Source organism: Anser brachyrhynchus (genome assembly GCF_964034855.1).
Source record: "Anser brachyrhynchus genome assembly, chromosome: 11".
Classification (NCBI taxonomy): Eukaryota; Metazoa; Chordata; class Aves; order Anseriformes; family Anatidae; genus Anser; species Anser brachyrhynchus.
In genome coordinates, this window is record NC_137706.1 from 1754 (window position 1) to 145932 (window position 144179).

General features: G+C 54.3%; 2 long non-coding RNA genes across 2 annotated transcripts; one reads left to right on the plus strand and one right to left on the minus strand.

The window, feature by feature from the left end:
* The first annotated feature begins 2126 nt into the window (after positions 1–2126).
* On the plus strand, positions 2127–19658 carry LOC308200992. Its single transcript, XR_013955987.1, has 2 exons — positions 2127–8186; positions 19372–19658. It is a non-coding gene; the product is annotated as an uncharacterized lncRNA (long non-coding RNA).
* On the minus strand, positions 8770–80532 carry LOC308200991. Its single transcript, XR_013955986.1, has 2 exons — positions 65590–80532; positions 8770–25380 (listed from the first exon to the last, which is right to left on the minus strand). It is a non-coding gene; the product is annotated as an uncharacterized lncRNA (long non-coding RNA).
* Between the last annotated feature and the right edge of the window lie 63647 nt (positions 80533–144179).

Below are 144179 nucleotides of genomic sequence, written 5' to 3' on the forward strand. Positions count from 1 at the left end.
ACTAGCACCACTGGGGATGCAGTGCAGTGAATCCTGTGAGTACACTGGCACCACTGGGGATGCAGTGCAGTGAGTCCAGAGAGCTCACTGGCACCACTGGGGATGCAGTGCAGTGAGTCCAGAGAGTGCACTGGCACCACTGGTGATGCAGTACAGTGAGTCCAGTGAGTGCACTGGTACCACTGGGCCTGCAGTGCAGTGAGTCCAGAGAGTACACTGGCACCACTGGGGATGCACTGCAGTGAGTCCAGAGAGTGCACTGGCACCACCGATGATGCAGTACAGTGAGTCCAGTGAAGTGCACTGGCACTACTGGGGATGTAGTGCAGTGACTCGAGAGAGTGCACTGGCACCACTGGGGATGCAGTGCAGTGAGTCCAGAGAGTGCACTGGCACCACTGGGGATGCAGTGCAGTGAGTCCACAGAGTGCACTGGCAGCAGTGGGGATGCAGTGCAGTGAGTCCAGAGAGTGCACTGGCACCACTGGGGATGCAGTGCAGTGAGTCCAGAGACTTCACTGGCACCACTGGGAATCCAGTGCAGTGAGTGCAGAGAGTGCACTGGCACCACTGGGGATGCAGTGCAGTGAGTCCAGAGAGTGCACTGGCGCCACTGGGGATGCACTGCAGTGAGTCCAGAGAGTGCACTGGCACCACTGGGGATGCACTGCAGTGAGTCCAGAGAGTGCACTGGCACCACTGGTGATGCAGTACAGTGAGTCCAGAGAGTGCACTGTCACCACTGGGGATGCACTGCAGTGAGTCCAGAGAGTGCACTGGCACCACTGGGGATGCACTACAGTGAGTCCAGAGATTGCACTGGCACCACTGGGGATGCAGTGCAGTGAGTCCAGAGAGTGCACTGGCACCACTGGGGATGCACTGCAGTGAGTCCAGAGAGTGCACTGGCGCCACTGGGGATGCACTTCAGTGAGTCCAGAGAGTGCACTGACACCACTGGGGATGCGGTGCAGTGAGTCCAGAGAGTGCACTGGCACCACTGGGGATGCAGTGCAGTGAGTCCAGAGAGTGCTCTGGCACCACTGGGGATGCAGTGCAGTGAGTCCAGAGACTGCACTGGCACCACTGGGGATGCACTGCAGTGAGTCCAGAGAGTGCATTGGCACCACTGGGGATGCACTGCAGTGAGTCCAGAGAGTGCACTGGCACCACTGGTGATGCAGTCCAGTGAGTCCAGTGAATGCACTGGCACCACTGGGGATGCTGTGCAGTGAGTGCAGAGAGTGCACTGGCACCACCTGTGATGCAGTACAGTGTTGTCAGTGAGTGCACTGGCACCACTGGGGATGCAGTGCTGTGACTCCGGAGAGCGCACTGGCACCACTGGGGATGCAGTGTAGTCAGTCCAGTGAGTGCACTGGCACCACTGGGGATGCAGTGCAGTGAGTGCAGAGAGTGCAATGGCACCAATGGGGATGCACTGCAGTGAGTCCAGAGAGTGCACTGGCACCACTGGGGATGCAGTGCAGTGAGTGCAGAGAGTGCACTGGCACCACTGGTGATGCACTTCAGTTTGTCCAGAGAGTGCACTGGCACCACTGGGGATGCAGTGCAGTGAGTCCAGAGAGTGCACTGGCACCACTGGGGATGCACTGCAGTGAGTCCAGAGAGTGCACTGGCACCACTGGGGATGCACTGCAGTGAGTCCAGAGAGTGCACTGGCACCACTGGGGATGCACTGCAGTGAGTCCAGAGATTGCACTGGCACCACTGGGGATGCACTGCAGTGAGTCCAGAGATTGCACTGACACCACTGGGGATGCAGTGCAGTGAGTCCAGAGAGTGCACTGGCACCACTGGGGATGCAGTGCAGTGAGTCCACAGAGTGCACTGGCACCACTGGGGATGCTCTGCAGTGAGTCCAGAGATTGCACTGGCACCACTGGGGATGCAGTGCAGTGAGTGCAGAGAGTGCACTTGCACCACTGGGAATGCACTTCAGTGAGTTCAGAGAGTGCACTTGCACCACTGGGGATGGGTTTCAAGCCAACTGCATTAACCGCTCATGCTTCTTTCTTATGAGACGTTAGTAAACCAATTACATAGCCTTGTCAAGACTAAATCACAGGTAAAAATCCTGTACATCTCATGTGGCCAACCACTCCCAACTAGGATTCCAAGAACCAGGAGGTTCGGTGAAAATAGGGCTAGTGCTATTAGAGGGGTGATTATTAGGGTAAGCCCTAAGCTGTCTTTAATGGAGAAGTATGGGTGGAATGGGATTTTGTCGCAGTCTGATACGATTCCTAGTGGGTTATTTGAGCCTGATTCGTGTAGGAAGGTTAGGTGGACTAGGGTGATTCCTGCAATTAGGAAGGGCAGTAGGAAGTGGATGGCGAAGAATCGGGTTAAGGTTGGATTGTCTACTGAGAATCCTCCTCAGGCTCATTCTACTAGAGTTTGCCCAATGTACGGGATGGCTGAGAATAGGTCGGTGATTACGGTGGCCCCTCAGAATGACATTTGTCCTCATGGTAGGACATACCCTACGAAGGCAGTTGCTATTAGGGTGAGTAGGAGGATTACTCCTGTGTTTCAGGTTTCTTTGTATAGGTAGGAGCCGTAGTAGAGGCCTCGTCCGATGTGTAAGTAGATGCAGATAAAGAAGAGCGAAGCACCGTTGGCGTGGAGGTTGCGGATGAGCCATCCGTACTGGACGTCTCGGCATGTGTGAGCTACTGAGGAGAAGGCGAGTGAAGTGTCTGCGGTGTAGTGTATGGCTAGTAGCAGGCCTGTTAGGATTTGTGTGGCTAAGCAGATGGCTAGAAGGGAGCCGAAGTTTCATCAGGCAGAGATGTTGGAGGGGGCGGGTAGGTCGATTAGGGAGTTGTTGATTATTTTTAGTAGGGGATGGGATTTGCGGATGTTAGGGGCCATTAGTGAGTCTGTGTGTTATTAGGATTATTACCAGGATGGAGAGGGCGAAGGATCCTAGGTAGGCCTTAATTAGCCCTGTGTGTATTGAGGTTGCGGCTTTGCTTGCGGCTACTTGTAGTTCAGCAAGGCCCTCTGGCCCTATTTTTTTGAGTCAGGAGAGGTCGATCAAGTGTAGGGCAATGTTTTGTCCCTTTTCTAGTAGGTTTTTGGAGAAGAATCGGTGTACTAGGGGGTTGAAGTACCCTAATGCAGAGGAGAAGTTTATGAGGGGGTTTGGTTTGGGGTGAGTGAGGGTGTGTGTTATGTTCGATAGTTCTAGGGCTAGGATGATTCCTAGGATTGTTATGAGGATGGCAGCGGTTTTGGTGATAAGGGGTATGGTTATTGGGGGGGTTTTGGTTGGTGTGATGAAAGAGGTAATGATTATTCCTGCTGTAATGCTGCCTAGGGCGAGTCGGGTTAGGGGGGCGGTGATTAGTGGGTTGTTTTCGTTTATTGATACTATTGGGGGGATTCGGGTTTGTCCAGCTTGGACTAGGATGGTTATGCGGATGCTGTAGGTTGCGGTGAATGCTGTGGCTATAAGGGTTAGGAGTAGGGCTCAAGTATTTAGGTATGATGTGTTTAAGCTTTCGATGATGAGGTCTTTTGAGTAGAATCCGGCTAGGAATGGGGTTCCTATCAGCGCCAGGTTTCCGATGGTTAGGCAGGAAGTAGTGACTGGGAGTATTTTCTGTAGGCCTCCTATCTTTCGGATATCTTGTTCTCCGTTTAGGTTGTGGATGATAGACCCTGAGCATAGGAATAGTATGGCTTTAAAGAAGGCATGGGTTGAGATGTGTAGGAAGGCTAGTTGTGGGAGGTTTAGTCCGATAGTGACTATTATTAGTCCTAGTTGGCTGGATGTTGAGAAAGCAATGATTTTTTTGATGTCATTTTGGGTTAGGGCGCATGTGGCAGCGAATAGGGTTGATAGAGCACCTAGGCATAGGCAGGCAGTTAGGGCTGTCTGGTTGGTGGCTAGCAGGGGGTGCATGCGGATGAGCAGGAAGATTCCGGCTACTACTATGGTACTGGAGTGCAGTAGGGCTGATACTGGGGTGGGGCCTTCTATTGCTGCGGGCAGTCATGGGTGGAGTCCAAATTGGGCGGATTTTCCTGCGGCTGCGAGGATTAATCCTATGAGGGGGAGGATTGGGGTTTGGTGGGGGTGTACGGCTTGTTGGATCTCTCAGGTGTTGAATGTTGAAGCTAGTCATGCTATGCTCAGGATCAGTCCGACGTCTCCGATTCGGTTGTAGATTACGGCTTGTAGGGCGGCGGTGTTGGCATCTGCTCGGCCTTGTCATCAGCCGATGAGAAGGAAGGACATGATTCGTACTCCTTCCCAGCCTACGAATAGGAGGAATATGTTGTTTGCGGTTGTTAGGAGGAGTATGGCGACTAGGAATGTCAGTAGGTAGGTGAAAAATTTTGTTACGTATGGCTCTGAGGCCATGTATCATATGGCGAATTGTAGGATTGATCATGTTACAAATAGGGCGATTGGAAGAAATGTTATTGAGTATTGGTCTATTTTTAGGCTCAGGGGGATTTTAAAGTTTATAATGAATTTTCACTCCCAGTGGCAGGTGACAGATTCTACTCCCGAGTAGATGAATGCGGTTGTAGGGGCTAGGCTAATTAGGAATGCGGTTTTAACAGCGCGGGTGGTGGCTTGTGGGGTGTTTTTAAAGTTTTTAAATAGAAATGGCAGGATGATTGGGGTTAGGAGGATTGTCAGCGTGAGTAGTGTGAGGGAGTTGATTAGTAGTGTGGGGTTCACTACTTTTACTTGGATTTGCACCAAGATGGGTGGTTCCTAAGACCAGTGGATTGCTGTTATCCTTTAAAAGTAAGGGGGCTGAGGTTTTAGGCTCAGATGTAAGAGTTAGCAGCTCTTGTTGGTTAAACCCTCCCCTCGGCAGGTAAGAAGGTTTGAACTTCTATTCTTAGAATCACAGTCTAATGTTTGGTTTAAACTATACTTGCATGAGGGGATTCCGGAGATCAGTTCGGGTTTGAGGATTAGGAGGAATATTGGGATAATGTGGAGCGTTATGAGCAGGTGTTCTCGCGTGGTTGAGTTTTGCATAGATGTGATGTGGGAGGGGATTGAGCCTCGTTGGGTCATTAGTAGTATGAATAAGGTGTAGGAGGCGGTTAGTAGGGTTGCGATTCCTGTTAGGATGATCGTGAAGGCAGATCAGTTGAATAAGGTGATTATAATGGTTAGCTCTGCTATGAGGTTTGTTGTTGGGGGTAAGGCTATGTTTGTTAGATTGGCCAGCAATCATCAGGTAGCTATGAGTGGTAGGAGAGGTTGTAGGCCTCGTGTGAGTAGTAGAATTCGGCTGTGCGTACGTTCATAGTTTGTGTTGGCTAGGCAGAATAGTATGGAGGAAGTTAGTCCATGGGAAATTATTAGGATCATTGCCCCTGAGAATGATCAGTGGGTTTGGATTATTCCTGCGGCGATAACTAGGCCTATGTGGCTAACGGATGAATAAGCGATTAGTGATTTTAGGTCTGTCTGTCGTAGGCAGATTGAGCTAGTCATTAGGGCGCCTCATAGGGCCAGGGTTAGGAAGGGGTAGTGCAGGAGGTTGGACAGTGGGCCCATAAATAGAGTGACTCGTATAATTCCGTATCCTCCTAGCTTTAGTAGTAGGGCGGCGAGGAGTATTGAGCCTGCGATGGGTGCTTCTACGTGGGCTTTTGGCAGTCAGAGGTGTAGGCCGTATAGTGGGGCTTTTACTATGAATGCTATGAGCAGTGCTAGACCTGATAGTATTCCTGTCCATGAGGTGGATAGGGTTGGGTGGGTTAGTTGTAGGGTTGGCAGGTGCAGGGTGCCAATTTTCACGTATAGGTGTATGATTGTGATTAGCAGGGGTAGAGAGCTTACTGGCGTGTAGAATAGCAGGTAGATGCCAGCGCTTAGGCGTTCTGGTTGGTTCCCCCATCGGGTGATTAAGATTAGGGTGGGAATGAGGGTTGCTTCAAATGAGATGTAAAATAGTGCTAGTTCTGTGGTGGAAAAGGCTAGTAGGATGAATGGCTGGACTGCGACTAAGGTTGAGATAAAGATTCGTTTGCGTTGTAGGGGTTCTTGTTGCAGGTGGTTTTGGCTTGCTATGATTATGAGTGGGAGTAGTCAGCAGGATAGTACTAGGAGGGGGGATGAGATTTGGTCAATTCCTGTTCAGTTGGATAAAAATTTGTAGGGGTAGTAGGTTGGGATTAATCACTGTAGGCTTAGGGCAGCGATTAGGAGGCTGTATAAGGTGGTGTTAGTCCATAGAAATTTTGGTGGAGACAGCAGGGCTGTTGGAAGAAGTATGATTGTGGGTAGGATGATTTTTAGCATTGCAGGAGGTTTAGGTTGTGTAGATGGTCGGAGCCATGTGTGCGGGTGGAGGCTACTAGGATGGCCAGGCCTGTGCCCGCCTCACACGCTGAGAAGGTTAGCATGAGAATTGGTACCATGGTGAATGAGGAGACTTGGTTTTCGATGGATCATATTGATAGGCCTACGAATATCGATAATATTATGCTTTCAAGGCATAGTAGGGCGGATACTAGGTGGGTTCGGTGGAAGGCTAGTCCTAGTCCGCTGAAAATGAAGGCTGAGTAGAAGCTTAAATGTAGGGGCGACATAAGAAAGTTACAGGGTTGGCTGTAATCTGCTGGGTCGAAACCAGCTATCTTTTTGGTTAGACTAACTTTCTGTTATTCTGCTCATTCTAGGCCCCCTTGAATTCACTCGTAGGCCAGTCCGAGTGTTAGGAGAAGGAGGATCACTACAGTTCAGGTGAGGGTCATTAGGGGGGATTGGAGTTGGACGGCTCATGGCAGGGGGAGTAGGAGGGCGATTTCTAGGTCGAATAGGACGAACAGGATGGCTACTGAGGAAGAATCGGACTGAGAATGGTAATCGAGCAGATCCAAGTGGGTCGAATCCACATTCGTACGGTGAGAGTTTCTCTGAGTCGGGGTTTATTTGGGCGAGTCAGAAGTTTAATGCGGTTAGGGCGGCGCTTAGGATTGATGATAGGGCGAATATGAACATGAGTGCGTTCATTGCTCTCCTCTGGGTTTATACCAGAGATTGGAAGTCAATTGTAATTAATATACTAGAAGAGCAAGATCCTCATCAGTAGATGGTTATGTAGAGGAATAGTCAGATGACGTCTACGAAGTGTCAGTATCAGGCTGCTGCCTCGAATCCGAAGTGGTGGTCTGATGTAAAGTGGAACTTGATCAGTCGGAAGAGGCAGACGGTCAGGAAGGAGGATCCGATGATTACGTGGAGTCCGTGGAATCCAGTGGCAACGAAGAAGGTAGATCCGTAGACGCTATCGGCGATTGAGAATGGGGCTTCGTGGTATTCTATTGCTTGTAGGGCTGTGAAGTAGAATCCCAGGAGGATCGTTAGGGTTAGGGCGTGGATGGCGTGTTTTCGGTTTCCTTCTGTGATGCTGTGATGGGCTCACGTTACGGTAACGCCTGAGGCTAGTAGGATGGCTGTGTTTAGTAGGGGGACTTCTATCGGGTTGAGTGGTTTAATTCCTGTTGGGGGTCATTGGCCTCCTAGTTCTGGGGTTGGGGCCAGGCTCGAGTGGAAGAACGCTCAGAAGAACCCTAAGAAGAAGAATGCTTCGGATGTGATGAAAAGGATTATGCCGTATCGTAGGCCTTTTTGGACTGTGGGAGTGTGATGGCCTTGGAAGGTGCTTTCTCGTACAATGTCTCGTCATCATTGGAGTATTACTAGGAGTATTGAGATGAGGCCTAGGGTTAGTAGTATGGATGAGTTGTAGTGGAATCACATGATTAATCCTGAGGTTGTGAGTAGGGCGGCGGCTGCCCCGAAGATTGGTCAAGGGCTTGGGTCAACTATGTGGTATGAGTGTGCTTGGTGTGCCATTAGATGTTTTCTTGTAAGTATAGGCTTAGAAGGAGCACGAAGACGTAGGCCTGGATTATGGCTACTGCTACTTCTAGGATGGTTAGGAGTAGTAGGATGATTATTGTTAGGATGGATACTGCAGGAAGGGTGGGTATTAATGCAATGGAGGCTGTAGAGATGAGTTGGATGAGTAAGTGTCCTGCTGTAAGGTTGGCTGTAAGGCGGACTCCGAGGGCTAGGGGGCGGATTAGTAGGCTGGTTGTTTCGATCAGGATTAGTGCGGGGATTAGGGGTGTAGGGGTACCTTCGGGTAATAGGTGGGCTAAAGAGGCTGATGGTTGGTTTCGTAGGCCTGTTAGTAGTGTGGCGAGCCATAGTGGGAAGGCCAGGGCTATGTTCATAGATAGTTGGGTGGTTGGGGTGAATGTATATGGAAGGAGGCCTAGAAGGTTGATTGTAAGAAGTATGATTATTAGGGATGTAAATATTATGGCTCATTTGTGGCCATTTTTGTTGAGTGGGACTATTAGTTGTTTTGTGATTAGGTGAAGGAGTCATGTTTGGATAGTAGAAAGGCGGTTGTTGATTCATCGGTTGTTTGGGGACGGGAATAGTAGGGCTGGGAAGAGTAGGGATAGTAGGATTAAGGGGATGCCAAATAGATTGGGGCTGGAAAATTGGTCAAAGAAGCTTAGGTTCATGGTCAGGATCATGGTGTGGGTTTGGTAGTGAGGGAGGTCTTATTTGATGGGGGGTTGGTTGTGGTGAAGGCTAGTAGTTTTGGTTGGATGAGGAGTGCTAGGGTTAATCAGGTTATAATTATGATTGAAAATCATGGTGCGGGGTTAAGCTGTGGCATATCATTAAGGAGGGGGAAGTCCCTCTTTGGCTAGCTTAAAAGGCTAGTGCTGTTGCATAGCTTCTTAATGATTAGGATGATGATAGAAGGGACGATCAGGCCTCGAAATGTGGGAGTGGGGTTGATTCTACTACAATGGGTATGTAGCTGTGATTAGCCCCGCAAATTTCTGAGCATTGTCCGTAAAAAATCCCAGGCCGGGTGGTAATGAATGAAGTTTGGTTTAGTCGGCCTGGGATTGCGTCTGTTTTAACTCCGAGCGTTGGGACTGCTCAGGAGTGGAGTACGTCTCCTGCAGTAATGATCACGCGGATGGGGGATTCTATTGGAATAACTACACGGTGGTCAACTTCTAGCAGTCGGAAGTGGCCGTTGGGTAAGTCTGGGGTGGGCACTATGTAGGAGTCGAATGATAGGTCTTTGAAGTCTGTGTATTCGTAGCTTCAGTATCATTGGTGGCCGATGGCTTTTAGGGTGAGGTCTGGTTCGTCGATTTTGTCCATTATGTAGAGGATTTGTAGGGATGGGAGGGCGAGGAGTACCAGGACGATAGCAGGTAGGATTGTCCAGATCAGCTCTACTTCTTGGGCGTCTACAGCATTGGACGAGAGTTTTTCTGTTAGTATGTGGGCTAAAAGGTAGAGAACTAGGCTGCAGATAGCTAGGGCAACGATTAGGGCGTGGTCGTGGAATTCAACGAGTTCTTCTATGATGGGTGATGAGGCGTCTTGGAATCCTAGTTGGGAGTGGTTGGCCACATGAGATGTACAGGATTTTTACCTGTGATTTAGTCTTGACAAGGCTATGTAATTGGTTTACTAACGTCTCATAAGAAAGAAGCATGAGCGGTTAATGCAGTTGGCTTGAAACCAGCATGTGAGGGTTCGATTCCTTCCTTTCTTGTACTTGGACGAAGGCCGGTTCCTCGAAAGTATGGTATGGGGGAGGGCAGCCGTGGATTCATTCAACGTTTGTGGTAGTTAGTTCTGGTTGTAGGACTTTTCGTTTGGCCGGAAAGGCTTCTCAGATGATGAATATTAGTATGATTACGGCTACTATTGAGATTAGGGAGCCGATGGAGGAAATGGTGTTTCATAGTGTGTAGGCGTCGGGATAGTCCGAGTATCGTCGGGGTATTCCTGCTAGGCCTAGGAAGTGCTGGGGGAAGAACGTTAGGTTTACTCCTGTAAATATTACCCCGAAGTGGGCTTTTGCTCATGTTTGGTGTAGGGTAAACCCAGTGAGTAGTGGGAATCAGTGAGTAAATCCTGCTAGAATGGCAAAGACGGCGCCTATGGATAGGACGTAGTGGAAGTGGGCAACTACGTAGTACGTGTCGTGCAGGGCGATGTCTAGGGAAGAGTTTGCAAGAACGATTCCTGTTAATCCTCCGATGGTAAATAGGAAGATAAATCCTAGAGCTCATAGTATTGGGGGGGGTCTCATTTGATTGTTCCTCCGTGCAGGGTGGCTAGTCAGCTAAATACTTTGATTCCGGTAGGGATGGCAATGATTATAGTGGCTGATGTAAAGTAGGCTCGGGTATCAACGTCTATTCCTACTGTAAACATGTGGTGAGCTCAGACGATGAATCCTAGGAAGCCGATGGATAGTATGGCTCAGACTATTCCCATGTAGCCGAAGGGCTCCTTTTTGCCTGAGTAGTATGTGACTACGTGTGAGATGATTCCGAACCCCGGTAGGATCAGAATATAGACTTCTGGGTGTCCGAAGAATCAGAATAGGTGTTGGTACAGGATTGGGTCTCCTCCTCCAGCGGGGTCGAAGAATGTGGTGTTTAGGTTTCGATCAGTTAGTAATATTGTAATACCGGCGGCGAGTACGGGGAGTGATAGAAGGAGTAGGATGGCGGTAATTAGTACGGATCAGACAAATAGTGGGGTTTGGTATTGTGAGAGTGTGGGGGGTTTTATGTTGATGGCTGTGGTGATAAAGTTGATGGCCCCAAGGATGGAGGAGATACCGGCTAAGTGGAGTGAGAAGATAGCCAGGTCTACTGAAGCTCCGGCGTGGGCAAGGTCACCTGCTAGGGGAGGGTAGACAGTTCAGCCTGTGCCGGCGCCAGCTTCTACAGTGGATGAGGCTAGTAGGAGGAGGAATGATGGGGGGAGGAGTCAAAAGCTTATGTTGTTTATTCGCGGGAATGCTATGTCGGGGGCACCGATTATGAGGGGGACTAATCAGTTGCCGAATCCTCCGATCATGATGGGTATGACTATAAAGAAGATTATTACAAAGGCGTGAGCGGTAACGATTACATTGTAAATTTGGTCGTCGCCTAGGAGAGTTCCTGGTTGTCCTAGTTCTGCGCGGATTAATAGGCTGAGTGCGGTGCCGACTATTCCTGCTCATGCCCCGAAGATGAGGTACAGGGTGCCAATATCCTTATGGTTAGTGGAAAATAGTCATCGGTTGATGAAGGTGACGGGTAAGATGGCTGAGTGTTGAAGCGTTAGGCTGTAGTCCTTTTTACAGAGGTTTAATTCCTCTTCTTATCGGCTCTGTAGTGAAATTCATGTTGAGTTGCAAGCTCATCGATGCGCACTAGGGTGCGTCAGGGTCTTTGTAGGCAGAAGCCAATTGGTTTAGGCATTTAGCTGTTAACTAGAGTTTTGTGGGATCGAAGCCCATCTGTCTAGGGAGGCTTTAGCTTAATTAAAGCGTCTGACTTGCATTCAGAAGATACAGGTTAATATTCTGTAAGTCTTAATGTGCAGAAACTAAGAGGGTTTAACTCTTATTTAAGGCTTTGAAGGCCTTCGGTTTGGGGTGTTATCCTAAGTTTCTAGACAATGGCATGTATTATTGGGGACAGGGGAAGTAAGAGGATTGATAGTGAGGCAAGGACCGCAGTAGGTGTGCTTGGGGCTTTGCTAGTGTATCATTGTTTTATGTGGTTAGAGGAGTTGGGGGGAAGGGTAATTGTTGAGTGGTATGCGAGGCGTAGGTAGAAGAAGAGGCTGAGCAGTGATAGCATGGCAATTGCCATGGCTGCTGGTGTTATTTCCTGTTTAGTTAGTTCTTGGATGATAAGTCACTTTGGTATAAAGCCTGTTAATGGGGGGAGGCCTGCTAGGGATAAAAGTACTAGTATTAGGGTGGCGTTTAGCACTGGGGTTTTTGTTCATGAGGTTGTGATCATGGATAGGTTAAGGGCTTTGATTTTGTTAAGGGCTAGGAATACGGCTGATGTTATGATTGTGTATAGGTAGAAGGTAAGTAAGGCCAATTTGGGGCTGTAAACTAGGATGATGGCGATTCAGCCTAAGTGGGAGATGGACGAGAAGGCTAGGATTTTGCGTGTTTGTGTTTGGTTCAGTCCTATTCAGCCTCCTAGTGCTGTTGAGGCTAGGGCCATGGCGGTGAGTAGAGCTGGGTCGAGGGATTTGGATGTTAGTAGGAGCAGGGTTAGTGGGGGGAATTTTATGAGGGTCGAGAGTAGCAGGGCTGTTATTAGTGGCGATCCTTGTAGTACTTCTGGGAATCAGAAGTGAAATGGCACTAGGCCCAGTTTAATAGCGATTGCTGCTGTCAGTAGTAGACAGGAGGTTGGGTGGTTTATTTGTGTGATGTCTCATTGGCCGGTGACTCAGGCATTGGTTATGCTAGAGAATAGGACCAGGGCGGAAGCAGCTGCTTGGGTTAGGAAGTATTTCGTTGCGGCTTCTACTGCTCGTGGGTGGTGGGATTTGGCAATTAGGGGAATGATGGCTAGTGCGTTGATCTCCAGTCCTGTCCAGGCCAGAACTCAGTGGTTGCTGGAAATTGTGATTGTGGTGCCCAAGATGAGGCTGAAGGTTATGATTGGGGTCGCGTAAGGGTTCATTAGTAGAGGAGGGGGTTAAACCATCATTTTCGGGGTATGGGCCCGATAGCTTGATTAGCTGACTCTACTAGAAAATAATATAAGGGAAGTATGGAGAATTTTGATTTCTCTTGTGTGGGTTCAATTCCTACTTTTCTAAGGTCAACAGGAAATGAGAGGGCTGTTATACCTCTATGTTCACTTTATCATAGTGACCCTTTGTAGTTCAGGCACATTTCCTTATGTAAGGAGGTAGGCCTGCATAGCAGATAGGTATGCTGATGTGTCAGAGGCACAGAGCTAGTGTGAGGGGTAGGAAGTTTTTTCATAGTAGGTGCATTAGTTGGTCATATCGGAATCGTGGGTATGAAGCTCGGACCCATAAGAAACCAGAAGATAGTAGGAGGACTTTTGTGGCTAGGATGACGGGGAATAGTTCTGTGGGTGGCCCTAGGGCGCTTGGGTTTAGGAATATGATGGCTGTAAGTGTATTTATTAGCATAATGTTCGCATATTCAGCTAGGAAGAATAAGGCGAAGGGTCCTGCGGCGTATTCAACGTTAAACCCTGAGACTAGCTCAGATTCACCCTCTGTGAGGTCAAAAGGAGCTCGGTTTGTCTCTGCTAGGGTGGATACGTATCATATTATTGCTAGGGGTCATGAGGAGAAAATGAAGTATAGAGGCTCCTGTGCGACGGCAAAGGAGCTGAGTGTGTAGCTTCCGCTTAGTATGATTATTGATAGCAGGATTATGGCCAGTGTCACTTCGTATGAAATGGTCTGTGCTACTGCCCGTAGGGCTCCGATTAGTGCGTATTTTGAGTTCGAGGCTCAGCCTGATCATAGGACTGAGTAGACGGCTAGGCTTGACATGGCTATTAGGAAGAGAACTCCGAGGTTTAGATCTGCTAGGGGAAATGGGAGTGGTAGTGGTGCTCAAGTGGTGAGGGCTAGGACAAGGGCTAGTATTGGTATCAGAATGAATAGAAGTGGGGAAGAGGTAGAGGGTCGGATGGGCTCTTTGGTAAATAGTTTCAGTCCGTCCGCAAATGGTTGAAGTAGGCCAAAAGGCCCGACAACGTTAGGGCCTTTGCGGGATTGTATGTAGCTTAGGATTTTCCGTTCTACTAGGGTTAGGAAGGCTACGGCAATCAGGATTGGGATGATGTATAGGAGGGATATAATGAGGCAGCTTAGTGTTGTTATTTGAATCATGGGTGAAGCTAGGGAGAGGATTTGAACCTCTGGGGAAAGGGCTTAAGCCTTCTGCACTTGCCGGGCTCTGCCACTCTAGCTGGTCCTTTTCTAGGATTGAAAGTGGTGGGGGAAGGCCCTCTTCACGGTTTAGTTGGTTTCACTGCTTAGAGGGGGGGGGCGTGCTTGTGGTATTGGCCCCACTTTCCCGGTCCTTTCGTACTGGGGAGAGTGTGTCATAGATAGAAACCGACCTGGATTGCTCCGGTCTGAACTCAGATCACGTAGGACTGTTAATCGTTGAACAAACGAACCCTTAATAGCGGCTGCACCATTAGGATGTCCTGATCCAACATCGAGGTCGTAAACCCCCCTGTCGATATGGGCTCTTGAGGGGGATTGCGCTGTTATCCCTGGGGTAGCTTGGTCCATTAATCAATTATATTGGGTCTGGTCACTGTTAGCACTTTGAGGGGTAGCTCTAGGTAAAGAGGTATGGTCTTGTTTTTGGAGGATTTGTTCTCCTCCAAGGTCGCCCCAACCGAAAAATATCGACCAGGCTCTGCGATGGTAGTGGCCCCAGTGGGGTTGATTGAGGATTCGCGGTGGTCGTTGATTTTTAAGTTCCACAGGGTCTTCTCGTCTTATGTTCACATCCCCGCTTTTGCACGGGGAGATCAATTTCACTGATTATCTGTGAGAGACAGTTAAGACCTCGTTTAGCCATTCATACAAGTCTCGATTTATGGGACAATTGATTGCGCTACCTTTGCACGGTTAGGATACCGCGGCCGTTAAACCTAAGTCACCGGGCAGGCATCACCTTCAATACTTGTTTAATTTGCTGAAGGCTATGTTTTTGGTAAACAGTCGGGCCTTATTAATTTGCCGAGTTCCTTTCACAGATTTTAATCGCTCTTATAGGCGCTCCTGAGTCGGGTTAACAGGGTTAGTTAATACGTGGTCTTGTAGGGGTTTTTGTATCTGTCTAGGTCTGTTAATAATGTTTCTATGTAAGCTTGCGCCGTTAGAGGGGTGTGGCCCTGAGTTACTTATTTTAGCATTAATTCTCCTATATTCATAGGTTGACCTGTTTGTGATAAGGGAATCATCTTATTTTGGTATTTTTAGGTGGTGGAGCTTTGACGCACTCTTTTTTGATGGCTGCTTTAGGGCCCACGGTAGGATCAGTAGTAAGAATTATCCGCTAGTCGAGGTTGTGTCCTTTTTTAATGGAGCTGTCCCTCCATTAAATAGCTCTTAATCATCTCATTAGGGTTCAGGATGTCCGGTAGGGAGGATTAAGGGGGAACTTAGATTCGTTTCACAGGTAACCAGCTATCACCCAGCTCGGTTGGCTTTTCACCTCTACTGACAAGTCATCCCACTCTTTTGCAACAGAGACGGGTTCGCTCTCTTTAACTGCTTGAAAGTAGCTCGCTTGGGTTTCGGGGGGGCAAACTTTAGTTCACTTTGCTTGGTTGTTCTCGCTAAACCATGATGCAAAAGGTACAAGGGTTGATCTTTGCTGTCTGTCGCTTTGATTGTTTCACTGCTATTTCATCTTTCCCTTACGGTACTGGGGTCTCTATCGCGTCTAAGTGTCTTTTCTATCACCTATACTAAGACTGTAAAATGCTTTAGTTTAATTAGTTTAGTAAATTCTTTAGTTTTGGTGTACTATTTGTGTGGTTGAGCTAGAGGGGGGGCTTCAAGACGATCCGGTCTAGTAGATATCTTTCAGGTGTAAGCTGAGTGCTTTGGTGTTATAGCTACGTCTTGATATTCTAAGTACACCTTCCGGTACACTTACCTTGTTACGACTTACCTCATCTTCAGCGTATTTATGGTATTAGTTATGTGGGATGTGGCTTTTGAGGAGGGTGACGGGCGGTATGTACGTGCCCCAGGGCCGGCTTAAAGTAGGCTCTATTGTCCCACTTTACTGCTAAATCCGCCTTCCAGAAGTGGTTTCACGCTTCTTTCCGTGTGCCCTATGAATAGGGAATGTAGCCCATTTCTTCCACTCCATAGGCTATACCTTGACCTGTCTTATTAGCGGGGTGCTATTGTGTCCACTGTTGTGCTCTCATTCGAGGTGGGCTGGCGACGGCGGTATGTAGGCTGTGTTGGCAAGGGGTGGTTGGGTTAATCGGTGATTATCGATTGTAGAACAGGCTCCTCTAGGTGGGTTTGGGGCACCGCCAAGTCCTTAGAGTTTTAAGCGTTTGTGCTCGTAGTTCTCTGGCGGATACTTCGGTAAAGTAAGTATCAAGATTTAGGGCCAGGCATAGTGGGGTATCTAATCCCAGTTTGGGCCCTGGCTTTCGTGGGTTTAAATCAGTCGTTAGTTCCTAAGATCATCTTAATGGTGTGTTTAGGTGCATCTTGGGCTTATGACAGCTCAGTTGCATTTTGATCTTAGTTAGCTAGGATAGGCATTTTACCACTCTTTACGCCGTGTCAATAGGACGGTTGATTTGGGTTTCTTGTATGACCGCGGTGGCTGGCACAAGATTTACCAACCCTTGAAGTTAGGCTGTTGCTATAACTAAGTCAAGTTTGCACTCATTGCTTAATGTTAATTACTGCTGAATACCCGTGGGGGCGTGGCTTAGCGAGGCGTCTTGGGCTACTACTTGGGTGTGCCTGATACCCGCTCCTCAAGGCCTGTATGGGGGTAGGTGGTCGAGGGCGTTTACACTGGGGCGCGGATACTTGCATGTATATATTTAGCAAAAAACAACCGTAAGGTTAGGACTAAGTCTTTTGTCCGCAGGCATGTTTTATGCCATCTTGGCAACTTCAGTGCCATGCTTTGTGTTAAGCTATGTGGACGGGGGTGTGGTTAGCTGATAGTTGAGTGGTGAGTGAGAGTGAAGTATATGAAATTATTGCTTGTGTTTACTATTTTTAGTACTGGAGTTTCTCTAAGTCCTAGGACTAGGAGGAAATGGTGTTTCATAGTGTGTAGGCGTCGGGATAGTCCGAGTATCGTCGGGGTATTCCTGCTAGGCCTAGGAAGTGCTGGGGGAAGAACGTTAGGTTTACTCCTGTAAATATTACCCCGAAGTGGGCTTTTGCTCATGTTTGGTGTAGGGTAAACCCAGTGAGTAGTGGGAATCAGTGAGTAAATCCTGCTAGAATGGCAAAGACGGCGCCTATGGATAGGACGTAGTGGAAGTGGACACTATTTGTCTGATCCGTACTAATTACCGCCATCCTACTCCTTCTATCACTCCCCGTACTCGCCGCCGGTATTACAATATTACTAACTGATCGAAACCTAAACACCACATTCTTCGACCCCGCTGGAGGAGGAGACCCAATCCTGTACCAACACCTATTCTGATTCTTCGGACACCCAGAAGTCTATATTCTGATCCTACCGGGGTTCGGAATCATCTCACACGTAGTCACGTACTACTCAGGCAAAAAGGAGCCCTTCGGCTACATGGGAATAGTCTGAGCCATACTATCCATCGGCTTCCTAGGATTCATCGTCTGAGCTCACCACATGTTTACAGTAGGAATAGACGTTGATACCCGAGCCTACTTTACATCAGCCACTATAATCATTGCCATCCCTACCGGAATCAAAGTATTTAGCTGACTAGCCACCCTGCACGGAGGAACAATCAAATGAGACCCCCCCAATACTATGAGCTCTAGGATTTATCTTCCTATTTACCATCGGAGGATTAACAGGAATCGTTCTTGCAAACTCTTCCCTAGACATCGCCCTGCACGACACGTACTACGTAGTTGCCCACTTCCACTACGTCCTATCCATAGGCGCCGTCTTTGCCATTCTAGCAGGATTTACTCACTGATTCCCACTACTCACTGGGTTTACCCTACACCAAACATGAGCAAAAGCCCACTTCGGGGTAATATTTACAAGAGTAAACCTAACGTTCTTCCCCCAGCACTTCCTAGGCCTAGCAGGAATACCCCGACGATACTCGGACTATCCCGACGCCTACACACTATGAAACACCATTTCCTCCATCGGCTCCCTAATCTCAATAGTAGCCGTAATCATACTAATATTCATCATCTGAGAAGCCTTTCCGGCCAAACGAAAAGTCCTACAACCAGAACTAACTACCACAAACGTTGAATGAATCCACGGCTGCCCTCCCCCATACCATACTTTCGAGGAACCGGCCTTCGTCCAAGTACAAGAAAGGAAGGAATCAAACCCTCACATGCTGGTTTCAAGCCAACTGCATTAACCGCTCATGCTTCTTTCTTATGAGACGTTAGTAAACCAATTACATAGCCTTGTCAAGACTAAATCACAGGTAAAAATCCTGTACATCTCATGTGGCCAACCACTCCCAACTAGGATTCCAAGACGCCTCATCACCCATCATAGAAGAACTCGTTGAATTCCACGACCACGCCCTAATCGTTGCCCTAGCTATCTGCAGCCTAGTTCTCTACCTTTTAGCCCACATACTAACAGAAAAACTCTCGTCCAATGCTGTAGACGCCCAAGAAGTAGAGCTGATCTGGACAATCCTACCTGCTATCGTCCTGGTACTCCTCGCCCTCCCATCCCTACAAATCCTCTACATAATGGACGAAATCGACGAACCAGACCTCACCCTAAAAGCCATCGGCCACCAATGATACTGAAGCTACGAATACACAGACTTCAAAGACCTATCATTCGACTCCTACATAGTGCCCACCCCAGACTTACCCAACGGCCACTTCCGACTGCTAGAAGTTGACCACCGCGTAGTTATCCCAATAGAATCCCCCATCCGCGTGATCATTACTGCAGGAGACGTACTCCACTCCTGAGCAGTCCCAACGCTCGGAGTTAAAACAGACGCAATCCCAGGCCGACTAAACCAAACTTCATTCATTACCACCCGGCCTGGGATTTTTTACGGACAATGCTCAGAAATTTGCGGGGCTAATCACAGCTACATACCCATTGTAGTAGAATCAACCCCACTCCCACATTTCGAGGCCTGATCGTCCCTTCTATCATCATCCTAATCATTAAGAAGCTATGCAACAGCACTAGCCTTTTAAGCTAGCCAAAGAGGGACTTCCCCCTCCTTAATGATATGCCACAGCTTAACCCCGCACCATGATTTTCAATCATAATTATAACCTGATTAACCCTAGCATTCCTCATCCAACCAAAACTACTAGCCTTCACCACAACCAACCCCCCATCAAATAAGACCTCCCTCACTACCAAACCCACACCATGATCCTGACCATGAACCTAAGCTTCTTTGACCAATTTTCCAGCCCCAATCTATTCGGCATCCCCTTAATCCTACTATCCCTACTCTTCCCAGCCCTACTATTCCCGTCCCCAAACAACCGATGAATCAACAACCGCCTTTCTACTATCCAAACATGACTCCTTCACCTAATCACAAAACAACTAATAGTCCCACTCAACAAAAATGGCCACAAATGAGCCATAATATTTACATCCCTAATAATCATACTTCTTACAATCAACCTTCTAGGCCTCCTTCCATATACATTCACCCCAACCACCCAACTATCTATGAACATAGCCCTAGCCTTCCCACTATGGCTCGCCACACTACTAACAGGCCTACGAAACCAACCATCAGCCTCTTTAGCCCACCTATTACCCGAAGGTACCCCTACACCCCTAATCCCCGCACTAATCCTGATCGAAACAACCAGCCTACTAATCCGCCCCCTAGCCCTCGGAGTCCGCCTTACAGCCAACCTTACAGCAGGACACTTACTCATCCAACTCATCTCTACAGCCTCCATTGCATTAATACCCACCCTTCCTGCAGTATCCATCCTAACAATAATCATCCTACTACTCCTAACCATCCTAGAAGTAGCAGTAGCCATAATCCAGGCCTACGTCTTCGTGCTCCTTCTAAGCCTATACTTACAAGAAAACATCTAATGGCACACCAAGCACACTCATACCACATAGTTGACCCAAGCCCTTGACCAATCTTCGGGGCAGCCGCCGCCCTACTCACAACCTCAGGATTAATCATGTGATTCCACTACAACTCATCCATACTACTAACCCTAGGCCTCATCTCAATACTCCTAGTAATACTCCAATGATGACGAGACATTGTACGAGAAAGCACCTTCCAAGGCCATCACACTCCCACAGTCCAAAAAGGCCTACGATACGGCATAATCCTTTTCATCACATCCGAAGCATTCTTCTTCTTAGGGTTCTTCTGAGCGTTCTTCCACTCGAGCCTGGCCCCAACCCCAGAACTAGGAGGCCAATGACCCCCAACAGGAATTAAACCACTCAACCCGATAGAAGTCCCCCTACTAAACACAGCCATCCTACTAGCCTCAGGCGTTACCGTAACGTGAGCCCATCACAGCATCACAGAAGGAAACCGAAAACACGCCATCCACGCCCTAACCCTAACGATCCTCCTGGGATTCTACTTCACAGCCCTACAAGCAATAGAATACCACGAAGCCCCATTCTCAATCGCCGATAGCGTCTACGGATCTACCTTCTTCGTTGCCACTGGATTCCACGGACTCCACGTAATCATCGGATCCTCCTTCCTGACCGTCTGCCTCTTCCGACTGATCAAGTTCCACTTTACATCAGACCACCACTTCGGATTCGAGGCAGCAGCCTGATACTGACACTTCGTAGACGTCATCTGACTATTCCTCTACATAACCATCTACTGATGAGGATCTTGCTCTTCTAGTATATTAATTACAATTGACTTCCAATCTCTAGAATCTGGTATAAACCCAGAGGAGAGCAATGAACGCACTCATGTTCATATTCGCCCTATCATCAATCCTAAGCGCCGCCCTAACCGCATTAAACTTCTGACTCGCCCAAATAAACCCCGACTCAGAGAAACTCTCACCGTACGAATGTGGATTCGACCCACTTGGATCTGCTCGATTACCATTCTCAGTCCGATTCTTCCTCAGTAGCCATCCTGTTCATCCTATTCGACCTAGAAATCGCCCTCCTACTCCCCCTGCCATGAGCCGTCCAACTCCAATCCCCCCTAATGACCCTCACCTGAACTGTAGCGATCCTCCTTCTCCTAACACTCGGACTGGCCTACGAGTGAATTCAAGGGGGCCTAGAATGAGCAGAATAACAGAAAGTTAGTCTAACCAAAAAGATAGCTGGTTTCGACCCAGCAGATTACAGCCAACCCTGTAACTTTCTTATGTCGCCCCTACATTTAAGCTTCTACTCAGCCTTCATTTTCAGCGGACTAGGACTAGCCTTCCACCGAACCCACCTAGTATCCGCCCTACTATGCCTTGAAAGCATAATATTATCGATATTCGTAGGCCTATCAATATGATCCATCGAAAACCAAGTCTCCTCATTCACCATGGTACCAATTCTCATGCTAACCTTCTCAGCGTGTGAGGCGGGCACAGGCCTGGCCATCCTAGTAGCCTCCACCCGCACACATGGCTCCGACCATCTACACAACCTAAACCTCCTGCAATGCTAAAAATCATCCTACCCACAATCATACTTCTTCCAACAGCCCTGCTGTCTCCACCAAAATTTCTATGGACTAACACCACCTTATACAGCCTCCTAATCGCTGCCCTAAGCCTACAGTGATTAATCCCAACCTACTACCCCTACAAATTTTTATCCAACTGAACAGGAATTGACCAAATCTCATCCCCCCTCCTAGTACTATCCTGCTGACTACTCCCACTCATAATCATAGCAAGCCAAAACCACCTGCAACAAGAACCCCTACAACGCAAACGAATCTTTATCTCAACCTTAGTCGCAGTCCAGCCATTCATCCTACTAGCCTTTTCCACCACAGAACTAGCACTATTTTACATCTCATTTGAAGCAACCCTCATTCCCACCCTAATCTTAATCACCCGATGGGGGAACCAACCAGAACGCCTAAGCGCTGGCATCTACCTGCTATTCTACACGCCAGTAAGCTCTCTACCCCTGCTAATCACAATCATACACCTATACGTGAAAATTGGCACCCTGCACCTGCCAACCCTACAACTAACCCACCCAACCCTATCCACCTCATGGACAGGAATACTATCAGGTCTAGCACTGCTCATAGCATTCATAGTAAAAGCCCCACTATACGGCCTACACCTCTGACTGCCAAAAGCCCACGTAGAAGCACCCATCGCAGGCTCAATACTCCTCGCCGCCCTACTACTAAAGCTAGGAGGATACGGAATTATACGAGTCACTCTATTTATGGGCCCGCTGTCCAACCTCCTGCACTACCCCTTCCTAACCCTGGCCCTATGAGGCGCCCTAATGACTAGCTCAATCTGCCTACGACAGACAGACCTAAAATCACTAATCGCTTATTCATCCGTTAGCCACATAGGCCTAGTTATCGCCGCAGGAATAATCCAAACCCACTGATCATTCTCAGGGGCAATGATCCTAATAATTTCCCATGGACTAACTTCCTCCATACTATTCTGCCTAGCCAACACAAACTATGAACGTACGCACAGCCGAATTCTACTACTCACACGAGGCCTACAACCTCTCCTACCACTCATAGCTACCTGATGATTGCTGGCCAATCTAACAAACATAGCCTTACCCCCAACAACAAACCTCATAGCAGAGCTAACCATTATAATCACCTTATTCAACTGATCTGCCTTCACGATCATCCTAACAGGAATCGCAACCCTACTAACCGCCTCCTACACCTTATTCATACTACTAATGACCCAACGAGGCTCAATCCCCTCCCACATCACATCTATGCAAAACTCAACCACGCGAGAACACCTGCTCATAACACTCCACATTATCCCAATATTCCTCCTAATCCTCAAACCCGAACTGATCTCCGGAATCCCCTCATGCAAGTATAGTTTAAACCAAACATTAGACTGTGATTCTAAGAATAGAAGTTCAAACCTTCTTACCTGCCGAGGGGAGGGTTTAACCAACAAGAGCTGCTAACTCTTACATCTGAGCCTAAAACCTCAGCCCCCTTACTTTTAAAGGATAACAGCAATCCACTGGTCTTAGGAACCACCCATCTTGGTGCAAATCCAAGTAAAAGGAGTGAACCCCACACTACTAATCAACTCCCTCACACTACTCACGCTGACAATCCTCCTAACCCCAATCATCCTGCCATTTCTATTTAAAAACTTTAAAAACACCCCACAAGCCACCACCCGCGCTGTTAAAACCGCATTCCTAATTAGCCTAGCCCCTACAACCGCATTCATCTACTCGGGAATAGAATCTGTCACCTGCCACTGGGAGTGAAAATTCATTATAAACTTTAAAATCCCCCTGAGCCTAAAAATAGACCAATACTCAATAACATTTCTTCCAATCGCCCTATTTGTAACATGATCAATCCTACAATTCGCCATATGATACATGGCCTCAGAGCCATACGTAACAAAATTTTTCACCTACCTACTGACATTCCTAGTCGCCATACTCCTCCTAACAACCGCAAACAACATATTCCTCCTATTCGTAGGCTGGGAAGGAGTACGAATCATGTCCTTCCTTCTCATCGGCTGATGACAAGGCCGAGCAGATGCCAACACCGCCGCCCTACAAGCCGTAATCTACAACCGAATCGGAGACGTCGGACTGACCCTGAGCATAGCATGACTAGCTTCAACATTCAACACCTGAGAGATCCAACAAGCCGTACACCCCCACCAAACCCCAATCCTCCCCCTCATAGGATTAATCCTCGCAGCCGCAGGAAAATCCGCCCAATTTGGACTCCACCCATGACTGCCCGCAGCAATAGAAGGCCCCACCCCAGTATCAGCCCTACTGCACTCCAGTACCATAGTAGTAGCCGGAATCTTCCTGCTCATCCGCATGCACCCCCTGCTAGCCACCAACCAGACAGCCCTAACTGCCTGCCTATGCCTAGGTGCTCTATCAACCCTATTCGCTGCCACATGCGCCCTAACCCAAAATGACATCAAAAAAATCATTGCTTTCTCAACATCCAGCCAACTAGGACTAATAATAGTCACTATCGGACTAAACCTCCCACAACTAGCCTTCCTACACATCTCAACCCATGCCTTCTTTAAAGCCATACTATTCCTATGCTCAGGGTCTATCATCCACAACCTAAACGGAGAACAAGATATCCGAAAGATAGGAGGCCTACAGAAAATACTCCCAGTCACTACTTCCTGCCTAACCATCGGAAACCTGGCGCTGATAGGAACCCCATTCCTAGCCGGATTCTACTCAAAAGACCTCATCATCGAAAGCTTAAACACATCATACCTAAATACTTGAGCCCTACTCCTAACCCTTATAGCCACAGCATTCACCGCAACCTACAGCATCCGCATAACCATCCTAGTCCAAGCTGGACAAACCCGAATCCCCCCAATAGTATCAATAAACGAAAACAACCCACTAATCACCGCCCCCCTAACCCGACTCGCCCTAGGCAGCATTACAGCAGGAATAATCATTACCTCTTTCATCACACCAACCAAAACCCCCCCAATAACCATACCCCTTATCACCAAAACCGCTGCCATCCTCATAACAATCCTAGGAATCATCCTAGCCCTAGAACTATCGAACATAACACACACCCTCACTCACCCCAAACCAAACCCCCTCATAAACTTCTCCTCTGCATTAGGGTACTTCAACCCCCTAGTACACCGATTCTTCTCCAAAAACCTACTAGAAAAGGGACAAAACATTGCCCTACACTTGATCGACCTCTCCTGACTCAAAAAAATAGGGCCAGAGGGCCTTGCTGAACTACAAGTAGCCGCAAGCAAAGCCGCAACCTCAATACACACAGGGCTAATTAAGGCCTACCTAGGATCCTTCGCCCTCTCCATCCTGGTAATAATCCTAATAACACACAGACTCACTAATGGCCCCTAACATCCGCAAATCCCATCCCCTACTAAAAATAATCAACAACTCCCTAATCGACCTACCCGCCCCCTCCAACATCTCTGCCTGATGAAACTTCGGCTCCCTTCTAGCCATCTGCTTAGCCACACAAATCCTAACAGGCCTGCTACTAGCCATACACTACACCGCAGACACTTCACTCGCCTTCTCCTCAGTAGCTCACACATGCCGAGACGTCCAGTACGGATGGCTCATCCGCAACCTCCACGCCAACGGTGCTTCGCTCTTCTTTATCTGCATCTACTTACACATCGGACGAGGCCTCTACTACGGCTCCTACCTATACAAAGAAACCTGAAACACAGGAGTAATCCTCCTACTCACCCTAATAGCAACTGCCTTCGTAGGGTATGTCCTACCATGAGGACAAATGTCATTCTGAGGGGCCACCGTAATCACCGACCTATTCTCAGCCATCCCGTACATTGGGCAAACTCTAGTAGAATGAGCCTGAGGAGGATTCTCAGTAGACAATCCAACCTTAACCCGATTCTTCGCCATCCACTTCCTACTGCCCTTCCTAATTGCAGGAATCACCCTAGTCCACCTAACCTTCCTACACGAATCAGGCTCAAATAACCCACTAGGAATCGTATCAGACTGCGACAAAATCCCATTCCACCCATACTTCTCCATTAAAGACAGCTTAGGGCTTACCCTAATAATCACCCCTCTAATAGCACTAGCCCTATTTTCACCGAACCTCCTGGTTCTTGGAATCCTAGTTGGGAGTGGTTGGCCACATGAGATGTACAGGATTTTTACCTGTGATTTAGTCTTGACAAGGCTATGTAATTGGTTTACTAACGTCTCATAAGAAAGAAGCATGAGCGGTTAATGCAGTTGGCTTGAAACCCATCCCCAGTGGTGCCAGTGCACTCTCTGAACTCACTGAAGTGCATCCCCAGTGGTGCCAGTGCACTCTCTGGACTCACTGCACTGCATCCCCAGTGGTGCCAGTGCGCTCTCTGGAGTCACAGCACTGCATCCCCAGTGGTGCCAGTGCACTCGCTGGACTCACTGCAGTGCATCCCCAGTGGTGACAGTGCACTCTCTGGACTCACTACACTGCATCCCCAGTGGTGCCAGTGCTCTCTCTGGACTCACTGCACTGCATCACCAGTGGTGCCAGTGCACTCTCTGGACTCACTGCAGTGCATCCCCAGTGGTGCCAGTGCACTCTCTGGACTCACTGCACTCCATCCCCAGTGGTGCCAGTGCACTCTCTGGACTCACTGAAGTGCATCCCCAGTGGTGCCAGTGCACTCTCTGCACTCACTGCACTGCATCCACAGTGGTGCCAGTGCGCTCTCTGGAGTCACAGCACTGCATCCCCAGTGGTGCCAGTGCAATCTCTGGACTCACTGCACTGCATCCCCAGTGGTGCCAGTGCACTCTCTGGACTCACTGAAGTGCATCACCAGTGGTGCCATTGCACTCTCTGCACTCACTGCACTGCATCCCCAGTGGTGCCAGTGCACTCACTGGACTGACTGCACTGCATCCCCAGTGGTGCCAGTGCGCTCTCCGGAGTCACAGCACTGCATCCCCAGTGGTGCCAGTGCACTCACTGGACACACTGTACTGCAACACAGGTGGTGCCAGTGCACTCTCTGCACTCACTGCACAGCATCCCCAGTGGTGCCAGTGCATTCACTGGACTCACTGGACTGCATCACCAGTGGTGCCAGTGCACTCTCTGGACTCAATGCACTACATCCCCAGTGGTGCCAGTGCACTCTCTGGACTCACTGCACTGCATCCCCAGTGGTGCCAGTGTACTCTCTGGACTCACTGCACTGCATCCCCAGTGGTGCCAGAGCACTCTCTTTACTCACTGCACTGCATCCCCAGTGGTGCCAGTGCACTCTCTGGACTCACTGCACTGTATCCGCAGTGGTGTCAGTGCACTCTCTGGACTCACTGAAGTGCATCCCCAGTGGTGCCAGTGCACTCTCTGGACTCACTGCAGTGCATTCCCAGTGGTGCCAGTGCACTCTCTGGACTCACTGCACTGCATCCCCAGTGGTGCCAGTGCAATCTCTGGACTCACTGTAGTGCATCCCCAGTGGTGCCAGTGCACTCTCTGGACTCACTGCAGTGCATCCCCAGTGGTGCCAGTGCACTCTCTGGACTCACTGCACTGCATCCCCAGTGGTGCCAATGCACTCTCTGGACTCACTGCACTGCATCCCCAGTGGTGCCAGTGAAGTCTCTGGACTCACTGCACTGCATCCCCAGTGGTGCCAGTGCACTCTCTGGACTCACTGCACTGCATCCCCAGTGGTGCCAGTGAAGTCTCTGGACTCACTGCACTGCATCCCCACTGCTGCCAGTGCACTCTCTGGACTCACTGCACTACATCCCCAGTGGTGCCAGTGCACTCTCTGGACTCACTGAAGTGCATCCCCAGTGGTGCCAGTGCACTCTCTGGACTCACTGCTGTGCATCACCAGTGGTGCCAGTGCACTCTCTGGACTCACTGAAGTGCATCCCCAGTGGTGCCAGTGCACTCACTGGACTCACTGCACTGCATCCCCAGTGGTGCCAGTGCACTCTCTGGACTCACTGCACTGCATCCCCAGTGGTGCTAGTGCACTCTGTGGACTCACTGCAGTGCATCCCCAGTGGTGCCAGTGCACTCTCTGGACTCACTGAAGGGCATTCTCAGTGGTGCCAGTGCACTCTTTGGACTCACTGCAGTGTTTCCCCAGTGGTGCCAGTACACTCACTGGACTGACTGCACTGCATCCCCAGTGGTGCCAGTGCACTCTCTGGACTCACCGCACCGCATCCCCAGTGGTGCCAGTGCACTCTCTGGAGTAACTGCAGTGCATCACCAGTGGTGCCAGTGCACTCTCTGGACTCACTGCACTGCATCCCCAGTGGTGCCAGTGCACTCTCTGGACTCACTGCACTGCAGCCCCAGTGGTGCCAGAGCACTCTCTGGACTCACTGCACTGCATCCACAGTGGTGCCAGTGCACTCTCTGGACTCACTGCACTGCATCCCCAGTGGTGCCAGTGCACTCTCTGGACTCCCGGCACCGCATCCCCAGTGGTGCCAGTGCACTCTCTGGGCTCACTGCAGTGCATCCCCAGTGGTGCCAGTGCACTCTCTTGACTCACTGCACTGCATCCCCAGTGGTGCCAGTGCACTCACTGGATTCACTGCAGTGCATCCCCAGTGGTGCTAGTGCACTCTCTGGACTCACTGCAGTGCATCCCCAGTGGTACCAGTACACTCTCTGGACTCACTGAAGTGCATTCTCAGTGGTGCCAGTGCACTCTCTGGACTCACTGAAGTGCATCCCCAGTGGTGCCAGTGCGCTCTCTGGACTCACTGCAGTGCATCCCCAGAGGTGCCAGTGCACTCTCTGGACTCACTGCACTGCATTCCCCAGTGCTGCCAGTGCACTCTCTGGACTCACTGCACTGCATCCCCAGTGGTGCCAGTGCACTCTCTGGACTCACTGCACTGCATCTCCAGTGGTGCCAGTGCACTCTCTGGACTCACTGCAGTGCATCCCCAGTGGTGCCAGTGCACTCTCTGGACTCACTGCACTGCGTCCCCAGTGGTGCCAGTGCACTCTGTGGACTCACTGCAGTGCATCCCCAGTGGTGCCAGTGCACTCTCTGGACTCACTGCAGTGCATCCCCAGTGGTGCCAATGCACTCTCTGGACTCACTGCACTGCATCCCCAGTGGTGCCAGTGCACTCTCTGGACTCACTGAAGTGCATCCCCAGTGGTGCCAGTGCACTCTCTGGAGTTACTGCACTGCATCCCCAGTGGTGCTAGTGCACTCCGTGGACTCACTGCAGTGCATCCCCAGTGGTGCCAGTGCACTCTCTGGACTCACTGCACTGCATCACCAGTGGTGCCAGTGCACTCACTGGACTCACTGCAGTGCATCCCCAGTGGTGCCAGTGCACTCTCTGGACTCACTGCACTGCATCCCCAGTGGCGCTAGTGCACTCTCTGGACTCACTGCAGTGCATCCCCAGTGGTGCCAGTGCACTCTCTGGACACACTGAAGTGCATTTTCAGTGGTGCCAGTGCACTCTCTGGACTCACTGCACTGCATCCCCAGTGGTGCCAGTGCACTCTCTGGACTCACTGCAGTGCATCCCCAGTGGTGCCAGTGCACTCTCTGGACTCACTGCAGTGCATCCCCAGTGGTGCCAGTGCACTCTCTGGACTGACTGCTCTGCATCCCCAGTGGTGCCAGTGCACTCTGTGGACTCACTGCAGTGCATCCCCAGTGGTGCCAGTGAAGTCTCTGGACTCACTGCAGTGCATCCCCAGTGGTGCAAGTGCACTCTCTGGACTCACTGGAGTGCATCACCTGTGGTGCCAGTGCACTCTCTGGACTCACTGCACTGCATCCCCAGTGCTGCCAGTGCACTCTCTGGACTCACTGCACTGCATCCCCAGTGGTGCCAGTGCACTCTCTGGACTCACTGCAGGGCATCCCCAGTGGTGCCAGGGCACTCTCTGGACTCACTGCACTGCATCCCCAATCCTGCCAGTGCACTCTCTTGACTCACTGCACTGCATCCCCAGTGGTGCCAGTGCACTCTCTGGACTCACTGCACTGCATCCCCAGTCCTGCCAGTGCACTCTGTGGACTCACTGCACTGCATCCCCAGTGGTGCCAGTGCACTCTCTGGACTCACTGAAGTGAATTCTCAGTGGAGCCAGTGCACTCTCAGGACTCACTGCACTGCATCCCCAGTGGTGCCAGTGCACTCTCTGGACTCACTGCACTGCACCCCCTTTTGTGCCAGTGAACTCTCTGGACTCACTGTAGTGCATCCCCAGTGGTGCCAGTGCACTCTCTGGACTCACTGCACTGCATCCCCAGTGGTGCCAGTGCACTCTCTGGACTCACTGCAGTGCATTCTCAGTGGTGCCAGTGCACTCTCTGGACTCACTGCACTGCATCCCCAGTGGTGCCAGTGCACTCTCTGGGCTCACTGCAGGGCATCCCCAGTGGTGCCAGTGCACTCTCTGGACTCACTGCACTGCATCCCCAGTGGTGCCAGTGCTATCCCTGGACTCACTGTAGTGCATCCCCAGTGGTGCCAGTGCACTCTCTGGACTCACTGCAGGGCATCCCCAGTGGTGCCAGTGCACTCTCTGGACTCACTGCACTGCATCCCCAGTGGTGCCAGTGCACTCTCTGGACTCACTGCAGTGCATCCCCAGTAGTGCCATTGCACTCTCTGCACTCACTTCACTGCATCGCCAGTGGTGCCAGTGCACTCTCTGGACTCACTGCACTGCATTCGCAGTGGTGACAGTGAAGTCTTTGGACTCACTGCACTCCATCCCCACTGGTGCCTTTGCACTCCCTGGACTCACTGCACTGCTCCAGCCGCGGCAGCCGCTCCAGCCGCGGTAGCCCTCCAGCCGTGGTAGCCGCTCCACTCGGTAGCGGCTGGAGCGGCTGCCGCGGCTGGAGCGGCTGCCGCGGTTGGAGCGGCTGCCGCGGCTGGAGCGGCTGGAGCGGATGCCGCGGCTGGAGCGGCTGGAGCGGCTGCCGCGGCTGGAGCGGCTGGCGCGGCTGGAGGAGCTACCGCGGCTGGAGCGGTTAACGCGGCTGGAGCGGATGCCGAGGCTGGAGCGGATGCCGCGGCTGGTGCGGCTGGAGAGTCTGCCGCGGCTGGAGCAGTGCAGTGAGTCCAGAGAGTGCACTGGCACCTTGGGGATGCAGTGCAGTGAGTAAAGAGAGTGCACTGGCACCATTGGGGATGCAGTGCAGTGAGTCCAGAGAGTGCACTGGCACCACTGGGGATGCAGTGCAGTGAGTCCAGAGAGTGCACTGGCACCACTGGGGATGCAATGCAGTGAGTCCAGAGAGTGCACTGGCACCACTGGGCATGCAGTGCTGTGAGTCCAGAGAGTGCCCCGGCAACACTGGGAATGCACTGCAGTTAGTCCAGAGAGTGCACTGGCACCACTGGGGATGCAGTGCCGTGAGTCCAGAGAATGCACTGGCACCACTGGGGATACGGTGCCGGGAGTCCAGAGAGTGCACTGACACCACTGGGGATGCGGTGCCTGGAGTCCAGAGAGTGCTTTGGCACCACTGGGGATGCAGTGCAGTGAGTCCACAGAGTGCACTGACACCAGTGGGAATGCGGTGCAGTGAGTCCAGAGTGCACTAGCACCACTGGGGATGCAGAGCAGTGAGTCCAGAGAGTGCACTGGCACCACTGAGAATGCATTTCAGTGAGTCCAGAGAGTGCCGCTCCAGCCTCGGCATCCGCTCCAGCCGAGTCAACCCCGCGGTAGCCCCTCCAGCCGCGGCAGACGCTCCAGCCGCGGCAGCCGCTCCAGCCGCTCCAGCCGCGGCAGCCGCTCCAGCCCCTCCAGCCGCGCCAGCCTCTCCATCCGCGGCAGCCGCTCCAGCCGCGGCAGACGCTCCAGCCGCTCCAGCCGCGGCAGCCGCTCCAGCCGCTACCGAGTGGAGCGGCTGCCACGGCTGGAGCGGTTGCCGCGGTTGGAGCGCCTGCCGCGTTTGGAGCGGCTGCCGCGGCTTCCGCGGCTGCCGCGGCTGCCGAGGCTGGAGGGCTACCGCGGCTGGAGCGACTGCCGCGGCTGCAGTAGTGCAGTGAGTCCAGAGAGTGCACTGGCACCACTGGGGATGCAGTGCAGTGAGTCCAGAGAGTGCACTGTCACCTTTGGGGATGCACTGCAGTGTCTGCAGAGAGTGCCCTGGCACCACGAGGGATGCAGTGCAGTGAGTCCAGTGAGTGTACTGGCACCACTGGGGATGCAGCGCACTGAGTCCAGAGAGTGCACTGGCACCACTGAGAATGCACTTCAGTGTGTCCAGAGAGTGTACTGGCACCACTGGTGATGCACTGCAGTGAGTCCAGAGAGTGCACTGGCACCACTGTGAATGCAGTGCAGTGAGTCCAGAGAGAGCACTGGCAGCAAAGGGGATGCAGTGCAGTGAGTCCAGAGAGTGCACTGGCACCATTAGGGATGCACTGCAGTGAGTCCAGAGAGTGCACTGGCACCACTGGGGATGCAGTGCAGTGAGTCCAGAGAGTGCACTGGCACCATTCGGGATGCAGTGAAGTGAGTCCAGAGTGCATTAGCACCAATGGGGATGCATTCACGCGAGTCCAGAGAGTGCACTGGCACCACTGGGGATGCAGTACAGTGAGTCCAGAGAGTGCACTGGCACCACTGGGGATGCAGTGCAGTGAGTCCAGAGAGTGCACTGGCACCACTGGGGATGCAGTGCAGTGAGACCAGAGAGTGCACTGGCACCACAGGGGATGCAGTGCAGTGAGTCCAGAGAGTGCACTGGAACCACTGGGGATGCGGTGGCGGGAGTCCAGAGAGTGCTTTGGCACCACTGGGGATGCAGTACAGTGACTCCAGAGAGTGCACTGGCACAACTGGGGATGCAGCGCAGTGACTCTAGAGAGTGCACTGGCACCACTGGGGATGCGGTGCAGTGAGTCCAGAGAGTGCACTGGCACCACTCAGGGTGCAGTGCGGTGAGTAAAGAGAGTGCACTGGCACCACTGGGGATGCAGTACAGTGACTCTAGAGAGTACACTGGCACCACTGGGTATGCAGTGCAGTGAGTCCAGAGAGTGCACTGTCACCACTGGGGATGCACTGCAGTGAGTCCAGAGTGCACTAGCACCACTGGGGATGCACTGCAGTGAGTCCAGAGAGTGCACTGGCACCAACGGGAATGCACTGCAGTGAGTCCAGAGAGTGCACTGGCACCACTGGGGATGCACTTCAGTGAGTCCAGAGAGTGCACTGGCACCACTGGGGATGCAGTGACGCGAGTCCAGAGAGTGCACTGGCACCACTGGGGATGCAGTGACGCGACTCCAGAGAGTGCACTGGCACCACTGGGGATGCACTGCAGTCACTCCAGAGAGTGCACTGGCAGCACTGGGGATGCGCTGCAGTGAGTCCAGAGAGTGCACTGGCACAACTGGGGATGCAGTGCAGTGACTCTAGAGAGTGCACTGGCACTACTGCGGATGCGGTGCAGTGAGTCCAGAGAGTGCACTGGCACCACAGGTGATGCAGTGCAGTGAGTCCAGAGAGTGCACTGGCAGCACTGGGGATGCAGTGCAGTGAGTCCAGAGAGTGCACTGGCACCACAGGTGATGCACTCCAGTGAGTCCAGAGAGTGCACTTGCACCACGGGGGATGCAGTGCAGTGACGCCAGAGAGTGCACTGGCAGCATTGGGGTGCAGTGCAGTGAGTCCAGAGAGTGCACTGGCACCAATGGTGATTCAGTGCAGTGAGTCCAGAGAGTGCACTGGCACCACTGGGGATGCACTGCAGTGAGTCCTGAGAGTACACTGGCTCCACCGGGGATGCCCTGCAGTGAGTCCAGAGAGTGCACTGGCACTACTGGGGATGCAGCGCAGTGAGTCCAGAGAGTGCACTGGCCCCACTGGGGATGCACTGCAGTGAGTCCAGAGAGTGCACTGGCACTACTGGGGATGCAGTGCAGTGAGTCCAGAGAGTGCACTGGCACCACTGAAAATGCACTTCAGTGAGTCCAGAGAGTGCACTGGCACCATTGGGGATGCACTGCAGTGAGTCCAGAGATTGTACTGGCACCACTGGGGATGCAGTTCAGTGAGTCCAGAGAGTGCACTGGCACCACTGGGGATGCAGTGCAGTGAGTCCAGAGAGTGCACTGGCACCACTGAGAATGCAGTTCACTGAGTCCAGAGAGTGCACTGGCACCACTGGGGATGCAGTGCAGTGAGTCCAGAGATTGCACTGGCACCACTGGGGATGCAGTGCTGTGACTCCAGAGAGCGCACTGGCACCACTGGGGATGCACTGCAGTGAGTACAGAGAGTGCACTGGCACCACTGGGGATGCACTGCAGTGACTCGAAAGAGTGCACTGGCACCACTGGGGATGCAGTGCAGTGAGTCCAGACAGTGCACTGGCACCACTGGGGATGCACTGCAGTGAGTCCAGAGAATGCACTGTCACTACTGGGGATGCAGTGCAGTGAGTCCAGAGAGTGCACTGGCACCACTGAGAATGCACTTCAGTGAGACCAGAGAGTGCACTGGCACCACTGGGGATGCACTGCAGTGAGTCCAGAGATTGCACTGGCACCACTGGGGATGCAGTACAGTGAGTCCACACAGTGCACTAGCACCACTGGGGATGCAGCGCAGTGACTCAAGAGAGTGCACTGGCAGCACTGGGTATGCAGTGCAGTGAGTCCAGGGAGTGCACTGGCACCACTGGGGATGCAGTGCGATGAGTCCAGAGAGTGCACTGGCACCACTGTGGATGCACTGCAGTGAGTCCAGAGAGTGCAGTGGCTCCACTGGGGATGCAGTGCAGTGAGTCCAGAGAGTGCACTGGCACCACAGGGGAAGCACTGCAGTGAGTCCAGAGAGTGTACTGGCACCACTGGGGATGCACTGAAGTGAGTCCAGAGAGTGCAGTGGCACCACTGAGAATGCACTTCAGTGAGTCCAGAGAGTGCACTGGCACCACTGGGGATGCAGTGCAGTGAGTCCAGAGAGTGCACTGGCACCACTGGGGATGCAGTGCAGTGACTCCAGAGAGTGCACTGGCACCACTGGGGATGCACTGCAGTGAGTCCAGAGAGTGCACTGGCACCACTGGGGATGCAGTGCAGTGAGTCCAGAGAGTGCACTGGCACCACTGGGGATGCAGTGCAGTGAGTCCAGAGAGTGCAGTGGCACCACTGAGAATGCACTTCAGTGAGTCAAGAGAGTGCGCTGGAACCACTGGGGATGCACTGAAGTGAGTCCAGAGAGTGCAGTGGCACCACTGGGGATGCAGTGCAGTGACTCCAGAGAGTGCACTGGCACCACTGGGGATGCAGTGCAGTGAGTCAAGAGAGTGCACTGGCACCACTGGGGATGCACTGAAGTGAGTCCAGAGAGTGCACTGGCACCACTGGGGATGCAGTGCAGTGAGTCAAGAGAGTGCACTGGCACCACTGGGGATGCACTGAAGTGAGTCCAGAGAGTGCAGTGGCACCACTGAGAATGCACTTCAGTGAGTCAAGAGAGTGCGCTGGAACCACTGGGGATGCAGTGCAGTGAGTCCAGAGAGTGCACTGGCACCACTGGGGATGCAGTGCAGTGACTCCAGAGAGTGCACTGGCACCACTGGGGATGCACTGCAGTGAGTCCAGAGAGTGCACTGGCACCACTGGGGATGCAGTGCAGTGAGTCCAGAGAGTGCACTGGCACCACTGGGGAAGCAGTGCAGTGAGTCCAGAGAGTGCAGTGGCACCACTGGGGATGCAGTGCAGTGAGTCCAGAGAGTGCACTGGCAGCACTGGGGATGCAGTGCAGTGAGTCCAGAGAGTGCACTGGCACCACTGGGGATGCAGTGCAGTGAGTCCAGAGAGTGCACTGGCACCACTGGTGATGCAGTGCAGTGAGTCCAGAGAGCGCACAGGCACAACTGGGGATGCAGTGCAGTGAGTCCAGAGAGTGCACTGGCACCACTGGGGATGCACTGCAGTGAGCCCAGAGAGTGCACTGGCACCAGTGGGGATGCACTGCAGTCAGTCCAGTGAGTGCACTGGCACCACTGGGGATGCAGTGCAGTGAGTCCAGAGAGTGCAGTGGCACCACTGGTGATGCAGTGCAGTGAGTCCAGAGAGTGCTCTGGCACCACTGGGGATGCGGTGCTGGGAGTCCAGAGAGTGCTTTGGCACCAGTGGGGATGCAGTGCAGTGAGTCCAGAGAGTGCAGTGGCACCACTGGGGATGCAGTTTAGTAAGTCCAGAGAGTGCACTGGCACCGCTGGGGATGCAGTGCAGTGAGTCCAGTGAGTGTACTGGCACCACTGGGGATGCACTGCAGTGAGTCCAGAGAGTGCAGTGGCACCACTGGGGATGCACTGCAGTGAGTCCAGAGATTGCACTGGCACCACTGGGGATGCAGTACAGTGAGTCCACACAGTGCACTAGCACCACTGGGGATGAAGCGCAGTGACTCAAGAGAGTGCACTGGCAGCACTGGGTATGCAGTGCAGTGAGTCCAGGGAGTGCACTGGCACCACTGGGGATGCAGTGCGATGAGTCCAGAGAGTGCACTGGCACCACTGTGGATGCACTGCAGTGAGTCCAGAGAGTGCACTGGCACCACTGGGGATGCAGTGCAGTGAGTCCAGAGAGTGCACTGGGACCACTGGGGATGCACTGCAGTGAGTCCAGAGAGTGTACTGGCACCACTGGGGATGCACTGAAGTGAGTCCAGAGAGTGCAGTGGCACCACTGAGAATGCACTTCAGTGAGTCCAGAGAGTGCACTGGCACCACTGGGGATGCAGTGCAGTGAGTCCACAGAGTGCACTAGCACTACTGGGGATGCAGTGCAGTGAGTCCAGAGAGTGCGCTGGAACCACTGGGGATGCAGTGCAGTGAGTCCAGAGAGTGCACTGGCACCACTGGGGATGCAGTGCAGTGACTCCAGAGAGTGCACTGGCACCACTGGGGATGCACTGCAGTGAGTCCAGTGAGTGCACTGGCACCACTGGGGATGCAGTGCAGTGACTCCAGAGAGTGCACTGGCACCACTGGGGATGCACTGCAGTGAGTCCAGTGAGTGCACTGGCACCACTGGGGATGCAGTGCAGTGAGTCCAGAGAGTGCACTGGCACCACTGGGGAAGCAGTGCAGTGAGTCCAGAGAGTGCAGTGGCACCACTGGGGATGCAGTGCAGTGAGTCCAGAGAGTGCACTGGCACTACTGGGGATGCAGTGCAGTGAGTCCAGAGAGTGCACTGGCACCACTGGGGATGCAGTGCAGTGAGTCCAGAGAGAGCACTGGCACCAGTGGGGATGCACTGCAGTCAGTCCAGTGAGTGCACTGGCACCACTGGGGATGCAGTGCAGTGAGTCCAGAGAGTGCAATGGCACCACTGGTGATGCAGTGCAGTGAGTCCAGTGAGTGCACTGGCACCACTGGGGATGCGGTGCTGGGAGTCCAGAGAGTGCTCTGGCACCAGTGGGGATGCAGTGCAGTTAATCCAGAGACTGCACTGGCACCACCGGGGATGCAGTGCAGTGAGTCCAGAGAGTGCACTGGCACCACTGGGGATGCAGTGCAGTGAGTCCAGAGATTGCACTGGCACGACTGGGGATGCAGTGCTGTGACTCCAGAGAGCGCACTGGCACCACTGGAGATGCAGTGCAGTGAGTCCAGAGAGTGCACTGGCACCACTGGGGATGCACTGCAGTGAGCCCAGAGAGTGCACTGGCACCACTGGGGATGCACTGCAGTGAGTCCAGAGAGTGCACTGGCACCACTGGGGAAGCAGTGCAGTGAGTCCAGAGAGTGCAGTGGCACCACTGGGGATGCAGTTTAGTAAGTCCAGAGAGTGCACTGGCACCGCTGGGGATGCAGTGCAGTGAGTCCAGTGAGTGTACTGGCACCACTGGGGATGCACTGCAGTGAGTCCAGAGAGTGCAGTGGCACCACTGGGGATGCACTGCAGTGAGTCCAGAGAGTGCTTTGGCACCAGTGGGGATGCACTGCAGTTACTCCAGAGACTGCACTGGCACCACTGGGGATGCACTGCAGTGAGTCCAGAGAGTGCACTGGCACCACTGGGGATGCACTGCAGTGAGTCCAGAGAGTGCACTGTCACTACTGGGGATGCAGTGCAGTGAGTCCAGAGAGTGCACTGGCCCCACTGGGGATGCAGTGTAGTGAGTCCTGAGAGTGCACTGGCACCACTGGGGATGCACTGCAGTGAGACCAGAGATTGCACTGGCACCACTGGGGATGCAGTACAGTGAGTCCACACAGTGCACTAGCACCACTGGGGATGCAGTGCAGTGAGTCCAGAGAGTGCACTGGCACCACTGGGGATGCAGTGCAGTGAGTCCAGAGAGTGCACTGGCACCACTGAGAATGCACTTCAGTGAGACCAGAGAGTGCACTGGCACCACTGGGGATGCACTGCAGTGAGTCCAGAGATTGCACTGGCACCACTGGGGATGCAGTACAGTGAGTCCACACAGTGCACTAGCACCACTGGGGATGCAGCGCAGTGACTCAAGAGAGTGCACTGGCAGCACTGGGTATGCAGTGCAGTGAGTCCAGGGAGTGCACTGGCACCACTGGGGATGCAGTGCGATGAGTCCAGAGAGTGCACTGGCACCACTGTGGATGCACTGCAGTGAGTCCAGAGAGTGCAGTGGCTCCACTGGGGATGCAGTGCAGTGAGTCCAGAGAGTGCACTGGCACCACAGGGGAAGCACTGCAGTGAGTCCAGAGAGTGTACTGGCACCACTGGGGATGCACTGAAGTGAGTCCAGAGAGTGCAGTGGCACCACTGAGAATGCACTTCAGTGAGTCCAGAGAGTGCACTGGCACCACTGGGAATGCAGTGCAGTGAGTCCACAGAGTGCACTAGCACTACTGGGGATGCAGTGCAGTGAGTCCAGAGAGTGCGCTGGAACCACTGGGGATGCAGTGCAGTGAGTCCAGAGAGTGCACTGGCACCACTGGGGATGCAGTGCAGTGACTCCAGAGAGTGCACTGGCACCACTGGGGATGCACTGCAGTGAGTCCAGAGAGTGCACTGGCACCACTGGGGATGCAGTGCAGTGAGTCCAGAGAGTGCACTGGCACCACTGGGGAAGCAGTGCAGTGAGTCCAGAGAGTGCAGTGGCACCACTGGGGATGCAGTGCAGTGAGTCCAGAGAGTGCACTGGCAGCACTGGGGATGCAGTGCAGTGAGTCCAGAGAGTGCACTGGCACCACTGGGGATGCAGTGCAGTGAGTCCAGAGAGTGCACTGGCACCACTGGTGATGCAGTGCAGTGAGTCCAGAGAGCGCACAGGCACAACTGGGGATGCAGTGCAGTGAGTCCAGAGAGTGCACTGGCACCACTGGGGATGCACTGCAGTGAGCCCAGAGAGTGCACTGGCACCAGTGGGGATGCACTGCAGTCAGTCCAGTGAGTGCACTGGCACCACTGGGGATGCAGTGCAGTGAGTCCAGAGAGTGCAGTGGCACCACTGGTGATGCAGTGCAGTGAGTCCAGAGAGTGCTCTGGCACCACTGGGGATGCGGTGCTGGGAGTCCAGAGAGTGCTTTGGCACCAGTGGGGATGCAGTGCAGTGAGTCCAGAGAGTGCAGTGGCACCACTGGGGATGCAGTTTAGTAAGTCCAGAGAGTGCACTGGCACCGCTGGGGATGCAGTGCAGTGAGTCCAGTGAGTGTACTGGCACCACTGGGGATGCACTGCAGTGAGTCCAGAGAGTGCAGTGGCACCACTGGGGATGCACTGCAGTGAGTCCAGAGATTGCACTGGCACCACTGGGGATGCAGTACAGTGAGTCCACACAGTGCACTAGCACCACTGGGGATGAAGCGCAGTGACTCAAGAGAGTGCACTGGCAGCACTGGGTATGCAGTGCAGTGAGTCCAGGGAGTGCACTGGCACCACTGGGGATGCAGTGCGATGAGTCCAGAGAGTGCACTGGCACCACTGTGGATGCACTGCAGTGAGTCCAGAGAGTGCACTGGCTCCACTGGGGATGCAGTGCAGTGAGTCCAGAGAGTGCACTGGGACCACTGGGGATGCACTGCAGTGAGTCCAGAGAGTGTACTGGCACCACTGGGGATGCACTGAAGTGAGTCCAGAGAGTGCAGTGGCACCACTGAGAATGCACTTCCGTGAGTCCAGAGAGTGCACTGGCACCACTGGGGATGCAGTGCAGTGAGTCCACAGAGTGCACTAGCACTACTGGGGATGCAGTGCAGTGAGTCCAGAGAGTGCGCTGGAACCACTGGGGATGCAGTGCAGTGAGTCCAGAGAGTGCACTGGCACCACTGGGGATGCAGTGCAGTGACTCCAGAGAGTGCACTGGCACCACTGGGGATGCACTGCAGTGAGTCCAGTGAGTGCACTGGCACCACTGGGGATGCAGTGCAGTGACTCCAGAGAGTGCACTGGCACCACTGGGGATGCACTGCAGTGAGTCCAGTGAGTGCACTGGCACCACTGGGGATGCAGTGCAGTGAGTCCAGAGAGTGCACTGGCACCACTGGGGAAGCAGTGCAGTGAGTCCAGAGAGTGCAGTGGCACCACTGGGGATGCAGTGCAGTGAGTCCAGAGAGTGCACTGGCACTACTGGGGATGCAGTGCAGTGAGTCCAGAGAGTGCACTGGCACCACTGGGGATGCAGTGCAGTGAGTCCAGAGAGAGCACTGGCACCAGTGGGGATGCACTGCAGTCAGTCCAGTGAGTGCACTGGCACCACTGGGGATGCAGTGCAGTGAGTCCAGAGAGTGCAATGGCACCACTGGTGATGCAGTGCAGTGAGTCCAGTGAGTGCACTGGCACCACTGGGGATGCGGTGCTGGGAGTCCAGAGAGTGCTCTGGCACCAGTGGGGATGCAGTGCAGTTAATCCAGAGACTGCACTGGCACCACCGGGGATGCAGTGCAGTGAGTCCAGAGAGTGCACTGGCACCACTGGGGATGCAGTGCAGTGAGTCCAGAGATTGCACTGGCACGACTGGGGATGCAGTGCTGTGACTCCAGAGAGCGCACTGGCACCACTGGAGATGCAGTGCAGTGAGTCCAGAGAGTGCACTGGCACCACTGGGGATGCACTGCAGTGAGCCCAGAGAGTGCACTGGCACCACTGGGGATGCACTGCAGTGAGTCCAGAGAGTGCACTGGCACCACTGGGGAAGCAGTGCAGTGAGTCCAGAGAGTGCAGTGGCACCACTGGGGATGCAGTTTAGTAAGTCCAGAGAGTGCACTGGCACCGCTGGGGATGCAGTGCAGTGAGTCCAGTGAGTGTACTGGCACCACTGGGGATGCACTGCAGTGAGTCCAGAGAGTGCAGTGGCACCACTGGGGATGCACTGCAGTGAGTCCAGAGAGTGCTTTGGCACCAGTGGGGATGCACTGCAGTTACTCCAGAGACTGCACTGGCACCACTGGGGATGCACTGCAGTGAGTCCAGAGAGTGCACTGGCACCACTGGGGATGCACTGCAGTGAGTCCAGAGAGTGCACTGTCACTACTGGGGATGCAGTGCAGTGAGTCCAGAGAGTGCACTGGCCCCACTGGGGATGCAGTGTAGTGAGTCCTGAGAGTGCACTGGCACCACTGGGGATGCACTGCAGTGAGACCAGAGATTGCACTGGCACCACTGGGGATGCAGTACAGTGAGTCCACACAGTGCACTAGCACCACTGGGGATGCAGTGCAGTGAGTCCAGAGAGTGCACTGGCACCACTGGGGATGCAGTGCAGTGAGTCCAGAGAGTGCACTGGCACCACAGGTGATGCACTGCTGTGAGTCCAGAGAGTGCTCTTGCACCACAGGGGATGCAGTGCAGTGACTCAAGAGAGTGCACTGGCAGCACTGGGGATGCAGTGCAGTGAGTCCAGAGAGTGCACTGGCACCACTGGGGATGCACTGCAGTGAGTCCAGAGAGTGTACTGGCACCACTGGGGATGCACTGAAGTGAGTCCAGAGAGTGCACTGGCACCACTGAGAATGCACTTCAGTGAGTCCAGAGAGTGCACTGGCACCACTGGGGATGCAGTGCAGTGAGTCCACAGAGGGCACTAGCACCACTGGGGATGCAGTGCAGTGAGTCCAGAGAGTGCGCTGGAACCACTGGGGATGCAGTGCAGTGAGTCCAGAGAGTGCACTGGCACCACTGGGGATGCAGTGCAGTGAGTCCAGAGAGTGCACTGGCACCAGTGGGGATGCACTGCAGTGAGTCCAGTGAGTGCACTGGCACCACTGGGGATGCAGTGCAGTGAGTCCAGAGAGTGCACTGGCACCACTGGGGAAGCAGTGCAGTGAGTCCAGAGAGTGCAGTGGCACCACTAGGGATGCAGTGCAGTGAGTCCAGAGAGTGCACTGGCAGCACTGGGGATGCAGTACAGTGAGTCCAGAGAGTGCACTGGCACCACTGGGGATGCAGTTCAGTGAGTCCAGAGAGTGCACTGGCACCACTGGGGATGCAGTGCAGTGAGTCCAGAGAGTGCACTGGCACCACTGAGAATGCACTTCAGTGAGTCCAGAGAGTGCACTGGCACCACTGGGGATGCAGTGCAGTGAGTCCAGAGATTGCACTGGCACCATTGGAGATGCAGTGCTGTGACTCCAGAGAGCGCACAGGCACCACTGGGGATGCAGTGCAGTGAGTCCAGAGAGTGCACTGGCACCACTGGGGATGCACTGCAGTGAGCCCAGAGAGTGCACTGGCACCAGTGGGGATGCACTGCAGTGAGTCCAGTGAGTGCACTGGCACCACTGGGGAAGCAGTGCAGTGAGTCCAGAGAGTGCAGAGGCACCACTGGTGATGCAGTTTAGTGAGTCCAGAGAGTGCACTGGCACCACTGGGGATGCAGTGCAGTGAGTCCAGAGAGTGCACTGGCACTACTGGGGATGCAGTGCAGTGAGTCCAGAGAGTGCACTGGCACCACTGGGGATGCACTGCAGTGAGTCCAGAGAGTGCACTGTCACTACTGGGGATGCACTGCAGTGAGTCCAGAGATTGCACTGGCCCCACTGGGGATGCAGTGCAGTGAGTCCTGAGAGTGCACTGGCACCACTGGGGATGCACTGCAGTGAGTCCAGAGATTGCACAGGCACCACTGGGGATGCAGTACAGTGAGTCCACACAGTGCACTAGCACCACTGGGGATGCAGTGCAGTGAGTCCAGAGAGTGCACTGGCCCCACTGGGGATGCAGTGCAGTGAGTCCACAGAGTGCACTGTCACTACTGGGGATGCACTGCAGTGAGTCCAGAGAGTGCACTGGCACCACTGGGGATGCAGTGCAGTGAGTCCAGAGAGTGCACTGGCACCACTGGGGATGCACTGCAGTGAGTCCAGAGAGTGCACTGGCACCACTGGGGATGCAGTGCAGTGAGTCCAGAGATTGCACTGGCACCACTGGGGATGCAGTGCAGTGACTCCAGAGAGCGCACATGCACGACTGGGGATGCACTGCAGTGAGTACAGAGAGTGCACTGGCACTACTGGGGATGCACTGCAGTGACTCGAAAGAGTGCACTGGCACCACTGGGGAAGCAGTGCAGTGAGTCCAGAGAGTGCACTGGCACCACTGGGGATGCACTGCAGTGAGTCCAGAGAGTGCACTGTCACTACTGGGGATGCAGTGCAGTGAGTCCAGAGAGTGCACTGGCACCACTGAGAATGCACTTCAGTGAGACCAGAGAGTGCACTGGCACCACTGGGAATGCACTGCAGTGAGTCCAGAGATTGCACTGGCACCACTGGGGATGCAGTACAGTGAGTCCACACAGTGCACTAGCACCACTGGGGATGCAGCGCAGTGACTCAAGAGAGTGCACTGGCAGCACTGGGTATGCAGTGCAGTGAGTTAAGGGAGTGCACTGGCACCACTGGGGATGCAGTGCGATGAGTCCAGAGAGTGCACTGGCACCACTGTGGATGCACTCCAGTGAGTCCAGAGAGTGCACTGGCTCCACTGGGGATGCAGTGCAGTGAGTCCAGAGAGTGCACTGGCACCAGTGGGGATGCACTGCAGTGAGTCCACAGAGTGTACTGGCACCACTGGGGATGCACTGAAGTGAGTCCAGAGAGTGCAGTGGCACCACTGAGAATGCACTTCAGTGAGTCCAGAGAGTGCAGTGGCACCACTGGGGATGCAGTGCAGTGAGTCCACAGAGTGCACTAGCACTACTGGGGATGCAGTGCAGTGAGTCCAGAGAGTGCGCTGGAACCACTGGGGATGCAGTGCAGTGAGTCCAGAGAGTGCACTGGCACCACTGGGGATGCAGTGCAGTGAGTCCAGAGAGTGCACTGGCACCACTGGGGATGCACTGCAGTGAGTCCAGTGAGTGCACTGGCACCACTGGGGATGCAGTGCAGTGAGTCCAGAGAGTGCACTGGCACCACTGGGGAAGCAGTGCAGTGAGTCCAGAGAGTGCAGTGGCACCACTGGGGATGCAGTGCAGTGAGTCCAGAGAGTGCACTGGCAGCACTGGGGATGCAGTGCAGTGAGTCCAGAGAGTGCACTGGCACCACTGGGGATGCAGTGCAGTGAGTCCAGAGAGTGCACTGGCACCACTGGGTATGCAGTGCTGTGACTCCAGAGAGCGCACAGGCACAACTGGGGATGCACTGAAGTGAGTCCAGAGAGTGCACTGGCACCACTGAGAATGCACTTCAGTGAGTCCAGAGAGTGCACTGGCACCACTGGGGATGCAGTGCAGTGAGTCCACAGAGGGCACTAGCACCACTGGGGATGCAGTGCAGTGAGTCCAGAGAGTGCGCTGGAACCACTGGGGATGCAGTGCAGTGAGTCCAGAGAGTGCACTGGCACCACTGGGGATGCAGTGCAGTGAGTCCAGAGAGTGCACTGGCACCAGTGGGGATGCACTGCAGTGAGTCCAGTGAGTGCACTGGCACCACTGGGGATGCAGTGCAGTGAGTCCAGAGAGTGCACTGGCACCACTGGGGAAGCAGTGCAGTGAGTCCAGAGAGTGCAGTGGCACCACTAGGGATGCAGTGCAGTGAGTCCAGAGAGTGCACTGGCAGCACTGGGGATGCAGTACAGTGAGTCCAGAGAGTGCACTGGCACCACTGGGGATGCAGTTCAGTGAGTCCAGAGAGTGCACTGGCACCACTGGGGATGCAGTGCAGTGAGTCCAGAGAGTGCACTGGCACCACTGAGAATGCACTTCAGTGAGTCCAGAGAGTGCACTGGCACCACTGGGGATGCAGTGCAGTGAGTCCAGAGATTGCACTGGCACCATTGGAGATGCAGTGCTGTGACTCCAGAGAGCGCACAGGCACCACTGGGGATGCAGTGCAGTGAGTCCAGAGAGTGCACTGGCACCACTGGGGATGCACTGCAGTGAGCCCAGAGAGTGCACTGGCACCAGTGGGGATGCACTGCAGTGAGTCCAGTGAGTGCACTGGCACCACTGGGGAAGCAGTGCAGTGAGTCCAGAGAGTGCAGAGGCACCACTGGTGATGCAGTTTAGTGAGTCCAGAGAGTGCACTGGCACCACTGGGGATGCAGTGCAGTGAGTCCAGAGAGTGCACTGGCACTACTGGGGATGCAGTGCAGTGAGTCCAGAGAGTGCACTGGCACCACTGGGGATGCACTGCAGTGAGTCCAGAGAGTGCACTGTCACTACTGGGGATGCACTGCAGTGAGTCCAGAGAGTGCACTGGCCCCACTGGGGATGCAGTGCAGTGAGTCCTGAGAGTGCACTGGCACCACTGGGGATGCACTGCAGTGAGTCCAGAGATTGCACAGGCACCACTGGGGATGCAGTACAGTGAGTCCACACAGTGCACTAGCACCACTGGGGATGCAGTGCAGTGAGTCCAGAGAGTGCACTGGCCCCACTGGGGATGCAGTGCAGTGAGTCCACAGAGTGCACTGTCACTACTGGGGATGCACTGCAGTGAGTCCAGAGAGTGCACTGGCACCACTGGGGATGCAGTGCAGTGAGTCCAGAGAGTGCACTGGCACCACTGGGGATGCACTGCAGTGAGTCCAGAGAGTGCACTGGCACCACTGGGGATGCAGTGCAGTGAGTCCAGAGATTGCACTGGCACCACTGGGGATGCAGTGCTGTGACTCCAGAGAGCGCACTGGCACGACTGGGGATGCACTGCAGTGAGTACAGAGAGTGCACTGGCACCACTGGGGATGCACTGCAGTGACTCGAAAGAGTGCACTGGCACCACTGGGGAAGCAGTGCAGTGAGTCCAGAGAGTGCACTGGCACCACTGGGGATGCACTGCAGTGAGTCCAGAGAGTGCACTGTCACTACTGGGGATGCAGTGCAGTGAGTCCAGAGAGTGCACTGGCACCACTGAGAATGCACTTCAGTGAGACCAGAGAGTGCACTGGCACCACTGGGAATGCACTGCAGTGAGTCCAGAGATTGCACTGGCACCACTGGGGATGCAGTACAGTGAGTCCACACAGTGCACTAGCACCACTGGGGATGCAGCGCAGTGACTCAAGAGAGTGCACTGGCAGCACTGGGTATGCAGTGCAGTGAGTTAAGGGAGTGCACTGGCACCACTGGGGATGCAGTGCGATGAGTCCAGAGAGTGCACTGGCACCACTGTGGATGCACTGCAGTGAGTCCAGAGAGTGCACTGGCTCCACTGGGGATGCAGTGCAGTGAGTCCAGAGAGTGCACTGGCACCAGTGGGGATGCACTGCAGTGAGTCCACAGAGTGTACTGGCACCACTGGGGATGCACTGAAGTGAGTCCAGAGAGTGCAGTGGCACCACTGAGAATGCACTTCAGTGAGTCCAGAGAGTGCAGTGGCACCACTGGGGATGCAGTGCAGTGAGTCCACAGAGTGCACTAGCACTACTGGGGATGCAGTGCAGTGAGTCCAGAGAGTGCGCTGGAACCACTGGGGATGCAGTGCAGTGAGTCCAGAGAGTGCACTGGCACCACTGGGGATGCAGTGCAGTGAGTCCAGAGAGTGCACTGGCACCACTGGGGATGCACTGCAGTGAGTCCAGTGAGTGCACTGGCACCACTGGGGATGCAGTGCAGTGAGTCCAGAGAGTGCACTGGCACCACTGGGGAAGCAGTGCAGTGAGTCCAGAGAGTGCAGTGGCACCACTGGGGATGCAGTGCAGTGAGTCCAGAGAGTGCACTGGCAGCACTGGGGATGCAGTGCAGTGAGTCCAGAGAGTGCACTGGCACCACTGGGGATGCAGTGCAGTGAGTCCAGAGAGTGCACTGGCACCACTGGGGATGCAGTGCTGTGACTCCAGAGAGCGCACAGGCACAACTGGGGATGCAGTGCAGTGAGTCCAGAGAGTGCACTGGCACCACTGGGGATGCACTGCAGTGAGCCCAGAGAGTGCACTGGCACCAGTGGGTATGCACTGCAGTCAGTCCAGTGAGTGCACTGGCACCACTGGGGATGCAGTGCAGTGAGTCCAGAGAGTGCAGTGGCACCACTGGTGATGCAGTGCAGTGAGTCCAGAGAGTGCACTGGCACCACTGGGGATGCGGTGCTGGGAGTCCAGAGAGTGCTTTGGCACCAGTGGGGATGCAGTGCAGTTAATCCAGAGACTGCACTGGCACCACCGGGGATGCAGTGCAGTGAGTCCAGAGAGTGCACTGGCACCACTGGGGATGCAGTGCAGTGAGTCCAGAGATTGCACTGGCACGACTGGGGATGCAGTGCTGTGACTCCAGAGAGCGCACTGGCACCACTGGAGATGCAGTGCAGTGAGTCCAGAGAGTGCACTGGCACCACTGGGGATGCACTGCAGTGAGCCCAGAGAGTGCACTGGCACCACTGGGGATGCACTGCAGTGAGTCCAGTGAGTGCACTGGCACCACTGGGGAAGCAGTGCAGTGAGTCCAGAGAGTGCAGTGGCACCACTGGGGATGCACTGCAGTGAGTCCAGAGATTGCACTGGCACCACTGGGGATGCAGTACAGAGAGTCCACACAGTGCACTAGCACCACTGGGGATGCAGCGCAGTGACTCAAGAGAGTGCACTGGCAGCACTGGGTATGCAGTTCGATGAGTCCAGGGAGTGCACTGGCACCACTGGGGATGCAGTGCGATGAGTCCAGAGAGTGCACTGGCACCACTGTGGATGCACTGCAGTGAGTCCAGAGAGTGCACTGGCTCCACTGGGGATGCAGTGCAGTGAGTCCAGAGAGTGCACTGGCACCACTGGGGATGCACTGCAGTGAGTCCAGAGAGTGTACTGGCACCACTGGGAATGCACTGAAGTGAGTCCAGAGAGTGCAGTGGCACCACTGAGAATGCACTTCAGTGAGTCCAGAGAGTGCACTGGCACCACTGGGGATGCAGTGCAGTGAGTCCACAGAGTGCACTAGCACTACTGGGGATGCAGTGCAGTGAGTCCAGAGAGTGCGCTGGAACCACTGGGGATGCAGTGCAGTGAGTCCAGAGAGTGCACTGGCACCACTGGGGATGCAGTGCAGTGACTCCAGAGAGTGCACTGGCACCACTGGGGATGCACTGCAGTGAGTCCAGTGAGTGCACTGGCACCACTGGGGATGCAGTGCAGTGACTCCAGAGAGGTCACTGGCACCACTGGGGAAGCAGTGCAGTGAGTCCAGAGAGTGCAGTGGCACCACTGGGGATGCAGTGGAGTGAGTCCAGAGAGTGCACTGGCAGCACTGGGGATGCAGTGCAGTGAGTCCAGAGAGTGCACTGGCACCACTGGGATTGCAGTGCAGTGAGTCCAGAGAGAGCACTGGCACCACTGGGGATGCAGTGCTGTGACTCCAGAGAGCGCACAGGCACAACAGGGGATGCAGTGCAGTGAGTCCAGAGAGTGCACTGGCACCACTGGGGATGCACTGCAGTGAGCCCAGAGAGTGCACTGGCACCACTGGGGATGCACTGCAGTCAGTCCAGTGAGTGCACTGGCACCACTGGGGATGCAGTGCAGTGAGTCCAGAGAGTGCAGTGGCACCACTGGTGATGCAGTGCAGTGAGTCCAGAGAGTGCACTGGCACCACTGGGGATGCGGTGCTGGGAGTCCAGAGAGTGCTTTGGCACCAGTGGGGATGCAGTGCAGTTAATCCAGAGACTGCACTGGCACCACCGGGGATGCAGTGCAGTGAGTCCAGAGAGTGCACTGGCACCACTGGGGATGCAGTGCAGTGAGTCCAGAGATTGCACTGGCACGACTGGGGATGCAGTGCTGTGACTCCAGAGAGCGCACTGGCACCACTGGAGATGCAGTGCAGTGAGTCCAGAGAGTGCACTGGCACCACTGGGGATGCACTGCAGTGAGCCCAGAGAGTGCACTGGCACCACTGGGGATGCACTGCAGTGAGTCCAGTGAGTGCACTGGCACCACTGGGGAAGCAGTGCAGTGAGTCCAGAGAGTGCAGTGGCACCACTGGGGATGCAGTTTAGTAAGTCCAGAGAGTGCACTGGCACCGCTGGGGATGCAGTGCAGTGAGTCCAGTGAGTGTACTGGCACCACTGGGGATGCACTGCAGTGAGTCCAGAGAGTGCTTTGGCACCAGTGGGGATGCACTGCAGTTACTCCAGAGACTGCACTGGCACCACTGGGGATGCACTGCAGTGAGTCCAGAGAGTGCACTGGCACCACTGGGGATGCACTGCAGTGAGTCCAGAGAGTGCACTGTCACTACTGGGAATGCAGTGCAGTGAGTCCAGAGAATGCACTGGCCCCACTGGGGATGCAGTGCAGTGAGTCCTGAGAGTGCACTGGCACCACTGGGGATGCACTGCAGTGAGACCAGAGATTGCACTGGCACCACTGGCGATGCAGTACAGTGAGTCCACACAGTGCACTAGCACCACTGGGGATGCAGTGCAGTGAGTCCAGAGAGTGCACTGGCACCACTGGGGATGCAGTGCAGTGAGTCCAGAGAGTGCACTGGCACCACTGGTGATGCACTGCTGTGAGTCCAGAGAGTGCTCTTGCACCACAGGGGATGCAGTGCAGTGACTCAAGAGAGTGCACTGGCAGCACTGGGGATGCAGTGCAGTGAGTCCAGAGAGTGCACTGGCACCACTGGGGATGCACTGCAGTGAGTCCAGAGAGGGCACTGGCACCACTGGGGATGCACTGAAGTGAGTCCAGAGAGTGCACTGGCACCACTGAGAATGCACTTCAGTGAGTCCAGAGAGTGCACTGGCACCACTGGGGATGCACTGCAGTGAGTCCACAGAGTGCACTAGCACCACTGGGGATGCAGTGCAGTGAGTCCAGAGAGTGCGCTGGAACCACTGGGGATGCAGTGCAGTGAGTCCAGAGAGTGCACTGGCACCACTGGGGATGCAGTGCAGTGAGTCCAGAGAGTGCACTGGCACCAGTGGGGATGCACGGCAGTGAGTCCAGTGAGTGCACTGGCACCACTGGGGATGCAGTGCAGTCAGTCCAGAGAGTGCACTGGCACCACTGGGGAAGCAGTGCAGTGAGTCCAGAGAGTGCAGTGGCACCACTAGGGATGCAGTGCAGTGAGTCCAGAGAGTGCACTGGCAGCACTGGGGATGCAGTACAGTGAGTCCAGAGAGTGCACTGGCACCACTGGGGATGCAGTTCAGTGAGTCCAGAGAGTGCACTGGCACCACTGGGGATGCAGTGCAGTGAGTCCAGAGAGTGCACTGGCACCACTGAGAATGCACTTCAGTGAGTCCAGAGAGTGCACTGGCACCACTGGGGATGCACTGTAGTGAGTCCAGAGAGTGCACTGGCACCACTGGGGATGCAGTGCAGTGAGTCCAGAGAGTGCACGGGCACCACTGAGAATGCACTTCAGTGAGTCCAGAGAGTGCACTGGCACCACTGGGGATGCACTGCAGTGAGTCCAGAGATTGCACTGGCACCACTGGGGATGCAGTGCTGTGACTCCAGAGAGTGCACTGGCACCACTGGGGATGCACTGCAGTGAGTACAGAGAGTGCACTGGCACCACTGGGGATGCACTGCAGTGACTCGAAAGAGTGCACTGGCACCACTGGGGAAGCAGTGCAGTGAGTCCAGAGAGTGCATTGGCACCACTGGGGATGCACTGCAGTGACTCGAAAGAGTGCACTGGCACCACTGGGGAAGCAGTGCAGTGAGTCCAGAGAGTGCACTGGCACCACTGGGGATGCACTTCAGTGAGTCCAGAGAGTGCACTGTCACTACTGGGGATGTAGTGCAGTGGTTCCAGAGAGTGCACTGGCACCACTGAGAATGCACTTCAGTGAGTCCAGAGAGTGCACTGGCACCACTGGGGATGCACTGCAGTGAGTCCAGAGATTGCACTGGCACCACTGGGGATGCAGTGCAGTGAGTCCAGAGAGTGCACTAGCACCACTGGGGATGCAGTGCAGTGAGTCCAGAGAGTGCACTGGCTCCACTGGGGATGCACTGCAGTGAGTCCAGAGAGTGCACTGGCACCACTGGTGATGCACTGCTGTGAGTCCAGAGAGTGCTCTTGCACCACAGGGGATGCAGCGCAGTGACTCAAGAGAGTGCACTGGCAGCACTGGGGATGCAGTGCAGTGAGTCCAGAGAGTGCAGAGGCACCACTGGTGATGCAGTTTAGTGAGTCCAGAGAGTGCACTTGCACCAGTGGGGATGCACTGCAGTGAGTCCAGAGAGTGCACTGGCTCCACTGGGGATGCAGTGCAGTGAGTCCAGAGAGTGCACTGGCACCACTGGGGATGCACTGCAGTGAGTCCAGAGAGTGTACTGGCACCACTGGGGATGCACTGAAGTGAGTCCAGAGAGTGCACTGGCACCACTGAGAATGCACTTCAGTGAGTCCAGAGAGTGCACTGGCACCACTGGGGATGTACTGCAGTGAGTCCACAGAGTGCACTAGCACCACTGGGGATGCAGTGCAGTGAGTCCAGAGAGTGCGCTGGAACCACTGGGGATGCAGTGCAGTGAGTCCAGAGAGTGCACTGGCACCACTGGGGATGCAGTGCAGTGAGTCCAGAGAGTGCACTGGCACCAGTGGGGATGCACTGCAGTGAGTCCAGAGAGTGCACTGGCACCACTGGGGATGCAGTGCAGTGAGTCCAGAGAGTGCACTGGCACCACTGGGGAAGCAGTGCAGTGAGTCCAGAGAGTGCAGTGGCACCACTAGGGATGCAGTGCAGTGAGTCCAGAGAGTGCACTGGCACCACTGGGGATGCACTGCAGTGAGTCCAGAGAGTGCACTGGCACCACTGGGGATGCACTGCAGTGAGTCCAGAGAGTGCACTGGCACCACTGGGGAAGCAGTGCAGTGAGTCCAGAGAGTGCACTGGCACCACTGGGGATGCAGTTCAGTGAGTCCAGAGAGTGCACTGGCACCACTGGGGATGCAGTGCAGTGAGTCCAGAGAGTGCACTGGCACCACTGAGAATGCACTTCAGTGAGTCCAGAGAGTGCACTGGCACCACTGGGGATGCAGTGCAGTGAGTGCAGAGATTGCACTGGCACCACTGGGGATGCAGTGCTGTGACTCCAGAGAGCGCACAGGCACCACTGGGGATGCAGTGCAGTGAGTCCAGAGAGTGCACTGGCACCACTGGGGATGCACTGCAGTGAGCCCAGAGAGTGCACTGGCACCACTGGGGATGCACTGCAGTGAGTCCAGTGAGTGCACTGGCACCACTGGGGAAGCAGTGCAGTGAGTCCAGAGAGTGCAGAGGCACCACTGGTGATGCAGTTTAGTGAGTCCAGAGAGTGCACTGGCACCACTGGGGATGCAGTGCAGTGAGTCCAGAGAGTGCACTGGCACTACTGGGGATGCAGTGCAGTGAGTCCAGAGAGTGCACTGGCACCACTGGGGATGCACTGCAGTGAGTCCAGAGAGTGCACTGTCACTACAGGGGATGCAGTGCAGTGAGTCCAGAGAGTGCACTGGCCCCACTGGGGATGCAGTGCAGTGAGTCCTGAGAGTGCACTGGCACCACTGGGGATGCACTGCAGTGAGTCCAGAGATTGCACTGGCACCACTGGGGATGCAGTACAGTGAGTCCACACAGTGCACTGGCACCACTGGGGATGCAGTGCAGTGAGTCCAGAGAGTGCACTGGCACCACTGGGGATGCAGTGCAGTGAGTCCAGAGAGTGCACTGGCACCACTGGTGATGCACTGCTGTGAGTCCAGAGAGTGCTCTTGCACCACAGGGGATGCAGTGCAGTGACTCAAGAGAGTGCACTGGCAGCACTGGGGATGCAGTGCAGTGAGTCCAGAGAGTGCACTGGCACCACTGGAGATGCAGTGCAGTGAGTCCAGAGAGTGCAATGGCACCACTACGGATGCACTGCAGTGAGTCCAGAGAGTGCACTGGCTGCACTGGGGATGCACTGCAGTGAGTCCAGAGAGTGCACTGGCACCACTGGGGATGCACTGCAGTGAGTCCAGAGAGTGTACTGGCACCACTGGGGATGCAGTGCAGTGAGTCCAGAGAGTGCACTGGCACCACTGAGAATGCACTGCAGTGAGTCCAGAGAGTGCACTGGCACCACTGGGGATGCAGTGCAGTGAGTCCACAGAGTGCACTGGCACCAGTGGGGATGCACTGCAGTGAGTCCAGAGAGTGCACTGGCACCAGTGGGGATGCACTGCAGTGAGTCCAGTGAGTGCACTGGCACCACTGGGGAAGCAGTGCAGTGAGTCCAGAGACTGCAGAGGCACCACTGGTGATGCAGTTTAGTGAGTCCAGAGAGTGCACTGGCACCACTGGGGATGCATTGCAGTGAGTCCAGAGAGTGCACTGGCACCACAGATGATGCAGTACAGTGAGTCCAGTGAGTGCACTGGCAGCACTGGGGATGTAGTGCAGTGACTCGAGAGGGTGCACTTGCACCACTGGGGATGCAGTGCAGGGAGTCCAGAGAGTGCACTGGCACCACTGGGGATGCACTGCAGTGAGTCCAGAGAGTGCACTGGCACCACTGGGGATGCAGTGCAGTGAGTCCAGAGAGTGCACTGGCACCACTGGTGATGCACTGCAGTGAGTCCAGAGATTGCACTGGCACCACTGGGGATGCAGTGCAGTGAGTCCAGAGACTTCACTGGCACCACTGGGAATGCAGAGAAGTGAGTGCAGAGAGTGCACTGGCACCACTGGGGATGCAGTGCAGTGAGTCCAGAGAGTGCACTGGCACCACTGGGGATGCAGTGCAGTGAGTCCAGAGAGTGCACTGGCACTACCTGTGATGCAGTGCAGTGAGTCCAGAGAGTGCACTGGCACCAATGGGGCTGCAGTGCAGTGAGTCCAGAGAGTGCACTGGCACCACTGGGGATGCAGTGCAGTGAGTCCAGAGAGTGCCCTGGCACCAGTGGGGATGCACTGCAGTGAGTCCAGTGAGTGCACTGGCACCACTGGGGATGCACTGCAGTGAGTCCAGAGAGTGCACTGGCACCACTGGGGATGCACTACAGTGAGTCCAGAGATTGCACTGGCACCACTGGGGATGCAGTGCAGTGAGTCCAGAGAGTGCACTGGCACCACTGGGGATGCAGTGCATTGAGTCCAGAGAGTGCACTGGCACAACTGGGGATGCACTTCAGTGAGTCCAGAGAGTGCACTGGCACCAGTGGGGATGCAGTGCAGTGAGTCCAGAGAGTGCACTGGCACCACTGGGGATGCACTGCAGTGAGTCCAGAGAGTACACTGGCACCAGTGGGGATGCAGTGCAGTGAGTCCAGAGAGTGCACTGGCACCACTGGGGATGCACTGCAGTGAGTCCAGAGAGTGCACTGGCACCACTGGGGATGTGTCCAGTGAGTCCAGTGAGTGCACTGGCACCACTGGGAATGCAGTGCAGTGAGTCCAGAGAGTACACTGGCACCAGTGGGGATGCAGTGCAGTGAGTCCAGAGAGTGCACTGGCACCACTGGGGATGCAGTGCAGTCAGTCCAGTGAGTGCACTGGCACCACTGGGGGTGCAGTACAGTGAGTCCAGAGAGTGCAGTGGCACCACTGGGGATGCACTGCAGTGAGTCCAGACAGTGCACTGGCACCACTGGGGATGCACTGCAGTGAGTCCAGAGAGTGCACTGGCACCACTGGGGATGCAGTGCAGTGAGTCCAGAGAGTGCACTGGCACCACTGGGGATGCAGTGCAGTGAGTCCAGAGAGTGCACTGGCGCCACTGGGGATGCACTGCAGTGAGTCCAGAGAGTGCACTGGCACCACTGGGGATGCACTGCAGTGAGTCCAGAGAGTGCACTGTCACCACTGGGGATGCAGTACAGTGAGTCCACAGAGTGCACTGGCACCAGTGGGTATGCAGTACAGTGAGTCCAGAGAGTGCACTGGCACCACCGGGAATGCACTGCAGTGAGTCCAGAGAGTGCACTGGCACCACTGGGGATGCAGTGCAGTGAGTCCAGAGAGTGCTTTGGCACCAGTGGGGATGCAGTGCAGTTACTCCAGAGACTGCACTGGCACCACCGGGGATGCAGTGCAGTGAGTCCAGAGAGTGCACTGGCACCACTGGGGATGCAGTGCAGTGAGTCCAGAGATTGCACTGGCACCACTGGGGATGCAGTGCAGTGAGTCCAGAGAGTGCACTGGCACTACCTGTGATTCAGTGCAGTGAGTCCATAGAGTGCACTGGCACCAATGGGGCTGCAGTGCAGTGAGTCCAGAGAGTGCACTGGCACCACTGGGGATGCAGTGCAGTGAGTCCAGAGAGTGCCCTGGCACCAGTGGGGATGCACTGCAGTGAGTCCAGTGAGTGCACTGGCACCACTGGGGATGCACTGCAGTGAGTCCACAGAGTGCACTGGCACCACTGGGGATGCACTACAGTGAGTCCAGAGATTGCACTGGCACCACTGGGGATGCAGTACAGTGAGTCCACACAGTGCACTAGCACCACTGGGGATGCAGTGCAGTGAGTCCAGAGAGTGCACTGGCACCACTGGGGATGCAGTACAGTGAGTCCACACAGTGCACTAGCACCACTGGGGATGCAGTGCAGTGAGTCCAGAGAGTGCACTGGCACCACTGGGGATGCACTGCAGTGAGTCCAGAGATTGCACTGGCTCCACTGGGGATGTGTCCAGTGAGTCCAGTGAGTGCACTGGCACCACTGGGGATGCAGTGCAGTGAGTCCAGAGAGTACACTGGCACCAGTGGGGATGCAGTGCAGTGAGTCCAGAGAGTGCACTGGCACCACTGGGGATGCAGTGCAGTCAGTCCAGCTTACACCTCCCCTCCAGTTCAGCTTACACCTGAAAGATATCTACTAGACCGGATCGTCTTGAAGCCCCCCCTCTAGCTCAACCACACAAATAGTACACCAAAACTAAAGAATTTACTAAACTAATTAAACTAAAGCATTTTACAGTCTTAGTATAGGCGATAGATAGGGAAAACCTAAACACCACATTCTTCGACCCCGCTGGAGGAGGAGACCCAATCCTGTACCAACACCTATTCTGATTCTTCGGACACCCAGAAGTCTATATTCTGATCCTACCGGGGTTCGGAATCATCTCACACGTAGTCACGTACTACTCAGGCAAAAAGGAGCCCTTCGGCTACATGGGAATAGTCTGAGCCATACTATCCATCGGCTTCCTAGGATTCATCGTCTGAGCTCACCACATGTTTACAGTAGGAATAGACGTTGATACCCGAGCCTACTTTACATCAGCCACTATAATCATTGCCATCCCTACCGGAATCAAAGTATTTAGCTGACTAGCCACCCTGCACGGAGGAACAATCAAATGAGACCCCCCCAATACTATGAGCTCTAGGATTTATCTTCCTATTTACCATCGGAGGATTAACAGGAATCGTTCTTGCAAACTCTTCCCTAGACATCGCCCTGCACGACACGTACTACGTAGTTGCCCACTTCCACTACGTCCTATCCATAGGCGCCGTCTTTGCCATTCTAGCAGGATTTACTCACTGATTCCCACTACTCACTGGGTTTACCCTACACCAAACATGAGCAAAAGCCCACTTCGGGGTAATATTTACAGGAGTAAACCTAACGTTCTTCCCCCAGCACTTCCTAGGCCTAGCAGGAATACCCCGACGATACTCGGACTATCCCGACGCCTACACACTATGAAACACCATTTCCTCCTAGTCCTAGGACTTAGAGAAACTCCAGTACTAAAAATAGTAAACACAAGCAATAATTTCATATACTTCACTCTCACTCACCACTCAACTATCAGCTAACCACACCCCCGTCCACATAGCTTAACACAAAGCATGGCACTGAAGTTGCCAAGATGGCATAAAACATGCCTGCGGACAAAAGACTTAGTCCTAACCTTACGGTTGGTTTTTGCTAAATATATACATGCAAGTATCCGCGCCCCAGTGTAAACGCCCTCGACCACCTACCCCCATACAGGCCTTGAGGAGCGGGTATCAGGCACACCCAAGTAGTAGCCCAAGACGCCTCGCTAAGCCACGCCCCCACGGGTATTCAGCAGCAATTAACATTAAGCAATGAGTGCAAACTTGACTTAGTTATAGCAACAGCCTAACTTCAAGGGTTGGTAAATCTTGTGCCAGCCACCGCGGTCATACAAGAAACCCAAATCAACCGTCCTATTGACACGGCGTAAAGAGTGGTAAAATGCCTATCCTAGCTAACTAAGATCAAAATGCAACTGAGCTGTCATAAGCCCAAGATGCACCTAAACACACCATTAAGATGATCTTAGGAACTAACGACTGATTTAAACCCACGAAAGCCAGGGCCCAAACTGGGATTAGATACCCCACTATGCCTGGCCCTAAATCTTGATACTTACTTTACCGAAGTATCCGCCAGAGAACTACGAGCACAAACGCTTAAAACTCTAAGGACTTGGCGGTGCCCCAAACCCACCTAGAGGAGCCTGTTCTACAATCGATAATCCCCGATTAACCCAACCACCCCTTGCCAACACAGCCTACATACCGCCGTCGCCAGCCCACCTCGAATGAGAGCACAACAGTGGACACAATAGCACCCCGCTAATAAGACAGGTCAAGGTATAGCCTATGGAGTGGAAGAAATGGGCTACATTCCCTATTCATAGGGCACACGGAAAGAAGCGTGAAACCACTTCTGGAAGGCGGATTTAGCAGTAAAGTGGGACAATAGAGCCTACTTTAAGCCGGCCCTGGGGCACGTACATACCGCCCGTCACCCTCCTCAAAAGCCACATCCCACATAACTAATACCATAAATACGCTGAAGATGAGGTAAGTCGTAACAAGGTAAGTGTACCGGAAGGTGTACTTAGAATATCAAGACGTAGCTATAACACCAAAGCACTCAGCTTACACCTGAAAGATATCTACTAGACCGGATCGTCTTGAAGCCCCCCCTCTAGCTCAACCACACAAATAGTACACCAAAACTAAAGAATTTACTAAACTAATTAAACTAAAGCATTTTACAGTCTTAGTATAGGCGATAGAAAAGACACTTAGACGCGATAGAGACCCCAGTACCGTAAGGGAAAGATGAAATAGCAGTGAAACAATCAAAGCGACAGACAGCAAAGATCAACCCTTGTACCTTTTGCATCATGGTTTAGCGAGAACAACCAAGCAAAGTGAACTAAAGTTTGCCCCCCCGAAACCCAAGCGAGCTACTTTCAAGCAGTTAAAGAGAGCGAACCCGTCTCTGTTGCAAAAGAGTGGGATGACTTGTCAGTAGAGGTGAAAAGCCAACCGAGCTGGGTGATAGCTGGTTACCTGTGAAACGAATCTAAGTTCCCCCTTAATCCTCCCTACCGGACATCCTGAACCCTAATGAGATGATTAAGAGCTATTTAATGGAGGGACAGCTCCATTAAAAAAGGACACACCTCGACTAGCGGATAATTCTTACTACTGATCCTACCGTGGGCCCTAAAGCAGCCATCAAAAAAGAGTGCGTCAAAGCTCCACCACCTAAAAATACCAAAATAAGATGATTCCCTTATCACAAACAGGTCAACCTATGAATATAGGAGAATTAATGCTAAAATAAGTAACTCAGGGCCACACCCCTCTAACGGCGCAAGCTTACATAGAAACATTATTAACAGACCTAGACAGATACAAAAACCCCTACAAGACCACGTATTAACTAACCCTGTTAACCCGACTCAGGAGCGCCTATAAGAGCGATTAAAATCTGTGAAAGGAACTCGGCAAATTAATAAGGCCCGACTGTTTACCAAAAACATAGCCTTCAGCAAATTAAACAAGTATTGAAGGTGATGCCTGCCCGGTGACTTAGGTTTAACGGCCGCGGTATCCTAACCGTGCAAAGGTAGCGCAATCAATTGTCCCATAAATCGAGACTTGTATGAATGGCTAAACGAGGTCTTAACTGTCTCTCACAGATAATCAGTGAAATTGATCTCCCCGTGCAAAAGCGGGGATGTGAACATAAGACGAGAAGACCCTGTGGAACTTAAAAATCAACGACCACCGCGAATCCTCAATCAACCCCACTGGGGCCACTACCATCGCAGAGCCTGGTCGATATTTTTCGGTTGGGGCGACCTTGGAGGAGAACAAATCCTCCAAAAACAAGACCATACCTCTTTACCTAGAGCTACCCCTCAAAGTGCTAACAGTGACCAGACCCAATATAATTGATTAATGGACCAAGCTACCCCAGGGATAACAGCGCAATCCCCCTCAAGAGCCCATATCGACAGGGGGGTTTACGACCTCGATGTTGGATCAGGACATCCTAATGGTGCAGCCGCTATTAAGGGTTCGTTTGTTCAACGATTAACAGTCCTACGTGATCTGAGTTCAGACCGGAGCAATCCAGGTCGGTTTCTATCTATGACACACTCTCCCCAGTACGAAAGGACCGGGAAAGTGGGGCCAATACCACAAGCACGCCCCCCCCCTCTAAGCAGTGAAACCAACTAAACCGTGAAGAGGGCCTTCCCCCACCACTTTCAATCCTAGAAAAGGACCAGCTAGAGTGGCAGAGCCCGGCAAGTGCAGAAGGCTTAAGCCCTTTCCCCAGAGGTTCAAATCCTCTCCCTAGCTTCACCCATGATTCAAATAACAACACTAAGCTGCCTCATTATATCCCTCCTATACATCATCCCAATCCTGATTGCCGTAGCCTTCCTAACCCTAGTAGAACGGAAAATCCTAAGCTACATACAATCCCGCAAAGGCCCTAACGTTGTCGGGCCTTTTGGCCTACTTCAACCATTTGCGGACGGACTGAAACTATTTACCAAAGAGCCCATCCGACCCTCTACCTCTTCCCCACTTCTATTCATTCTGATACCAATACTAGCCCTTGTCCTAGCCCTCACCACTTGAGCACCACTACCACTCCCATTTCCCCTAGCAGATCTAAACCTCGGAGTTCTCTTCCTAATAGCCATGTCAAGCCTAGCCGTCTACTCAGTCCTATGATCAGGCTGAGCCTCGAACTCAAAATACGCACTAATCGGAGCCCTACGGGCAGTAGCACAGACCATTTCATACGAAGTGACACTGGCCATAATCCTGCTATCAATAATCATACTAAGCGGAAGCTACACACTCAGCTCCTTTGCCGTCGCACAGGAGCCTCTATACTTCATTTTCTCCTCATGACCCCTAGCAATAATATGATACGTATCCACCCTAGCAGAGACAAACCGAGCTCCTTTTGACCTCACAGAGGGTGAATCTGAGCTAGTCTCAGGGTTTAACGTTGAATACGCCGCAGGACCCTTCGCCTTATTCTTCCTAGCTGAATATGCGAACATTATGCTAATAAATACACTTACAGCCATCATATTCCTAAACCCAAGCGCCCTAGGGCCACCCACAGAACTATTCCCCGTCATCCTAGCCACAAAAGTCCTCCTACTATCTTCTGGTTTCTTATGGGTCCGAGCTTCATACCCACGATTCCGATATGACCAACTAATGCACCTACTATGAAAAAACTTCCTACCCCTCACACTAGCTCTGTGCCTCTGACACATCAGCATACCTATCTGCTATGCAGGCCTACCTCCTTACATAAGGAAATGTGCCTGAACTACAAAGGGTCACTATGATAAAGTGAACATAGAGGTATAACAGCCCTCTCATTTCCTGTTGACCTTAGAAAAGTAGGAATTGAACCCACACAAGAGAAATCAAAATTCTCCATACTTCCCTTATATTATTTTCTAGTAGAGTCAGCTAATCAAGCTATCGGGCCCATACCCCGAAAATGATGGTTTAACCCCCTCCTCTACTAATGAACCCTTACGCGACCCCAATCATAACCTTCAGCCTCATCTTGGGCACCACAATCACAATTTCCAGCAACCACTGAGTTCTGGCCTGGACAGGACTGGAGATCAACGCACTAGCCATCATTCCCCTAATTGCCAAATCCCACCACCCACGAGCAGTAGAAGCCGCAACGAAATACTTCCTAACCCAAGCAGCTGCTTCCGCCCTGGTCCTATTCTCTAGCATAACCAATGCCTGAGTCACCGGCCAATGAGACATCACACAAATAAACCACCCAACCTCCTGTCTACTACTGACAGCAGCAATCGCTATTAAACTGGGCCTAGTGCCATTTCACTTCTGATTCCCAGAAGTACTACAAGGATCGCCACTAATAACAGCCCTGCTACTCTCGACCCTCATAAAATTCCCCCCACTAACCCTGCTCCTACTAACATCCAAATCCCTCGACCCAGCTCTACTCACCGCCATGGCCCTAGCCTCAACAGCACTAGGAGGCTGAATAGGACTGAACCAAACACAAACACGCAAAATCCTAGCCTTCTCGTCCATCTCCCACTTAGGCTGAATCGCCATCATCCTAGTTTACAGCCCCAAATTGGCCTTACTTACCTTCTACCTATACACAATCATAACATCAGCCGTATTCCTAGCCCTTAACAAAATCAAAGCCCTTAACCTATCCATGATCACAACCTCATGAACAAAAACCCCAGTGCTAAACGCCACCCTAATACTAGTACTTTTATCCCTAGCAGGCCTCCCCCCATTAACAGGCTTTATACCAAAGTGACTTATCATCCAAGAACTAACTAAACAGGAAATAACACCAGCAGCCATGGCAATTGCCATGCTATCACTGCTCAGCCTCTTCTTCTACCTACGCCTCGCATACCACTCAACAATTACCCTTCCCCCCAACTCCTCTAACCACATAAAACAATGATACACTAGCAAAGCCCCAAGCACACCTACTGCGGTCCTTGCCTCACTATCAATCCTCTTACTTCCCCTGTCCCCAATAATACATGCCATTGTCTAGAAACTTAGGATAACACCCCAAACCGAAGGCCTTCAAAGCCTTAAATAAGAGTTAAACCCTCTTAGTTTCTGCACATTAAGACTTACAGAATATTAACCTGTATCTTCTGAATGCAAGTCAGACGCTTTAATTAAGCTAAAGCCTCCCTAGACAGATGGGCTTCGATCCCACAAAACTCTAGTTAACAGCTAAATGCCTAAACCAATTGGCTTCTGCCTACAAAGACCCTGACGCACCCTAGTGCGCATCGATGAGCTTGCAACTCAACATGAATTTCACTACAGAGCCGATAAGAAGAGGAATTAAACCTCTGTAAAAAGGACTACAGCCTAACGCTTCAACACTCAGCCATCTTACCCGTCACCTTCATCAACCGATGACTATTTTCCACTAACCATAAGGATATTGGCACCCTGTACCTCATCTTCGGGGCATGAGCAGGAATAGTCGGCACCGCACTCAGCCTATTAATCCGCGCAGAACTAGGACAACCAGGAACTCTCCTAGGCGACGACCAAATTTACAATGTAATCGTTACCGCTCACGCCTTTGTAATAATCTTCTTTATAGTCATACCCATCATGATCGGAGGATTCGGCAACTGATTAGTCCCCCTCATAATCGGTGCCCCCGACATAGCATTCCCGCGAATAAACAACATAAGCTTTTGACTCCTCCCCCCATCATTCCTCCTCCTACTAGCCTCATCCACTGTAGAAGCTGGCGCCGGCACAGGCTGAACTGTCTACCCTCCCCTAGCAGGTGACCTTGCCCACGCCGGAGCTTCAGTAGACCTGGCTATCTTCTCACTCCACTTAGCCGGTATCTCCTCCATCCTTGGGGCCATCAACTTTATCACCACAGCCATCAACATAAAACCCCCCGCACTCTCACAATACCAAACCCCACTATTTGTCTGATCCGTACTAATTACCGCCATCCTACTCCTTCTATCACTCCCCGTACTCGCCGCCGGTATTACAATATTACTAACTGATCGAAACCTAAACACCACATTCTTCGACCCCGCTGGAGGAGGAGACCCAATCCTGTACCAACACCTATTCTGATTCTTCGGACACCCAGAAGTCTATATTCTGATCCTACCGGGGTTCGGAATCATCTCACACGTAGTCACATACTACTCAGGCAAAAAGGAGCCCTTCGGCTACATGGGAATAGTCTGAGCCATACTATCCATCGGCTTCCTAGGATTCATCGTCTGAGCTCACCACATGTTTACAGTAGGAATAGACGTTGATACCCGAGCCTACTTTACATCAGCCACTATAATCATTGCCATCCCTACCGGAATCAAAGTATTTAGCTGACTAGCCACCCTGCACGGAGGAACAATCAAATGAGACCCCCCCCAATACTATGAGCTCTAGGATTTATCTTCCTATTTACCATCGGAGGATTAACAGGAATCGTTCTTGCAAACTCTTCCCTAGACATCGCCCTGCACGACACGTACTACGTAGTTGCCCACTTCCACTACGTCCTATCCATAGGCGCCGTCTTTGCCATTCTAGCAGGATTTACTCACTGATTCCCACTACTCACTGGGTTTACCCTACACCAAACATGAGCAAAAGCCCACTTCGGGGTAATATTTACAGGAGTAAACCTAACGTTCTTCCCCCAGCACTTCCTAGGCCTAGCAGGAATACCCCGACGATACTCGGACTATCCCGACGCCTACACACTATGAAACACCATTTCCTCCTAGTCCTAGGACTTAGAGAAACTCCAGTACTAAAAATAGTAAACACAAGCAATAATTTCATATACTTCACTCTCACTCACCACTCAACTATCAGCTAACCACACCCCCGTCCACATAGCTTAACACAAAGCATGGCACTGAAGTTGCCAAGATGGCATAAAACATGCCTGCGGACAAAAGACTTAGTCCTAACCTTACGGTTGGTTTTTGCTAAATATATACATGCAAGTATCCGCGCCCCAGTGTAAACGCCCTCGACCACCTACCCCCATACAGGCCTTGAGGAGCGGGTATCAGGCACACCCAAGTAGTAGCCCAAGACGCCTCGCTAAGCCACGCCCCCACGGGTATTCAGCAGTAATTAACATTAAGCAATGAGTGCAAACTTGACTTAGTTATAGCAACAGCCTAACTTCAAGGGTTGGTAAATCTTGTGCCAGCCACCGCGGTCATACAAGAAACCCAAATCAACCGTCCTATTGACACGGCGTAAAGAGTGGTAAAATGCCTATCCTAGCTAACTAAGATCAAAATGCAACTGAGCTGTCATAAGCCCAAGATGCACCTAAACACACCATTAAGATGATCTTAGGAACTAACGACTGATTTAAACCCACGAAAGCCAGGGCCCAAACTGGGATTAGATACCCCACTATGCCTGGCCCTAAATCTTGATACTTACTTTACCGAAGTATCCGCCAGAGAACTACGAGCACAAACGCTTAAAACTCTAAGGACTTGGCGGTGCCCCAAACCCACCTAGAGGAGCCTGTTCTACAATCGATAATCCCCGATTAACCCAACCACCCCTTGCCAACACAGCCTACATACCGCCGTCGCCAGCCCACCTCGAATGAGAGCACAACAGTGGACACAATAGCACCCCACTAATAAGACAGGTCAAGGTATAGCCTATGGAGTGGAAGAAATGGGCTACATTCCCTATTCATAGGGCACACGGAAAGAAGCGTGAAACCACTTCTGGAAGGCGGATTTAGCAGTAAAGTGGGACAATAGAGCCTACTTTAAGCCGGCCCTGGGGCACGTACATGGTTAAACATGACTGTTAGTAGTGTGGCGAGCCATAGTGGGAAGGCTAGGGCTATGTTCATAGATAGTTGGGTGGTTGGGGTGAATGTATATGGAAGGAGGCCTAGAAGGTTGATTGTAAGAAGTATGATTATTAGGGATGTAAATATTATGGCTCATTTGTGGCCATTTTTGTTGAGTGGGACTATTAGTTGTTTTGTGATTAGGTGAAGGAGTCATGTTTGGATAGTAGAAAGGCAGTTGTTGATTCATCGGTTGTCTGGGGACGGGAATAGTAGGGCTGGGAAGAGTAGGGATAGTAGGATTAAGGGGATGCCAAATAGATTGGGGCTGGAAAATTGGTCAAAGAAGCTTAGGTTCATGGTCAGGATCATGGTGTGGGTTTGGTAGTGAGGGAGGTCTTATTTGATGGGGGGTTGGTTGTGGTGAAGGCTAGTAGTTTTGGTTGGATGAGGAGTGCTAGGGTTAATCAGGTTATAATTATGATTGAAAATCATGGTGCGGGGTTAAGCTGTGGCATATCATTAAGGAGGGGGAAGTCCCTCTTTGGCTAGCTTAAAAGGCTAGTGCTGTTGCATAGCTTCTTAATGATTAGGATGATGATAGAAGGGACGATCAGGCCTCGAAATGTGGGAGTGGGGTTGATTCTACTACAATGGGTATGTAGCTGTGATTAGCCCCGCAAATTTCTGAGCATTGTCCGTAAAAAATCCCAGGCCGGGTGGTAATGAATGAAGTTTGGTTTAGTCGGCCTGGGATTGCGTCTGTTTTAACTCCGAGCGTTGGGACTGCTCAGGAGTGGAGTACGTCTCCTGCAGTAATGATCACGCGGATGGGGGATTCTATTGGGATAACTACGCGGTGGTCAACTTCTAGCAGTCGGAAGTGGCCGTTGGGTAAGTCTGGGGTGGGCACTATGTAGGAGTCGAATGATAGGTCTTTGAAGTCTGTGTATTCGTAGCTTCAGTATCATTGGTGGCCGATGGCTTTTAGGGTGAGGTCTGGTTCGTCGATTTCGTCCATTATGTAGAGGATTTGTAGGGATGGGAGGGCGAGGAGTACCAGGACGATAGCAGGTAGGATTGTCCAGATCAGCTCTACTTCTTGGGCGTCTACAGCATTGGACGAGAGTTTTTCTGTTAGTATGTGGGCTAAAAGGTAGAGAACTAGGCTGCAGATAGCTAGGGCAACGATTAGGGCGTGGTCGTGGAATTCAACGAGTTCTTCTATGATGGGTGATGAGGCGTCTTGGAATCCTAGTTGGGAGTGGTTGGCCACATGAGATGTACAGGATTTTTACCTGTGATTTAGTCTTGACAAGGCTATGTAATTGGTTTACTAACGTCTCATAAGAAAGAAGCATGAGCGGTTAACCTCCTGGGAGACCCAGAAAACTTCACCCCAGCAAACCCACTAGTAACCCCACCACACATCAAACCAGAATGATACTTCCTATTCGCCTACGCCATCCTACGTTCAATCCCAAATAAACTAGGAGGCGTATTAGCACTGGCCGCCTCCGTACTGATCCTATTCCTAATCCCATTCCTGCACAAATCAAAACAACGAGCAATAACATTCCGACCACTCTCCCAGCTCCTATTCTGAGTACTAGTCGCCGACCTCCTCGTCCTAACATGAGTAGGAAGCCAACCCGTCGAACACCCATTCATCATCATCGGCCAACTCGCTTCAATCGCCTACTTCACTATCCTCCTATTTCTCCTCCCCGCCGCAAGCGCCCTAGAAAACAAAATACTCAACTGCTAAATACTCTAATAGTTTATAAAAACATTGGTCTTGTAAACCAAAGATTGAAGACTTACCACTTCTTAGAGTACCCCAAACTCAGAAAAAAAGGACTCAAACCTTTATCTCCAGCTCCCAAAGCTGGCATTTTCAATAAACTATTCTCTGACCCTAACCCCTAAACCGCCCGAATAGCACCCCGCGACAACCCCCGCACAAGCTCCAATACAACAAACAAAGTCAACAACAGCCCCCAACCCGCCACTAAAAACATCCCTGCCCCATGTGAATAAAACATGGAAACTCCACTAAAATCCGACCGAACAACAAACACCCCAACATTATTCACAGTAGAAACCCCGAACTTCCAAGCCCCCATAAACCCCCCAAACACCAACCCCCCAAAAACAATTGCCACAAACGCTACTGCACATCCAATCACCCGTCAATCCCCCCAAGCCCCAGGGAAAGGCTCCGCTGCTAAAGCTACTGAATAAACAAACACCACCAGCATACCCCCCAAATACACCATAAACAGCACTAAAGCCACGAACGAAACCCCAAGGCCCAGCAACCACCCGCACCCCGCCACAGACGCTAACACCAAACCAACAACCCCATAATACGGCGAAGGATTCGACGCCACACCCAAAACACCCACCGCAAAGCAAATCCCTAAAAAAAACATAAAATAAGTCATTATTCCTGCCCGGACACTACCCGAGGCCTGCGGCTCGAAAAGCCGCCATTGTTCTCAACTACAGGAACTAACCGCAAGCCCCCAATAATTCTACCCCATCTATGCCATTATGCTTAACCCCCCCCCCCTCCCCCCCCGAGGCGGGGGTATTTGGTTATGCATATTCGTGCATAAATTTATATACCCCATATACATACATACTATAGTACCAGTAATATACATTATATACGGACTATCTTATAAGCAGGTGCTAAACCCATACATGTACACGGCCATTAAACCCTTAAACACACTCCTACCAAACCACCCGGCATGAATGTTCTAGGACCATACCCCACAACACCCAATACAACTCCACTCAAGCGCATAACAAGACCCCATTTTAATGAATGCTCACAGGACATGCTCCAACAACAACTCTCCACCACATATCTCATGCAGTTCGTATCAGACGGATTTATTAATCGTACTCCTCACGTGAAATCAGCAACCCGTTGCACATAATGTCCGGTATGACTAGCTTCAGGCCCATACGTTCCCCCTAAACCCCTCGCCCTCCTCACATTTTTGCGCCTCTGGTTCCTCGGTCAGGGCCATCCATTGGGTTCACTCACCCCTCCTTGCCCTTCAAAGTGGCATCTGTGAGTACTTTCACCTTCTCAATGCGTAATCGCGGCATGTTCCAGCTTTTTGGCGCCTCTGGTTCCTCTTATTTTTTCCGGGGTTACCTCACAGGTGGCTATTCCCAGTGATCTCGGGGGTCCCACAATCTAAGCCTGGACACACCTGCCTCACGGCCTATCCTATATTTCAAGGGTCCCTCGATGAGACGGTTGGCGTATATGGGGAATCATCCTGACACTGATGCACTTTGACCACATTCAGTTAATGTTACCTCCACCCTCCGGGTTAAATGGGGCTATTGGATGAATGCTCGTTGGACATAGCACAAAACAACAAATCATTAAGCGCAACCCCTGCGCTTCACAAACTAAACCAGTAAACTTTCGCTAACCACCATGTAGCATAAACCTTCATCGCCCAATCCCAGCAAACTACCTCTAAAACTCCATTAATCATCCCTTCCATGACATCATCGGAACGATGTATATATACACACAAACACATACAAAATAACTTAAACTTATTAGAGAAACTCCAGTACTAAAAATAGTAAACACAAGCGATAATTTCATATACTTCACTCTCACTCACCACTCAACTATCAGCTAACCACACCCCCGTCCACATAGCTTAACACAAAGCATGGCACTGAAGTTGCCAAGATGGCATAAAACATGCCTGCGGACAAAAGACTTAGTCCTAACCTTACGGTTGGTTTTTGCTAAATATATACATGCAAGTATCCGCGCCCCAGTGTAAACGCCCTCGACCACCTACCCCCATACAGGCCTTGAGGAGCGGGTATCAGGCACACCCAAGTAGTAGCCCAAGACGCCTCGCTAAGCCACGCCCCCACGGGTATTCAGCAGTAATTAACATTAAGCAATGAGTGCAAACTTGACTTAGTTATAGCAACAGCCTAACTTCAAGGGTTGGTAAATCTTGTGCCAGCCACCGCGGTCATACAAGAAACCCAAATCAACCGTCCTATTGACACGGCGTAAAGAGTGGTAAAATGCCTATCCTAGCTAACTAAGATCAAAATGCAACTGAGCTGTCATAAGCCCAAGATGCACCTAAACACACCATTAAGATGATCTTAGGAACTAACGACTGATTTAAACCCACGAAAGCCAGGGCCCAAACTGGGATTAGATGCCCCACTATGCCTGGCCCTAAATCTTGATACTTACTTTACCGAAGTATCCGCCAGAGAACTACGAGCACAAACGCTTAAAACTCTAAGGACTTGGCGGTGCCCCAAACCCACCTAGAGGAGCCTGTTCTACAATCGATAATCCCCGATTAACCCAACCACCCCTTGCCAACACAGCCTACATACCGCCGTCGCCAGCCCACCTCGAATGAGAGCACAACAGTGGACACAATAGCACCCCGCTAATAAGACAGGTCAAGGTATAGCCTATGGAGTGGAAGAAATGGGCTACATTCCCTATTCATAGGGCACACGGAAAGAAGCGTGAAACCACTTCTGGAAGGCGGATTTAGCAGTAAAGTGGGACAATAGAGCCTACTTTAAGCCGGCCCTGGGGCACGTACATACCGCCCGTCACCCTCCTCAAAAGCCACATCCCACATAACTAATACCATAAATACGCTGAAGATGAGGTAAGTCGTAACAAGGTAAGTGTACCGGAAGGTGTACTTAGAATATCAAGACGTAGCTATAACACCAAAGCACTCAGCTTACACCTGAAAGATATCTACTAGACCGGATCGTCTTGAAGCCCCCCCTCTAGCTCAACCACACAAATAGTACACCAAAACTAAAGAATTTACTAAACTAATTAAACTAAAGCATTTTACAGTCTTAGTATAGGCGATAGAAAAGACACTTAGACGCGATAGAGACCCCAGTACCGTAAGGGAAAGATGAAATAGCAGTGAAACAATCAAAGCGACAGACAGCAAAGATCAACCCTTGTACCTTTTGCATCATGGTTTAGCGAGAACAACCAAGCAAAGTGAACTAAAGTTTGCCCCCCCGAAACCCAAGCGAGCTACTTTCAAGCAGTTAAAGAGAGCGAACCCGTCTCTGTTGCAAAAGAGTGGGATGACTTGTCAGTAGAGGTGAAAAGCCAACCGAGCTGGGTGATAGCTGGTTACCTGTGAAACGAATCTAAGTTCCCCCTTAATCCTCCCTACCGGACATCCTGAACCCTAATGAGATGATTAAGAGCTATTTAATGGAGGGACAGCTCCATTAAAAAAGGACACAACCTCGACTAGCGGATAATTCTTACTACTGATCCTACCGTGGGCCCTAAAGCAGCCATCAAAAAAGAGTGCGTCAAAGCTCCACCACCTAAAAATACCAAAATAAGATGATTCCCTTATCACAAACAGGTCAACCTATGAATATAGGAGAATTAATGCTAAAATAAGTAACTCAGGGCCACACCCCTCTAACGGCGCAAGCTTACATAGAAACATTATTAACAGACCTAGACAGATACAAAAACCCCTACAAGACCACGTATTAACTAACCCTGTTAACCCGACTCAGGAGCGCCTATAAGAGCGATTAAAATCTGTGAAAGGAACTCGGCAAATTAATAAGGCCCGACTGTTTACCAAAAACATAGCCTTCAGCAAATTAAACAAGTATTGAAGGTGATGCCTGCCCGGTGACTTAGGTTTAACGGCCGCGGTATCCTAACCGTGCAAAGGTAGCGCAATCAATTGTCCCATAAATTGAGACTTGTATGAATGGCTAAACGAGGTCTTAACTGTCTCTCACAGATAATCAGTGAAATTGATCTCCCCGTGCAAAAGCGGGGATGTGAACATAAGACGAGAAGACCCTGTGGAACTTAAAAATCAACGACCACCGCGAATCCTCAATCAACCCCACTGGGGCCACTACCATCGCAGAGCCTGGTCGATATTTTTCGGTTGGGGCGACCTTGGAGGAGAACAAATCCTCCAAAAACAAGACCATACCTCTTTACCTAGAGCTACCCCTCAAAGTGCTAACAGTGACCAGACCCAATATAATTGATTAATGGACCAAGCTACCCCAGGGATAACAGCGCAATCCCCCTCAAGAGCCCATATCGACAGGGGGGTTTACGACCTCGATGTTGGATCAGGACATCCTAATGGTGCAGCCGCTATTAAGGGTTCGTTTGTTCAACGATTAACAGTCCTACGTGATCTGAGTTCAGACCGGAGCAATCCAGGTCGGTTTCTATCTATGACACACTCTCCCCAGTACGAAAGGACCGGGAAAGTGGGGCCAATACCACAAGCACGCCCCCCCCCTCTAAGCAGTGAAACCAACTAAACCGTGAAGAGGGCCTTCCCCCACCACTTTCAATCCTAGAAAAGGACCAGCTAGAGTGGCAGAGCCCGGCAAGTGCAGAAGGCTTAAGCCCTTTCCCCAGAGGTTCAAATCCTCTCCCTAGCTTCACCCATGATTCAAATAACAACACTAAGCTGCCTCATTATATCCCTCCTATACATCATCCCAATCCTGATTGCCGTAGCCTTCCTAACCCTAGTAGAACGGAAAATCCTAAGCTACATACAATCCCGCAAAGGCCCTAACGTTGTCGGGCCTTTTGGCCTACTTCAACCATTTGCGGACGGACTGAAACTATTTACCAAAGAGCCCATCCGACCCTCTACCTCTTCCCCACTTCTATTCATTCTGATACCAATACTAGCCCTTGTCCTAACCCTCACCACTTGAGCACCACTACCACTCCCATTTCCCCTAGCAGATCTAAACCTCGGAGTTCTCTTCCTAATAGCCATGTCAAGCCTAGCCGTCTACTCAGTCCTATGATCAGGCTGAGCCTCGAACTCAAAATACGCACTAATCGGAGCCCTACGGGCAGTAGCACAGACCATTTCATACGAAGTGACACTGGCCATAATCCTGCTATCAATAATCATACTAAGCGGAAGCTACACACTCAGCTCCTTTGCCGTCGCACAGGAGCCTCTATACTTCATTTTCTCCTCATGACCCCTAGCAATAATATGATACGTATCCACCCTAGCAGAGACAAACCGAGCTCCTTTTGACCTCACAGAGGGTGAATCTGAGCTAGTCTCAGGGTTTAACGTTGAATACGCCGCAGGACCCTTCGCCTTATTCTTCCTAGCTGAATATGCGAACATTATGCTAATAAATACACTTACAGCCATCATATTCCTAAACCCAAGCGCCCTAGGGCCACCCACAGAACTATTCCCCGTCATCCTAGCCACAAAAGTCCTCCTACTATCTTCTGGTTTCTTATGGGTCCGAGCTTCATACCCACGATTCCGATATGACCAACTAATGCACCTACTATGAAAAAACTTCCTACCCTTCACACTAGCTCTGTGCCTCTGACACATCAGCATACCTATCTGCTATGCAGGCCTACCTCCTTACATAAGGAAATGTGCCTGAACTACAAAGGGTCACTATGATAAAGTGAACATAGAGGTATAACAGCCCTCTCATTTCCTGTTGACCTTAGAAAAGTAGGAATTGAACCCACACAAGAGAAATCAAAATTCTCCATACTTCCCTTATATTATTTTCTAGTAGAGTCAGCTAATCAAGCTATCGGGCCCATACCCCGAAAATGATGGTTTAACCCCCTCCTCTACTAATGAACCCTTACGCGACCCCAATCATAACCTTCAGCCTCATCTTGGGCACCACAATCACAATTTCCAGCAACCACTGAGTTCTGGCCTGGACAGGACTGGAGATCAACACACTAGCCATCATTCCCCTAATTGCCAAATCCCACCACCCACGAGCAGTAGAAGCCGCAACGAAATACTTCCTAACCCAAGCAGCTGCTTCCGCCCTGGTCCTATTCTCTAGCATAACCAATGCCTGAGTCACCGGCCAATGAGACATCACACAAATAAACCACCCAACCTCCTGTCTACTACTGACAGCAGCAATCGCTATTAAACTGGGCCTAGTGCCATTTCACTTCTGATTCCCAGAAGTACTACAAGGATCGCCACTAATAACAGCCCTGCTACTCTCGACCCTCATAAAATTCCCCCCACTAACCCTGCTCCTACTAACATCCAAATCCCTCGACCCAGCTCTACTCACCGCCATGGCCCTAGCCTCAACAGCACTAGGAGGCTGAATAGGACTGAACCAAACACAAACACGCAAAATCCTAGCCTTCTCGTCCATCTCCCACTTAGGCTGAATCGCCATCATCCTAGTTTACAGCCCCAAATTGGCCTTACTTACCTTCTACCTATACTAGGATGGCCTCTAGCAGGATTTACTCACTGATTCCCACTACTCACTGGGTTTACCCTACACCAAACATGAGCAAAAGCCCACTTCGGGGTAATATTTACAGGAGTAAACCTAACGTTCTTCCCCCAGCACTTCCTAGGCCTAGCAGGAATACCCCGACGATACTCGGACTATCCCGACGCCTACACACTATGAAACACCATTTCCTCCATCGGCTCCCTAATCTCAATAGTAGCCGTAATCATACTAATATTCATCATCTGAGAAGCCTTTCCGGCCAAACGAAAAGTCCTACAACCAGAACTAACTACCACAAACGTTGAATGAATCCACGGCTGCCCTCCCCCATACCATACTTTCGAGGAACCGGCCTTCGTCCAAGTACAAGAAAGGAAGGAATCGAACCCTCACATGCTGGTTTCAAGCCAACTGCATTAACCGCTCATGCTTCTTTCTTATGAGACGTTAGTAAACCAATTACATAGCCTTGTCAAGACTAAATCACAGGTAAAAATCCTGTACATCTCATGTGGCCAACCACTCCCAACTAGGATTCCAAGACGCCTCATCACCCATCATAGAAGAACTCGTTGAATTCCACGACCACGCCCTAATCGTTGCCCTAGCTATCTGCAGCCTAGTTCTCTACCTTTTAGCCCACATACTAACAGAAAAACTCTCGTCCAATGCTGTAGACGCCCAAGAAGTAGAGCTGATCTGGACAATCCTACCTGCTATCGTCCTGGTACTCCTCGCCCTCCCATCCCTACAAATCCTCTACATAATGGACGAAATCGACGAACCAGACCTCACCCTAAAAGCCATCGGCCACCAATGATACTGAAGCTACGAATACACAGACTTCAAAGACCTATCATTCGACTCCTACATAGTGCCCACCCCAGACTTACCCAACGGCCACTTCCGACTGCTAGAAGTTGACCACCGCATAGTTATCCCAATAGAATCCCCCATCCGCGTGATCATTACTGCAGGAGACGTACTCCACTCCTGAGCAGTCCCAACGCTCGGAGTTAAAACAGACGCAATCCCAGGCCGACTAAACCAAACTTCATTCATTACCACCCGGCCTGGGATTTTTTACGGACAATGCTCAGAAATTTGCGGGGCTAATCACAGCTACATACCCATTGTAGTAGAATCAACCCCACTCCCACATTTCGAGGCCTGATCGTCCCTTCTATCATCATCCTAATCATTAAGAAGCTATGCAACAGCACTAGCCTTTTAAGCTAGCCAAAGAGGGACTTCCCCCTCCTTAATGATATGCCACAGCTTAACCCCGCACCATGATTTTCAATCATAATTATAACCTGATTAACCCTAGCACTCCTCATCCAACCAAAACTACTAGCCTTCACCACAACCAACCCCCCATCAAATAAGACCTCCCTCACTACCAAACCCACACCATGATCCTGACCATGAACCTAAGCTTCTTTGACCAATTTTCCAGCCCCAATCTATTCGGCATCCCCTTAATCCTACTATCCCTACTCTTCCCAGCCCTACTATTCCCGTCCCCAAACAACCGATGAATCAACAACCGCCTTTCTACTATCCAAACATGACTCCTTCACCTAATCACAAAACAACTAATAGTCCCACTCAACAAAAATGGCCACAAATGAGCCATAATATTTACATCCCTAATAATCATACTTCTTACAATCAACCTTCTAGGCCTCCTTCCATATACATTCACCCCAACCACCCAACTATCTATGAACATAGCCCTAGCCTTCCCACTATGGCTCGCCACACTACTAACAGGCCTACGAAACCAACCATCAGCCTCTTTAGCCCACCTATTACCCGAAGGTACCCCTACACCCCTAATCCCCGCACTAATCCTGATCGAAACAACCAGCCTACTAATCCGCCCCCTAGCCCTCGGAGTCCGCCTTACAGCCAACCTTACAGCAGGACACTTACTCATCCAACTCATCTCTACAGCCTCCATTGCATTAATACCCACCCTTCCTGCAGTATCCATCCTAACAATAATCATCCTACTACTCCTAACCATCCTAGAAGTAGCAGTAGCCATAATCCAGGCCTACGTCTTCGTGCTCCTTCTAAGCCTATACTTACAAGAAAACATCTAATGGCACACCAAGCACACTCATACCACATAGTTGACCCAAGCCCTTGACCAATCTTCGGGGCAGCCGCCGCCCTACTCACAACCTCAGGATTAATCATGTGATTCCACTACAACTCATCCATACTACTAACCCTAGGCCTCATCTCAATACTCCTAGTAATACTCCAATGATGACGAGACATTGTACGAGAAAGCACCTTCCAAGGCCATCACACTCCCACAGTCCAAAAAGGCCTACGATACGGCATAATCCTTTTCATCACATCCGAAGCATTCTTCTTCTTAGGGTTCTTCTGAGCGTTCTTCCACTCGAGCCTGGCCCCAACCCCAGAACTAGGAGGCCAATGACCCCCAACAGGAATTAAACCACTCAACCCGATAGAAGTCCCCCTACTAAACACAGCCATCCTACTAGCCTCAGGCGTTACCGTAACGTGAGCCCATCACAGCATCACAGAAGGAAACCGAAAACACGCCATCCACGCCCTAACCCTAACGATCCTCCTGGGATTCTACTTCACAGCCCTACAAGCAATAGAATACCACGAAGCCCCATTCTCAATCGCCGATAGCGTCTACGGATCTACCTTCTTCGTTGCCACTGGATTCCACGGACTCCACGTAATCATCGGATCCTCCTTCCTGACCGTCTGCCTCTTCCGACTGATCAAGTTCCACTTTACATCAGACCACCACTTCGGATTCGAGGCAGCAGCCTGATACTGACACTTCGTAGACGTCATCTGACTATTCCTCTACATAACCATCTACTGATGAGGATCTTGCTCTTCTAGTATATTAATTACAATTGACTTCCAATCTCTAGAATCTGGTATAAACCCAGAGGAGAGCAATGAACGCACTCATGTTCATATTCGCCCTATCATCAATCCTAAGCGCCGCCCTAACCGCATTAAACTTCTGACTCGCCCAAATAAACCCCGACTCAGAGAAACTCTCACCGTACGAATGTGGATTCGACCCACTTGGATCTGCTCGATTACCATTCTCAGTCCGATTCTTCCTCAGTAGCCATCCTGTTCATCCTATTCGACCTAGAAATCGCCCTCCTACTCCCCCTGCCATGAGCCGTCCAACTCCAATCCCCCCTAATGACCCTCACCTGAACTGTAGCGATCCTCCTTCTCCTAACACTCGGACTGGCCTACGAGTGAATTCAAGGGGGCCTAGAATGAGCAGAATAACAGAAAGTTAGTCTAACCAAAAAGATAGCTGGTTTCGACCCAGCAGATTACAGCCAACCCTGTAACTTTCTTATGTCGCCCCTACATTTAAGCTTCTACTCAGCCTTCATTTTCAGCGGACTAGGACTAGCCTTCCACCGAACCCACCTAGTATCCGCCCTACTATGCCTTGAAAGCATAATATTATCGATATTCGTAGGCCTATCAATATGATCCATCGAAAACCAAGTCTCCTCATTCACCATGGTACCAATTCTCATGCTAACCTTCTCAGCGTGTGAGGCGGGCACAGGCCTGGCCATCCTAGTAGCCTCCACCCGCACACATGGCTCCGACCATCTACACAACCTAAACCTCCTGCAATGCTAAAAATCATCCTACCCACAATCATACTTCTTCCAACAGCCCTGCTGTCTCCACCAAAATTTCTATGGACTAACACCACCTTATACAGCCTCCTAATCGCTGCCCTAAGCCTACAGTGATTAATCCCAACCTACTACCCCTACAAATTTTTATCCAACTGAACAGGAATTGACCAAATCTCATCCCCCCTCCTAGTACTATCCTGCTGACTACTCCCACTCATAATCATAGCAAGCCAAAACCACCTGCAACAAGAACCCCTACAACGCAAACGAATCTTTATCTCAACCTTAGTCGCAGTCCAGCCATTCATCCTACTAGCCTTTTCCACCACAGAACTAGCACTATTTTACATCTCATTTGAAGCAACCCTCATTCCCACCCTAATCTTAATCACCCGATGGGGGAACCAACCAGAACGCCTAAGCGCTGGCATCTACCTGCTATTCTACACGCCAGTAAGCTCTCTACCCCTGCTAATCACAATCATACACCTATACGTGAAAATTGGCACCCTGCACCTGCCAACCCTACAACTAACCCACCCAACCCTATCCACCTCATGGACAGGAATACTATCAGGTCTAGCACTGCTCATAGCATTCATAGTAAAAGCCCCACTATACGGCCTACACCTCTGACTGCCAAAAGCCCACGTAGAAGCACCCATCGCAGGCTCAATACTCCTCGCCGCCCTACTACTAAAGCTAGGAGGATACGGAATTATACGAGTCACTCTATTTATGGGCCCGCTGTCCAACCTCCTGCACTACCCCTTCCTAACCCTGGCCCTATGAGGCACCCTAATGACTAGCTCAATCTGCCTACGACAGACAGACCTAAAATCACTAATCGCTTATTCATCCGTTAGCCACATAGGCCTAGTTATCGCCGCAGGAATAATCCAAACCCACTGATCATTCTCAGGGGCAATGATCCTAATAATTTCCCATGGACTAACTTCCTCCATACTATTCTGCCTAGCCAACACAAACTATGAACGTACGCACAGCCGAATTCTACTACTCACACGAGGCCTACAACCTCTCCTACCACTCATAGCTACCTGATGATTGCTGGCCAATCTAACAAACATAGCCTTACCCCCAACAACAAACCTCATAGCAGAGCTAACCATTATAATCACCTTATTCAACTGATCTGCCTTCACGATCATCCTAACAGGAATCGCAACCCTACTAACCGCCTCCTACACCTTATTCATACTACTAATGACCCAACGAGGCTCAATCCCCTCCCACATCACATCTATGCAAAACTCAACCACGCGAGAACACCTGCTCATAACACTCCACATTATCCCAATATTCCTCCTAATCCTCAAACCCGAACTGATCTCCGGAATCCCCTCATGCAAGTATAGTTTAAACCAAACATTAGACTGTGATTCTAAGAATAGAAGTTCAAACCTTCTTACCTGCCGAGGGGAGGGTTTAACCAACAAGAGCTGCTAACTCTTACATCTGAGCCTAAAACCTCAGCCCCCTTACTTTTAAAGGATAACAGCAATCCACTGGTCTTAGGAACCACCCATCTTGGTGCAAATCCAAGTAAAAGGAGTGAACCCCACACTACTAATCAACTCCCTCACACTACTCACGCTGACAATCCTCCTAACCCCAATCATCCTGCCATTTCTATTTAAAAACTTTAAAAACACCCCACAAGCCACCACCCGCGCTGTTAAAACCGCATTCCTAATTAGCCTAGCCCCTACAACCGCATTCATCTACTCGGGAGTAGAATCTGTCACCTGCCACTGGGAGTGAAAATTCATTATAAACTTTAAAATCCCCCTGAGCCTAAAAATAGACCAATACTCAATAACATTTCTTCCAATCGCCCTATTTGTAACATGATCAATCCTACAATTCGCCATATGATACATGGCCTCAGAGCCATACGTAACAAAATTTTTCACCTACCTACTGACATTCCTAGTCGCCATACTCCTCCTAACAACCGCAAACAACATATTCCTCCTATTCGTAGGCTGGGAAGGAGTACGAATCATGTCCTTCCTTCTCATCGGCTGATGACAAGGCCGAGCAGATGCCAACACCGCCGCCCTACAAGCCGTAATCTACAACCGAATCGGAGACGTCGGACTGACCCTGAGCATAGCATGACTAGCTTCAACATTCAACACCTGAGAGATCCAACAAGCCGTACACCCCCACCAAACCCCAATCCTCCCCCTCATAGGATTAATCCTCGCAGCCGCAGGAAAATCCGCCCAATTTGGACTCCACCCATGACTGCCCGCAGCAATAGAAGGCCCCACCCCAGTATCAGCCCTACTGCACTCCAGTACCATAGTAGTAGCCGGAATCTTCCTGCTCATCCGCATGCACCCCCTGCTAGCCACCAACCAGACAGCCCTAACTGCCTGCCTATGCCTAGGTGCTCTATCAACCCTATTCGCTGCCACATGCGCCCTAACCCAAAATGACATCAAAAAAATCATTGCTTTCTCAACATCCAGCCAACTAGGACTAATAATAGTCACTATCGGACTAAACCTCCCACAACTAGCCTTCCTACACATCTCAACCCATGCCTTCTTTAAAGCCATACTATTCCTATGCTCAGGGTCTATCATCCACAACCTAAACGGAGAACAAGATATCCGAAAGATAGGAGGCCTACAGAAAATACTCCCAGTCACTACTTCCTGCCTAACCATCGGAAACCTGGCGCTGATAGGAACCCCATTCCTAGCCGGATTCTACTCAAAAGACCTCATCATCGAAAGCTTAAACACATCATACCTAAATACTTGAGCCCTACTCCTAACCCTTATAGCCACAGCATTCACCGCAACCTACAGCATCCGCATAACCATCCTAGTCCAAGCTGGACAAACCCGAATCCCCCCAATAGTATCAATAAACGAAAACAACCCACTAATCACCGCCCCCCTAACCCGACTCGCCCTAGGCAGCATTACAGCAGGAATAATCATTACCTCTTTCATCACACCAACCAAAACCCCCCCAATAACCATACCCCTTATCACCAAAACCGCTGCCATCCTCATAACAATCCTAGGAATCATCCTAGCCCTAGAACTATCGAACATAACACACACCCTCACTCACCCCAAACCAAACCCCCTCATAAACTTCTCCTCTGCATTAGGGTACTTCAACCCCCTAGTACACCGATTCTTCTCCAAAAACCTACTAGAAAAGGGACAAAACATTGCCCTACACTTGATCGACCTCTCCTGACTCAAAAAAATAGGGCCAGAGGGCCTTGCTGAACTACAAGTAGCCGCAAGCAAAGCCGCAACCTCAATACACACAGGGCTAATTAAGGCCTACCTAGGATCCTTCGCCCTCTCCATCCTGGTAATAATCCTAATAACACACAGACTCACTAATGGCCCCTAACATCCGCAAATCCCATCCCCTACTAAAAATAATCAACAACTCCCTAATCGACCTACCCGCCCCCTCCAACATCTCTGCCTGATGAAACTTCAGCTCCCTTCTAGCCATCTGCTTAGCCACACAAATCCTAACAGGCCTGCTACTAGCCATACACTACACCGCAGACACTTCACTCGCCTTCTCCTCAGTAGCTCACACATGCCGAGACGTCCAGTACGGATGGCTCATCCGCAACCTCCACGCCAACGGTGCTTCGCTCTTCTTTATCTGCATCTACTTACACATCGGACGAGGCCTCTACTACGGCTCCTACCTATACAAAGAAACCTGAAACACAGGAGTAATCCTCCTACTCACCCTAATAGCAACTGCCTTCGTAGGGTATGTCCTACCATGAGGACAAATGTCATTCTGAGGGGCCACCGTAATCACCGACCTATTCTCAGCCATCCCGTACATTGGGCAAACTCTAGTAGAATGAGCCTGAGGAGGATTCTCAGTAGACAATCCAACCTTAACCCGATTCTTCGCCATCCACTTCCTACTGCCCTTCCTAATTGCAGGAATCACCCTAGTCCACCTAACCTTCCTACACGAATCAGGCTCAAATAACCCACTAGGAATCGTATCAGACTGCGACAAAATCCCATTCCACCCATACTTCTCCATTAAAGACAGCTTAGGGCTTACCCTAATAATCACCCCTCTAATAGCACTAGCCCTATTTTCACCGAACCTCCTGGTTCTTGGAATCCGAGTTGGGAGTGGTTGGCCACATGAGATGTACAGGATTTTTACCTGTGATTTAGTCTTGACAAGGCTATGTAATTGGTTTACTAACGTCTCATAAGAAAGAAGCATGAGCGGTTAATGCAGTTGGCTTGAAACCCATCCCCAGTGGTGCAAGTGCACTCTCTGAACTCACTGAAGTGCATCCCCAGTGGTGCCAGTGCACTCTCTGCACTCACTGCACTGCATCCCCAGTGGTGCCAGTGCGCTCTCTGGAGTCACTGCAGAGCATCCCCAGTGGTGCCAGTGCACTCTGTGGACTCACTGTAGTGCATCCCCAGTGGTGCCAGTGCACTCTCTGGACTCACTCCACTGCATCCCCAGTGGTGCCAGTGCAATCTCTGGACTCACTGCAGTGCATCCCCAGTGGTGCCAGTGCACTCTCTGGACTCACTGCACTGCAGCCCCAGTGGTGCCAGTGCACTCTCTGGACTCACTGCAGTGCATCCCCAGTGGTGCCAGTGCACTCTCTGAACTCACTGCACTCCATTCCCAGTGGTGCCAGTGCACTCTCTGGACTCACTGCACTGCATCCCCAGTGGTGCCAATGCGCTCTCTGGAGTCACAGCACTGCATCCCCAGTGGTGCCAGTGCAATCTCTGGACTCACTGCACTGCATCCCCAGTGGTGCCAGTGCACTCTCTGGACTCACTGAAGTGCATCCCCATTGGTGCCATTGCACTCTCTGCACTCACTGCACTGCATCCCCAGTGGTGCCAGTGCACTCCCTGGACTCACTGCACTGCATCCCCAGTGGTGCCAGTGCGCTCTCCGGAGTCACAGCACTGCATCCCCAGTGGTGCCAGTGCACTCACTGGACACACTGTACTGCATCACAGGTGGTGCCAGTGCACTCTCTGCACTCACTGCACAGCATCCCCAGTGGTGCCAGTGCATTCACTGGACTCACTGGACTGCATCACCAGTGGTGCCAGTGCACTCTCTGGACTCACTGCACTGCATCCCCAGTGGTGCCAGTGCACTCTCTGGACTCACTGCACTGCATCCCCAGTGGTGCCAGTGCAGTCTCTGGACTCACTGCAGTGCATCCCCAGTGGTGCCAGAGCACTCTCTGGACTCACTGCACTGCATCCCCAGTGGTGCCAGTGCACTCTCTGGACTCCCTGCACCGCATCCCCAGTGGTGTCAGTACACTCTCTGGACTCACTGAAGTGCATCCCCAGTGGTGCCAGTGCACTCTCTGGACTCACTAAACTGCATCACCAGTGGTGCCAGTGCACTCTCTGGACTCACTGCACTGCATCCCTAGTGGTGCCAGTGCAATCTCTGGACTCACTGTAGTGCATCCCCAGTGGTGCCAGTGCACTCTCTGGACTCACTGCACTGCATCCCCAGTGGTGCCAGTGCACTCTCTGGACTCACTGCAGTGCATCCCCAGTGGTGCCAGTGCACTCTCTGGACTCACTGCACTGCATCCCCAGTGGTGCCAGTGCACTCTCTGCACTCACTGCACTGCATTCCCAGTGGTGCCAGTGAAGTCTCTGGACTCACTGCACTGCATCCCCAGTGGTGCCAGTGCACTCTCTGGACTCACTGCACTGCATCCCCAGTGGTGCCAGTGCACTCTCTGGACTCACTGCACTGCATCCCCTTTTGTGCCAGTGTACTCTCTGGACTCACTGCACTGCATCCCCAGTGGTGCCAGTGCACGCTCTCGAGTCACTGCACTACATCCCCAGTAGTGCCAGTGCACTCACTGGACTCACTGTACTGCATCATCGGTGGTGCCAGTGCACTCTCTGGACTCACTTCACTGCATCCCCAGTGGTGCCAGTGCACTCTCTGGACTCACTGCACTGCAGGCCCAGTGGTACCAGTGCACTCACTGGACTCACTGTACTGCATCACCAGTGGTGCCAGTGCACTCTCTGGACTCACTGCACTGCATCCCCAGTGGTTCCAGTGCATTCACTGGACTCACTGTACTGCATCTCCAGTGGTGCCAGTGCACTCTCTGGACTCACTGCACTGCATCCCCAGTGGTGCCAGTGAGCTCTCTGGATTCACTGCACTGCATCCCCAGTGGTGCTAGTGCACTCTCTGGACTCACTGCAGTGCATCCCCAGTGGTGCCAGTGCACTCTCTGGACTCACTGAAGTGCATTCTCAGTGGTGCCAGTGCACTCTCTGGGCTCACTGAAGTGCATCCCCAGTGGTGCCAGTACACTCACTGGACTCACTGCACTGCATCCCCAGTGGTGCCAGTGCACTCTCTGGACTCACTGCACTGCATCCCCAGTGGTGCCAGTGCACTCTCTGGACTCACTGCACTGCATCCACAGTAGTGCCAGTGAAGTCTTTGGACTAACTGCACTGCATCCCCAGTGTTGCCAGTGCACTCTCTGGACTCCCTGCACCGCATCCCCAGTGGTGTCAGTACACTCTCTGGACTCACTGAAGTGCATCCCCAGTGGTGCCAGTGCACTCTCTGGACTCACTAAACTGCATCACCAGTGGTGCCAGTGCACTCTCTGGACTCACTGCACTGCATCCCCATTGGTGCCAGTGCAATCTCTGGACTCACTGTAGTGCATCCCCAGTGGTGCCAGTGCACTCTCTGGACTCACTGCACTGCATCCCCAGTGGTGCCAGTGCACTCTCTGGACTCACTGCAGTGCATCCCCAGTGGTGCCAGTGCACTCTCTGGACTCACTGCACTGCATCCCCAGTGGTGCCAGTGCACTCTCTGCACTCACTGCACTGCATTCCCAGTGGTGCCAGTGAAGTCTCTGGACTCACTGCACTGCATCCCCAGTGGTGCCAGTGCACTCTCTGGACTCACTGCACTGCATCCCCAGTGGTGCCAGTGCACTCTCTGGACTCACTGCACTGCATCCCCTTTTGTGCCAGTGCACTCTCTGGACTCACTGCACTGCATCCCCAGTGGTGCCAGTGCACGCTCTCGAGTCACTGCACTACATCCCCAGTAGTGCCAGTGCACTCACTGGACTCACTGTACTGCATCATCGGTGGTGCCAGTGCACTCTCTGGACTCACTTCACTGCATCCCCAGTGGTGCCAGTGCACTCTCTGGACTCACTGCACTGCAGGCCCAGTGGTACCAGTGCACTCACTGGACTCACTGTACTGCATCACCAGTGGTGCCAGTGCACTCTCTGGACTCACTGCACTGCATCCCCAGTGGTTCCAGTGCATTCACTGGACTCACTGTACTGCATCTCCAGTGGTGCCAGTGCACTCTCTGGACTCACTGCTCTGCATCCCCAGTGGTGCCAGTGTACTCACAGGATTCACTGCACTGCATCTCCAGTGGTGCTAGTGCACTCTCTTTGAACTCACTGCAGCGCATCCCCAGTGGTGCCAGTGCACTCTCTGGACTCACTGAAGTGCATTCTCAGTGGTGTCAGTGCACTCTCTGGGCTCACTGAAGTGCATCCCCAGTGGTGCCAGTACACTCACTGGACTCACTGCACTGCATCCCCAGTGGTGCCAGTGCACTCTCTGGACTCACTGCACTGCATCCCCAGTGGTGCCAGTGCACTCTCTGGACTCACTGTAGTGCATCCCCAGTGGTGCCAGTGCACTCTCTGGACTCACTGCAGTGCATCCCCAGTGGTGCCAGTGCACTCTCTGCACTCACTTCACTGCATCCCCAGTGGTGCCAGTGCACTCTCTGGACTCACTGCACTGCATCCACAGTGGTGCCAGTGAAGTCTTTGGACTAACTGCACTGCATCCCCAGTGTTGCCAGTGCACTCTGTGGAGTCACTCAAGTGCATGCCCAGTGGTGCCAGTGCACTCTCTGGACTCACTGCACTGCATCCCCAGTGGTGCCAGTGCACTCTCTGGACTCACTGTACTGCATCCCCACTGGTGCCAGTGCACTATGTGGACTCACTGTACTGCATCCCCAGTGGTGACAGTGCACTCTCTGGACTAACTGCAGTGCATCCCCAGTGGTGCCAGTGCACTCTCTGGACTCACGGCACTGCATCCCCAGTGGTGCCAGTGCACTCTCTGGTCTCACTGCACTGCATCCCCAGTGGTGCCAGTGCAGTCTCTGGACTCACTGCACTGCATCCCCAGTGGTGCCAGTGCACTGTCTGGACTCACTGCAGTGCATCCCCAGTGGTGTCAGTGCACTCTCTGGACTCACTGTACTGCACCCCCAGTGGTGCCAGTGCACTCACTGGACTGACTGCACTGCATCCCCAGTGGTGCCAGTGCGCTCTCTGGAGTCACAGCACTGCATCCCCAGTGGTGCCAGTGCACTCACTGGACTCACTGCACTGCATCACAGGTGGTGCCAGTGCACTCTCTGGACTCACTGCAGTGAATCCCCGGTGGTGCCAGTGTACTCTCTGCAGTCACTGCACTGCATCCCCAGTGGTGCCAGTGCACTCACTGCACTCACTGGACTGCATCCCCAGTGGTGCCAGTGCACTCTCTGGACTCACTGCACTGCATCCCCAGTGGTGCCAGTGTACTCTCTGGACAAACTGCAGTGCATCCCCAGTGGTGCCAGAGCACTCTCTGGACTCACTTCACTGCATCACCAGTGGTGCCAGTGCACTCTCTGGACTCACTGCACTGCATCCCCAGTGGTGTCAGTGCACTCTCTGGACTCACTGAAGTGCATCCCCAGTTGTGCCAGTGCACTCTCTGGACTCAATGCACTGCATCCCCAGTGATGCCAGTGCACTCTCTGGACTCAGTGCACTGCATCCCCAGTGGTGCCAGTGCACTCTCTGCACTCACTTCACTGCATCCCCACTGGTGCCAGTGCGCTCTCTGCACTCACTGCAGTGCATCCCCAGTGGTGCCAGTGCACTCTCTGGACTCACTGTACTGCATCACCAGTGGTGCCAGTGCACTCTCTGGACTCACTGCACTGCATCCCCAGTGGTGCCAGTGCACTCTCTGGACTCACTGCTCTGCAGCCCCGGTGGTGCCAGTGCACTCTCTGGACTCACTGCACTGCATCCCCAGTGGTGCCAGTACACTCTCTTGACTCACTGCACTGCATCTCCAGTTTTGCCAGTGAAGTCTTTGGACTCACTGCACTGCATCCCCAGTGGTGCCAGTGCACTCTCTGGAGTCACTGAAGTGCATCCCCAGTGGTGCCAGTGCACTCTCTGGACTCACTGCACTGCATGCCCAGTGGTGCCAGTGCACTCTCTGGACTCACTGCACTGCATCCCCACTGCTACCAGTGCACTCTGTGGACTCACTGTACTGCATCCCCAGTGGTGACAGTGCACTCTCTGGACTCACTGCACTGCATCCCCAGTGGTGCCAGTGCACTCTCTGGACTCACTGCAGTGCATCCCCAGTGGTGCCAGTGCACTCTCTGGACTCACTGCACTGCATCCCCAGTGGTGCCAGTGCACTCTCTGGACTCACTGCAGTGCATCCACAGTGGTGCCAGTGCACTCACTGGACTCACTGCAGTGCATTCCCTCTGGTGCCAGTGCACTCTCTGGACTCACTGCACTGCATCCCCAGGGGTGCCAGTGCACTCTCTGGACTCACTGCACTGCATCCCCAGTGGTGCCAGTGCATTCTCTGGACTCACTGCAGTGCATCCCCAGTGGTGCCAGTGCAATCTCTGGACTCACTGCAGTGCATCCCCAGTAGTGCCAGTGCACTCTCTGGACTCACTGCACTGCATCCCCAGTGGTGCCAGTGTACTCACTGGACTCACTGCACTGCATTCCCCAGTGGTGCTAGTGCACTCTCTGGACTCACTGCAGTGCATCCCCAGTGGTGCCAATGCACTCTCTGGACTCACTGAAGTGCATTCTCAGTGGTTCCAGTGCACTCTGTGGACTCACTGCAGTGCATCCCCAGTGGTGCCAGTGCGCTCTCTGGACTCACTGCAGTGCATCCCCAGTGGTGCCAGTGCACTCTCTGGACTCACTGCACTGCATCCCCAGTGCTGCCAGTGCACTCTCTGGACTCACTGCACTGCATCCCCAGTGGTGACAGTGCACTCTCTGGACTCACTGCAGTGCATCCCCAGTGGTGCCAGTGCACTCTCTGGACTCACTGCACTGCATCCCCAGTGGTGCCAGTGCACTCTCTGGACTCACTGCAGTGCATCCCCAGTGGTGCCAGTGCACTCTCTGGACTCACTGCAGTGCATCCCCACTGCTGCCAGTGCACTCTCTGGACTCACAGCAGTGCATCCCCAGTGGTGCCAGTGCACTCTCTGGACTCACTGCACTGCATCCCCAGTGGTGCCAATGCACTCTCTGGACTCACTGCACTGCATCCCCAGTGGTGCCAGTGCACTCTCTGGACTCACTGCACAGCATCCCCAGTGGTGCCAGTGCACTCTCTGGACTCACTGCACTGCATCCCCAGTGGTGCCAGTGCACTCTCTGGACTCAGTGCACTACATCCCCAGTGGTGCCAGTGCGCTCACTGGACTCACTGTACTGCATCATCAGTGGTGCCAGTGCACTCTCTGGAGTGACTGCAGTGCATCCACAGTGGTGCCAGTGCACTCTCTGGACTCACTGCACTGCATCCCCAGTGGTGCCAATGCACTCTCTGGACTCACTGCACTGCATCCGCAGTGGTGCCAGTGCACTCACTGGACTCACTGCACTGCATCCCAAGTGGTACCAGTGCACTCTCTGGACTCACTGCACTGCATCCCCAGTGGTGCCAGTGCACTCTCTCGAGTCACTGCACTACATCCCCAGTGGTGCCAGTGCACTCACTGGACTCACTGCACTGCATCCCCAGTGCTGCCAGTGCACTCTCTGGACTCACTGCAGTGCATCCCCAGTGGTGCCAGTGCACTCTCTGGACTCACTGCACTGCATCCCCAGTGGTGCCAGTGCACTCTCTGGACTCACTGCACTGCATCCCCAGTGCTGCCAGTGCACTCTCTGGACTCACTGCAGTGCATCCCCAGTGGTGCCAGTGCACTCTCTGGACTCACTGCACTGCATCCCCAGTGGTGCCACTGCACTCTCTGGACTCACTGCAGTGCATCCCCAGTGGTGCCAGTGCACTCTCTGGACTCACTGCAGTGCATCCCCACTGCTGCCAGTGCACTCTCTGGACTCACAGCAGTGCATCCCCAGTGGTGCCAGTGCACTCTCTGGACTCACTGCACTGCATCCCCAGTGGTGCCAATGCACTCTCTGGACTCACTGCACTGCATCCCCAGTGGTGCCAGTGCACTCTCTGGACTCACTGCACAGCATCCCCAGTGGTGCCAGTGCACTCTCTGGACTCACTGCACTGCATCCCCAGTGGTGCCAGTGCACTCTCTGGACTCAGTGCACTACATCCCCAGTGGTGCCAGTGCACTCACTGGACTCACTGTACTGCATCATCAGTGGTGCCAGTGCACTCTCTGGAGTGACTGCAGTGCATCCCCAGTGGTGCCAGTGCACTCTCTGGACTCACTGCACTGCATCCCCAGTGGTGCCAATGCACTCTCTGGACTCACTGCACTGCATCCCCAGTGGTGCCAGTGCACTCACTGGACTCACTGCACTGCATCCCCAGTGGTGCCAGTGCACTCTCTCGAGTCACTGCACTACATCCCCAGTGGTGCCAGTGCACTCACTGGACTCACTGTACTGCATTCCCAGTGGTGCTAGTGCACTCTCTGGACTCACTGCAGTGCATCACCAGTGGTGCCAGTGCACTCTTTGGACTCACTGAAGTGCATTCTCAGTGGTGCCAGTGCACTCTCTGGACTCACTGCACTGCATCCCCAGTGGTGCCAGTGCACTCTCTGGACTCACTGAAGTGCATTCTCAGTGGTGCCAGTGCACTCTCTGGACTCACTGCACTGCATCCCCAGTGGTGCCAGTGCACTCTCTGGACTCAATGCACTGCATCCCCAGTGGTGCCAGTGCACTCTCTGGACTCACTGAAGTGCATTCTCAGTGGTGCCAGTGCACTCTCTGGACTCACTGCACTGCATCCCCAGTGGTGCCAGTGCACTCTCTGGACTCACTGAAGTGCATCCCCAGTGGTGCCAGTGCACTCTCTGGACTCACTGCACTGGATCCCCAGTGGTGCCAGTGCACTATCTGGACTCACTGCAGTGCATCCCCAGTGGTGCCAGTGCACTCTCTGGCCTCACTGCACTGCATTCCCAGTGGTGCCAGTGCACTCTCTGGACTCATTGCAGTGCATTCCCAGTGGTGCCAGTGCACTCTCTGGACTCACTGCACTGCATCCCCAGTGGTGCCAGTGCACTCTCTGGACTCACTGCACTTCATCCCCAGTGGTGCCAGTGCACTCTCTGGACTCACTGCATTGCATCCCCAGTGGTGCCAGTGCACTCTCTGGACTCACTGCACTGCATCCCCAGTGGTGCCACTGCACTCTCTTGACTCACTGCACTGCATCACCGTTGGTGCCAGGGCACTCTCCGGACTCACTGCAGTGCATCAGCAGTGGTGCCAGTGCACTCTTTCGAGTCACTGCAGTGCATCCCCAGTGGTGCCAGTGCACTCTCTGCACTCACTGCACTGCATCCCCAGTGGTGCCAGTGCACTCTCTGGACTCACTGCAGTGCAGCCACCGAGTTGCCAGTGTACTCTCTGGACTCACTGCACTGCATCCCCAGTGGTGCCAGTGCACTCTCTGGAATCACTGCAGTGCATCCCCTGTGGTGCCATTGCACTCTCTGGACTCACTGCACTGCATCCCCAGTGGTGCCTGTGCACTCTCTTGAGTCACTGCACTGCACCCCCTGTGGAGCCAGTGCACTCTCTGGAGTCACTGCACTGCATACCCAGTGGTGCCAGTGCACTCTCTGGACTCACTGCACTGCATCCCCAGTGGTGCCAGTGCACTCTCTGGACTCACTGCAGTGCATCCCCAGTGGTGCCAGAGAACTCTCTGGTCTCACTGCAGTGCATCCCCAGTGGTGCCAGTGCACTCTCTGGACTCACTGCATCCCCAGTGGTGCCAGGGCACTCTCTGGACTCACCGGGTTGCATCCCCAATGGTGCCAGTGCACTCTCTGGACTCACTGCACTAAAACCCCAGTGGTGCCAGTGCAGTCTCTGGACTCACTGCACTGCATCCCCAGTGGTGCCCGTGCACTCTCTGGACTCACCGGGGTGCATCCCCAGTGGTGCCAGTGCACTCTCTGGACTCACTGCACTGCATCCCCTGTGGTGCCAGTACACTCTCTGGACTCACTGCAGTGCATCCCCAGTGGTGCCAGTGTACTCTCTGGACTCACTGCACTGCATCACCAGCGGTGCCAGTGCACTCTCTGGACTCACTGCAGTGCATCCGCAGTGGTGCCAGTGCACTTTCTGGAGTCACTGCAGTGCATCCCCTGTTGTGCCAGTGCACTCTCTGCACTCACTGCACTGCATCCCCAGTGGTGCCAGTGCACTCTCTGGACTCACTGCACTGCATCCCCAGTGGTTCCATTGCACTCTCTGGACTCACTGCATTGGATCCCCATTGGTGCCAGTGCACTCTCTGGACTCACCGCACTGCATCCAGAGTGGTGCCAGTGCACTCTCTTGACTCACTGCAGTGCTTCCCCACTGGTGCCAATGCACTCTCTGGACTCACTGCACTGCATCCCCAGTGGTGCCAGTGCACTCTCTGGACTCACTGCAGTGCATCACCAGTGATGCCAGTGCACTCTCTGGACTCACTGCACTGCATCCCCAGTGGTGCCAGTGCACTCTCTGGACTCACTGCACTGCATTCCCAGTGGTGCCAGTGCACTCTCTGGACTCAGTGCACTGCATCCCCAATGGTGCCAGTGCACTCTCTGTAGTCACTGCACTGCGTCCCCAGTGGTGACAGTGCACTCTCTGGAATCACTGCAGTGCATCCCCTGTGGTGCCATTGCACTCTCTGGACTCACTGCACTGCATCCCCAGTGGTGCCTGTGCACTCTCTTGAGTCACTGCATTGCATCCCCAGTGGTGCCAGTGCACTCTCTGGACTCACTGCACTGCATCCCCAGTGGTTCCAGTGCACTCTCTGGATCACTGCACTGCATCACCATTGGTGCCAGGGCACTCTCCGGACTCACTGCAGTGCTTCCCCAGTGGTGCCAGTGCACTCTTTCGAGTCACTGCACTGCATCCCCAGTGGTGCCAGTGCATTCTCTGGACCCACTGCAGTGCATCCCCATTGGTGCCAGTGCAGTCTCTGGAGTCACTACAGTGCATCCCCAGTGGTGCCAGTGCACTCTCTGGACTCACTGCACTGCATCCCCAGTGGTGCCAGTGCACTCTCTGGACTCACTGCACTGCATCCCCAGTGGTGCCAGTGTACTCTCTGGACTCAGTGCACTGCATCCCCAGTGGTGCCACTGCACTCTCTGGACTCACTGCAGTGCATCCCCAGTGGTGCCAGTGCACTCTCTGGACTCACTGCACTGCATCCCCAGTGGTGCCAGTGCACTCTCTGGACTCACTGCACTGCATCCCCTTTTGTGCCAGTGCACTCTCTGGACTCACTGCACTGCATCCCCAGTGGTGCCAGTGCACTCTCTGGAATCACTGCAGTTCATCCCCAGTGGTGCCAGTGCGCTCTCTGGACTCACTGCAGTGCATCCCCAGTGGTGCCAGTGCACTCTCTGCACTCACTGCACTGCATCCCCAGTGGTGCCAGTGCACTCTCTGGACTCACTGCAGTGCATCCCCAGTGGTGCCAGTGCACTCTCTGGACTCACTGCACTGCATCCCCAGTGGTGCCAGTGCACTCTCTGGAGTCGCAGCACTGCATCAACAGTGGTGCCTCTGTACTCTCTGGAGTCACTGCACTGCATCCCCAGTGCTGCCAGTGCACTCTCTGGACTCACTGCAGTGCATCCCCAGTGGTGCCAGTGCACTCTCTGGACTCACTGCAGTGCATCCCCAGTGGTGCCAGTGCACTCTCTGGACTCACTGCAGTGCATCCCCAGCGGTCCCAGTGCACTCTCTGGCCTCACTGCATTGCATCCCCAGTGGTGCCACTGCACTCTCTGGACTCACTGCACTGCATCCCCAGTGGTGCCAGGGCACTCTTTCGAGTCACTGCACTGCATCCCCATTAGTGCCAGTGCATTCTCTGGACTCATTGCAGTGCATCCCCACTGGTGCCAGTGCACTCTCTGGACTCACTGCACTGCATCCCCAGTGGTGCCAGTGTACTCTGGACTCACTGCACTGCATCCCCAGTGCTGACAGTGCACTCTCTGGACTCACTGCAGTGCATCCCCAGTGGTGCCAGAGCATTCTCTGGACTCACTGCACTGGATCCCCATTGGTGCCAGTACACTCTCTGGACTCACTGCAGTTCATCCCCTTTTGTGCCAGTGCACTCTCTGGACTCACTGCACTGCATCCCCAGTGGTGCCAGTGCACTCTCTGGACTCACTGCAGTGCATCCCCTTTTGTGCCAGTGCGCTCTCGGGACTCATTGCAGTGCATCCCCAGTGGTGCCAGTGCACTCTCTGGAGTCATTGCAGTGCATCCCCTTTTGTGCCAGTGCACTCTCTGGACTCACTGCACTGCATCCCCAGTGGTGCCAGTGCACTCTCTGGACTCACTGCACTGCATCCCCAGTGGTGCCAGTGCACTCTCTGGACTCACTGCACTGCATCCCCAGTGGTGCCAGTGCACTCTCTGGACTCACTGCAGTTCATCCCCAGTGGTGCCATCGCACTCTCTGCACTCACTGCACTGCATCCCCTGTGGTGCCAGTGCACTCTCTGGACTCACTGCAGTGCATCCCCAGTGGTGCCAGTGCACTCTCTGGACTCACTGCACTGCATCCACAGTTGTGCCAGTGCACTCTCTCGACTCACTGCAGTGCATCCGCAGTAGTGCCAGTGCACTCTCTGGACTCACTGCACTGCATCCCCAGTGGTGCCAGTGCACTCTCTGGACTCACTGCACTGCATCAACATTGGTGCCTCTGCACTCTCTGGAGTCACTGCACTGCATCCCCAGTGGTGCCAGTGCACTCTCTGGACTCACTGTAGTGCATCCCCAGTGGTGCCAGTGCACTCTCTGGACTCACTGCACTGCATCCCCAGTGGTGCCAATGCACTCTCTGGACTCACTGCGGTGCATCACTTTTGGTGCCTTTGCACTCTCAGGACTCACTGCACTGCATCCCCAGTGGTGCCAGTGCACTCTCTGGAGTCACAGCACTGCATCAACAGTGGTGCCTCTGCACTCTCTGGAGTCACTGCACTGCATCCCCAGTGGTGCCAGTGCACTCCTTGGACTCACTGCAGTGCATCCCCAGTAGTGCCAGTGCACTCTTTGGACTCACTAAACTGCATCCCAGGTGGTGCCAGAGAACACTCTGGTCTCACTGCATTGCATCCCCAGTGGTGCCAGTGCACTGTCTGGACTCACTGCATCCCCTGTGGTGCCAGGGCACTCTCTGGACTCACAGCACTGCATCCCCAGTGGTGCCATTGCACTCTCTGGACTCACTGCACTAAAACCCCAGTGGTGCCAGTGCAGTCTCTGGACTCACTGCACTCCATCCCCAGTGGTGCCAGTGCACTCTCTGGACTTACCGGGGTGCATCCCCAGTGGTGCCAGTGCACTCTCTGGACTCAGTGCACTGCATCCCCAGTGGTGCCAGTACACTCTCTGGACTCACTGCAGTGCATCCCCATGGGTGCCAGTGTACTCTCTGGACTCACTGCACTGCATCACCAGCGGTGCCAGTGCACTCTTTGGTCTCACTGCAGTGCATCCCCAGTGGTGCCAGTGCACTTTCTGGAGTCACTGCAGTGCATCCCTTTTGTGCCAGTGCACTCTCTGCACTCACTGCACTGCATCCCCAGAAGTGCCAGTGCACTCTCTGGACTCACTGCACTGCATCCCCAGTGGTTCCATTGCACTCTCTGGACTCACTGCAGTGCATCCCCAGTGGTGCCAGGGCACTCTCTGCAGACAATGCAGTGCATCCCCAAAGGTGACAGTGCACTCTCTGGACTCACTGTACTGCTCGAGCCGCGGCAGCCGCTTCAGCCGCGTTAACCCCTCCAGCCTCGGCAGCCGCTCCAGCCGCTCCAGCCGCGGCAGCCGCTCCAACAGCGGCAGGCGCTCCAGCCGCGGCATCCGCGGCAGCCGCTGCAGCCGCGGCAGCCGCTCCAACCGCGGCAGCCGCTCCAGCCGTGGCAGCCGCTCCACTCGTTAGCGGCTGCCGCGGCTGGAGCGGCTGCCGCGGCTGGAGCGGCTGCCGCGGCTGGAGCGGCTGCGGCGGCTGGAGCGTCTAGAGCGTGTGCCGCGGCTGGAGGGGCTACCGCGGCTGGAGCGGCTGAGGCGGCTGGAGCGGATGCCGCGGCTGGAGCAGTGCAGTGAGTCCAGAGAGTCAACTGGCACCACTGAGGATGCAGTACAGTGAGTCCAGAGAGTGCACTGGCACCACAGGGGATGCACTGCAGTTACTCCAGAGAGTGCACTGGAACCACTGGCGATGCACTGCAGTGAGTCCAGAGAGTGCACTGGCACCACTGGGGATGCACTGCTGTGAGTCCAGAGAGTGCACTGGCACTACTGGGGATCTCACTGCCGTGAGAATGTATCTGAATCCCCGATAGTGCCAGTGCACTCTCTGGACTCACTGAACTGCATCCCCAGTGGTTCCAGTGCACTCTCTGGAGTAACTGCAGTGCATCCCCTGTGGTGCCATTGCACTCTCTGGACTCACTGCACTGCATCCCCATTGCTGACAGTGCCCTCTCTGGACTCAGTGCACTGCATCCCCAGTGGTGCCAGTTCACTCTCTGGACTCACTGCAGTGCATCCCCAGAAGTGCCAGTGGCTCTCTGGACTCATTGCACTGCATCACCTGTGGTGCCAGTGCACTCTCTGGACTCACTGCACTGCATCCCCATTGGTGACAGTGCACTCTCTGGACTCACTGCAGTGCATTCCCAGTGGTGCCAGTGCACTCTCTGGACTCACTGCAGTGCATCCCCAGTGGTGCCAGTGCACTCTCTGGACTCACTGCACTGCATCCCCAATGGTGCCAGTGCAATCTCTGGACTCACTGCACTGCATCCCCTGTGGTGCCAGTGCACTCTCTGGACTCACTGCAGTGCAACCAGTGGTGCCAGTGCATTCTCTTTACTCACTGCAGTGCATCCCCACTGGTGCCAGTGCACTCTCTGGACTCACTGCAGTGCATCCCAAGTGGTGCCAGTGCACTCTCTGGACTCACTGCAGTCCATCCCCAGTGGTGCCAGTGCACTCTCTGGACTCACTGCAGTGCGTCCCCAGTGGTGCCAGGGCACTCTCTGCAGACAATGCAGTGCATCCCCAAAGGTGACAGTGCACTCTCTGCACTCACTGTACTGCTCGAGCCGCGGCAACCGCTCCAGCCGCGGTAGCCACTCCAGCCTCGGCAGCCGCTCCTGCCGCTCCAGCCGCGGCAGCCGCGGCAGCCGGTCCAGCCGCGGCAGCCGCTCCATCCGCGGCATACGCGGCAGACGCTCCAGCCGCTCCAGCCGCGGCAGCCGCTCCAACCGCGGCAGGCGCTCCAGCCGCGGCAGCCGCTCCAGCCGCGGCAGCCGCTCCAGCCGCGGCAGACGCGGCAGCCGCTCCAGCCGTGGCAGCCGCTCCACTCGGTAGCGGCTTTAGCGGCTGCCGCGGCTGGAGCGCCTGTCGCGGCTGCCGCGGCTGGAGCGGCTGCCGCGGCTGGAGCGGCTGCGGCGGCTGGAGCGTCTAGAGCGTCTGCCGCGGCTGGAGGGGCTACCGATACTGGAGCGGCTGAGGCGGCTGGAGCGGATGCCGCGGCTGGAGCAGTGCAGTGAGTCCAGAGAGTCAACTGGCACCACTGGGGATGCAGTACAGTGAGTCCAGAGAGTGCACTGGCACCACAGGGGATGCACTGCAGTTACTCCAGAGAGTGCACTGGAAACACTGGGGATGCAGTTCAGTGAGTCCAGAGAGTGCACTGGCACTATCGGGGATTCAGATACATTCTCACGGCAGTGAGATCCCCAGTAGTGCCAGTGCACTCTCTGGACTCACAGCAGTGCATCCCCAGTGGTGCCAGTGCACTCTCTGTAGTCACTGTGCTGCATCCCCAGTGGTGACAGTGCACACTCTAGACTCACTGCAGTGTATCCCCTGTGGTGCCAGTGCACTCTGTGGACTCACTGCACTGCATCCCAGTGTGCCAGTGCACTCTGTGGACTCACTGCAGTGCATCCCCAGTGGTGCCAGTGCACTCTCTGGACTCACTGTACTGCATCCCCAGTGGTGCCAGTTGACTCTCTGGGCTCACTGCACTGCTCCAGCCGCGGCATCCACTCCAGCCGCCTCAGCCGCTCCAGCCGCGGTAGCCCCTCCAGCCGCGGCAGACGCTCTAGACGCTCCAGCCGCCGCAGCCGCTCCAGCCGCGGCAGCCGCTAAAGCCGCTACCGAGTGGAGCGGCTGCCACGGCTGGAGCGGCTGCCGCGGTTGGAGCGGCTGGAGCGGCTTCCGCGGCTGGAGCGGCTGCCGCGGCTGGAGCGCCGAGAGCGAATGGAGCGGCTGCCGCGGCTGCCGCGGCTGGAGCGGCTGCCGAGGCTGGTGGGGCTACCGCGGCTGGAGCGGCTGACGCGGATCGAGCAGTACAGTGAGTCCAGAGAGTGCACTGTCACCTTTGGGGATGCACTGCGGTGAGTAAAGAGAATGCACTGGCACCATTGGGGTTGCACTGCAGTGAGTCCAGAGAGTGCACTGGCACCATTGGGGAGGCAGTGCAGTGAGTCCACAGAGTGCACTGGCACCACAGGGGATACACTGCAGCGAGTCCAGAGAGTGCACTGGCACCAGTGGGGATGCACTGCGGTGAGTAAAGAGAATGCACTGGCACCATTGGGGTTGCACTGCAGTGAGTCCAGAGAGTGCACTGGCACCACTGGGGATGCAGTGCAGTGAGTCCAGAGAGTGCACTGGGACCTTGGGGATGCAGTGCACTGAGTCCAGAGAGTGCACTGGCACCAGTGGGGATGCACTGCGGTGAGTCCAGAGAGTGCACTGGCACCACTGGGGATGCAGTGCAGTGAGTCCAGAGAGTGCACTGGCACCACTGGCGATGCACCCCGGCAAGTCCAGAGAGTGCACTGGCACCACTGGGGATGCAGCGCAGTGAATCCAGAGAGTGCACTGGCACCACTGGGGATGCAGTGCAGTGAGTCCAGAGAGTGCACTGGCACCACTGGGGATGCACTGCAGTGAGTCCAGAGAGTGCATTGGCACCACTGGGGATGCACTGCAGTGACTCCAGAGAGTGCATTGGCCCCACTGGGGATGCACTGCAGTGACTCCAGAGAGTGCACTGGCACCACTGGGGATGCACTGCAGTGAGTCCAGATGTTAGCCTAGCAACCACATAATCACCAAGTGATTATATGAAGGTGCTTTATTCAGCGCTGGAAGCCGGGGCAGGTGCCCAAATCTGGCTTCAAGTCCCGTTACTTCCCAGCCGTTATTTATACATACAATATTGCGTCAGGTATACATATTCTTTACAGGTTGCAACAGCAGCCTCGCTTTTCATTTTAATTAGCTCCCCTCCCCTTTGCGCATGCGTGGCGCACTCTGGTGGTCGTCCAGGTGGTCGTCCAGATGAAGTAAGGAGTCTTCCTCTCCACTAAACTTTTCACCTTTCTTACTCGACGCATGCTCCCTCCGCTTCTTGGTTCTGCTTCAACTCATTTCATCATTTCCAGGCCCTTATCTAAGGTCAGGTTGTACCTGCTCCTTCCCAAGGTTCCCCTTCAATGACTCTTTTGATTGTTCAATGTACTCCCTAAGTATCCAGTATACATAGATTAATTGATAATGTAAGTACATTTGGCAATGCTTAATTATACTGTAGGTCCCATTACCTAAGAGACATTAGTAAAACATCCATTCGATTCTCCCCAACACTAACACAGAGACTGCACTGGCACCACTGGGGATGCAGTGCAGTGAGTCCAGAGAGGGCACTGGCACCACTAGCGATGCACTGCAGTGAGTCCAGAGAGTGCACTGGCACCACTGGCGATGCAATGCAGTGAGTCCAGAGAGTGCACTGGCACCACCTGGGATGCAGTGCAGTGAGTCCAGAGAATGCACTGGCACCAGTGGGGATGCAGTGCAATGAGTTCACAGAGTGCACTGGCACCACTGGAGTTGAAGTGCAGTGAGTCAAGAGAGTGCACTGGCACCACTGGGGATGCAGCGCAGTGAGTCCAGAGAGTGCACTGGCACCACTGGTGATGCACTGCAGTGAGTCCAGAGAGTGCACTGGCACCACTGGGGATGCACTGCAATGAGTCCAGAGAGTGCACTGGCACCAATGGCAACGCAGTGCAGTGAGTCCAGAGAGTGCCTTGGCACCACAGGGGATGCAGTGCAGTGAGTCCAGAGAGTGCTCTAGCACCACTGGGGATGCACTGCAGTGAGTCCAGAGAGTTCACTGGCACCACTGGGGATGTAGTGCAGTGAGTCCACAGAGGGCACTGGCACCAATGGGGATGCAGTGCAGTGAGTCCAGAGAGTACAGTGGCACCACTGGGGATGCAGTGCAGTGAGTCCAAAGAGTGCACTGGCACCATTGGGGATGCACTGCAGTGAGTCCAGAGACTTCACAGGCACCACTGGGGATGCACTGCAGTGAGTCCAGAGAGTGCCCTGGCATCACTGGGAATGCAGTGAGTCCAGACAGTGCACTGGCACCACTGGGGATGCACTGCAGTGAGTCCAGAGAGTGCACTGGCACCACTGGGGATGCACCCCGGCAAGTCCAGAGAGTGCACTGGCACCACTGGGGATGCAGTGCAGTGAGTCCAGAGAGTGCACTGGCACCACTGGGGATGCACTGCAGTGAGTCCAGAGATTGCACTGGCACCACTGGGGATGCAGTGCAGTGAGTCCAGAGAGTGCACTGGCACCACTGGGGATGCAGTGCAGTGAGTCCAGAGAGTGCATTGGCACCACTGGGGATGCAGTGCAGTGAGTCCAGAGGTTGCACTGGCACCACTGGGGATGCAGTGCAGTGAGTCCAGAGAGTGCACTGGCACCACTGGGGATGGACTGCAGTGAGTCCAGAGAGTGCACTGGCACCACTGGGGATGCAGTGCAGTGAGTCCAGAGAGTGCACTGGCACCAGTGGGGATGCACTGCAGTGAGTAAAGAGAATGCACTGGCACCTTTGGGGTTGCACTGCAGTGAGTCCAGAGAGTGCACTGGCACCACTGGGGATGCAGTGCAGTGAGTCCAGAGAGTGCACTGGAACCACTGGGGATGCAGTGCAGTGAGTCCAGAGAGTGCACTGGCACCACTGGGGGTGCAGTGCAGTGAGTCCAGAGAGTGCACTGGCACCACTGGGGATGCACTGCAGTGAGTCCAGAGAGTGCACTGGCACCACTGGGGATGCAGTGCAGTGAGTCCAGAGAGTGCACTGGCACCACTGGGGATGCACTGCAGTGAGTCCAGAGAGTGCACTGGCACCACTGGGATGCAGTGCAGTGAGTCCACAGAGTGCTCTGGCACCACAGGGGATACACTGCAGTGAGTCCAGAGAGTGCACTGGCACCACTGGGGATGCACTGCCGTGAGTGCAGAGAGTGCACTGGCACCGCTGCGGTTGCACCCCGGTGTTTTCAGAGAGTGCAGTGGCACCACTGGGGATGCAGTGCACTGAGTCCAGAGAGGGCACTGTCAGCAATGGGGATGCAGTGCAGTGAGACCAGAGACTTCACAGGCACCACTGGGGATGCAGTGCAGTGAGTCCAGAGAGTGCACTGGCACCACTGGGGATGCAGTGCAGTGAGTCCTGAGAGTGCAATGGCACCACAGGGTATGCACTGCAGTGATTCCAGAGAGTGCACTGCCACCACTGGGGATGCAATGCAGTGAGTCCAGAGAGTGCACTGGCACCACTGGGGATGCAGTGCAGTGAGTCCAGAGAGTGCACTGGCACCAACTGGAGCTGCACTGCTGTGAGTCCTGAGATTGCACTGGCACCACTAGGATGCACTGCAGTGAGTCCAGAGACTTCACAGGCACCACAGGGGATGCAGTACAGTGAGTCCAGAGAGTGCACTGGCACCTCTCCGGATGCACCCCGGTGAGTCCAGAGAGTGCTCTGTCACCACTGGGGATGCAGTGCAGTGAGTCCAGAGAGTGTACTGGCACCACTGGGGATGCAGTGCAGTGAGTCCAGAGAGTGCACTGGCACCACTGGGGATGCACTGCAGTGAGACCAGAGGTTGCAGTGGCACCACTGGGGATGCAGTGCAGTGAGTCCAGAGAGTGCACTGGTACGATTGGGGATGCACTGCAATGAGTCCAGAGAGTGCACTGGCACCACTGGGGATGCACTGCAGTGAGTCCAGAGAGTTCACTGGCACCACTGCGGATGCAATGCAGTGAGTCCAGAGAGTGCACTGGCACCACTGGGGATGCACACCGGCAAGTCCAGAGAGTGCACTGGCACCACTGGGGATGCAGTGCAGTGAGTCCAGAGAGTGCACTGGCACCACTGGGGATGCACTGCAGTGACTCCAGAGAGTGCACTGGCACCACTGGGGATGCACTGCAGTGAGTCCAGATGTTAGCCTAGCAACCACATAATCACCAAGTGATTATATGAAGGTGCTTTATTCAGCGCTGGAAGCCGGGGCAGGTGCCCAAATCTGGCTTCAAGTCCCGTTACTTCCCAGCCGTTATTTATACATACAATATTGCGTCAGGTATACATATTCTTTACAGGTTGCAACAGCAGCCTCGCTTTTCATTTTAATTAGCTCCCCTCCCCTTTGCACATGCGTGGCGCACTCTGGTGGTCGTCCAGGTGGTCGTCCAGATGAAGTAAGGAGTCTTCCTCTCCACTAAACTTTTCACCTTTCTTACTCGACGCATGCTCCCTCCGCTTCTTGGTTCTGCTTCAACTCATTTCATCATTTCCAGGCCCTTATCTAAGGTCAGGTTGTACCTGTTCCTTCCCAAGGTTCCCCTTCAATGACTCTTTTGATTGTTCAATGTACTCCCTAAGTATCCAGTATACATAGATTAATTGATAATGTAAGTACATTTGGCAATGCTTAATTATACTGTAGGTCCCATTACCTAAGAGACATTAGTAAAACATCCATTCGATTCTCCCCAACACTAACACAGAGACTGCACTGGCACCACTGGGGATGCAGTGCAGTGAGTCCAGAGAGGGCACTGGCACCACTAGCGATGCACTGCAGTGAGTCCAGAGAGTGCACTGGCACCACTGGCGATGCACTGCAGTGAGTCCAGAGAGTGCACTGGCACCTTGGGGATGCAGTGCAGTGAGTAAAGAGAGTGCACTGGCACCAGTGGGGATGCAGTGCGATGAGTCCAGAGAGTGCACTGGCACCACTGGGGATGCAGTGCAGTGAGTCCAGAGAGTGCACTGGCACCACTGGGGATGCACCCCGGTGAGTCCAGAGAGTGCACTGGCACCACTGGCGATGCACCCCGGCAAGTCCATAGAGTGCACTGTCACCACTGGGGATGCAGTGCAGTGAGTCCAGAGAGTGCACTGGCCCCACTGGGGATGCAGTGCAGTGAGTCCAGAGAGTGCACTGGCACCACTGGGGATGCAGTGCAGTGAGTCCAGAGAGTGCCCCGGCACCACTGGGGATGCAGTGCAGTGAGTCCAGAGAGTGCACTGGCACCACGGGGGATGCAGTGCAGTGAGTCCAGAGAGTGCACTGTCACCACGGGGATGCAGTGCAGTGAGTCCAGAGAGTGCAGTGGCACCACTGGGGATGCAGTGCAGTGAGTCCAGAGAGTGCACTGTCACCACTGGGGATGCAGTGCAGTGAGTCCAGAGAGTGCACTGGCACCACTGGGGATGCAGTGCAGTGAGTCCAGAGAGTGCACTAGCACCACTGGGAATGCAGTGAGTCCAGACAGTGCACTGGCACCACTGGGGATGCAGTGCAGTGAGTCCAGAGAGTGCACTGGCACCACTGGGGATGCACCCCGGCAAGTCCAGAGAGTGCACTGGCACCACTGGGGATGCAGTGCAGTGAGTCCAGAGAGTGCACTGGCACCACTGGGGATGCAGTGCAGTGAGTGCAGAGAGTGCACTGGCACCACTGGGGATGCACTGCAGTGAGTCCAGAGAGTGCACTGGCACCACTGGGGATGCAGTGAAGTGAGTCCAGACAGTGCACTGGCACCACTGGGGATGCAGTGCAGTGAGTCCAGAGAGTGTACTGGCACCACTGGGGATGCAGTACAGTGAGTCCAGAGAGTGCACTGGCACCACTGGGGATGCAGTGCAGTGAGTAAAGAGAGTGCACTGGCACCACTGTGGATGCAGTGCAGTGAGTCCAGAGAGTGCACTGGCACCACTGGGGATGGACTGCAGTGAGTCCTGAGAGTGCACTGGCACCACTGGGGATGCAGTGCAGTGAGTCCAGAGAGTGCACTGGCACCACTGGGGATGCACTGCAGTGAGTCCAGAGAGTGCACTGGCACCACTGGGGATGCAGTGCAGTGAGTCCAGAGAGTGCACTGGCACCACTGGGATGCTGTGCAGTGAGTCCAGAGAGTGCACTGGCACCACTGGGGATGCACTGCAGTGAGTCCAGAGAGTGCACTGGCACCACTGGGATGCAGTGCACTGAGTCCACAGAGTGCACTGGCACCACAGGAGATACACTGCAGTGAGTCCAGAGAGTGCACTGGCACCACTGGGGATGCACTGCAGTGAGTCCAGAGAGTGCACTGGCACCGCTGCGGTTGCACCCCGTTGTTTTCAGAGAGTGCAGTGGCACCACTGGGGATGCAGTGCAGTGAGTCCAGAGAGTGCACTGGCACCACGGGGGATGCAGTGCAGTGAGTCCAGAGAGTGCACTGTCACCACTGGGGATGCAGTGCAGTGAGTCCACAGAGTGCACTGGAACCACTGGGGATGCAGTGCAGTGAGTCCATAGAGTGCACTGGCACCTTGGGGGTGCAGTTCAGTGAGTCCAGAGAGTGCACTGGCACCACTGGGGATGCAGTGCAGTGAGTCCAGAGAGTGCACTGGCACCACTGCGGATGCAGTGCAGTGAGTCCTGAGAGTACAATGGCACCACAGGGGATGCACTGCAGTGAGTCCAGAGAGTGCATTGGCACCACTGGGGATGCAATGCAGTGAGTCCAGAGAGTGCACTGGCACCACTGGGGATGCACTGCAGTGAGTCCAGATGTTAGCCTAGCAACCACATAATCACCAAGTGATTATATGAAGGTGCTTTATTCAGCGCTGGAAGCCGGGGCAGGTGCCCAAATCTGGCTTCAAGTCCCGTTACTTCCCAGCCGTTATTTATACATACAATATTGCGTCAGGTATACATATTCATTACAGGTTGCAACAGCAGCCTCGCTTTTCATTCTAATTAGCTCCCCTCCCCTTTGCACATGCATGGCGCACTCTGGTGGTCGTCCAGATGAAGTAAGGAGTCTTCCTCTCCGCTAAACTTTTCACCTTTCTTACTCGACGCATGCTCCCTCCTCTTCTTGGTTCTGCTTCAACTCATTTCATCATTTCCAGGCCCTTATCCAAGGTCAGGTTGTACCTGTTCCCTCCCAAGGTTCCCCTTCAATGACTCCTTTGATTGTTCAATGTACTCCCTAAGTATCCAGTATACATAGATTAATTGATAATGTAAGAACATTTGGCAATGCTTAATTATACTGTAGGTCCCATTACCTAAGAGACATTAGTAAAATATCCATTCGATTCTCCCCAACACTAACACAGAGACTGCACTGGCACCACTGGGGATGGTGCCATCCCGGCAAGTCCAGAGAGTGCACTGGCACCACTGGGGATGCAGTGCAGTGAGTCCAGAGAGTGCACTGGCACCACTGGGGATGCACTGCCGTGAGTCCAGAGAGTGCACTGGCACCACTGGAGATGCACTGCCGTGAGTCCAGAGAGTGCACTGGCACCACTGGGGATGCACTGCAGTGAGTCCAGAGAGTGCACTGGCACCACTGGGGATGCACTGCAGTGAGTCCAGAGTGTGCACTGGCACCACTGGGGATGCAGTACAGTGAGTCCAGAGAGTGCACTGGCACCACTGGGGATGCAGTGCAGTGAGTAAAGAGAGTGCACTGGCACCACTGGGGATGCAGTGCAGTGAGTCTAGAGAGTGCACTGGCACCACTGGGGATGCAGTGCAGTGAGCTCAGAGAGTGCACTGGCACCACTGGGGATGCAGTGCGGTGTGTCCAGAGAGTGCACTGGCACCTCTGGGGATGCAGTGCAGTGAGTCCAGAGAGTGCACTGGCACCACTGGGGATGCAGTGCAGTGAGTCCAGAGAGTGCACTGGCACCACTGGGGATGCACTGCAGTGAGTCCAGAGAGTGCACTGGCACCACTGGGGATGCACCCCGGTGAGTCCAGAGAGTGCACTGGCACCACTGGGGATGCACCCCGGCAAGTCCAGAGAGTGCACTGTCACCACTGGGGATGCAGTGCAGTGAGTCCAGAGAGTGCACTGGCACCACTGGGGACGCAGTGCAGTGAGTCCACAGAGGGCACTGGCACCACTGGGGATGCAGTGCAGTGAGTCCAGAGAGTGCCCCGGCACCACTGGGGATGCAGTGCAGTGAGTCCAGAGAGTGCATTGGCACCACTGGGGATGCACTGCAGTGACTCCAGAGAGTGCACTGGCACCACTGGGGATGCACTGCAGTGAGTCCAGAGAGTGCACTGGCACCACTGGGGATGCACTGCAGTGAGTCCAGAGAGTGCACTGGCACCACTGGGATGCTGTGCAGTGAGTCCAGAGAGTGCACTGGCACCACTGGGGATGCAGTGCAGTGAGTCCAGAGAGTGCACTGGCACCACTGGGATGCAGTGCACTGAGTCCACAGAGTGCACTGGCACCACAGGAGATACACTGCAGTGAGTCCAGAGAGTGCACTGGCACCACTGGGGATGCAGTGCAGTGAGTCCAGAGAGTGCACTGGCACCGCTGCGGTTGCACCCCGTTGTTTTCAGAGAGTGCAGTGGCACCACTGGGGATGCAGTGCAGTGAGTCCAGAGAGTGCACTGGCACCACGGGGGATGCAGTGCAGTGAGTCCAGAGAGTGCACTGTCACCACTGGGGATGCAGTGCAGTGAGTCCAGAGAGTGCACTGGCACCACTGGGGATGCAGTGCAGTGAGTCCAGAGAGTGCACTGGCACCTTGGGGGTGCAGTTCAGTAAGTCCAGAGAGTGCACTGGCACCACTGGGGATGCAGTGCAGTGAGTCCAGAGAGTGCACTGGCACCACTGGTGATGCAGTGCAGTGAGTCCAGAGAGTGCACTGGCACCACTGGGGATGCAGTGCCGTGAGTCCAGAGAGTGCATTGGCACCACTGGGGATGCACTGCAATGAGTCCAGAGAGTGCACTGGCACCAATGGCAACACAGAGCAGTGAGTCCAGAGAGTGCCTTGGCACCACAGGGGATGCAGTGCAGTGAGTCCAGAGAGTGCACTAGCACCACTGGGGATGCAGTGCAGTGAGTCCAGAGAGTGCACTGGCACCACTGGGGATGCAGTGCTGTGAGTCCAGAGAGTGCACTGGCACCACTGGGGATGCAGTGCAGTGAGTCCAGAGAGTACACTGGCACTACTGGGGATTCAGTTCAGTGAGTCCAGAGAGTGAACTGTCACCATTGGGGATGCACTGCAGTGAGTCCAGAGTGCACTGGCACCACTGGGGATGCACCCCGGCAAGTCCAGAGAGTGCACTGTCACCACTGGGGATGCAGTGCAGTGAGTCCAGAGAGTGCACTGGCACCACTGGGGATGCACCCCGGCAAGTCCAGAGAGTGCACTGTCACCACTGGGGATGCACTGCAGTGAGTCCAGCGAGTGCATTGGCACCACTGGGGATGCACTGCAGTGACTCCAGAGAGTGCATTGGCACCACTGGGGATGCACTGCAGTGACTCCAGAGAGTGCAGTGGCACCACTGGGGATGCACTGCAGTGAGTCCAGATGTTAGCCTAGCAACCACATAATCACCAAGTGATTATATGAAGGTGCTTTATTCAGCGCTGGAAGCCGGGGCAGGTGCCCAAATCTGGCTTCAAGTCCCGTTACTTCCCAGCCGTTATTTATACATACAATATTGCGTCAGGTATACATATTCTTTACAGGTTGCAACAGCAGCCTCGCTTTTCATTTTAATTAGCTCCCCTCCCCTTTGCACATGCGTGGCGCACTCTGGTGGTCGTCCAGGTGGTCGTCCAGATGAAGTAAGGAGTCTTCCTCTCCACTAAACTTTTCACCTTTCTTACTCGACGCATGCTCCCTCCGCTTCTTGGTTCTGCTTCAACTCATTTCATCATTTCCAGGCCCTTATCTAAGGTCAGGTTGTACCTGTTCCTTCCCAAGGTTCCCCTTCAATGACTCTTTTGATTGTTCAATGTACTCCCTAAGTATCCAGTATACATAGATTAATTGATAATGTAAGTACATTTGGCAATGCTTAATTATACTGTAGGTCCCATTACCTAAGAGACATTAGTAAAACATCCATTCGATTCTCCCCAACACTAACACAGAGACTGCACTGGCACCACTGGGGATGCAGTGCAGTGAGTCCAGAGAGTACACTGGCACCACTGGCGATGCACTGCAGTGAGTCCAGAGAGTGCACTGGCACCACTGGCGATGCACTGCAGTGAGTCCAGAGAGTGCACTGGCACCACCTGGGATGCAGTGCAGTGAGTCCAGAGAATGCACTGGCACCAGTGGGGATGCAGTGCAGTGAGTCCACAGAGTGCACTGGCACCACTGGAGTTGAAGTGCAGTGAGTCAAGAGAGTGCACTGGAACCACTGGGGATGCAGCGCAGTGACTCCTGAGAGTGCACTGGCACCACTGGGGATGCAGTGCAGTGAGTCCAGAGAGTGCACTGGCACCACTGGTGATGCACTGCAGTGAGTCCAGAGAGTGCACTGGCACCACTGGGGATGTACTGCAATGAGTCCAGAGAGTGCACTGGCACCAATGGCAACGCAGTGCAGTGAGTCCAGAGAGTGCCTTGGCACCACAGGGGATGCAGTGCAGTGAGTCCAGAGAGTGCTCTAGCACCACTGGGGATGCACTGCAGTGAGTCCAGAGAGTTCACTGGCACCACTGGGGATGTAGTGCAGTGAGTCCACAGAGGGCACTGGCACCAATGGGGATGCAGTGCAGTGAGTCCAGAGAGTACAGTGGCACCACTGGGGATGCAGTGCAGTGAGTCCAAAGAGTGCACTGGCACCATTGGGGATGCACTGCAGTGAGTCCAGAGACTTCACAGGCACCACTGGGGATGCACTGCAGTGAGTCCAGAGAGTGCCCTGGCATCACTGGGAATGCAGTGAGTCCAGACAGTGCACTGGCACGACTGGGGATGCACTGCAGTGAGTCCAGAGAGTGCACTGGCACCACTGGGGGTGCACCCCGGCAAGTCCAGAGAGTGCACTGGCACCACTGGGGATGCAGTGCAGTGAGTCCAGAGAGTGCACTGGCACCTCTGGGGATGCAGTGCAGTGAGCTCAGAGAGTGCACTGGCACCACTGGGGATGCAGTGCAGTGAGTCCAAAGAGTGCACTGGCACCACTGGGGATGCAGTGCAGTGAGTCCAGAGAGTGCACTGGCACCACTGGGGATGCAGTGCAGTGAGTCCAGAGGTTGCACTGGCACCACTGGGGATGCAGTGCAGTGAGTAAAGAGAGTGCACTGGCACCACTGGGGATGCAGTGCAGTGAGTCCAGAGAGTGCACTGGCACCACTGGGGATGCACTGCAGTGAGTCCAGAGAGTGCACTGGCACCACTGGGGATGCAGTGCAGTGAGTCCAGAGAGTGCACTGGCACCAGTGGGGATGCACTGCAGTGAGTAAAGAGAATGCACTGGCACCTTTGGGGTTGCACTGCAGTGAGTACAGAGAGTGCACTGGCACCACTGGGGATGCAGTGCAGTGAGTCCAGAGAGTGCACTGGAACCACTGGGGATGCAGTGCAGTGAGTCCAGAGAGTGCACTGGCACCACTGGGGGTGCAGTGCAGTGAGTCCAGAGAGTGCAATGGCACCACTGGGGATGCAGTGCAGTGAGTCCAGAGAGTGCACTGGCACCACTGGGGATGCACTGCAGTGAGTCCAGAGAGTGCACTGGCACCACTGGGATGCAGTGCAGTGAGTCCAGAGAGTGCACTGGTTCCACTGGGATGCAGTGCACTGAGTCCACAGAGTGCACTGGCACCACTGGGGATGCAGTGCAGTGAGTCCAGAGAGTGCACTGGCACCACTGGGGATGCACTGCCGTGAGTGCAGAGAGTGCACTGGCACCGCTGCGGTTGCACCCCGGTGTTTTCAGAGAGTGCAGTGGCACCACTGGGGATGCAGTGCACTGAGTCCAGAGAGGGCACTGTCAGCAATGGGGATGCAGTGCAGTGAGACCAGAGACTTCACAGGCACCACTGGGGATGCAGTGCAGTGAGTCCAGAGAGTGCACTGGCACCACTGGGGATGCACTGCAATGAGTCCAGAGAGTGCACTGGCACCAATGGCAACGCAGTGCAGTGAGTCCAGAGAGTGCCTTGGCACCACAGGGGATGCAGTGCAGTGAGTCCAGAGAGTGCTCTAGCACCACTGGGGATGCACTGCAGTGAGTCCAGAGAGTTCACTGGCACCACTGGGGATGTAGTGCAGTGAGTCCACAGAGGGCACTGGCACCAATGGGGATGCAGTGCAGTGAGTCCAGAGAGTACAGTGGCACCACTGGGGATGCAGTGCAGTGAGTCCAAAGAGTGCACTGGCACCATTGGGGATGCACTGCAGTGAGTACAGAGACTTCACAGGCACCACTGGGGATGCACTGCAGTGAGTCCAGAGAGTGCCCTGGCATCACTGGGAATGCAGTGAGTCCAGAGAGTGAACTGGCACCACTGGGGATGCACTGCAGTGAGTCCAGAGAGTGCACTGGCACCACTGGGGATGCACCCCGGCAAGTCCAGAGAGTGCACTGGCACCACTGGGGATGCAGTGCAGTGAGTCCAGAGAGTGCACTGGCACCTCTGCGGATGCACTGCAGTGAGTTCAGAGATTGCACTGGCACCACTGGGGATGCAGTGCAGTGAGTCCAGAGAGTGCCCTGGCATCACTGGGAATGCAGTGAGTCCAGACAGTGTAATGGCACGACTGGGGATGCACTGCAGTGAGTCCAGAGAGTGCACTGGCACCACTGGGGATGCACCCCGGCAAGTCCAGAGAGTGCACTGGCACCACTGGGGATGCAGTGCAGTGAGTCCAGAGAGTGCACTGGCACCACTGGGGATGTAGTGCAGTGAGTCCAGAGGTTGCACTGGCACCACTGGGGATGCAGTGCAGTGAGTAAAGAGAGTGCACTGGCACCACTGGGGATGCAGTGCAGTGAGTCCAGAGAGTGCACTGGCACCACTGGGGATGGACTGCAGTGAGTCCAGAGAGTGCACTGGCACCACTGGGGATGCAGTGCAGTGAGTCCAGAGAGTGCACTGGCACCACTGGGGATGCAGTGCAGTGAGTCCAGAGAGTGCACTGGCACCACTGGGGATGCAGTGCAGTGAGTGCAGAGAGTGCACTGGCACCACTGGGGATGCACTGCAGTGAGTCCAGAGAGTGCACTGGCACCACTGGGGATGCAGTGAAGTGAGTCCAGACAGTGCACTGGCACCACTGGGGATGCAGTGCAGTGAGTCCAGAGAGTGTACTGGCACCACTGGGGATGCAGTACAGTGAGTCCAGAGAGTGCACTGGCACCACTGGGGATGCAGTGCAGTGAGTAAAGAGAGTGCACTGGCACCACTGTGGATGCAGTGCAGTGAGTCCAGAGAGTGCACTGGCACCACTGGGGATGGACTGCAGTGAGTCCTGAGAGTGCACTGGCACCACTGGGGATGCAGTGCAGTGAGTCCAGAGAGTGCACTGGCACCACTGGGGATGCACTGCAGTGAGTCCAGAGAGTGCACTGGCACCACTGGGGATGCAGTGCAGTGAGTCCAGAGAGTGCACTGGCACCACTGGGATGCTGTGCAGTGAGTCCAGAGAGTGCACTGGCACCACTGGGGATGCACTGCAGTGAGTCCAGAGAGTGCACTGGCACCACTGGGATGCAGTGCACTGAGTCCACAGAGTGCACTGGCACCACAGGAGATACACTGCAGTGAGTCCAGAGAGTGCACTGGCACCACTGGGGATGCACTGCAGTGAGTCCAGAGAGTGCACTGGCACCGCTGCGGTTGCACCCCGTTGTTTTCAGAGAGTGCAGTGGCACCACTGGGGATGCAGTGCAGTGAGTCCAGAGAGTGCACTGGCACCACGGGGGATGCAGTGCAGTGAGTCCAGAGAGTGCACTGTCACCACTGGGGATGCAGTGCAGTGAGTCCACAGAGTGCACTGGAACCACTGGGGATGCAGTGCAGTGAGTCCATAGAGTGCACTGGCACCTTGGGGGTGCAGTTCAGTGAGTCCAGAGAGTGCACTGGCACCACTGGGGATGCAGTGCAGTGAGTCCAGAGAGTGCACTGGCACCACTGCGGATGCAGTGCAGTGAGTCCTGAGAGTACAATGGCACCACAGGGGATGCACTGCAGTGAGTCCAGAGAGTGCATTGGCACCACTGGGGATGCAATGCAGTGAGTCCAGAGAGTGCACTGGCACCACTGGGGATGCACTGCAGTGAGTCCAGATGTTAGCCTAGCAACCACATAATCACCAAGTGATTATATGAAGGTGCTTTATTCAGCGCTGGAAGCCGGGGCAGGTGCCCAAATCTGGCTTCAAGTCCCGTTACTTCCCAGCCGTTATTTATACATACAATATTGCGTCAGGTATACATATTCTTTACAGGTTGCAACAGCAGCCTCGCTTTTCATTCTAATTAGCTCCCCTCCCCTTTGCACATGCATGGCGCACTCTGGTGGTCGTCCAGATGAAGTAAGGAGTCTTCCTCTCCGCTAAACTTTTCACCTTTTTTACTCGACGCATGCTCCCTCCGTTTCTTGGTTCTGCTTCAACTCATTTCATCATTTCCAGGCCCTTATCCAAGGTCAGGTTGTACCTGTTCCCTCCCAAGGTTCCCCTTCAATGACTCCTTTGATTGTTCAATGTACTCCCTAAGTATCCAGTATACATAGATTAATTGATAATGTAAGAACATTTGGCAATGCTTAATTATACTGTAGGTCCCATTACCTAAGAGACATTAGTAAAATATCCATTCGATTCTCCCCAACACTAACACAGAGACTGCACTGGCACCACTGGGGATGGTGCCATCCCGGCAAGTCCAGAGAGTGCACTGGCACCACTGGGGATGCAGTGCAGTGAGTCCAGAGAGTGCACTGGCACCACTGGGGATGCACTGCCGTGAGTCCAGAGAGTGCACTGGCACCACTGGAGATGCACTGCCGTGAGTCCAGAGAGTGCACTGGCACCACTGGGGATGCACTGCAGTGAGTCCAGAGAGTGCACTGGCACCACTGGGGATGCACTGCAGTGAGTCCAGAGTGTGCACTGGCACCACTGGGGATGCAGTACAGTGAGTCCAGAGAGTGCACTGGCACCACTGGGGATGCAGTGCAGTGAGTAAAGAGAGTGCACTGGCACCACTGGGGATGCAGTGCAGTGAGTCTAGAGAGTGCACTGGCACCACTGGGGATGCAGTGCAGTGAGCTCAGAGAGTGCACTGGCACCACTGGGGATGCAGTGCGGTGTGTCCAGAGAGTGCACTGGCACCTCTGGGGATGCAGTGCAGTGAGTCCAGAGAGTGCACTGGCACCACTGGGGATGCAGTGCAGTGAGTCCAGAGAGTGCACTGGCACCACTGGGGATGCACTGCAGTGAGTCCAGAGAGTGCACTGGCACCACTGGGGATGCACCCCGGTGAGTCCAGAGAGTGCACTGGCACCACTGGGGATGCACCCCGGCAAGTCCAGAGAGTGCACTGTCACCACTGGGGATGCAGTGCAGTGAGTCCAGAGAGTGCACTGGCACCACTGGGGACGCAGTGCAGTGAGTCCACAGAGGGCACTGGCACCACTGGGGATGCAGTGCAGTGAGTCCAGAGAGTGCACTGGCACCACTGGGATGCAGTGCACTGAGTCCACAGAGTGCACTGGCACCACAGGAGATACACTGCAGTGAGTCCAGAGAGTGCACTGGCACCACTGGGGATGCAGTGCAGTGAGTCCAGAGAGTGCACTGGCACCGCTGCGGTTGCACCCCGTTGTTTTCAGAGAGTGCAGTGGCACCACTGGGGATGCAGTGCAGTGAGTCCAGAGAGTGCACTGGCACCACGGGGGATGCAGTGCAGTGAGTCCAGAGAGTGCACTGTCACCACTGGGGATGCAGTGCAGTGAGTCCAGAGAGTGCACTGGCACCACTGGGGATGCAGTGCAGTGAGTCCAGAGAGTGCACTGGCACCTTGGGGGTGCAGTTCAGTAAGTCCAGAGAGTGCACTGGCACCACTGGGGATGCAGTGCAGTGAGTCCAGAGAGTGCACTGGCACCACTGGTGATGCACTGCCGTGAGTCCAGAGAGTGCACTGGCACCACTGGGGATGCAGTGCCGTGAGTCCAGAGAGTGCATTGGCACCACTGGGGATGCACTGCAATGAGTCCAGAGAGTGCACTGGCACCAATGGCAACACAGAGCAGTGAGTCCAGAGAGTGCCTTGGCACCACAGGAGATGCAGTGCAGTGAGTCCAGAGAGTGCACTAGCACCACTGGGGATGCACTGCAGTGAGTCCAGAGTGTGCACTGGCACCACTGGGGATGCAGTGCAGTGAGTCCAGAGAGTGCACTGGCACCACTGGTGATGCAGTGCAGTGAGTCCAGAGAGTGCACTGGCACCACTGGGGATGCAGTGCCGTGAGTCCAGAGAGTGCATTGGCACCACTGGGGATGCACTGCAATGAGTCCAGAGAGTGCACTGGCACCAATGGCAACACAGAGCAGTGAGTCCAGAGAGTGCCTTGGCACCACAGGGGATGCAGTGCAGTGAGTCCAGAGAGTGCACTAGCACCACTGGGGATGCAGTGCAGTGAGTCCAGAGAGTGCACTGGCACCACTGGGGATGCAGTGCAGTGAGTCCAGAGAGTGCACTGGCACCACTGGGGATGCAGTGCAGTGAGTCCAGAGAGTACACTGGCACTACTGGGGATTCAGTTCAGTGAGTCCAGAGAGTGAACTGTCACCATTGGGGATGCACTGCAGTGAGTCCAGAGTGCACTGGCACCACTGGGGATGCACCCCGGCAAGTCCAGAGAGTGCACTGTCACCACTGGGGATGCAGTGCAGTGAGTCCAGAGAGTACACTGGCACCACTGGCGATGCACCCCGGCAAGTCCAGAGAGTGCACTGGCACCACTGGGGATGCAGCGCAGTGAGTCCAGAGAGTGCACTGGCACCACTGGGGATGCAGTGCAGTGAGTCCAGAGAGTGCACTGGCACCACTGGGGATGCACTGCAGTGAGTCCAGCGAGTGCATTGGCACCACTGGGGATGCACTGCAGTGACTCCAGAGAGTGCATTGGCACCACTAGGGATGCACTGCAGTGACTCCAGAGAGTGCAGTGGCACCACTGGGGATGCACTGCAGTGAGTCCAGATGTTAGCCTAGCAACCACATAATCACCAAGTGATTATATGAAGGTGCTTTATTCAGCGCTGGAAGCCGGGGCAGGTGCCCAAATCTGGCTTCAAGTCCCGTTACTTCCCAGCCGTTATTTATACATACAATATTGCGTCAGGTATACATATTCTTTACAGGTTGCAACAGCAGCCTCGCTTTTCATTTTAATTAGCTCCCCTCCCCTTTGCACATGCGTGGCGCACTCTGGTGGTCGTCCAGGTGGTCGTCCAGATGAAGTAAGGAGTCTTCCTCTCCACTAAACTTTTCACCTTTCTTACTCGACGCATGCTCCCTCCGCTTCTTGGTTCTGCTTCAACTCATTTCATCATTTCCAGGCCCTTATCTAAGGTCAGGTTGTACCTGTTCCTTCCCAAGGTTCCCCTTCAATGACTCTTTTGATTGTTCAATGTACTCCCTAAGTATCCAGTATACATAGATTAATTGATAATGTAAGTACATTTGGCAATGCTTAATTATACTGTAGGTCCCATTACCTAAGAGACATTAGTAAAACATCCATTCGATTCTCCCCAACACTAACACAGAGACTGCACTGGCACCACTGGGGATGCAGTGCAGTGAGTCCAGAGAGGGCACTGGCACCACTAGCGATGCACTGCAGTGAGTCCAGAGAGTGCACTGGCACCACTGGCGATGCACTGCAGTGAGTCCAGAGAGTGCACTGGCACCACCTGGGATGCAGTGCAGTGAGTCCAGAGAATGCACTGGCACCAGTGGGGATGCAGTGCAGTGAGTCCACAGAGTGCACTGGCACCACTGGAGTTGAAGTGCAGTGAGTCAAGAGAGTGCACTGGAACCACTGGGGATGCAGCGCAGTGACTCCTGAGAGTGCACTGGCACCACTGGGGATGCAGTGCAGTGAGTCCAGAGAGTGCACTGGCACCACTGGTGATGCACTGCAGTGAGTCCAGAGAGTACACTGGCACCACTGGGGATGTACTGCAATGAGTCCAGAGAGTGCACTGGCACCAATGGCAACGCAGTGCAGTGAGTCCAGAGAGTGCCTTGGCACCACAGGGGATGCAGTGCAGTGAGTCCAGAGAGTGCTCTAGCACCACTGGGGATGCACTGCAGTGAGTCCAGAGAGTTCACTGGCACCACTGGGGATGTAGTGCAGTGAGTCCACAGAGGGCACTGGCACCAATGGGGATGCAGTGCAGTGAGTCCAGAGAGTACAGTGGCACCACTGGGGATGCAGTGCAGTGAGTCCAAAGAGTGCACTGGCACCATTGGGGATGCACTGCAGTGAGTCCAGAGACTTCACAGGCACCACTGGGGATGCACTGCAGTGAGTCCAGAGAGTGCCCTGGCATCACTGGGAATGCAGTGAGTCCAGACAGTGCACTGGCACGACTGGGGATGCACTGCAGTGAGTCCAGAGAGTGCACTGGCACCACTGGGGGTGCACCCCGGCAAGTCCAGAGAGTGCACTGGCACCACTGGGGATGCAGTGCAGTGAGTCCAGAGAGTGCACTGGCACCTCTGGGGATGCACTGCAGTGAGTCCAGAGATTGCACTGGCACCACTGGGGATGCAGTGCAGTGAGTCCAAAGAGTGCACTGGCACCACTGGGGATGCAGTGCAGTGAGTCCAGAGAGTGCACTGGCACCACTGGGGATGCAGTGCAGTGAGTCCAGAGGTTGCACTGGCACCACTGGGGATGCAGTGCAGTGAGTAAAGAGAGTGCACTGGCACCACTGGGGATGCAGTGCAGTGAGTCCAGAGAGTGCACTGGCACCACTGGGGATGCACTGCAGTGAGTCCAGAGAGTGCACTGGCACCACTGGGGATGCAGTGCAGTGAGTCCAGAGAGTGCACTGGCACCAGTGGGGATGCACTGCAGTGAGTAAAGAGAATGCACTGGCACCTTTGGGGTTGCACTGCAGTGAGTACAGAGAGTGCACTGGCACCACTGGGGATGCAGTGCAGTGAGTCCAGAGAGTGCACTGGAACCACTGGGGATGCAGTGCAGTGAGTCCAGAGAGTGCACTGGCACCACTGGGGGTGCAGTGCAGTGAGTCCAGAGAGTGCAATGGCACCACTGGGGATGCAGTGCAGTGAGTCCAGAGAGTGCACTGGCACCACTGGGGATGCACTGCAGTGAGTCCAGAGAGTGCACTGGCACCACTGGGATGCAGTGCAGTGAGTCCAGAGAGTGCACTGGTTCCACTGGGATGCAGTGCACTGAGTCCACAGAGTGCACTGGCACCACTGGGGATGCACTGCAGTGAGTCCAGAGAGTGCACTGGCACCACTGGGGATGCACTGCCGTGAGTGCAGAGAGTGCACTGGCACCGCTGCGGTTGCACCCCGGTGTTTTCAGAGAGTGCAGTGGCACCACTGGGGATGCAGTGCACTGAGTCCAGAGAGGGCACTGTCAGCAATGGGGATGCAGTGCAGTGAGACCAGAGACTTCACAGGCACCACTGGGGATGCAGTGCAGTGAGTCCAGAGAGTGCACTGGCACCACTGGGGATGCACTGCAATGAGTCCAGAGAGTGCACTGGCACCAATGGCAACGCAGTGCAGTGAGTCCAGAGAGTGCCTTGGCACCACAGGGGATGCAGTGCAGTGAGTCCAGAGAGTGCTCTAGCACCACTGGGGATGCACTGCAGTGAGTCCAGAGAGTTCACTGGCACCACTGGGGATGTAGTGCAGTGAGTCCACAGAGGGCACTGGCACCAATGGGGATGCAGTGCAGTGAGTCCAGAGAGTACAGTGGCACCACTGGGGATGCAGTGCAGTGAGTCCAAAGAGTGCACTGGCACCATTGGGGATGCACTGCAGTGAGTACAGAGACTTCACAGGCACCACTGGGGATGCACTGCAGTGAGTCCAGAGAGTGCCCTGGCATCACTGGGAATGCAGTGAGTCCAGAGAGTGAACTGGCACCACTGGGGATGCACTGCAGTGAGTCCAGAGAGTGCACTGGCACCACTGGGGATGCACCCCGGCAAGTCCAGAGAGTGCACTGGCACCACTGGGGATGCAGTGCAGTGAGTCCAGAGAGTGCACTGGCACCTCTGGGGATGCACTGCAGTGAGTTCAGAGATTGCACTGGCACCACTGGGGATGCAGTGCAGTGAGTCCAGAGAGTGCCCTGGCATCACTGGGAATGCAGTGAGTCCAGACAGTGTAATGGCACGACTGGGGATGCACTGCAGTGAGTCCAGAGAGTGCACTGGCACCACTGGGGATGCACCCCGGCAAGTCCAGAGAGTGCACTGGCACCACTGGGGATGCAGTGCAGTGAGTCCAGAGAGTGCACTGGCACCACTGGGGATGTAGTGCAGTGAGTCCAGAGGTTGCACTGGCACCACTGGGGATGCAGTGCAGTGAGTAAAGAGAGTGCACTGGCACCACTGGGGATGCAGTGCAGTGAGTCCAGAGAGTGCACTGGCACCACTGGGGATGGACTGCAGTGAGTCCAGAGAGTGCACTGGCACCACTGGGGATGCAGTGCAGTGAGTCCAGAGAGTGCACTGGCACCAGTGGGGATGCAGTGCAGTGAGTAAAGAGAATGCACTGGCACCTTTGGGGTTGCACTGCAGTGAGTACAGAGAGTGCACTGGCACCACTGGGGATGCAGTGCAGTGAGTCCAGAGAGTGCACTGGCACCACTGGGGATGCAGTGCAGTGAGTCCAGAGAGTGCACTAGCACCACTGGGAATGCAGTGAGTCCAGACAGTGCACTGGCACCACTGGGGATGCAGTGCAGTGAGTCCAGAGAGTGCACTGGCACCACTGGGGATGCACCCCGGCAAGTCCAGAGAGTGCACTGGCACCACTGGGGATGCAGTGCAGTGAGTCCAGAGAGTGCACTGGCACCACTGGGGATGCAGTGCAGTGAGTGCAGAGAGTGCACTGGCACCACTGGGGATGCACTGCAGTGAGTCCAGAGAGTGCACTGGCACCACTGGGGATGCAGTGAAGTGAGTCCAGACAGTGCACTGGCACCACTGGGGATGCAGTGCAGTGAGTCCAGAGAGTGTACTGGCACCACTGGGGATGCAGTACAGTGAGTCCAGAGAGTGCACTGGCACCACTGGGGATGCAGTGCAGTGAGTAAAGAGAGTGCACTGGCACCACTGTGGATGCAGTGCAGTGAGTCCAGAGAGTGCACTGGCACCACTGGGGATGGACTGCAGTGAGTCCTGAGAGTGCACTGGCACCACTGGGGATGCAGTGCAGTGAGTCCAGAGAGTGCACTGGCACCACTGGGGATGCACTGCAGTGAGTCCAGAGAGTGCACTGGCACCACTGGGGATGCAGTGCAGTGAGTCCAGAGAGTGCACTGGCACCACTGGGATGCTGTGCAGTGAGTCCAGAGAGTGCACTGGCACCACTGGGGATGCACTGCAGTGAGTCCAGAGAGTGCACTGGCACCACTGGGATGCAGTGCACTGAGTCCACAGAGTGCACTGGCACCACAGGAGATACACTGCAGTGAGTCCAGAGAGTGCACTGGCACCACTGGGGATGCACTGCAGTGAGTCCAGAGAGTGCACTGGCACCGCTGCGGTTGCACCCCGTTGTTTTCAGAGAGTGCAGTGGCACCACTGGGGATGCAGTGCAGTGAGTCCAGAGAGTGCACTGGCACCACGGGGGATGCAGTGCAGTGAGTCCAGAGAGTGCACTGTCACCACTGGGGATGCAGTGCAGTGAGTCCACAGAGTGCACTGGAACCACTGGGGATGCAGTGCAGTGAGTCCATAGAGTGCACTGGCACCTTGGGGGTGCAGTTCAGTGAGTCCAGAGAGTGCACTGGCACCACTGGGGATGCAGTGCAGTGAGTCCAGAGAGTGCACTGGCACCACTGCGGATGCAGTGCAGTGAGTCCTGAGAGTACAATGGCACCACAGGGGATGCACTGCAGTGAGTCCAGAGAGTGCATTGGCACCACTGGGGATGCAATGCAGTGAGTCCAGAGAGTGCACTGGCACCACTGGGGATGCACTGCAGTGAGTCCAGATGTTAGCCTAGCAACCACATAATCACCAAGTGATTATATGAAGGTGCTTTATTCAGCGCTGGAAGCCGGGGCAGGTGCCCAAATCTGGCTTCAAGTCCCGTTACTTCCCAGCCGTTATTTATACATACAATATTGCGTCAGGTATACATATTCATTACAGGTTGCAACAGCAGCCTCGCTTTTCATTCTAATTAGCTCCCCTCCCCTTTGCACATGCATGGCGCACTCTGGTGGTCGTCCAGATGAAGTAAGGAGTCTTCCTCTCCGCTAAACTTTTCACCTTTCTTACTCGACGCATGCTCCCTCCTCTTCTTGGTTCTGCTTCAACTCATTTCATCATTTCCAGGCCCTTATCCAAGGTCAGGTTGTACCTGTTCCCTCCCAAGGTTCCCCTTCAATGACTCCTTTGATTGTTCAATGTACTCCCTAAGTATCCAGTATACATAGATTAATTGATAATGTAAGAACATTTGGCAATGCTTAATTATACTGTAGGTCCCATTACCTAAGAGACATTAGTAAAATATCCATTCGATTCTCCCCAACACTAACACAGAGACTGCACTGGCACCACTGGGGATGGTGCCATCCCGGCAAGTCCAGAGAGTGCACTGGCACCACTGGGGATGCAGTGCAGTGAGTCCAGAGAGTGCACTGGCACCACTGGGGATGCACTGCCGTGAGTCCAGAGAGTGCACTGGCACCACTGGAGATGCACTGCCGTGAGTCCAGAGAGTGCACTGGCACCACTGGGGATGCACTGCAGTGAGTCCAGAGAGTGCACTGGCACCACTGGGGATGCACTGCAGTGAGTCCAGAGTGTGCACTGGCACCACTGGGGATGCAGTACAGTGAGTCCAGAGAGTGCACTGGCACCACTGGGGATGCAGTGCAGTGAGTAAAGAGAGTGCACTGGCACCACTGGGGATGCAGTGCAGTGAGTCTAGAGAGTGCACTGGCACCACTGGGGATGCAGTGCAGTGAGCTCAGAGAGTGCACTGGCACCACTGGGGATGCAGTGCGGTGTGTCCAGAGAGTGCACTGGCACCTCTGGGGATGCAGTGCAGTGAGTCCAGAGAGTGCACTGGCACCACTGGGGATGCAGTGCAGTGAGTCCAGAGAGTGCACTGGCACCACTGGGGATGCACTGCAGTGAGTCCAGAGAGTGCACTGGCACCACTGGGGATGCACCCCGGTGAGTCCAGAGAGTGCACTGGCACCACTGGGGATGCACCCCGGCAAGTCCAGAGAGTGCACTGTCACCACTGGGGATGCAGTGCAGTGAGTCCAGAGAGTGCACTGGCACCACTGGGGACGCAGTGCAGTGAGTCCACAGAGGGCACTGGCACCACTGGGGATGCAGTGCAGTGAGTCCAGAGAGTGCCCCGGCACCACTGGGGATGCAGTGCAGTGAGTCCAGAGAGTGCATTGGCACCACTGGGGATGCACTGCAGTGACTCCAGAGAGTGCACTGGCACCACTGGGGATGCACTGCAGTGAGTCCAGAGAGTGCACTGGCACCACTGGGGATGCACTGCAGTGAGTCCAGAGAGTGCACTGGCACCACTGGGATGCTGTGCAGTGAGTCCAGAGAGTGCACTGGCACCACTGGGGATGCAGTGCAGTGAGTCCAGAGAGTGCACTGGCACCACTGGGATGCAGTGCACTGAGTCCACAGAGTGCACTGGCACCACAGGAGATACACTGCAGTGAGTCCAGAGAGTGCACTGGCACCACTGGGGATGCAGTGCAGTGAGTCCAGAGAGTGCACTGGCACCGCTGCGGTTGCACCCCGTTGTTTTCAGAGAGTGCAGTGGCACCACTGGGGATGCAGTGCAGTGAGTCCAGAGAGTGCACTGGCACCACGGGGGATGCAGTGCAGTGAGTCCAGAGAGTGCACTGTCACCACTGGGGATGCAGTGCAGTGAGTCCAGAGAGTGCACTGGCACCACTGGGGATGCAGTGCAGTGAGTCCAGAGAGTGCACTGGCACCTTGGGGGTGCAGTTCAGTAAGTCCAGAGAGTGCACTGGCACCACTGGGGATGCAGTGCAGTGAGTCCAGAGAGTGCACTGGCACCACTGGTGATGCAGTGCAGTGAGTCCAGAGAGTGCACTGGCACCACTGGGGATGCAGTGCCGTGAGTCCAGAGAGTGCATTGGCACCACTGGGGATGCACTGCAATGAGTCCAGAGAGTGCACTGGCACCAATGGCAACACAGAGCAGTGAGTCCAGAGAGTGCCTTGGCACCACAGGGGATGCAGTGCAGTGAGTCCAGAGAGTGCACTAGCACCACTGGGGATGCAGTGCAGTGAGTCCAGAGAGTGCACTGGCACCACTGGGGATGCAGTGCTGTGAGTCCAGAGAGTGCACTGGCACCACTGGGGATGCAGTGCAGTGAGTCCAGAGAGTACACTGGCACTACTGGGGATTCAGTTCAGTGAGTCCAGAGAGTGAACTGTCACCATTGGGGATGCACTGCAGTGAGTCCAGAGTGCACTGGCACCACTGGGGATGCACCCCGGCAAGTCCAGAGAGTGCACTGTCACCACTGGGGATGCAGTGCAGTGAGTCCAGAGAGTACACTGGCACCACTGGCGATGCACCCCGGCAAGTCCAGAGAGTGCACTGGCACCACTGGGGATGCAGCGCAGTGAGTCCAGAGAGTGCACTGGCACCACTGGGGATGCAGTGCAGTGAGTCCAGAGAGTGCACTGGCACCACTGGGGATGCACTGCAGTGAGTCCAGCGAGTGCATTGGCACCACTGGGGATGCACTGCAGTGACTCCAGAGAGTGCATTGGCACCACTGGGGATGCACTGCAGTGACTCCAGAGAGTGCAGTGGCACCACTGGGGATGCACTGCAGTGAGTCCAGATGTTAGCCTAGCAACCACATAATCACCAAGTGATTATATGAAGGTGCTTTATTCAGCGCTGGAAGCCGGGGCAGGTGCCCAAATCTGGCTTCAAGTCCCGTTACTTCCCAGCCGTTATTTATACATACAATATTGCGTCAGGTATACATATTCTTTACAGGTTGCAACAGCAGCCTCGCTTTTCATTTTAATTAGCTCCCCTCCCCTTTGCACATGCGTGGCGCACTCTGGTGGTCGTCCAGGTGGTCGTCCAGATGAAGTAAGGAGTCTTCCTCTCCACTAAACTTTTCACCTTTCTTACTCGACGCATGCTCCCTCCGCTTCTTGGTTCTGCTTCAACTCATTTCATCATTTCCAGGCCCTTATCTAAGGTCAGGTTGTACCTGTTCCTTCCCAAGGTTCCCCTTCAATGACTCTTTTGATTGTTCAATGTACTCCCTAAGTATCCAGTATACATAGATTAATTGATAATGTAAGTACATTTGGCAATGCTTAATTATACTGTAGGTCCCATTACCTAAGAGACATTAGTAAAACATCCATTCGATTCTCCCCAACACTAACACAGAGACTGCACTGGCACCACTGGGGATGCAGTGCAGTGAGTCCAGAGAGTACACTGGCACCACTGGCGATGCACTGCAGTGAGTCCAGAGAGTGCACTGGCACCACTGGCGATGCACTGCAGTGAGTCCAGAGAGTGCACTGGCACCACCTGGGATGCAGTGCAGTGAGTCCAGAGAATGCACTGGCACCAGTGGGGATGCAGTGCAGTGATTCCACAGAGTGCACTGGCACCACTGGAGTTGAAGTGCAGTGAGTCAAGAGAGTGCACTGGAACCACTGGGGATGCAGCGCAGTGACTCCTGAGAGTGCACTGGCACCACTGGGGATGCAGTGCAGTGAGTCCAGAGAGTGCACTGGCACCACTGGTGATGCACTGCAGTGAGTCCAGAGAGTGCACTGGCACCACTGGGGATGTACTGCAATGAGTCCAGAGAGTGCACTGGCACCAATGGCAACGCAGTGCAGTGAGTCCAGAGAGTGCCTTGGCACCACAGGGGATGCAGTGCAGTGAGTCCAGAGAGTGCTCTAGCACCACTGGGGATGCACTGCAGTGAGTCCAGAGAGTTCACTGGCACCACTGGGGATGTAGTGCAGTGAGTCCACAGAGGGCACTGGCACCAATGGGGATGCAGTGCAGTGAGTCCAGAGAGTACAGTGGCACCACTGGGGATGCAGTGCAGTGAGTCCAAAGAGTGCACTGGCACCATTGGGGATGCACTGCAGTGAGTCCAGAGACTTCACAGGCACCACTGGGGATGCACTGCAGTGAGTCCAGAGAGTGCCCTGGCATCACTGGGAATGCAGTGAGTCCAGACAGTGCACTGGCACGACTGGGGATGCACTGCAGTGAGTCCAGAGAGTGCACTGGCACCACTGGGGGTGCACCCCGGCAAGTCCAGAGAGTGCACTGGCACCACTGGGGATGCAGTGCAGTGAGTCCAGAGAGTGCACTGGCACCTCTGGGGATGCACTGCAGTGAGTCCAGAGGTTGCACTGGCACCACTGGGGATGCAGTGCAGTGAGTAAAGAGAGTGCACTGGCACCACTGGGGATGCAGTGCAGTGAGTCCAGAGAGTGCACTGGCACCACTGGGGATGCACTGCAGTGAGTCCAGAGAGTGCACTGGCACCACTGGGGATGCAGTGCAGTGAGTCCAGAGAGTGCACTGGCACCAGTGGGGATGCACTGCAGTGAGTAAAGAGAATGCACTGGCACCTTTGGGGTTGCACTGCAGTGAGTACAGAGAGTGCACTGGCACCACTGGGGATGCAGTGCAGTGAGTCCAGAGAGTGCACTGGAACCACTGGGGATGCAGTGCAGTGAGTCCAGAGAGTGCACTGGCACCACTGGGGGTGCAGTGCAGTGAGTCCAGAGAGTGCAATGGCACCACTGGGGATGCAGTGCAGTGAGTCCAGAGAGTGCACTGGCACCACTGGGGATGCACTGCAGTGAGTCCAGAGAGTGCACTGGCACCACTGGGATGCAGTGCAGTGAGTCCAGAGAGTGCACTGGTTCCACTGGGATGCAGTGCACTGAGTCCACAGAGTGCACTGGCACCACTGGGGATGCAGTGCAGTGAGTCCAGAGAGTGCACTGGCACCACTGGGGATGCACTGCCGTGAGTGCAGAGAGTGCACTGGCACCGCTGCGGTTGCACCCCGGTGTTTTCAGAGAGTGCAGTGGCACCACTGGGGATGCAGTGCACTGAGTCCAGAGAGGGCACTGTCAGCAATGGGGATGCAGTGCAGTGAGACCAGAGACTTCACAGGCACCACTGGGGATGCAGTGCAGTGAGTCCAGAGAGTGCACTGGCACCACTGGGGATGCACTGCAATGAGTCCAGAGAGTGCACTGGCACCAATGGCAACGCAGTGCAGTGAGTCCAGAGAGTGCCTTGGCACCACAGGGGATGCAGTGCAGTGAGTCCAGAGAGTGCTCTAGCACCACTGGGGATGCACTGCAGTGAGTCCAGAGAGTTCACTGGCACCACTGGGGATGTAGTGCAGTGAGTCCACAGAGGGCACTGGCACCAATGGGGATGCAGTGCAGTGAGTCCAGAGAGTACAGTGGCACCACTGGGGATGCAGTGCAGTGAGTCCAAAGAGTGCACTGGCACCATTGGGGATGCACTGCAGTGAGTACAGAGACTTCACAGGCACCACTGGGGATGCACTGCAGTGAGTCCAGAGAGTGCCCTGGCATCACTGGGAATGCAGTGAGTCCAGAGAGTGAACTGGCACCACTGGGGATGCACTGCAGTGAGTCCAGAGAGTGCACTGGCACCACTGGGGATGCACCCCGGCAAGTCCAGAGAGTGCACTGGCACCACTGGGGATGCAGTGCAGTGAGTCCAGAGAGTGCACTGGCACCTCTGGGGATGCACTGCAGTGAGTTCAGAGATTGCACTGGCACCACTGGGGATGCAGTGCAGTGAGTCCAGAGAGTGCCCTGGCATCACTGGGAATGCAGTGAGTCCAGACAGTGTAATGGCACGACTGGGGATGCACTGCAGTGAGTCCAGAGAGTGCACTGGCACCACTGGGGATGCACCCCGGCAAGTCCAGAGAGTGCACTGGCACCACTGGGGATGCAGTGCAGTGAGTCCAGAGAGTGCACTGGCACCACTGGGGATGTAGTGCAGTGAGTCCAGAGGTTGCACTGGCACCACTGGGGATGCAGTGCAGTGAGTAAAGAGAGTGCACTGGCACCACTGGGGATGCAGTGCAGTGAGTCCAGAGAGTGCACTGGCACCACTGGGGATGGACTGCAGTGAGTCCAGAGAGTGCACTGGCACCACTGGGGATGCAGTGCAGTGAGTCCAGAGAGTGCACTGGCACCACTGGGGATGCAGTGCAGTGAGTCCAGAGAGTGCACTGGCACCACTGGGGATGCAGTGCAGTGAGTGCAGAGAGTGCACTGGCACCACTGGGGATGCACTGCAGTGAGTCCAGAGAGTGCACTGGCACCACTGGGGATGCAGTGAAGTGAGTCCAGACAGTGCACTGGCACCACTGGGGATGCAGTGCAGTGAGTCCAGAGAGTGTACTGGCACCACTGGGGATGCAGTACAGTGAGTCCAGAGAGTGCACTGGCACCACTGGGGATGCAGTGCAGTGAGTAAAGAGAGTGCACTGGCACCACTGTGGATGCAGTGCAGTGAGTCCAGAGAGTGCACTGGCACCACTGGGGATGGACTGCAGTGAGTCCTGAGAGTGCACTGGCACCACTGGGGATGCAGTGCAGTGAGTCCAGAGAGTGCACTGGCACCACTGGGGATGCACTGCAGTGAGTCCAGAGAGTGCACTGGCACCACTGGGGATGCAGTGCAGTGAGTCCAGAGAGTGCACTGGCACCACTGGGATGCTGTGCAGTGAGTCCAGAGAGTGCACTGGCACCACTGGGGATGCACTGCAGTGAGTCCAGAGAGTGCACTGGCACCACTGGGATGCAGTGCACTGAGTCCACAGAGTGCACTGGCACCACAGGAGATACACTGCAGTGAGTCCAGAGAGTGCACTGGCACCACTGGGGATGCACTGCAGTGAGTCCAGAGAGTGCACTGGCACCGCTGCGGTTGCACCCTGTTGTTTTCAGAGAGTGCAGTGGCACCACTGGGGATGCAGTGCAGTGAGTCCAGAGAGTGCACTGGCACCACGGGGGATGCAGTGCAGTGAGTCCAGAGAGTGCACTGTCACCACTGGGGATGCAGTGCAGTGAGTCCACAGAGTGCACTGGAACCACTGGGGATGCAGTGCAGTGAGTCCATAGAGTGCACTGGCACCTTGGGGGTGCAGTTCAGTGAGTCCAGAGAGTGCACTGGCACCACTGGGGATGCAGTGCAGTGAGTCCAGAGAGTGCACTGGCACCACTGCGGATGCAGTGCAGTGAGTCCTGAGAGTACAATGGCACCACAGGGGATGCACTGCAGTGAGTCCAGAGAGTGCATTGGCACCACTGGGGATGCAATGCAGTGAGTCCAGAGAGTGCACTGGCACCACTGGGGATGCACTGCAGTGAGTCCAGATGTTAGCCTAGCAACCACATAATCACCAAGTGATTATATGAAGGTGCTTTATTCAGCGCTGGAAGCCGGGGCAGGTGCCCAAATCTGGCTTCAAGTCCCGTTACTTCCCAGCCGTTATTTATACATACAATATTGCGTCAGGTATACATATTCTTTACAGGTTGCAACAGCAGCCTCGCTTTTCATTCTAATTAGCTCCCCTCCCCTTTGCACATGCATGGCGCACTCTGGTGGTCGTCCAGATGAAGTAAGGAGTCTTCCTCTCCGCTAAACTTTTCACCTTTTTTACTCGACGCATGCTCCCTCCGTTTCTTGGTTCTGCTTCAACTCATTTCATCATTTCCAGGCCCTTATCCAAGGTCAGGTTGTACCTGTTCCCTCCCAAGGTTCCCCTTCAATGACTCCTTTGATTGTTCAATGTACTCCCTAAGTATCCAGTATACATAGATTAATTGATAATGTAAGAACATTTGGCAATGCTTAATTATACTGTAGGTCCCATTACCTAAGAGACATTAGTAAAATATCCATTCGATTCTCCCCAACACTAACACAGAGACTGCACTGGCACCACTGGGGATGGTGCCATCCCGGCAAGTCCAGAGAGTGCACTGGCACCACTGGGGATGCAGTGCAGTGAGTCCAGAGAGTGCACTGGCACCACTGGGGATGCACTGCCGTGAGTCCAGAGAGTGCACTGGCACCACTGGAGATGCACTGCCGTGAGTCCAGAGAGTGCACTGGCACCACTGGGGATGCACTGCAGTGAGTCCAGAGAGTGCACTGGCACCACTGGGGATGCACTGCAGTGAGTCCAGAGTGTGCACTGGCACCACTGGGGATGCAGTACAGTGAGTCCAGAGAGTGCACTGGCACCACTGGGGATGCAGTGCAGTGAGTAAAGAGAGTGCACTGGCACCACTGGGGATGCAGTGCAGTGAGTCTAGAGAGTGCACTGGCACCACTGGGGATGCAGTGCAGTGAGCTCAGAGAGTGCACTGGCACCACTGGGGATGCAGTGCGGTGTGTCCAGAGAGTGCACTGGCACCTCTGGGGATGCAGTGCAGTGAGTCCAGAGAGTGCACTGGCACCACTGGGGATGCAGTGCAGTGAGTCCAGAGAGTGCACTGGCACCACTGGGGATGCACTGCAGTGAGTCCAGAGAGTGCACTGGCACCACTGGGGATGCACCCCGGTGAGTCCAGAGAGTGCACTGGCACCACTGGGGATGCACCCCGGCAAGTCCAGAGAGTGCACTGTCACCACTGGGGATGCAGTGCAGTGAGTCCAGAGAGTGCACTGGCACCACTGGGGACGCAGTGCAGTGAGTCCACAGAGGGCACTGGCACCACTGGGGATGCAGTGCAGTGAGTCCAGAGAGTGCACTGGCACCACTGGGATGCAGTGCACTGAGTCCACAGAGTGCACTGGCACCACAGGAGATACACTGCAGTGAGTCCAGAGAGTGCACTGGCACCACTGGGGATGCAGTGCAGTGAGTCCAGAGAGTGCACTGGCACCGCTGCGGTTGCACCCCGTTGTTTTCAGAGAGTGCAGTGGCACCACTGGGGATGCAGTGCAGTGAGTCCAGAGAGTGCACTGGCACCACGGGGGATGCAGTGCAGTGAGTCCAGAGAGTGCACTGTCACCACTGGGGATGCAGTGCAGTGAGTCCAGAGAGTGCACTGGCACCACTGGGGATGCAGTGCAGTGAGTCCAGAGAGTGCACTGGCACCTTGGGGGTGCAGTTCAGTAAGTCCAGAGAGTGCACTGGCACCACTGGGGATGCAGTGCAGTGAGTCCAGAGAGTGCACTGGCACCACTGGTGATGCACTGCCGTGAGTCCAGAGAGTGCACTGGCACCACTGGGGATGCAGTGCCGTGAGTCCAGAGAGTGCATTGGCACCACTGGGGATGCACTGCAATGAGTCCAGAGAGTGCACTGGCACCAATGGCAACACAGAGCAGTGAGTCCAGAGAGTGCCTTGGCACCACAGGAGATGCAGTGCAGTGAGTCCAGAGAGTGCACTAGCACCACTGGGGATGCACTGCAGTGAGTCCAGAGTGTGCACTGGCACCACTGGGGATGCAGTGCAGTGAGTCCAGAGAGTGCACTGGCACCACTGGTGATGCAGTGCAGTGAGTCCAGAGAGTGCACTGGCACCACTGGGGATGCAGTGCCGTGAGTCCAGAGAGTGCATTGGCACCACTGGGGATGCACTGCAATGAGTCCAGAGAGTGCACTGGCACCAATGGCAACACAGAGCAGTGAGTCCAGAGAGTGCCTTGGCACCACAGGGGATGCAGTGCAGTGAGTCCAGAGAGTGCACTAGCACCACTGGGGATGCAGTGCAGTGAGTCCAGAGAGTGCACTGGCACCACTGGGGATGCAGTGCAGTGAGTCCAGAGAGTGCACTGGCACCACTGGGGATGGACTGCAGTGAGTCCAGAGAGTACACTGGCACTACTGGGGATTCAGTTCAGTGAGTCCAGAGAGTGAACTGTCACCATTGGGGATGCACTGCAGTGAGTCCAGAGTGCACTGGCACCACTGGGGATGCACCCCGGCAAGTCCAGAGAGTGCACTGTCACCACTGGGGATGCAGTGCAGTGAGTCCAGAGAGTACACTGGCACCACTGGCGATGCACCCCGGCAAGTCCAGAGAGTGCACTGGCACCACTGGGGATGCAGCGCAGTGAGTCCAGAGAGTGCACTGGCACCACTGGGGATGCAGTGCAGTGAGTCCAGAGAGTGCACTGGCACCACTGGGGATGCACTGCAGTGAGTCCAGCGAGTGCATTGGCACCACTGGGGATGCACTGCAGTGACTCCAGAGAGTGCATTGGCACCACTAGGGATGCACTGCAGTGACTCCAGAGAGTGCAGTGGCACCACTGGGGATGCACTGCAGTGAGTCCAGATGTTAGCCTAGCAACCACATAATCACCAAGTGATTATATGAAGGTGCTTTATTCAGCGCTGGAAGCCGGGGCAGGTGCCCAAATCTGGCTTCAAGTCCCGTTACTTCCCAGCCGTTATTTATACATACAATATTGCGTCAGGTATACATATTCTTTACAGGTTGCAACAGCAGCCTCGCTTTTCATTTTAATTAGCTCCCCTCCCCTTTGCACATGCGTGGCGCACTCTGGTGGTCGTCCAGGTGGTCGTCCAGATGAAGTAAGGAGTCTTCCTCTCCACTAAACTTTTCACCTTTCTTACTCGACGCATGCTCCCTCCGCTTCTTGGTTCTGCTTCAACTCATTTCATCATTTCCAGGCCCTTATCTAAGGTCAGGTTGTACCTGTTCCTTCCCAAGGTTCCCCTTCAATGACTCTTTTGATTGTTCAATGTACTCCCTAAGTATCCAGTATACATAGATTAATTGATAATGTAAGTACATTTGGCAATGCTTAATTATACTGTAGGTCCCATTACCTAAGAGACATTAGTAAAACATCCATTCGATTCTCCCCAACACTAACACAGAGACTGCACTGGCACCACTGGGGATGCAGTGCAGTGAGTCCAGAGAGGGCACTGGCACCACTAGCGATGCACTGCAGTGAGTCCAGAGAGTGCACTGGCACCACTGGCGATGCACTGCAGTGAGTCCAGAGAGTGCACTGGCACCACCTGGGATGCAGTGCAGTGAGTCCAGAGAATGCACTGGCACCAGTGGGGATGCAGTGCAGTGAGTCCACAGAGTGCACTGGCACCACTGGAGTTGAAGTGCAGTGAGTCAAGAGAGTGCACTGGAACCACTGGGGATGCAGCGCAGTGACTCCTGAGAGTGCACTGGCACCACTGGGGATGCAGTGCAGTGAGTCCAGAGAGTGCACTGGCACCACTGGTGATGCACTGCAGTGAGTCCAGAGAGTACACTGGCACCACTGGGGATGTACTGCAATGAGTCCAGAGAGTGCACTGGCACCAATGGCAACGCAGTGCAGTGAGTCCAGAGAGTGCCTTGGCACCACAGGGGATGCAGTGCAGTGAGTCCAGAGAGTGCTCTAGCACCACTGGGGATGCACTGCAGTGAGTCCAGAGAGTTCACTGGCACCACTGGGGATGTAGTGCAGTGAGTCCACAGAGGGCACTGGCACCAATGGGGATGCAGTGCAGTGAGTCCAGAGAGTACAGTGGCACCACTGGGGATGCAGTGCAGTGAGTCCAAAGAGTGCACTGGCACCATTGGGGATGCACTGCAGTGAGTCCAGAGACTTCACAGGCACCACTGGGGATGCACTGCAGTGAGTCCAGAGAGTGCCCTGGCATCACTGGGAATGCAGTGAGTCCAGACAGTGCACTGGCACGACTGGGGATGCACTGCAGTGAGTCCAGAGAGTGCACTGGCACCACTGGGGGTGCACCCCGGCAAGTCCAGAGAGTGCACTGGCACCACTGGGGATGCAGTGCAGTGAGTCCAGAGAGTGCACTGGCACCTCTGGGGATGCACTGCAGTGAGTCCAGAGATTGCACTGGCACCACTGGGGATGCAGTGCAGTGAGTCCAAAGAGTGCACTGGCACCACTGGGGATGCAGTGCAGTGAGTCCAGAGAGTGCACTGGCACCACTGGGGATGCAGTGCAGTGAGTCCAGAGGTTGCACTGGCACCACTGGGGATGCAGTGCAGTGAGTAAAGAGAGTGCACTGGCACCACTGGGGATGCAGTGCAGTGAGTCCAGAGAGTGCACTGGCACCACTGGGGATGCACTGCAGTGAGTCCAGAGAGTGCACTGGCACCACTGGGGATGCAGTGCAGTGAGTCCAGAGAGTGCACTGGCACCAGTGGGGATGCACTGCAGTGAGTAAAGAGAATGCACTGGCACCTTTGGGGTTGCACTGCAGTGAGTACAGAGAGTGCACTGGCACCACTGGGGATGCAGTGCAGTGAGTCCAGAGAGTGCACTGGAACCACTGGGGATGCAGTGCAGTGAGTCCAGAGAGTGCACTGGCACCACTGGGGGTGCAGTGCAGTGAGTCCAGAGAGTGCAATGGCACCACTGGGGATGCAGTGCAGTGAGTCCAGAGAGTGCACTGGCACCACTGGGGATGCACTGCAGTGAGTCCAGAGAGTGCACTGGCACCACTGGGATGCAGTGCAGTGAGTCCAGAGAGTGCACTGGTTCCACTGGGATGCAGTGCACTGAGTCCACAGAGTGCACTGGCACCACTGGGGATGCACTGCAGTGAGTCCAGAGAGTGCACTGGCACCACTGGGGATGCACTGCCGTGAGTGCAGAGAGTGCACTGGCACCGCTGCGGTTGCACCCCGGTTTTTTCAGAGAGTGCAGTGGCACCACTGGGGATGCAGTGCACTGAGTCCAGAGAGGGCACTGTCAGCAATGGGGATGCAGTGCAGTGAGACCAGAGACTTCACAGGCACCACTGGGGATGCAGTGCAGTGAGTCCAGAGAGTGCACTGGCACCACTGGGGATGCACTGCAATGAGTCCAGAGAGTGCACTGGCACCAATGGCAACGCAGTGCAGTGAGTCCAGAGAGTGCCTTGGCACCACAGGGGATGCAGTGCAGTGAGTCCAGAGAGTGCTCTAGCACCACTGGGGATGCACTGCAGTGAGTCCAGAGAGTTCACTGGCACCACTGGGGATGTAGTGCAGTGAGTCCACAGAGGGCACTGGCACCAATGGGGATGCAGTGCAGTGAGTCCAGAGAGTACAGTGGCACCACTGGGGATGCAGTGCAGTGAGTCCAAAGAGTGCACTGGCACCATTGGGGATGCACTGCAGTGAGTACAGAGACTTCACAGGCACCACTGGGGATGCACTGCAGTGAGTCCAGAGAGTGCCCTGGCATCACTGGGAATGCAGTGAGTCCAGAGAGTGAACTGGCACCACTGGGGATGCACTGCAGTGAGTCCAGAGAGTGCACTGGCACCACTGGGGATGCACCCCGGCAAGTCCAGAGAGTGCACTGGCACCACTGGGGATGCAGTGCAGTGAGTCCAGAGAGTGCACTGGCACCTCTGGGGATGCACTGCAGTGAGTTCAGAGATTGCACTGGCACCACTGGGGATGCAGTGCAGTGAGTCCAGAGAGTGCCCTGGCATCACTGGGAATGCAGTGAGTCCAGACAGTGTAATGGCACGACTGGGGATGCACTGCAGTGAGTCCAGAGAGTGCACTGGCACCACTGGGGATGCACCCCGGCAAGTCCAGAGAGTGCACTGGCACCACTGGGGATGCAGTGCAGTGAGTCCAGAGAGTGCACTGGCACCACTGGGGATGTAGTGCAGTGAGTCCAGAGGTTGCACTGGCACCACTGGGGATGCAGTGCAGTGAGTAAAGAGAGTGCACTGGCACCACTGGGGATGCAGTGCAGTGAGTCCAGAGAGTGCACTGGCACCACTGGGGATGGACTGCAGTGAGTCCAGAGAGTGCACTGGCACCACTGGGGATGCAGTGCAGTGAGTCCAGAGAGTGCACTGGCACCAGTGGGGATGCAGTGCAGTGAGTAAAGAGAATGCACTGGCACCTTTGGGGTTGCACTGCAGTGAGTACAGAGAGTGCACTGGCACCACTGGGGATGCAGTGCAGTGAGTCCAGAGAGTGCACTGGAACCACTGGGGATGCAGTGCAGTGAGTCCAGAGAGTGCACTGGCACCACTGGGGGTGCAGTGCAGTGAGTCCAGAGAGTGCAATGGCACCACTGGGGATGCAGTGCAGTGAGTCCAGAGAGTGCACTGGCACCACTGGGGATGCACTGCAGTGAGTCCAGAGAGTGCACTGGCACCACTGGGATGCAGTGCAGTGAGTCCAGAGAGTGCACTGGTTCCACTGGGATGCAGTGCACTGAGTCCACAGAGTGCACTGGCACCACAGGGGATACACTGCAGTGAGTCCAGAGAGTGCACTGGCACCACTGGGGATGCACTGCCGTGAGTGCAGAGAGTGCACTGGCACCGCTGCGGTTGCACCCCGGTGTTTTCAGAGAGTGCAGTGGCACCACTGGGGATGCAGTGCACTGAGTCCAGAGAGGGCACTGTCAGCAATGGGGATGCAGTGCAGTGAGACCAGAGACTTCACAGGCACCACTGGGGATGCAGTGCAGTGAGTCCAGAGAGTGCACTGGCACCACTGGGGATGCACTGCAATGAGTCCAGAGAGTGCACTGGCACCAATGGCAACGCAGTGCAGTGAGTCCAGAGAGTGCCTTGGCACCACAGGGGATGCAGTGCAGTGAGTCCAGAGAGTGCTCTAGCACCACTGGGGATGCACTGCAGTGAGTCCAGAGAGTTCACTGGCACCACTGGGGATGTAGTGCAGTGAGTCCACAGAGGGCACTGGCACCAATGGGGATGCAGTGCAGTGAGTCCAGAGAGTACAGTGGCACCACTGGGGATGCAGTGCAGTGAGTCCAAAGAGTGCACTGGCACCATTGGGGATGCACTGCAGTGAGTCCAGAGACTTCACAGGCACCACTGGGGATGCACTGCAGTGAGTCCAGAGAGTGCCCTGGCATCACTGGGAATGCAGTGAGTCCAGAGAGTGAACTGGCACCACTGGGGATGCACTGCAGTGAGTCCAGAGAGTGCACTGGCACCACTGGGGATGCACCCCGGCAAGTCCAGAGAGTGCACTGGCACCACTGGGGATGCAGTGCAGTGAGTCCAGAGAGTGCACTGGCACCTCTGGGGATGCACTACAGTGAGTCCAGAGATTGCACTGGCACCACTGGGGATGCAGTGCAGTGAGTCCAGAGAGTGCAGTGGCACCACTGGGGATGCAGTGCAGTGAGTCCAGAGAGTGCACTGGCACCACTGGGGATGCAGTGCAGTGAGTCCAGAGGTTGCCCTGGCACCACTGGGGATGCAGTGCAGTGAGTAAAGAGAGTGCACTGGCACCACTGGGGATGCAGTGCAGTGAGTCCAGAGAGTGCACTGGCACCACTGGGGATGGACTGCAGTGAGTCCAGAGAGTGCACTGGCACCACTGGGGATGCAGTGCAGTGAGTCCAGAGAGTGCACTGGCACCACTGGGGATGCAGTGCAGTGAGTCCAGAGAGTGCACTGGCACCACTGGGGATGCACTGCAGTGAGTCCAGAGAGTGCACTGGCACCACTGGGGATGCAGTGCAGTGAGTCCAGAGAGTGCACTGGCACCACTGGGGATGCAGTGCAGTGAGTCCAGAGAGTGCACTGGCACCACTGGGGATGCAGTGCAGTGAGTCCAGAGAGTGCACTGGCACCACTGGGGATGCAGTGCAGTGAGTCCAGAGAGTGCACTGGCACCACTGGGATGCAGTGCAGTGAGTCCAGAGAGTGCACTGGTTCCACTGGGATGCAGTGCACTGAGTCCACAGAGTGCACTGGCACCACAGGGGATACACTGCAGTGAGTCCAGAGAGTGCACTGGCACCACTGGGGATGCACTGCCGTGAGTGCAGAGAGTGCACTGGCACCGCTGCGGTTGCACCCCGGTGTTTTCAGAGAGTGCAGTGGCACCACTGGGGATGCAGTGCACTGAGTCCAGAGAGGGCACTGTCAGCAATGGGGATGCAGTGCAGTGAGACCAGAGACTTCACAGGCACCACTGGGGATGCAGTGCAGTGAGTCCAGAGAGTGCACTGGCACCACTGGGGATGCAGTGCAGTGAGTCCTGAGAGTGCAATGGCACCACAGGGGATGCACTGCAGTGAGTCCAGAGAGTGCACTGGCACCACTGGGGATGCAATGCAGTGAGTCCAGAGAGTGCACTGGCACCACTGGGGAAGCAGTGCAGTGAGTCCAGAGAGTGCACTGGCACCAACTGGAGCTGCACTGCTGTGAGTCCTGAGATTGCACTGGCACCACTAGGATGCACTGCAGTGAGTCCAGAGACTTCACAGGCACCACAGGGGATGCAGTACAGTGAGTCCAGAGAGTGCACTGGCACCACTGGGGATTCAGTTCCTTGAGTCCAGAGAGTGAACTGGCACCACTGGGGATGTAGAGCAGTGAGTCCAGAGAGTGCACTGGCACCTCTCCGGATGCACCCCGGTGACTCCAGAGAGTGCACTGGCACCACTGGGGATGCACCCCGGCAAGTCCAGAGAGTGCTCTGTCACCACTGGGGATGCAGTGCAGTGAGTCCAGAGAGTGCACTGGCACCACTGGGGATGCACTGCAGTGAGACCAGAGGTTGCAGTGACACTACTGGGGATGCAGTGCAGTGAGTCCAGAGAGTGCACTGGTACGATTGGGGATGCAGTGCAGTGAGTCCAGAGAGTGCACTGGCACCACTGGGGATGCACTGCAGTGAGTCCAGAGAGTGCAGTGGCACCACTGCGGATGCAAATCAGTGAGTCCAGAGAGTGCACTGGCACCACTGGGAATGCACCCCGGCAAGTCCAGAGAGTGCACTGGCACCACTGGGGATGCAGCGCACTGAGTCCAGAGAGTGCACTGGCACCACTGGGGATGCAGTGCAGTGAGTCCAGAGAGTGCACTGGCACCACTGGGGATGCACCCCGGTGAGTCTAGAGAGTGCACTGGCACCACTGGGGATGCACTGCAGTGAGTCCAGGGAGTGCATTGGCACCACTGGGGATGCACTGCAGTGAGTCCAGAGAGTGCACTGGCACCACCTGGGATGCACTGCAGTGACTCCAGAGAGTGCAGTGGCACCACTGGGGATGCACTGCAGTGAGTCCAGATGTTAGCCTAGCAACCACATAATCACCAAGTGATTATATGAAGGTGCTTTATTCAGCGCTGGAAGCCGGGGCAGGTGCCCAAATCTGGCTTCAAGTCCCGTTACTTCCCAGCCGTTATTTATACATACAATATTGCGTCAGGTATACATATTCATTACAGGTTGCAACAGCAGCCTCGCTTTTCATTCTAATTAGCTCCCCTCCCCTTTGCACATGCGTGGCGCACTCTGGTGGTCGTCCAGATGAAGTAAGGAGTCTTCCTCTCCACTAAACTTTTCACCTTTCTTACTCGACGCATGCTCCCTCCGTTTCTTGGTTCTGCTTCAACTCATTTCATCATTTCCAGGCCCTTATCCAAGGTCAGGTTGTACCTGTTCCCTCCCAAGGTTCCCCTTCAATGATTCTTTTGATTGTTCAATGTACTCCCTAAGTATCCAGTATACATAGATTAATTGATAATGTAAGAACATTTGGCAATGCTTAATTATACTGTAGGTCCCATTACCTAAGAGACATTAGTAAAATATCCATTCGATTCTCCCCAACACTAACACAGAGACTGCACTGGCACCACTGGGGATGCATCCCGGCAAGTCCAGAGAGTGCACTGGCACCACTGGGGATGCAGTGCAGTGAGTCCAGAGAGTGCACTGGCACCACTGGGGATGCAGTACAGTGAGTCCAGAGAGTGCACTGGCACCACTGGGGATGCACTGCAGTGAGTCCAGAGAGTGCACTGGCACCACTGGGGATGCAGTGCAGTGAGTCCAGAGAGTGCACTGGCACCACTGGGGATGCAGTGCAGTGAGCTCAGAGAGTGCGCTGGCACCACTGGGGATGCAGTGCGGTGTGTCCAGAGAGTGCACTGGCACCACTGGGGGTGCAGTGCAGTGAGTCCACAGAGGGAACTGGCACCACTGGGGATGCACTGCAGTGAGTCCAGATGTTAGCCTAGCAACCACATAATCACCAAGTGATTATATGAAGGTGCTTTATTCAGCGCTGGAAGCCGGGGCAGGTGCCCAAATCTGGCTTCAAGTCCCGTTACTTCCCAGCCGTTATTTATACATACAATATTGCGTCAGGTATACATATTCATTACAGGTTGCAACAGCAGCCTCGCTTTTCATTCTAATTAGCTCCCCTCCCCTTTGCACATGCGTGGCGCACTCTGGTGGTCGTCCAGGTGGTCGTCCAGATGAAGTAAGGAGTCTTCCTCTCCGCTAAACTTTTCACCTTTCTTACTCGACGCATGCTCCCTCCTCTTCTTGGTTCTGCTTCAACTCATTTCATCATTTCCAGGCCCTTATCCAAGGTCAGGTTGTACCTGTTCCCTCCCAAGGTTCCCCTTCAATGACTCTTTTGATTGTTCAATGTACTCCCTAAGTATCCAGTACACATAGATTAATTGATAATGTAAGTACATTTGGCAATGCTTAATTATACTGTAGGTCCCATTACGTAAGAGACATTAGTAAAACATCCATTCGATTCTCCCCAACACTAACACAGAGACTGCACTGGCACCACTGGCGATGCACTGCAGTGAGTCCAGAGAGGGCACTGGCACCACTGGCGATGCACTGCAGTGAGTCCAGAGAGTGCAATGGCACCACTGGCGATGCACTGCAGTGAGTCCAGAGAGTGCACTGGCACCACCTGGGATGCAGTGCAGTGAGTCCAGAGAGTGCACTGGCACCACTGGTGATGCAGTGCAGTGAGTCCAGAGAGTGCACTGGCACCACTGGGGATGCAGTGCCGTGAGTCCAGAGAGTGCCTTGGCACCACAGGGGATGCAGTGCAGTGAGTCCAGAGAGTGCACTAGCACCACTGGGGATGCACTGCAGTGAGTCCAGAGTGTGCACTGGCACCACTGGGGATGCAGTGCAGTGAGTCCAGAGAGTGCACTGGCACCACTGGGGATGCAGTGCAGTGAGTCCAGAGAGTGCACTGGCACCACTGGGGATGCAGTGCAGTGAGTCCTGAGAGTGCAATGGCACCACAGGGGATGCACTGCAGTGAGTCCAGAGAGTGCACTGGCACCACTGGGGATGCAATGCAGTGAGTCCAGAGAGTGCACTGGCACCACTGGGGAAGCAGTGCAGTGAGTCCAGAGAGTGCACTGGCACCAACTGGAGCTGCACTGCTGTGAGTCCTGAGATTGCACTGGCACCACTAGGATGCACTGCAGTGAGTCCAGAGACTTCACAGGCACCACAGGGGATGCAGTACAGTGAGTCCAGAGAGTGCACTGGCACCACTGGGGATTCAGTTCCTTGAGTCCAGAGAGTGAACTGGCACCACTGGGGATGTAGAGCAGTGAGTCCAGAGAGTGCACTGGCACCTCTCCGGATGCACCCCGGTGACTCCAGAGAGTGCACTGGCACCACTGGGGATGCACCCCGGCAAGTCCAGAGAGTGCTCTGTCACCACTGGGGATGCAGTGCAGTGAGTCCAGAGAGTGCACTGGCACCACTGGGGATGCACTGCAGTGAGACCAGAGGTTGCAGTGACACCACTGGGGATGCAGTGCAGTGAGTCCAGAGAGTGCACTGGCACCACTGGGGATGCACTGCAGTGAGTCCAGAGAGTGCAGTGGCACCACTGCGGATGCAATGCAGTGAGTCCAGAGAGTGCACTGGCACCACTGGGAATGCACCCCGGCAAGTCCAGAGAGTGCACTGGCACCACTGGGGATGCAGCGCACTGAGTCCAGAGAGTGCACTGGCACCACTGGGGATGCAGTGCAGTGAGTCCAGAGAGTGCACTGGCACCACTGGGGATGCACTCCGGTGAGTCTAGAGAGTGCACTGGCACCACTGGGGATGCACTGCAGTGAGTCCAGGGAGTGCACTGGCACCACTGGGGATGCACTGCAGTGAGTCCAGAGAGTGCACTGGCACCACTGGGGATGCACTGCAGTGACTCCAGAGAGTGCACTGGCACCACTGGGGATGCACTGCAGTGAGTCCAGATGTTAGCCTAGCAACCACATAATCACCAAGTGATTATATGAAGGTGCTTTATTCAGCGCTGGAAGCCGGGGCAGGTGCCCAAATCTGGCTTCAAGTCCCGTTACTTCCCAGCCGTTATTTATACATACAATATTGCGTCAGGTATACATATTCATTACAGGTTGCAACAGCAGCCTCGCTTTTCATTCTAATTAGCTCCCCTCCCCTTTGCACATGCGTGGCGCACTCTGGTGGTCGTCCAGATGAAGTAAGGAGTCTTCCTCTCCACTAAACTTTTCACCTTTCTTACTCGACGCATGCTCCCTCCGTTTCTTGGTTCTGCTTCAACTCATTTCATCATTTCCAGGCCCTTATCCAAGGTCAGGTTGTACCTGTTCCCTCCCAAGGTTCCCCTTCAATGATTCTTTTGATTGTTCAATGTACTCCCTAAGTATCCAGTATACATAGATTAATTGATAATGTAAGAACATTTGGCAATGCTTAATTATACTGTAGGTCCCATTACCTAAGAGACATTAGTAAAATATCCATTCGATTCTCCCCAACACTAACACAGAGACTGCACTGGCACCACTGGGGATGCATCCCGGCAAGTCCAGAGAGTGCACTGGCACCACTGGGGATGCAGTGCAGTGAGTCCAGAGAGTGCACTGGCACCACTGGGGATGCAGTACAGTGAGTCCAGAGAGTGCACTGGCACCACTGGGGATGCACTGCAGTGAGTCCAGAGAGTGCACTGGCACCACTGGGGATGCAGTGCAGTGAGTCCAGAGAGTGCACTGGCACCACTGGGGATGCAGTGCAGTGAGCTCAGAGAGTGCGCTGGCACCACTGGGGATGCAGTGCGGTGTGTCCAGAGAGTGCACTGGCACCACTGGGGGTGCAGTGCAGTGAGTCCACAGAGGGAACTGGCACCACTGGGGATGCACTGCAGTGAGTCCAGAGAGTGCACTGGCACCACTGGGGATGCAGTGCAGTGAGTCCAGAGAGTGCACTGGCACCACTGGGGATGCACTGCAGTGAGTCCAGATGTTAGCCTAGCAACCACATAATCACCAAGTGATTATATGAAGGTGCTTTATTCAGCGCTGGAAGCCGGGGCAGGTGCCCAAATCTGGCTTCAAGTCCCGTTACTTCCCAGCCGTTATTTATACATACAATATTGCGTCAGGTATACATATTCATTACAGGTTGCAACAGCAGCCTCGCTTTTCATTCTAATTAGCTCCCCTCCCCTTTGCACATGCGTGGCGCACTCTGGTGGTCGTCCAGGTGGTCGTCCAGATGAAGTAAGGAGTCTTCCTCTCCGCTAAACTTTTCACCTTTCTTACTCGACGCATGCTCCCTCCTCTTCTTGGTTCTGCTTCAACTCATTTCATCATTTCCAGGCCCTTATCCAAGGTCAGGTTGGACCTGTTCCCTCCCAAGGTTCCCCTTCAATGACTCTTTTGATTGTTCAATGTACTCCCTAAGTATCCAGTATACATAGATTAATTGATAATGTAAGTACATTTGGCAATGCTTAATTATACTGTAGGTCCCATTACCTAAGAGACATTAGTAAAACATCCATTCGATTCTCCCCAACACTAACACAGAGACTGCACTGGCACCACTGGCGATGCACTGCAGTGAGTCCAGAGAGGGCACTGGCACCACTGGCGATGCACTGCAGTGAGTCCAGAGAGTGCAATGGCACCACTGGCGATGCACTGCAGTGAGTCCAGAGAGTTCACTGGCACCACCTGGGATGCAGTGCAGTGAGTCCAGAGAGTGCACTGGCACCACTGGTGATGCAGTGCAGTGAGTCCAGAGAGTGCACTGGCACCACTGGGGATGCAGTGCCGTGAGTCCAGAGAGTGCCTTGGCACCACAGGGGATGCAGTGCAGTGAGTCCAGAGAGTGCACTAGCACCACTGGGGATGCACTGCAGTGAGTCCAGAGTGTGCACTGGCACCACTGGGGATGCAGTGCAGTGAGTCCAGAGAGTGCACTGGCACCACTGGGGATGCAGTGCAGTGAGTCCAGAGAGTACACTGGCACTACTGGGGATTCAGTTCAGTGAGTCCAGAGAGTGCACTGGCACCACTGGGGATGCAGTGCAGTGAGTCCAGAGAGTGCACTGGCACCACTGGGGATGCACTGCAGTGAGTCCAGAGAGTGCATTGGCACCACTGGGGATGCACTGCAGTGACTCCAGAGAGTGCAGTGGCACCACTGGGGATGCACTGCAGTGACTCCAGAGAGTGCACTGGCACCACTGGGGATGCACTGCAGTGAGTCCAGATGTTAGCCTAGCAACCACATAATCACCAAGTGATTATATGAAGGTGCTTTATTCAGCGCTGGAAGCCGGGGCAGGTGCCCAAATCTGGCTTCAAGTCCCGTTACTTCCCAGCCGTTATTTATACATACAATATTGCGTCAGGTATACATATTCTTTACAGGTTGCAACAGCAGCCTCGCTTTTCATTTTAATTAGCTCCCCTCCCCTTTGCACATGCGTGGCGCACTCTGGTGGTCGTCCAGGTGGTCGTCCAGATGAAGTAAGGAGTCTTCCTCTCCACTAAACTGTTCACCTTTCTTACTCGACGCATGCTCCCTCCGCTTCTTGGTTCTGCTTCAACTCATTTCATCATTTCCAGGCCCTTATCTAAGGTCAGGTTGTACCTGTTCCTTCCCAAGGTTCCCCTTCAATGACTCTTTTGATTGTTCAATGTACTCCCTAAGTATCCAGTATACATAGATTAATTGATAATGTAAGTACATTTGGCAATGCTTAATTATACTGTAGGTCCCATTACCTAAGAGACATTAGTAAAACATCCATTCGATTCTCCCCAACACTAACACAGAGACTGCACTGGCACCACTGGGGATGCAGTGCAGTGAGTCCAGAGAGGGCACTGGCACCACTAGCGATGCACTGCAGTGAGTCCAGAGAGTGCACTGGCACCACTGGCGATGCACTGCAGTGAGTCCAGAGAGTGCACTGGCACCACCTGGGATGCAGTGCAGTGAGTCCAGAGAATGCACTGGCACCAGTGGGGATGCAGTGCAGTGAGTCCACAGAGTGCACTGGCACCACTGGAGTTGAAGTGCAGTGAGTCAAGAGAGTGCACTGGAACCACTGGGGATGCAGCGCAGTGACTCCTGAGAGTGCACTGGCACCACTGGGGATGCAGTGCAGTGAGTCCAGAGAGTGCACTGGCACCACTGGTGATGCACTGCAGTGAGTCCAGAGAGTGCACTGGCACCACTGGGGATGCACTGCAGTGACTCCAGAGAGTGCACTGGCACCACTGGGGATGCACTGCAGTGAGTCCAGATGTTAGCCTAGCAACCACATAATCACCAAGTGATTATATGAAGGTGCTTTATTCAGCGCTGGAAGCCGGGGCAGGTGCCCAAATCTGGCTTCAAGTCCCGTTACTTCCCAGCCGTTATTTATACATACAATATTGCGTCAGGTATACATATTCATTACAGGTTGCAACAGCAGCCTCGCTTTTCATTCTAATTAGCTCCCCTCCCCTTTGCACATGCGTGGCGCACTCTGGTGGTCGTCCAGATGAAGTAAGGAGTCTTCCTCTCCACTAAACTTTTCACCTTTCTTACTCGACGCATGCTCCCTCCGTTTCTTGGTTCTGCTTCAACTCATTTCATCATTTCCAGGCCCTTATCCAAGGTCAGGTTGTACCTGTTCCCTCCCAAGGTTCCCCTTCAATGATTCTTTTGATTGTTCAATGTACTCCCTAAGTATCCAGTATACATAGATTAATTGATAATGTAAGAACATTTGGCAATGCTTAATTATACTGTAGGTCCCATTACCTAAGAGACATTAGTAAAATATCCATTCGATTCTCCCCAACACTAACACAGAGACTGCACTGGCACCACTGGGGATGCATCCCGGCAAGTCCAGAGAGTGCACTGGCACCACTGGGGATGCAGTGCAGTGAGTCCAGAGAGTGCACTGGCACCACTGGGGATGCAGTACAGTGAGTCCAGAGAGTGCACTGGCACCACTGGGGATGCACTGCAGTGAGTCCAGAGAGTGCACTGGCACCACTGGGGATGCAGTGCAGTGAGTCCAGAGAGTGCACTGGCACCACTGGGGATGCAGTGCAGTGAGCTCAGAGAGTGCGCTGGCACCACTGGGGATGCAGTGCGGTGTGTCCAGAGAGTGCACTGGCACCACTGGGGGTGCAGTGCAGTGAGTCCACAGAGGGAACTGGCACCACTGGGGATGCACTGCAGTGAGTCCAGAGAGTGCACTGGCACCACTGGGGATGCAGTGCAGTGAGTCCAGAGAGTGCACTGGCACCACTGGGGATGCACTGCAGTGAGTCCAGATGTTAGCCTAGCAACCACATAATCACCAAGTGATTATATGAAGGTGCTTTATTCAGCGCTGGAAGCCGGGGCAGGTGCCCAAATCTGGCTTCAAGTCCCGTTACTTCCCAGCCGTTATTTATACATACAATATTGCGTCAGGTATACATATTCATTACAGGTTGCAACAGCAGCCTCGCTTTTCATTCTAATTAGCTCCCCTCCCCTTTGCACATGCGTGGCGCACTCTGGTGGTCGTCCAGGTGGTCGTCCAGATGAAGTAAGGAGTCTTCCTCTCCGCTAAACTTTTCACCTTTCTTACTCGACGCATGCTCCCTCCTCTTCTTGGTTCTGCTTCAACTCATTTCATCATTTCCAGGCCCTTATCCAAGGTCAGGTTGGACCTGTTCCCTCCCAAGGTTCCCCTTCAATGACTCTTTTGATTGTTCAATGTACTCCCTAAGTATCCAGTATACATAGATTAATTGATAATGTAAGTACATTTGGCAATGCTTAATTATACTGTAGGTCCCATTACCTAAGAGACATTAGTAAAACATCCATTCGATTCTCCCCAACACTAACACAGAGACTGCACTGGCACCACTGGCGATGCACTGCAGTGAGTCCAGAGAGGGCACTGGCACCACTGGCGATGCACTGCAGTGAGTCCAGAGAGTGCAATGGCACCACTGGCGATGCACTGCAGTGAGTCCAGAGAGTGCACTGGCACCACCTGGGATGCAGTGCAGTGAGTCCAGAGAGTGCACTGGCACCACTGGTGATGCAGTGCAGTGAGTCCAGAGAGTGCACTGGCACCACTGGGGATGCAGTGCCGTGAGTCCAGAGAGTGCCTTGGCACCACAGGGGATGCAGTGCAGTGAGTCCAGAGAGTGCACTAGCACCACTGGGGATGCACTGCAGTGAGTCCAGAGTGTGCACTGGCACCACTGGGGATGCAGTGCAGTGAGTCCAGAGAGTGCACTGGCACCACTGGGGATGCAGTGCAGTGAGTCCAGAGAGTACACTGGCACTACTGGGGATTCAGTTCAGTGAGTCCAGAGAGTGCACTGGCACCACTGGGGATGCAGTGCAGTGTGTCCAGAGAGTGCACTGGCACCACTGGGGATGCACTGCAGTGAGTCCAGAGAGTGCATTGGCACCACTGGGGATGCACTGCAGTGACTCCAGAGAGTGCAGTGGCACCACTGGGGATGCACTGCAGTGACTCCAGAGAGTGCACTGGCACCACTGGGGATGCACTGCAGTGAGTCCAGATGTTAGCCTAGCAACCACATAATCACCAAGTGATTATATGAAGGTGCTTTATTCAGCGCTGGAAGCCGGGGCAGGTGCCCAAATCTGGCTTCAAGTCCCGTTACTTCCCAGCCGTTATTTATACATACAATATTGCGTCAGGTATACATATTCTTTACAGGTTGCAACAGCAGCCTCGCTTTTCATTTTAATTAGCTCCCCTCCCCTTTGCACATGCGTGGCGCACTCTGGTGGTCGTCCAGGTGGTCGTCCAGATGAAGTAAGGAGTCTTCCTCTCCACTAAACTGTTCACCTTTCTTACTCGACGCATGCTCCCTCCGCTTCTTGGTTCTGCTTCAACTCATTTCATCATTTCCAGGCCCTTATCTAAGGTCAGGTTGTACCTGTTCCTTCCCAAGGTTCCCCTT